The sequence below is a fragment of the Phyllobates terribilis genome, unplaced genomic scaffold (genome assembly GCF_046119375.1).
Source record: "Phyllobates terribilis strain yellow unplaced genomic scaffold, ASM4611937v1 Scaffold_2__4_contigs__length_985480577, whole genome shotgun sequence".
Lineage (NCBI taxonomy): Eukaryota > Metazoa > Chordata > Amphibia > Anura > Dendrobatidae > Phyllobates > Phyllobates terribilis.
Window position 1 is genome coordinate 877,922,470 of NW_027362762.1, and position 144,179 is coordinate 878,066,648.

The following is a 144,179-nucleotide window of genomic DNA, read 5'->3' on the forward strand; positions in this document are numbered from 1 at the left end:
GAACACCTTTCTTGAAGGGTGACTGGAACTATAACTGCTGAGCGCAGAAGGGAGGCAATGGCCTGAAGGAAACCGGGAAGTAGAGATGGACGCGGGTGGCGGGACCTGAGAAATCAAGTTCCTGGTATGGCGTTGAACTCAATCTTGTAGCCTGAGGTCACTATCTCCTTGACCCAGGCATCCTCTATTGCCGATACCCAAGGGTCTCGGAACAGAAGTAGACGGCTGCCCAACCTGGGAGAAATCCCAGGTGGGAGTGACCTGTCTGTTGGATCGTGATCGGGATCCACAGGGCTTGGAAGAGCGACCTTTTGCACGCCAGTTGGGAGTGGGCCTAAAGATAGATTTAAGTTTGTCTTGCTGTGCTGGGGTACGGTCCTGTTGATAGGAGGGTCCTGGTTGAGCGAACCGACGAAAGGACCGGAACTGAAGGGAACATTTCCTAGGAAAGGGACGATTAGGTCTCAGCTGAGGAAGGGAAGTCCTCTTGCCCCCAGTGGCATCAGATATGATCTGGTCTAATTTAGACCCAAACATTCTGGAGCCCTGAAAAGGGAGATTTGTTAGTGATTTCTTGGAGGCCGGGTCGGTGTTTCAAGCCTTCAGCCAAAGAATCCTACGTATAGCGATGATATTGCTGGAGACGCGAGCTGAACAGGTAGCGGCGTCAGGGGACGCCATGAGGAGATATTTCTCTGCGTGGGCGATCTGATCCGCTAGGTCAACCAGATTGTCTGGGGAAGCCCCGGTGAGGATGCCCTGCCTAAGCTGTTTGGCCGATGCGGAGACTGCTTTTGATACCCAAGTTGAGGCGAAGGAAGGACAAAAGGAGGTGCCAGCAGCCTCGAAGGCTGACTTAGCCAAGGCCTCAACCTGTCTATCCGTAGTGTCCTTGAGGGAAGAACAGTCTGGAAGGGACAGTACCGTCTTAGCCGAGAGACAGGAGGATCCACAGAAGGGGACTCCGGCCATCGGCTGACGAGGTCGTGGTTAAAGGGGTATAGCATGTCTGTTTTTTTCCAGTGAAGCGCTTCTCTGGATGCTCCCATTGTTTCTGAAAGACACCATCAAATTCTGAATGGTTAGAAAAGGTGCGGGCCGGGCGCTTGATTCTCTTGAAGGAAACTGAGTAGTCCTGAGAAGGGCTCTCGTCCTCTTTAACATGCAGAGTCTGATTGACGGCCGATATAAGGCTGTCAATCATGTCCTGGACTCTAGAATATTGGTCCGTGTCGGATCCAGAGTCACAATCTGATGCCGTGTCTGACCCCGGAGTGACCTCTGGGTAAGAGGTGTGAGATGCAGGGAGCAATTTGGAGTCTGGAGAGCTGGAGGATGAGCTTGTGTGAGTCCATTTCTGAGAAAGTGCCCTCGGTCGGCCCTTAGAAGGAGGGGGCAGGGGTGCCTGCGAATCGTCTGTTGGAACGTTCGGAGCACTGGTGGCCGTGGATAGCATGGGCAAACGTTCTAGGACCTGCATTGAGATACCTGCAGAGATTGAGATACCTTGGTGAGGTCAGAGACATAGCAACAACCCACTCCGGAGGAGGGGGAGTTACCTCGTCCTGGGCGGCAGGGCGGTCTTGGGGTGCCAGCATGGTGGGAGGCTTGCAGGTCGAGCAGAAAGCCGTTGTCAGACCCGCGGGCCACTTAGTACTGCAAAGAGCACAGGCATAGTATGTGACTGTGTGAGTGGGACGGACAGAAAGGTCCCTGGGTTTGGGCATATGTGCCTAACTAGGAATACTGCAGAGGAGGGAGCCTGTGGTGTGTGTGCCAGAGTAGGGCCTACCCGGTCTGGAATGGGCACGGTCCCGTATCCCTCATCGGAAAGTCCGGAGCCGCGGAGACAGGAGCAGGGCTGCGGTGATGAGGCAGTCAGACAGAATGATACTGCCGGAGCAGACAGAGCAGCGTAGAGGGGCGGAGCAGGGGCAGAGCGTGCTGCCCTGAGCAAGCTCGGGGAGCCAAAGCTCCGATAGGCAGAAGGGATGGGGGCGGGCTTAAGAATTCGGCTGCTGATAGGCCCCCGGGATAAAAATGGGCGTGACGGAAGCGTCATATTGCTCCTCGGTCCTGATTGGCCGATTTCCAGGAGGGGCGTATACAAGCCAGGAAGAGTAACGCCCACCCCGAGCCGCCCCCCCCCCCCGAGCCGCCCCCCCCCCCCCGACAGAGAAAGCGCGGGCAGATATGCCACGCAAAAAGGACAGAAAGGGGGGGGCGCCATGCTGTGCCGATGAAGACTACGCATCCTGATGTCCTGTGGGGAGAGGTGGCATGGCCAAGCGCTGCTGTGAGCGTCGGCGGGGAAATGTGATGCCCCCATTAATATCCCAGGATTTACGGGGCCCGCTGGCAGGCAACTCTGTGCCATAGCCGTGAGATCTGAGGGACCTGGGGCTGAGGAGGCAGCAGGGAGGGATTGTACCTTTTCCCGATGACTCTTCTTCCTCTTTCCCTCTGAGGATGGACACAGGAGGTCCTCCGTGGATAGGGGGGATCCTGGCTCTTCCTCCTTCCCGCACTGACCGGTCCTGGACAGTGCAGGAGACGGTGTCAACCACAGAATCTGGAGGAAGGTCACCGTAGTGACCACCGTCTCCCTCCCAGGCCGCTCCGAGGAGGGGGCTGGGGTGGGGAATAGGCAAGGACTGGCCACCGAGAATCACCCTGAGACACCTGAAGGTGACAGGGGATAGGTCCTGCCCAGCGGGTCCGAGAGTGGCAAATGCCACACTGCTCTCTCGGTCGCTTGAGAATGGGGATAACAGGGGACGCAGTGTTCCCTGTTAACCCTGAAGAGCTGTATCTGAAAAATAAAGAAGAAACATTAATAAAATACAACAGGGTTGGATCAGTAGGCTTCAGGTCTACCTCCTACAGACACTAAGCTTAAACTGGAGAGCTTGGTGCCTGTAGGCGGGTGTATACTGCGGAGGAGGAGCTTTTTTTCTTTTTTTGCCTAGTGTCAACTTCCTAGCAACAACAGCATACACCCATGGTCCTGTGTCCCCCAATGAAGCGATAAAGTCTTACCTGTTTCAAAAGGCGATTGCGTACTTGTAACAAACAGTCTCCGGTGCAGGCGTGTACCCGATGAAGGAGAAAGTGGCTGCCGTGCAGAGGTGGCCTACCCCAACCACCTTGAGGGAGATTAGAGCGTCCTTGGGTTTGTCAGGGTACTACAGACGGTTCATAAAGGACTTTGTGAAGACGGTTCCACCCATGCACGAGTTGTTGAGGGGGACGGCGAGTGGTCCCAAGAGTTGGCCAGTCCAGTGGGGGCCAAGGGAAGAAGCGACCTTCCCGGCACTAAAACTTGCATTAACAAATGCTTACACAAACTTCTCAACCACTCATGTTATACACTTGGAGTAGTCGTCAGGATCAAGTCTTGCAACAGGAATAATGAAGGGATGTGGCTCAAGTTGCATGAAGGATGGCGTGTACTACGCTATCTAAGATGGCACAGAGTACAAACTTTAATGTGGCGTAGTATAACAAGGTCCAGCTCATCATGGGCACAGAGGACACAAAAGGGTGCAAAGAACAGTCCAGTCCGCCAGTGGTTTCGCCTACCGAAGGGAGTGCCTTATCTGGAAGTGCCAGCCTGCAGTATGAAGTGCCCACCCTAGTAGGGCAAAGTGGAAAGAGAAGGCTCGCCCAGTGAAGCATGACAAAGGAAAACAGGCGGAGGCATTAGTAAATCGGGATGGCGTGTCCAATGAGACCCCCACCCAGTGAAAGGTGGAGCAGTGACTTAGCATGCCAAGCGGCGAGAAGGTCGTTGCCATTAGTTGGATGGAAGCCCGAGAGAGTGTGTGGTACCTCATGGCAGACAGACGGGCACTACTAGAAGACAGGGTGAAGCTCAAATACATGCCCCAAGGAGTGGAGGGGGCGGAGGTATAGGAGATCTGAGTCTGACCAGTCATTCCTCAGAAGAAGTGGGGGCCTGGAGCAAGACAGCTCTGTTCTCAAGCCAGAATGCGGTCTCCATCTTCTGGCTTCTTGAGGACTGAAAAAGGTACAGTTTTACAGCTCATTAGCAACCTACAGGGTCTGGGCATGTGGACTGTTGAGAGGTGGGCCGGTATCTGGGCCCAAGAGATTAGATTAATTATGATCTGCAGTGGGAAGATGGGTTAATCTAGGAGTTTGGGGCTGGTCGCCATGTCTACGTAAAGAAGAAAATGATGGAGACTGAACACCTGCCCCAGAGAATGCACGCTTTCACGCCAAGTACATGAGTAACCTTCCTCAAGATGGATAGCCCCCACAGACAGTACGCAGCAGGGCTGTGGAGTCGGTAAGCCAAACCTGCGACTCAGACTCCTCAATTTCCCTTACACCGACCCCCACATATATTGCTTATATTTAAGGGAAAAATTTATTGTAGTACAATGAACATCAGACATTTAATCATTTTTATGATACAATAATCAAGATCTTTAGATAGAACATAATATATTTATTGGAATACAACTTTAGAACACAAAAAACTGTAATAAATTGTAAATATGTAATACACTATGTAATAAACTAAGCAAGTGGCAAAAAAAACAGTTTTCAACAAAAACATACTAAATAACATTTGTGCAGTCTATGAATTTGTTCTAAGAAATATAATTGGCTCCATCAGATCCTCCTTCATAGATGACCTCAAATCTGACCTAATAATTTTAAGGCTAGAGAACAACCTCTCTACATTAACTTGGGTTGGAGGCAAAGCCGTAACCACATGTGCAACATCTCTAACAATTTCCGGGTATAAAGGAATTGCCTCATGCACAGTCAGTTTGATGAACGGTTGAATTTTTCTATTTCTTTAAGAGCAAGTGAAACATTTTGCTGAAATATGGTCAATCTGCTTGCTATAGGAGACTGAGTGAAATCTTTTTCCTTGCGGCAACGCTTTGCCTGCTCCATGTCATCCAAATACTTGTCAAAGTCAAACTCCTCATCTGATGAGGATGAAGATATGGCAGCAGTAGCACTGTCAGGACCCAAGTCCTCTTGCGCCTGGCAGTCCTCCTGTAGGCCACTCATCCTAATTGCTACCTCAGGCAGAGCTTCATTCTTTTTGGTACAGATAAGATATGGATAGATAGATAGATAGATAAAGTCAGAGGGATAGATAGTGGGATAGATGGAGGAATAGATTAATAGAGGGATGGATAGATGGAGAGATAGATGAATGGATGGATGGAGGAATGGATGGATGGAGGGAGGGATGGATGGATGGAGGAATAGATGGATGGAGGAATAGATGGATGGAGGAATAGATGGATGGAGGAATAGATGGATGGAGGAATAGATGGATGGAGGAATAGATGGATGGATGGAGGAATGGAGAGATAGGTAGATACAGGGATGGATGGATGGATGGATAAATATATGGATAGATAGATGATAGCCACATGGATGGATAGCTGGAGGGATAGATGAAAGGATGGATAGATAGAGGAATAAATGAAAGGATAGATGAACGGATAGAGGGATGGATAGATAGATAGATGAATACATGGAGGGATAGAGAATGATAGACAGATGACAGCTACAGACAGAAAATAGTACATTGCACATATCACATGTTTTTTTTCCCCAATTTAAAAAAAAATGCAAGTTTGGAATCGCCGTAATTGTATCGATTTGGAGAATCACGTTGGCAGGTTATTTTTACTATACAATGAACACCGTGAATACAACCCAAAAAACAATGGCGTAATATATTTTTCAACATATAACCCCATTTGGAATTTTTCTCCAATGTTCAGCATATGATAAAATGAATGTTATCATTCAAAACTACAAAGCAGAAAAGGAAGCCCTCATACAGCTAGGTCGATGGAGAAAGAAAAGTTATGGCTTTTGGAAAAAGGAAAAAAAGAAAACGCAAAAACATAAAAATTGATAACAGATAATGTCATCTGCACCTCTACTGATGCAATCTGTTGTGCCCTAGCTGAAAAAAAATAAAATACATTTTAAAAAATTAAATTAATAAAATCAGTTTCATGTCAAAGCACTTGCCAAGCCTCTAGCACTATTCCCCTCCCAACCGCAACTTCCTCTGCTTGCTTGACTGACAGCACACTGGCTTGACTACACATTCAATGAGCCGACACTCATGCGAAGGAAGGTGGGGCTGGGACAGGAGGTGGCGGGGACTTTGGAAGTGCTTTGACACTCCCAGAGCACTTTAGCCTCATATGGGTGAAAATTATTTTTCGGTCAGGGAGCAACTGATTAAATGACGTCATCTACACTTTTATGGAGAGAGCAACATGACCAGTTTTGGGGAGGGGTGGATTCCCTTTCAGTCCGGAAGCACACAAAAGCACAAAGCAAATACATTTACAAAATGTTTATACCGATTAAAAAAAAACACAAAAAATTTCACAAAATTCTTTTATTTTTATGTACATTTTTTTTCTTCAAATGACATAGAACTTTCTTCTTTTATACAATCTACAGTCTAACAACATATACAGATACAATGTGCCTACAGTACATGCGGATTTCAGACAAATTACATTCAGAGCACTGTGGATTTATATGAAAAATAGGAGAAGTGTCCATTTTATGTGCCGATTCCAAGCAGATAAATAATACAAAAAAAAAATCGAACATTTTGTAGCCATTATAAAAGTTATTACAGTGAACGCTTCTAATTGATTCAGTACCTGAATGAGTAAACGCAATCTATTCTGTTCACATTCAACACCAGCAGTATCGGATACAGTTTAATATCACATTGTGATTGCCGATCACCACACAGAGATCCAGAGGAACCACATTGGCTTTGTTTAGGTTGCAGTACATTGGTCAGTGCTAAGGAGACAGCAACACTATAGAAAGATAGCGAGGATAGGAGATGCATTTCAGCATGTGAAAAACAAGAAAAAAATGCAAAAAAAATTTTGGAATACAGTTCACGACATCTGATATTGTTCTATTTTTGCATAGGTTACACAATCTATTTTAACAGAACTGCCGCTCTCTAAAAGCCAAAGTACTACACTAAAATGGATGGGTCTACACACAAGCCCCACTGTCTTATCTGCCCATGTAGCCAGTTTGCTAGGATGGCGACAATTGCATATTTTTTCCAGAATGTCAGATTTGATTATTCTGTCCATAATCAAAGTCAAAATGACTGGAGCTTGATACTAGGGCTTGTGTGCCTTTCTTTCATGTTGAAAAATGTTTTCTTCGACTGGGATGGGGGGGGGGGGGGTTAATTAATAGTATTTGGTACAAGTAAAATCTGAAAAATTCAGCTTATCGGTCAGTTTATACAATTGTGTGTGTCCATCCCATTGGCTCACAAATAAATTGAGGACCAGTCTATGATGCGTCTGTGGCAAAATATTAATTGATAGGCGATCTGAAGATAGACCATCAATGTGTGATCGGTGGAAACTGGTGACCAAGTTGAATAGACCATCAATAGATTTTCCTGAAGATCCCCTTCAGATGTGATCTGCGCTAAAGGCAAGTTTGCCATTGTTTATTTTTAAATTAATTAATAGCTAAAAAAATGTATTTTAAATTTTTTTACTGTCAGACAACCCTTTTAAGATTTAGACAACATCATAAAAAAAGAGAGAAAACAACCCTCATGAGTCCAAAGATGTTTTTTAAAAAAAATGAGAGTAGGTCATTTGCCGTGGCTATAGTAAATCCATTTAAGGGTGCTGGATAAATTAAAAACAAACACTCGTTTGTCGAGTTAAACCATTTTAAAATTGTTCTCAGCAGCACATCTTCATGTGGGTCTAGGACGCGTGCTGCCGAGCAGAACACGCGCTCAGAATAATCTAGTACTGATCGTTCAGTGACTACGGGACATCTAAACAGGCTATTAAATGACATGTAAGCTGATAAACGTTCATTTTTCGGTTGTGATTGTGTAATGCAAACGTACCCCAAGTATAGACTTTTTTCCCTTTATCCAAGTCTCAGGGACCACTGATGAGGGGTAGGTTTAGTAGGAGACAACCCCTTTTAGATTTTTTTTTGTGATGCCATTTTAGCTCAATTAACATACAATAAACACCTTTTACAGTAACATACAGTATATCACGCCAGCACTTACCAGTGTTCAATCCACCTTCACAGAAGTGTCCTGGTAAACATGAAGGGTCATATCACGTCAAGTGTGATGCATAATTTGCATCATCTGCAAACTTGATGCCCAGATCTGGGCACATTGTATACCTTTACCTAGATGAACAGTATCCAACACATACACCCATGTGTAATATAGCATTTGTATGGATAAAGGCCTTTAAGCCCTGGCTGGAATATCAGGTCCGGTGAAAGTAATTCAGGTATGTGTTTATCTGCATATACTAAGGGATTATGACCAATAAAAAAGGCATTCTTAACCTTATAAAAAGCTTTAATCTACTCACGTTTAGTATTTTTTTTTAAAGTAATATAAAAAGTCCCATTCCCATGCATTCTTGTGGATGTATTACAAGAAAATGTTTGTATAAATGAACGTTACAGTTCACTAAAAGGACCAGCACTTGCCATACAAAGTACTTTTTTATCTGGTGGAAATGCTGCTGTTCTCCTGAATCTGGTGCGTTTTTGTTTTCTTTCACTGCGCCTCTCCATTCCTAATATATGGCCTCATATTCTCTGTACGTAAATCTAGTCTTGTAAGTCAAAAGGAATGTGGTCTTCAATAGGGATAAGCGGACCCATGGAAGTTCGGGTTTGTCAGGTTCAACCTTATTTAGTCCAAAATTCAGTTCTGGTACCAGAACTCTACCCAGGCTTTAACCAGAACCCGAACCCCATAGAAGTCAATGGGGGACCCAAACTTTGGTGTTATATAATGGTCATAGTTCTCCCTTTCTCTAAACCACAAAATGGACAACGGTGGAAATTAGTGTTCGGAGTTCACCATGTCCGGTACGAACACCAAACTTTGCAGTTCGGGTTCGTGCATCACTAGCCCACAATTCTTCTAAATGTGTGTCTTCTTGAGAATCACGTTCGATTGGCTAACAAGACTACATTAACCCCTTTCCCCAGTGACAAATTTCATTATTTCATCCCTTTCTTCCAAGTGCTATAACTTTTTGATTTTTCCATCAACATACCCCTATAAAAAATTTGGCAGAAAGGATTCCCCATTTCAGTGAGATTATGATGATACATAGACTTTTTTTTCTATTTAAGCAGTGAAAAAAAAAAAAAAAAAAAAGATTTTTTTTGTCTCACCGCTTTCTTTTCTCACTTTAGTTTTTATTCCTCTTAAGGAGACTTAAACCTACGATCCTTTAATTACGTATACTATATACTGTAGCATTGGAGTAAATCTCAGCCTCTTATGGAGCACAGCCTGTGGCCGAGCTTCACAGGGCCACCAAGATGTCAGGTACAGGGGCTTTCATCAGCCCCCGCTGCCATGTGAACCCATTGAGACACGCAATCGCATCGCAGGGGGCTGATGAGAGCCGGTGCGTGTAAGCAACTGCGCCATTTCAGATGATTAGAGCAATGTTTAAATGGTTAACAGCAGCGATCGGTGCTTTGCTCCGGCTGCTGTTAACCATTTAACCCCTCAATTTGCATTAGGGGTTAATGTACAAAGAAGGGGCCATATCTCAGAAATGGAAAAACTGAGGAAAAAAAGAAACACAACGCCAGAGTCAGGAGAACAGTGGCATTTACAAAAGGTAGAAAAATTACACATTTAGAACAAGTGACAGGTCCTCTTTAAAAGGTTTATTCCCATCTCATCCCAAGTTATCGAATATTGCACCTTCACTCCATTCAATGCCTATAAGACTGCCAAAGGTGTAGTGCTATGGTAACTAGCAGTTCCACTGACAAAAGTGCCCACTTGCTAACATAGGAATAACTCTTACAAAGTGAAAGGTTTCCTTAAAGGGATTGTCCAGGCATACTCTTTTGACACTGGCATAGAGATGTAACAGTGTGCGTGATGGTACAACTGCCAGGACGACTTTCTGATTACCAGAATGTGTTGTCCTTATATTTGGATGCAGACTGATCCATGATACGTGCTTGGTGTAAGCAACGTTACCACCCACCGTAGTGTCTCTGTGGGAGAACATGCCCAGATAACCCAATAAAGATTGGGCAACTGAAGTATCGGAAGTTTCTGAACTTTCACATTGAGTTTTGCTTTTGGACAGTTGTGACATATAAAGCCAGTGATGGCTCGGAAAAACTTAGTGCCTCATTTTTGAAAAGACGCTTTGATAAATCTGCCCCTTAGTGTTACCATTCTCACGAATTATACCCCAGACTTGTTTTGCAATGTTTTTTTTAGATAGGTCTGACTGGAAAAAAATATCTGTGATATGAAACGTCACAAACTGACTGCTGGTAAGCTGCGTTTAGGCCTGTGTTCAGCCATCTGAGACTGACTGGCTGCTAAGGAAATCCTGCCTAACATTCATAGCAACCAATCTACCTTTGATCACACAGCTCATAAGAATTGCCTTTGCATAGGGGGAAAGGGCAAGAAGGCTGAACATGAGTCAGGTTATGTTCATGGGCCACGAGACATCCATGCAATACCTTCAAAATATGCGAGCAAAATCTACGATGGGGTGCACTTAATGACCCCAAACATGCTCGAAAATCAAAATTATTTCTGTAATGCTTGAATGGGATTTTGTACAAGAACCACACTATGGCAAAACGTCACTAAGGGCTGAGGTGAGCAAATACTGGAATTACAAATTTTCAAGAAATAGATCTAGTGTGAAAACCATCACACGGTCCCTGAGGAAAATTGATTTGTATATATAGGATTTTAACCAACCAAAGTACGTAAATATCAGTTTGGAAACGATTCCTTTCAAGTAAATATCCTCAATATCCTCGCCACCCCGCACCTTTGTGTGCATTATCTGCCGTACAGGAGCCATCTTTCAGCAGTTTGATGGCCACAGGGTTTTGCCCCAGTTGTAAAAAGTGAAAAAAGCAATTTTTAAAAATTAGCACATAGGAAAAGTGAAAGTCCGGCTCTTATCAACCAATCAGATAGTGGCTTTCATTTTGCAACTTGATCTAGAAAAATGGCAACTGAATTTGGATTGGTCACCTGCCATTACGCAATGAAGGCAATTTGACTACTGCAGTAGGAACCCGCAAGAATAAATTCCCAGAGTGGGACCGTATTTTTGATACATTGGCAATATTTGTAAATTATTTTTTTGCATGTTAGATGACATGGCTGTGAATGGTAGCACAATCTCTAAATAGTGTGCAGCTCATTATTGCACCACATATGCCCTAGACCACTTGTACAGTACATGAGATGTCCTTCAGGTATATTCTGGGACTAAAGGAGGGCACAAAAGACCCCCCCACCTCTCGCCAAATATTATCAATATAAATTAAAGGTGTTTTTATGCCAATGCTAACTTTTTATAAAGTAGGCTTAACTTAGCAAGAGGGCCATAAGCTTTGCCTAGCGCTGCCCAACAGATTCACTTGCTCCACAAAACTGGCGTACATTTCAGCCACTACTGCATGGGTTCCTGAAAGATGCACCAAAGTCATTAAGCAAAATGCGTCGTCAGAAAAAGACCCACTGACTAAATAAGGTTTTTGTATTAAGATGTATTTTTAAAAAATAAAAATAAAAAAATTTGGCAATGGAAAATAATAAAAAAAAAAAAAAAACTAATTTTGGAATTTTCACACTAGCCACTGGAGCTATTTTAGATTCATATTTCCGGTCTTTTTAGGAAGAGTTTACAGCAGTTTCCTTATCCTCAGAGGCAGGATTACACTTCTTTACCCAGCAGATAACACAGGATCAACTAGTCACAATAGGTGGACTCTGCTCCCTTCATAATGAACCTCTGCACACGATCATTAGATGCTTCAATACATAATATAGAGTCAGAGTCCATTCATTGTTGCTAATGTACATGTGAACTTCCTGAAAGAATGGTATATAATTGCCCCAGAGGCAGGTGTAAAAATTACAAAAATTTCAAATTTTTATTTTTTAATAAAGATTGCGGCATGAAAAAAAAAAAAAACCTGACCAAAATCTTAAAAAAAAAAAAAAGCATTTAAATGAAAACTTGAATTAAACAATAGGTAATTTTCTGACAACACATTCCCTTCAAGTACCACTCAAGTTTAGTGCATAGAACCCCAGTGGACTCTGGATCAAGACTAGATTACAATACAATAATCTTAACTCCATTTTTTCCCCATTTACCCCACACAGAAAATGCTTTCTTGATTCATGAACCCAATTATACAAACAGGAAACCAAAATCGCCTCAACAGAAGGTTACCACCCTAGAAGGGCAGATTCCTACTTCAACCATCACTTTTAAAAATCAGCCCCCCTGGTCATTCTTGGTGCAAAATAATTTCAGTTGTGACCGAAATTTGTAAATTATCACCCTTTTGCCTGCTCCCGTATCCCACTTTAGATTTTACCTGCACGAAAAACCTGCAGCCTTTCTGCGGAAGGGATGTGTAAGCGTCCAGTTATAAAACCCGGACAATATTTAACGTGCACACCAACACTGCAGACAAAAGCAATAAGGCATGATCAGAACAGCCAAGACTTGCGGTGTCACAAATTTCATTCTTCAAATGGCTTTTAGAGGCTACTGTGGACAAAGGTGTGGTCACTGACAACATAATGCGGCCATTGTGGACAAAGCTGTGGTCACTGACAACATACTAATACCAGAGACACAGAAAGTTAAAAAAAAAAAAAAAACACAAACCTATCACAGCATTTTTGAGCGTCAGGCGTGGCGTGCACACAGGGGGGCTGGCGCAATTTCGGTCTTAAGTAGAGCTCAGTAGGATAAAACAGGCAGTAAATAAATATTGGAACGTCAGATCCTGCAGCTGTAATAAAGATGACCTGAAGGCAAAAACCTAAATTAAATAACATAATAAATGTTAAGTGGAAATCAGCACCAGAAACACGTTTTATAAAGCAGATCCCGTGACCCCTGATGTGGGGAAGCCTCCATGAACGAGCGTTGCAGGTCTCCCGCGTCTTCTGTACGCAGCTCCCACCCGCTGATCTTGCATATTCATGCAGGAGGTTTGGTTAAGTAGTTTAGTGCTCCTGTATAAAGCTCGTGAACAGTGGTTTGAACTTTTGATTTGTGACTACGACCTACTTATTTATGGACACACGATGCAACGTGCTCATAGAAAATAAAGCCATTTTGTTCAAATGAATACATACAAAAAAAGTCTGCGCGTCTCCATTTACACTTCCGGAGGTACATCCTTGCTTGCTGTTGGCTGTGGCACCTGATAGACTGTCTCGTCCACTGCACACGTCCCTGGCGTCACTTTTGGCGTGTCATATAGTACCTGTGCGGATGAGGAACTGTCTGTCCTAGACACTAGCTTGTTATAAGTCCCCACTAGGACAGGTGCCTGGCTTCCTGCCCCTTTAAAAGTAGAAGTTGACGGCAAGCACATGGTCCCGGCAGGATGCGCCGACATTTCCATGATGATTGGCGTAGCATATTCCGGCCCACTGGTCGGCAGCGGCTCCGCGTAGGCATGGTAAATGTCCTTGTCTGGAGAGTTGTAGGAATCCAGATCGGCATACCCACCTTCTTTACTCTCCTCTGGTTTGAAGGTTGATCTCTGATGCAAGGTGCCAACTGCTCCCCCCACAAGGGGCTGGGCGTATTCTGAAAAATTAAGGCGTTTAAGGTTTTATTTATAAAAGAACATGCATCATTTAGTGAAAGTAAAAGCCTGTTCACATCACTTGGGCCACACATTCGTGACATCAAATGTTCTGTAAAATCCCTGGAAATTTGGAATTTAGACATACCCCCAACAGAACCATTAAAGGGGTATTCCCACCTCCAATAGCCTATCCCAATATGTAGTAGGTATAATAATATTAGCAAATACCTTCAATAAGAAATGTAGTATAGTTCTTCTGATTTGCTATGTTGCTTACCCCATGTGCAGGGCATTGCAGTAGGTTAGGTATCCATGGTTCCGACTACTCATATAGTGACAGTTGTTAGTGGTTGTAACCATGGATCTTTAAACTACTGCAATGCCCTGCATATGGGGTAATCGACATAGCGAATCAGAAGAACTATATTACATTTCTAATTGGAGGTATCTGCTACTATTATTATTACACACTTACTACATATTGGGATAGGAGGTGGGAATAGCAGTTTAACTAAATCACTTTGTGCTCCGTCTAGCACCAACTGCAGAGGTAGATGAAGGGACGGTATTGTGCATAGCAGGCACAACACTATGAATAATTGTTGTAAGCCGGCAATCCCACAGCGCTGCTGCACCTTCCACCGGCCGAATGCCAAGCACAAGGAAGAATGAAGACAATGGAGGGGCGGATATCAACAGGACTCCACGCTACGAGAGGGAACCAGCCGGATCGGATCAAGATAACGATTTATTGAACACTACGCGTTTCAGGTGAATACTACTGTATGAAGGGTCCCTGTATGTATGAGTCCCTGAAAAGCGCAGTGTTCAACAAATCGCTATTTGGATCCGATCGGGCTGGTTCCCTCACTAGTAGAGTGGCACCCTGATGATATCAGACCCTCCACTGTCTTCATTCTTCCTCATATGAAGAACACAGTGCCTCAGTCTGACTCATTATAGTTCCCACGGGGGCAGGTCTGAAACCTGTTATTTTGGGTGTTCATGCAGAACCAATGAAGGAATCATCAACGTCATGTGAACAGGCCCTAACAAGAACATAATGAAAATAGTATTTGTCATGATTTGAATGCAATTTATTTCCTTCCCATGTGAAAACATTGATCTTTTCTTCCTAAGGATTCACAAGTTAAGGACTTGGGTGGGATAATTACTATGCAAACATAGAATAAATGTGACCAGCCATTTGCAACAGTTCCCATACAGAGCGGTTGAGGCCATGTTGCAGTAATCTGGTAATTGCTGGCTCGAGGCCACAATACAGGCAACTGGAAGCCGCACATGGCTATTCAGAAGAGCAATCCCACAAGATGGCCAGAAGCCTGGAAATCTAATTACCACTTTTGCTCCAATTCTCCTTTATTCCCATTTTCGAATTCCATATCGAATGACATATAATTAGTGATGAGCGAGCACTAAAATGCTCGGGTTCTCATTGCTCGGGTCGAGCACATTGGAATACTCGGGTGCTCGACCCGAGCAACGAGCCCAATGTAAGTCTATGGGAAACTCGAGCATTTTTCAGGCGGCTCCCCCCGGCGGTCTGCAGAGGGCCTAAAAATTGCCCAAATTGATAGGAACAGTGCTCAAATGACATGGAAACAGCATGGGGAAGACCCCAGTAAGCATTTCTGACCCCCAGATCATTGCTGTCAACAACGTTGTCAGGAGTATTACACCACTTTACAGACTCACAATAAGGCTGTGTGCCCACGATGCGTTTTTAATGCGTTTCCGCAGCGTTTTTGCAGCTGCGGAAACGCATTAAAAACGCATGGTAGAAGGGCAGCAATGTTCCCCAATGATAATCCGCATGTGCTGTGCCCATGCTGCGGATTTTTCCGCAGCGTTTATGCTGCGCTCAAAAATTCGCAGCATGTCCATTAATTTTGCGGAAATGCGGCGTTTTCGCCGCCATTGACTTGCATTGGAACGCGCCAATAAAGCAAGACTGTATTTGTACTTGCGTTATTGGCGGGTTCTAATGCGCGGATGGTACCCGGGTGTAGAGGAGAGGAGACTCTCCTTCACACCCAGGTAACATTAAAAGCTGTAAAAACAAGAATAAAATAAAAAATAAAGATATATTCACCTTCTGACGGCCCCCGGTCTCCTTCCCTCTGCTTGCGTGCAAGACTGAAGGACCTGAGGTGATGTCACAGTCATGTGACCGCAGGCCCTTCAGCGCAATGTCTCGCTATATCCCGGCAGCCAGGAACAAGCCAGGAGCGAACGCGGCAGCACACGCCGGGGCATCGGAGGGTAAGTATAGCTTTATTTTTTTATTTTTAAACATTCTTTTACGGTCACACTATATAAATCCATGCCGGTTGCATGGATTTATATAGTGTGACCTAGTTGTCAAGCACTTTCCAGGTCATGCTAAAATCGCCTGGAAAGCGCTTGTCAATCCGCATGCGGAAACGCATGTGAATCCACATGTATTCCGCAGGAAAAACGCATGTACAATCCGCATGCGTTTTTTTCTGCCAGGGAGATGCAGAAATTTTCTGCTTCATTTCTGCACCGTGGGCACATAGCCTAAAACATACAAAAACGAAACCAAAATTGATTTTCCTGGGACATATGTTAAGGAACATCCTTTCCAGGGTAATGACTTTTATATAAGGCAAAATAAATAACAAAAAACAAAAATACTCCTCCACACCTTGGGCTAAGTTCACACGTAGCAATTTTGATGCGTTTTTGCACTTTTGCATTGCTTTCAACCAAGACAAATGCATTCACCAGGAAATGTAATTTTAACATTTTCCAACCTTATCTGGCCATGTGGTGTGTGACACATCAGACACCTGCATACAGTGCTGAAAAGACATGGGAACAGCATGGGGAAGACCTCTGGAAGCATCTCTGACTCCCAGGTCACTGCCTAAAAGTGTGCCCATCATAAGTGATCCTTGGCGCATGCGAAGATGCCTCCCGCCATGCACCTGTCGTTGCAGACTGGCAACAATCACCGTCTACGTCCTTGTCCCACTGCAGCGTTCAGTTGTCCCTACCCCATTCCTTGGAATGCAAGCACAAGCATGCAGCCAGCCACCCACCCACAGGATGCAATACTATACTGCCAAGTTTTTGACAGCTGCTTGTACTTGAAATGTGGCCTTTTAGGCTCGTGGAGGCGGAAGCTTTTCATAACCTCATGCCAGCAGCGACCGGGTGTCCATACTCTGTCCCCAGCCGCCACTATATTTCCCGGTATCGCCTCCGCCTTCCACAAGCACGGGTCCCACAACATTACCCGTGCCCTCCCCAGTGCACTTACTGGGAAGGACCGCCTAACCACAAACACGTGGACAGGTGAATGTGGCCAGGGACGGTACGGAGCCAGTCCACAACTTTTTTTTGCTGAGAGTTGTATTTAGCTCGGTGAAAGGACTGGCATAGAGGGAAACCGTATCTACCCTGCGCGTCATTTCTCCCAGGAAGTCCTCTAAAGCTGCTTGCACTTGAAATGTGGCCTGAACATTACTGCTGGTACTTTTCTGTGGGAATTAGCTTGCCTCCTACCAGCCTGGAGTATTTCCAGCAAACTATGGTACGACGCCATGGTATTAGCACTGCCCCCAGTACCAGTAGCGAAGCCATCCCCAATTTCCTTCTCAGGAATTTTATTTGGTAGACTGAGTGGCTATACATTTTCTCACAAAGAAGCTGAAGATAGAGTGGCAGTAGGTGCAAGTTTCTCCAGCCTGTTAGATATTAGAGGGTGAACGGCAGCACATAGGATCAGTGGTTAGCAATGAAGCCTTGCAGCGCTGGGATCCTGGGTTCAAATCCCAGCAAGGACAACATCTGCAAGGACTTTGTATGTTCTCCTCGTGTTTGCGTGTGTTTCCTCCTCAATAAAAAAGCAGCCATAGAGTGTCCGGGAACCTTCCCACACATTTTTCTTAGCCAGGACTGCTTCTCGGCAGGGTTGGACGGTCCCACCAGAGAATCCTCTGGTGACCCTTGGCTTCTACCTCAGGAGAGTTCATGATAGCACTAACTTTGCAGCTGCTATGGGGCTCTTGAGCGGGTGAGAAAGGCGAGTCCTCAGAATAAAATCCTCTGGTGGGCACAATGTTTTTCAACTGAAACAGCTTCTTAGTGGGAGTTGTATTTCACCACAGCCATATTCTTTAGCTCGGTGAAGGGACTGGCATAGAGGGAAACCGTATCTACCCCGGCTGTCATTTCTCCATCACCAGGTTCCGCCCATTGTCACACACGACCATGCCTGGCTGTATATTCAGCGGTGAGAGCCACAGATCAGGCTGCTGTGTTACAGCTTTCAACAACTCTGCAGCGCTGGGCGGTTTGTCAATTAAGCATGTTATCTTCAGCACAGCCTGTTGCCGCTTGGCCAAGGCAGTGCTGCAATGCTGTCAGCTTGTGACTGATGTGGTCATTTCAGAGATGGAGGAGGAGGAGCATGAGCTGAACAATAGGATTACATTGAGGTTAAATTGATGACACTGTTTTTTATACTAAAGAAAGATCCTATTTTGTTTTTTTTACGTTATTTTTTTTAAGACACATGCATTCACCGGCAAATGTCATTTTAACATTTTACTACCTTATCTGGCAATGTGGTGTGTGACACATCATCAGACACATCCTGTTTTATTTATGATGGAGGGACTCTGAAAGTCATAAAGCCTATTTTTATAGGGACATCAGACGGCCCTTACTATTCTTAAAAGGCCAGCAGTCGGCCCTAGCTATTGTTAGAGAGCCATCAGCCGGCTATGCTTTGTTGTTCCCATTATTAACAAGTGGGTCTCCTATACTGTTATTGCGTATCCAGTGACAGCAAGGGCTGCCAAAAATTTGGACGCAACCCAATACCCCTTTGAAGAGACATAGAGGAGGGTCTCAGTAAAAAAAAATGTTCCCATTATAAAGGAGCGGGTCTCCTATAGTGGTAATGCCCATGCTGTGACTGCAAGGGCTGCCAAAATTTGGGAAAAACCCCACTAAGAATTTAAAGACACATAGAGCAGGGCCACAGTAATGACAAATTCCCATTAGAAAGGAGAGAGTTTCCCATAGCGTTGGCCTATGCAGTCAATGCAAGGGCTGCCAAAAATTTGGAGGAACTTCAATGCCCCTTGGAAGAGACGTGGAGGAGGGCCTCATAAAAAAATATTCCCATTAGAAAGGAGCGGGCCTCCTATACTTGTAATGCCCATGCACTAAGTGTATGGACTGACAAACATTTACCCCTGGGGGGTATACATGAACATACTGTATAAAACATTGTTTTTACGGGCATCATAAACAGCCTTTAAAAAAATTATGTGGGTGTTGCATCACGGACCACGGTCACCCTGGTGATATGGTGGTGGAGGATGAGGAGAAGGAGGAGGACAAGAGCAAATAGCCTAAATCAGGAAGCGAATACCCATGTGTGGGTGTGAAAAGGTGCATGGGAATACACCTCCCAAGAAAAGACACTGGATTTGAGTTTATGTTATTCTGCTATCATTCGGTGGTGTTGCGAAGTCTGGCCCAATCCAGCCCTTGTTCATTTTTATAAGAGTCAGCCTGTCAGCATTTTCAGTTGACAGGTGGATGCGCTGATCAGTTATAATTCCACCAGCAGCACTAAAAACCCGCTCTGATAAAACGCTGGCGGCAAGGCAGGCCAGGACCGCCAAGGCATAGAGAGCCAGTTCATTCCACGTATCCAGCTTGGATACCCAATAATTATAAGGCACAGTGGAATTACGGAGGACGTTGGTACGGTCGGCAAGGTACTCCCTGAGCATCTTCCCAAACTTTGCACTCCTTGTGAGAGTACCCCACGCCTCAGGGCTTGTGCGATGGGAGGGGCTGAGACAACTCTCCCAGAACTTTGACAGTGCTCCCCTGCCTCTGCTGGATTGAAGTTGTGTCTCTCTCGCCTGTAGTCCTTGTTTGTCCAACGAAGTGTGCCCTCTGCCGCCTTCGTTTTCAGATGGGAATTTTTTTAATAGTTCCGCAACAAGGGCCTTCTGGTACTGCCCCATTTTTGTAGACCTGTCCGCCTCAGGAATAAGAGATATAAAGTTCTCCTTGTAGCGTGGGTCTAGAAGTGTCACCAACCAGTAATGACTGCCACCCAAAATTTTGAGAACGTGAGGGTCATGGGAAAGGCAGAATAACAAACTCAGCCACGCGTGCCAGACTACTAACTGGCAAGACTTCAGTGTCCTCACCAAGAGGATGACTGACCATGCTCTCCTCCTCCTCCTCCGTGTCCTCTAGCCATCCACGCTGAACAGACGGTATGACAGCTGTGCAGGTAGTACAGTCTATAGTGCATGAAACTAGCTCCTGTCCTTCCTCCTCCTCCACCTCCTAATCCTCATTGTCACCCAATCCACGTTGGGATGAGATGAGGCTTGGCTGTGTGTAATCACCCTGTATGGTTCCTTGCTCCATCTCATCATGCTCCGCCTGCAACGCATCCTCTTTGGCTGTGAGCAGAGAGCGTTTCAGAAGACAGAGAAGCAGGATGGTGACGCTAATTATGGCGTCATCGCCGCTCACCATCTTGGTGGAGTCCTCAAAGTTTTGGAGGATGGTACATATGTCTGACATCCATGTCCACTCCTGAGGTCTTATACGTGGAGTCTGAACTGAATACCGACGGCCTTGTTGATGCTGGTACTCCACAACTGCCCTCTTCTGCTCACAAATCCTTCCCAACATCTGCAGTGTAGAGTTCAAACGCGTGGGGACATCACACATCAGTCTGTGAGCCGCAAGCTGCAAACGCTGCTGAAACACTGCAAGGGCGGCGGAAGCTGTAGCTGACTTTCTAAAAATTGCACACAGGCGACGTACTTTAACAAGCAGATCCGGCAGCTCCGGGTAGGATTTGAGAAACCTCTGAACCACGAGGTTAAGCACATGGGTCAGGCATGGTACGTGTGTGAGCTCACCTCACCTCAGAGCCGCCACCAGGTTCCGGCCATTGTCACAAACGACCATGCCTGGCTGTAGGTTCAGCGGTGTGAGCCACAGATCTGCCTGCTCTTTCAGAGCTGTCCACAACTCATCAGCAGTGTGCGATTTTTCACCTAAGCATATTAGCTTCAGCACAGGCTGTTGCCGCTTGGCCGAGGCAGTGCTTCCAGCTTGTGACTGATGTGGTCATTTCGGAGATGGAGGCTGAAGAGGAGGAGGAGGCTGAGGAGGATGAGGTGCAGGAGCAGTAGACCATGGGGGCAACCCTGATTGACCTAGGGCAAGCAATCCTTGGAGTCGGGAGGACGTGTTCCATCCCAATGTCCGACTGGGTCCCAGCTTCCACTATGTTATCCCAGTGTGCCGTCAGCGAGATGTACCGACGCTGCCCACAAGCACTTGTCCATGTGTCAGTGGTTAGGTGGACTTTACCGGTAACTTCGTTGTTGAGAGCAAGGCTAATGTTTTGGGACACGTGCTTGCGTAATGCGGGGATGGCACACCGGGAGAAATAGTGGCGGCTGGGGACCGAGTACCAATGGACGGCCGCCGCCATCAGGTTGTGGAATGCTTCAGTCTCCACGAGACTAAAAGGCAACATTTCGAGCGCAAGCAGTCGTGAAATGTGAGAATTTAGTAGTGTGGCCTGTGGGGCGTTGGCTGCATATTTGCGCTTGCGTTCCAAGGACTGGGGTATGGACAACTGAACGCTGCGCTTGGACAAGGACATGGACGTGCTTCCTGATGCAGCTACTTGAGAGTGTGCAATGACAGGTGAAGGGCAGGAGGCATCTTCGCATGCACCATGGACAGGGGATTGGCTTGCATGCACAACAGCAGAAGAAGCAATGGTGCCACCCACAGACACTGTTCCTGGACCCTGGGGTTCGGCCCACAAAGTCAGGTGCTTTGCTGCCATGTGCCTGATCATGCTGGTGGTGGTCAGGCTGGTCGTTTTGTCACCCCTGCTGATGCTGGCCTGGCAGGTGGTGCAAATGGCCTTTTTGGGGTTATCGGCAGTCTTTAAAAAACAACCAGACTCGGGAAGACCTAACAGTTGTACTGGCAACTTACTTTGTGTTGGTGTTACGGGGAACGGTTGCCTGCCTTCTGTCTGGGGCCACCACACTGCTTCTTCCTGCCTGTTGGGGTGCTCTGCCTCCCTCCCCCTGTGTGCTGCTGTCCTCGCTCTGCATGTCCTCCAGCAAGGTTGGGTCAGTTACTATATCTTCCACCACCTCGTCTTCCACTTCCGCACCCTGGTCCTCCTCCTGACTTTCTGGCAATTGTGTCTCATCATCGTCCACCTCTTCTGACACTTTTCCACCGTCGACTTCGTGTGACCGTGGCTGCTCAAATATTTGGGCATCGCTACATACGATCTCCTCTTGCCCCACTTCAAGTGGACTGGGCGAGCGGCCCGAATCTATAAATGGAAAAGTGAACAGCTCTTCAGAGTGTCCAAGTGTTGTCTCTGGGTACTCGGCATGGTGGGAGGAAGGACGATCAGGGTGAGGAATATGCGGTCCAGACTCACGGCTACTGAGAGTTGACCGTGTTGGAGACAGGGTGGTGGTGGTGGTGGCTAAGTGACTGGAAGCATTATCTGCTTTCCAACCAACAACCTTTTGACACTGCTCTGGGTTCAATAGTGGTGTGCTGCGGTCCCCTAGAAATTGGGACAGGAAGGTCAGGCGAGAAGATGTGGGTGTTTGTTGTGGCACAATTTCGGCTTGCCCATTTTAAATGGAGGACAGTGTCTTCCACGCTCACTACAAATGACTGAGTTTGGAGCAAACTTATATGTAATCCGTGTGATGGCGAAAACAGTTTTAAATACTAGGCCTGTAGGTAAGTAGTTTGACCAGCAAACTGCTGTGAATTGCTTGACTGACACACTGAAAGAAATTTTTAATGGAGGCCAGAAATGGCAGTATTTTCTGACAACGTATATGTGATCCGTGTGATGGAGAAAACACAGTTTTAAACAGCTGGATTTCTAGCGCTCTAATATGGAAAGGACCTGGCTGTATTCTGCAGTGCCAGGGAGCAAATGGCGCAGAAAGAAACGTGTTCTCTGGATTGCTTTTTAAGCAAATAATGATGATTAAGATCCAAAGAAAAGTATTCCTGGTCCCTGAGACCTGGGCCTTTGTATAGAAATATCTAACAGCAGCAGAAGGCAGAATTGGAATGGAGCCTCTTGTGCTATATGCACTGAAGTCTGCTATATACACTGCCTGCCTCTACACCCTGCCTGCCTGATATCTCTGCAGATGGATTAGCCCTCAGAAGGACTGTTAAGATGGATATGTGTAATGTACGGTTTTTCTCCCTACACTACCTAATACACAATCAAATCTCTCCCTAGCTCAGCAGCACCTCTCCCTACACTGTCTGATCCGCAGTGACTGTGACGAGCACAGAGGCACCAAGTCTGATATAGACCTGATGACTCTGTGCGGCCAGCCAATCACTGTAAAGCCCACAACCAACATGGCTACGGCATTACAGAGCATGGCGGGCAATCCCTGCATGTTCATTGGTGCTCTAAAGAGAGCCAAACATGCAGGGAGGGGACCCAAGTCCCCGCCCGTGCAACCCGGAAATACTCGAGCAGTGAGATGCTCGGGCGAGCACAGAGCAGTAGCGAGCATGCTTGCTCATCACTACATATAATACTAAAATGTCTTATGTGGGAACCTGCTGATCAGAGAGATGAGGGCTCTGCCGCCCTGCGGAGCGCACTACCTGCTGACATGGTGGTCATCTCCCTTGGTCTCAGGCGGTTGACTTCACAGCTGCTGTACCTCACCGGCGTCTCCTCGTGTTCGGCTGATTTGGCCGGTAGGAATTGTTTCATCCCTTTCCACCAACCTGCAGAAAATGAAGCCAAACTCATATGAAGACCATGAATCTAAATATAATATTAACACCTTCCTGCCAGGACGATATTACGATATTAAGTTTTAGTTTTTTTTCTACTTTCCTTCCAAGAGCCATCATTTTTTTATTTTTCCATTGACACGCATAACAGGGCCTGCTTTTTTTTTGTGACATAACCTGTAGTTTTGAATGAAATTTCATTTTATTATACAATGTAAAAAGGGGGGGGGGGGTAAAATTGAAAAAAAAATTGCAGAAACATTCTGCAATTGTTTTTTTGGGGTTTTACAGCTTTTATTGTGCGGTAAAAACGACTTGGCAATACGATTTTCCAGGTCAGTACAGTTGTGATGATACCAAACTTGTATATATATTTTTTTTTATTTAAATTGAGAAAAAAAGTTCGAAAGTTCGTCAAAAAAACATATTTCTTGTGTCACTATGTTCCAAGACCCCAACGTTATCATTTTTCAGTTGATGGAGCTGTGTGAGGGTTTGATTTTTTTTGCATCCTCAGCAGACATTTTTTATTGATACCATTTTTATGTAGATATGACGTTTTGATCGATTTTTATTGCATTTGTGGAATTGAAACAACCAGAAAAAAAAATGTATTCTCGTTTTGCGATTTACTGATCAGGTTAATTAATTTTATCTTTTGAAAGATTGAGGTTTTTACGAAGGCGGCGATACTAAAAATGGGTTTTTATTTCTAAATGGGGAAAGGCAGGGCGATTAATTTTTTTTTTTTTTTACTGTATTTTGTTATTCCCTTAGGGGACTTGAAACTGATCGTAAACTATAAACTGCAATACCATAGTAATGCAGTATATATACAGGGTGGTCCAAAAGTAGGTGGACAGAAAGTGTAATAAGGTTATGAAGGGGGAGATTTATCAAACACTAAATTGCAGCCGCCTGTCTGGATCATCCTCCAATAAACCATGAATTAGACGTGGACGATAAGCTTTCCACCCAATAGATTTCAGGATTCGCATGATAGAAGCTCGTGAAATTCCTAATTCCGAAGAGGCTCTTCTGGTGACTTTTTTGGACTCTGAACAAATGTTTCAGCAACAAGTTGTTTATTATCTTCTGTACAGACTGTTTTGGGTCGAGCAGTTTTTGGAGCATTAAGGATTGAGCCAGTGGCATTGAATTTGTCACGAATGCGGTAAATGGTTTGTTTATTTGGGGCTTGAGTACCAAATGTTTCAACCCAATTTGCTCTAATGGTTTCAGCATTTTGAGATTTCCAATACTCTGCTAAAATCCATTTTCTTTGATCTGTATTTAAATTATTTGTCATTATGTGTGATCTGAATTATCTGAAAAGAAAACAGATTTGGGGGAGATCTATCTGTGAAAACTAGATCTGTGAAACTGACTCAGTTGCCCTTAGCAACCAATCAGATTCCACCTTTCATTTTCAAAAGAGTCTGAGAGGAATGAAAAGTGGAATCTGACTGGTTGTTAAGGGCAACTCAGCCAGTTTCACTTTACACCATGTTTGATAAATCTCCCCCTTCATAACCTTATTACACTTTCTGTCCACCTACTTTTGGACCACCCTGTATATAAATCACAATCTCCTATAAAGCCCAACTGCAAGCTGGACTCCATAGAAGCACCGTTACAATAGGCAATGGGGTCTTCAGTAGACCTCTGACTGTCATAGCGACCCATTAGTGGGGAAGGGGGGTGATGGGCACCAAGAATGACACCCCCTTAGTGAGTGGACTAGAGATGTATGCATGCATGTACAGTACAGACCAAAAGTTTGGACACACCTTCTCATTTAAAGATTTTTCTGTATTTTCATGACTATGAAAATCGTACATTCACACTGAAGGCATCAAAACTATGAATTAACACATGTGGAATTATATACTTAACAAAAAAGTGTGAAACAACTGAAAATATGTCTTATATTCTAGGTTCTTCAAAGTAGACACCTTTTGCTTTGATGGCTGCTTTGCACACTCTTGGCGTTCTCTTGATGAGCTTCAAGAGGTAGTCACCGGAAATGGTTTTCACTTCACAGGTGTGCCCTGTCAGGTTTAATAAGTGGGCTTTCTTGCCTTATAAATGGGGTTGGGACCATCAGTTGTGTTGTGCAGAAGTCTGGTGGATACACAGCTCATAGTCCTACTGAATAGACTGTTAGAATTTGTATTATGGCAAGAAAAAAGCAGCTAAGTAAAGAAAAACGAGTGGCTATCATTACTTTAAGAAATGAAGGTCAGCCAGTCCAAAATAAATTGGGAAAACTTTGAAAGTGTCCCCAAGTGCAGTTGCAAAAACCATCAAGCGCTACAAAGAAACTGGCTCACATGAGGACCGCCCCAGGAAAGGAAGACCAAGAGTCACCTCTGCTTCTGAGGATAAGTTTATCCGAGTCACCAGCCTCAGAAATCGCAGGTTAACAGCAGCTCAGATTAGAGACCAGGTCAATGCCACACAGAGTTCTAGCAGCAGACACATCTCTACAACAATTGTTAAGAGGAGACTTTGTGTAGCAGGCCTTCATGGTAAAATAGCTGCTAGGAACCCACTGCTAAGGACAGGCAACAAGCAGAAGAGACTTGAAAATACAGAAAAATCTTTAAATGAGGTGTGTCCAAACTTTTGGTCTGTAATGTATGTATGTGTATATATATATCTATAGATAGATATATCTATATATAGCTATAGATTGATATATCTATCTAAATCTATATACATTATAAAATATTGTTAAAAAAAATATCAACACATCATGTAAGGCAATGCAATATTTATCAGCAGATGAAACACGCTAAATACATGATGATGTGATGTACACATTTGTATATCTAGATTCTTTCCATGGCACTTTACCTGCACGGTCCCAGTAAGGCAAGTCATACGTTCCTTCTGTTTTCTTCCTTCTGATGTGGAATAGAACATGAAATCATGGTTAACGCAAATGTTTCTGAAAACAAAATGCTTTATCTCTTACTTCTTTGCAATATAAAATATTACCTTATTTTTTTATTTAGGAAATAAAACAAGAAAAGAATCAAAAAAAAAAGTGTGATTTTTATCTTTGAACAGTAAACGTTCTAACGTTCGTTAGGTTTTCCCTGTAATAGCTTGGTTTATCCAGTAGATGTCGCTGGTGCAGCATATGTCAGTAGTGCATTCTCGTTGCTTGCACACAGTCCTCATCTAATTATGTAGATAACCATATTTATTTGTACCCATTTGTAGAAGAGCCAGGTTACCATCTCGTATTTAAGGTATGAAAATACAAAGTGCGTGCATTACTAAATAGATATATCAGACCCGATGAGGCTGCTGTGCTTACTTTGAAAAAAAAAAAAAAAAAAAAAAGATTATACAGCCTGACAGTTTTTCAAAGTTGTTCTGCATTTTTTAAGACTAGCTCATGCTGACTGCTTATCTTCATATCAGATATACACAGCATTGTTATGATGATTTTCAAAGTTAAGTACACCAGCCTCCTCAGGTCTAAAATACCCAATTGTTAATGTATGCAGCTTGTAGTGTGAAATCTTGAGACAGATCCGCTTTGAGCTTATTTTTTTTTTGTTCCTCCGCTTACTTTTCCTAAATGCAAAAGTGGAATTCTTGATTACCTCCATTCAAAGTACATAAGATATTGGAAAGCTGTATTTTTTCCATGAAACCTCATAGCAGTAGTACATTACAAAAGGATATGGACACTTTTGGATATATTTTCCAACATAAATCCATTTTTTCAATAGTGCTTCATTTAAAATGTTGAACCATTTGGTTTCTACAGCCTCGATTTATCATCGTACATAGCAAATATGAAATGAGTCAGTGAACTGGTCTGACAGTAGGGGCTGTCTGCAATACCTATCTTCCCCTCAATAACGTTCTATGCTGAATTGGTTATAAATGAGCTTGTAAGATGGGTGAGGAGAAGACTCTGCCGTCATTGTGTCATTTGTGAATCTATGTACCATGAAACGTAAAGGCTGTAGAAAGCAGACGGTCCAACATCTTTATAGAGTAACTAAACTTTCATTATTTTACCCAGCATAGAAAGTTCTAAAACTTTGCAAATCAGTTTATTTTGGGATTTGTCTTAATTCCTTTTAAAAAAAAAATGCATGTAAGGGGCTTCCAAATCTCGGATTTTCACTAAGCTACTTGAACAATATACTTATTTAGAGTACAGATGATGGGTCAGCACCTGTCTGCCCTCTGAGTGTTCTGCTTAGGTCAAGTTCACACGTTCAGTATTTGAAGCCAAAACCAGGAGTAGGTGAGAAATACAGAAAGGTTGTGTGCCCACGATGCGTTTTTCAAGTGTTTACGCTGCGGAATTTCCGCAGTGTAAACGCTTGGTAAACCTTCCCCCATGGTCTCCAATGCAATTCCGCACTTTCAATGCCCATGCTGCGGATTTTTCCGCAGCATTTATGCTGCGCTCAAAAATCCACAGCATGTTCATTAATTTTGCGGACATGCAGTGTAATCGTCGCCATTGACTTGCATTAGAACGCGCCAATTCCGCAAGACTGCATCTGTACTTGCGTAATTGGCGCGTTCTAATGTGCGGATGGTACCCAAGTCTGGAGGAGAGGAGACTCTCATCCAGACCTGGGTACCATAGAATCTGTAAAAAAAAAAGAATTTAAAATAAAAAATAAAAGTTTATACTCACCTTCCGATGTCCTCCCGGTGTTTTGTCCACGCCGTCCGGTCTCTTGCAATGCTCGCGCTGTTGTGAAGGAACTGCCATGACATCACTGAGTCATGTGACCCATCACATGACTCAATGACGTCACCGCAGGTCCTTCACACCACCGCGAGCATTGCAAGAGACCGGACGCAGCAAAGATGACACCGAGAAGACACCGGAAGGTGAGCATAATCTTTTTTTATTATTATTTTTTACCATTCTTATTCTTCTTTTTTTTAACTATTACTTAGTCACACTATATAAATCCATGCCGGTTGCATGGATTTATATAGTGTGACCAAGTTGTCAAGCACTTTCCAAGTGATGTTAAAATCGCTTGGAAAGCGCTTGATAACCCGCATGCAGAAATGCAAGTGAAGAACGCTTCACATCCGCATGTCCCTGGCAGGAAATACGCATGTACAATCCGCATGTACAATCCGCATGTACAATCCGCATGTACAATCCGCATGCGTTTTTCCTGCCAGGGAGAAGCGTAAAAATATGCAGCATTTCTGCATCGTGGGCACATAGCCAAATACTTTTCCTCTGATTGTTCCACTCCTGGTTTTGACCAAATACTGAACATGTAAACATGGCCTTACTAATTTTTTTATCTCAATTATATAGCGTCACTAATTCCACAGCGCTTTACAGACATTATGGGCACTGTCTAGACAACCAACAGGAGATTAGACCCCTAAAATATAACTTTTATTCAAATATGCTAAAAAGGACTCAATAGTCACCACAACAAACACAAGACAAAATGCCAGGGAACAGGGATAAGTCACACATCAGTCAGGAAGGATTACGGGCTCTATCTGTCCCTATTTTGTCCCTAAATTCTCTCCCTTCCTGACAGCGGAGGTTGGCACCCTAATTTTTGCTCCGTGGCGCCCCCGCTCAACGTCGGTGTCCCTAATATCCCTGGTAAATCTCTATCTTTATATTTAAAAAACCACAATCGTGAATAAAAGGTAGAGAAAAGTGAACGTACAGATTAAGAAGCCGACAATTCATCATAGATATGCATTTAAGGAGACCCAAGTCTATATATTGCGACAATAATAATAGCCCTGGGAATTTTTAGAAGGTAAGATTTTCTCAAGATAGCTGGTTTATTACATTCATACATAAACCAGCATATACTAAATAACCAAAGCTAATAAAGCAGGTTCTGTTATATATGAGACTAATCCCCAGAAGTAATGCCCACAGACCGGTATCACATGTGCATCCTGCTCTATGTCGTTCTAAGTTGTCAGAGCCAGAATGTGATAGAGACTGTAACACATACAAGCAAAACAAATGACCAACTCTAAATGCATTATAACAATCTCAATATCATTTAGTAAGGAATAGCATTTATCATTGGTAATGCATTATGTCACATCTCATAGATATCAAAGAAATAACACAAATCATTAGTGATTCCTAATATCCTATCTCAGAAAATACAGGGACTTAGCACTTATCATAAATAGTCCCTCATATCATGTCCCAAATGCAAAGACAGTCTGATATCATATAAATAGATAGGGAGCAACACTTATCATGGATGATCCCTCATATCTCGTCCCAATGCGTTTCTCCCTGGTACTCTCCAGGGTTCATCAGGGGAACTGGAGAGGCAATCAATCCTTCTCTCCAGACGCTCAGTCAGTGCTGCATATGAAGAAATGGGAACTTCTCCCACATATATAGACACCCACACTAATCTCCCAATGTTCACTAATTGTACCTGTGATTAGACGCCCCCTTTTTTCCACCATGTCACGCACCCTGGCAGTCCAGCGCACGCCATTAAGCTCTCACCACATGAGCAGTGTACATAAAGCACACACCCACAGTCTGGAAATGTGAGCCCCTGTCTCCGCCAGCAGCACATACCGGAAATGAGGTCACTGGAACGCACGCCATGCTGCGTGGAACGCAAACCGGAAGTTCCGCCCCCCAGTGATGTAAACCGGAAGTGAGGTCGCTGGAACGCATACCAGAGTCAGTGGAACACACAGCATGAAAGCACATACATAAACGGTTCTGGCAGCAGCACCAGAAGGTGCCCATAATCGTTTTGCAGTACCAATCTGCAGATAACCACCTCAAATAATCATAGACTCATAGATGGTTAACAAAAGGTACACATAAAGTCAAACTAAGGGCATGGTATATTGGATTCACCACTGTGGAAAGCACAAATCTATAAGAGGGATACAATAAAATTTATTATTGTGTCTCCATTGAAAAATAATGGAAGGCAGGAAAAAAATCCCATTTCTATAGTAGGTAAGTGTCAGTGTTATTCACACATTCTAACTCATCTGCCCTTAAATATTTGTTTATTGTTAAGATAGGGATAAAAATAAAAAAATTCCCATCGTAATAGTGGGTGTAAACAAGTGATAGCCCTCACGGGCGATTGTCACCAAAGCTGATTTCTTCTTGCCCCCTAATATCCTACTCTGGATTAAATGAAACTCGAGAAGCTCAACTGCTCATTAAGACCCCCTGGGGCCATCGACGACATCCAAAAACTCCAACGGGCTTCCCGCTGGAGAATGCTCTTCTTCCAATCTCCCCTTCTGATAGATTGTTACACAACCTCCAAAACTCTAAATGAGATACATTCAACGTCACCACCATGCTTTGAATTAACATGCCTGGCAAGTGGTGTATCCCTGCCGTGTCTTATATCTGCAAGATGTTCACCAATTCGAACACGTAGTTCACGTTTGGTTTTCCCAATGTAATCCATTGGACATGTACACGTACAGAGATACACCACTCCTGACGTTCTGCAGTTGGCAAAACCTCTCATGTCGTACACCCTGTTTGTCACTGCACTTTTAAAGCTCTTTGATGGTGTCACAAATTTACAGAAAGAGCAGTGCCCACACCTAAACGTTCCATTAGACCTGTTTTGTAACCAAGTATCCCCCCTTTTTTCCCTTGGAGTAAAGTGGCTATGTACAACGGCATCCCTAACCGATCTCCCTCTCCTATACGTGACCGAGGGTGTTTTGGAGACAAGGCTCGCCACATCTGGATCGACCTGCAAAATGCTCCAATGTCTTTTAAGGATATCCATGACTCGTCTCGACTGATCATCATAGGTACCGATCAGGCGTGTAATGGATTCAGAGTCAGGTCTATCCCTTGGGGTAAGAAGGGATGATCTGTCCTCATTGGGGCTCACAATCTAGATTCCCTATCAGTATGTCTTTGGAGTGTGGGGGGAAACCGGAGAACGCGGAGGAAACCCACGCAAACACGGGAGAACATACCAGAACAATCTCCTGCAGAAGCTTATCTATGTGCACACGTTAAGTATTTGCTGCATTAAAGACTTTTCTGCATCAAAAATGTGTCAGGAAATATTGTCCTGGTTATTTTTTTTTTTATTTATTTATTTTTTTGTAATTGAAAATTATTTAAACTTTCAATAAAAATTTAATTATGAAAAAAATGTGTCAGGAAAAACACTACATAAGTGTTTTTTATTCCGTTTTTTCTTAATGTGTTTTTTTTCCCATATCCATTACATGACATGTTGCAGATTTGAAATTGCTTCAAATCTGCAAGGAAAAAATAAGCACCATGTGCATGAGATTTTAGTGCAAGTGAGAGAAGTGCTGAGCTGACCCTGTCACTACCATCATGTGTACTCCAAATGAGTACATTCTGATATCTGTGGAGCTGAAAGCAGGGGAAATAGAAGGAGGTTGGAAGCCACTGCAACTTTTACAGAAGTGAAAACAAATTCATGAATACAAGTGAATTGCAAAGTTTTAGAACTTTTCATGCTGGACAAAATTATTAAAAAAAAAAAAAAAAAGTTTAGCTACTCTTCAATTAAGCCCTATAAAATCATCCTTAAAAAATAGATTACATTTACTTTGCTTATTCTTTTGCTTGTGTTCTTGTGAAATTCTACATTACCTTCAAAACAAATATTTGATTATGTAATCCCAGATTACAAAGGTTTACCATAGAGCCATTGCATCATCCAATCTCGCTCCATTAGGAGGAAATGTTCATTACTGCAGTTGCGCAATCCTCTCTTTCCATTACACGAGTTTATGGCGGAGGGACAATCAGTCCTTGAGCGGAGTAAAAAAGGGTGACCAACCTGTTTCTCCAGTGCCAGGCGCAAACAAGCAGCACCACGATGCTGGTGCAGACCATGACTAACGCAGGGACCAGGATCGCTGCCAAGGGTACATCTGTAAAGCATTAAAAACAAGAGGAGCTTACACGCCGATCACAGAGCACATTCTTGTGTAGGTGTTGGAAGGAAGAACCTCTTCCCGGTCACAACAATCCCACACCACACTCGGCAAAAGTCAGCTGCGGCAGACTAGGATAACATGCGAGAAGGAGAAGATGGAAACAAAAGCTCAAAATCCTTGTCAGTTCAGACATCCTTTTGAATTTTTGGTTTTGTTTGCATCTTTACCGCACTTTCCGTCACATCACAGACGTCAGCAGAGAACAGTGACTTGTATAGGAACGGTGGTTTTTACATTCCGCATTTCTATTCGCCATGTTGTAAAATACCCCAAATTAATTTTAATTTTGAAAATTAAAAGGTGACAGCATTGGTTTAGTACTTAAAAGGTTTTGGACACTTTTGACATGGAAAAATTATTATTTTTTCACGTTAGTGGTTACCTTTGGTTAAAGGGGTTGTCCACTACTTTCATATTGATGCCCTATCCAAAAAATATGGCATCAATGTATGATTGGCCGGGGTCCCGTTGTCATCAGTGCCGGCGGCTACCGGCCGGAAGTGCTTACCTGCGGTGCTTTGCCATCAAGTTGTAGTGGCCGGTGCTTGTTACTGCACATCCGCCTCCCATTCATTTGAATGGAAGGTGGATGTGCAGTACCCCGCGGCGGCCACTACAGATGGACGGCCAAGCACCGCAAGTAAGCACTTCCGGCCAGCGGCCGCCACCAACAACAGCTGATCGGCGGGGGTACCGCGTGCCAATCATACCCTGGCCAATAATACACTGATGCCCTATCCTATGAATAGGGAATCAATGTGAAAGTAGTGGATAACTTATTTAATAAAATTGCACTAAGCTTCAATCTTAATTCCTTACTTCATTTCGAGACCCCCGATATGCAGTTTGCAACCTGATCCAAGTTTCAGTTTTTCCTCTTATGGGAGTGTCTTCCCCAGTAATATAGGCTGGATGTGCAGTCTTTGTATCTAGGTTGCTTCTAATTCCTCTTCATATTTTTATCCTTAGTCCGCTTCTCTGCCCTCCATGAGACTGTAAATACTTTCTCCATTGTCGAGGTCTGTGTACAGTCCTCTCCACTGCTGCCATCTCTTATTTCTCATTCATACGCTTGTGCGTCACAGTCCGAGTACAGACTAAGGTTCAGGACAGGAGAATGGGCCGCGCTGTTCTGGGGACTTGCAGATAGGGTCACAAGAAAAAAACACTACTAGCTTGTAGATATGGGGATAATCTGCAGGCTAATAGCATTCTAAATCTGCCCAGCGCAGGCACTTAGATCCCCGCTGCTGGGAGGAAATTAACTTTTATCCTTCCCCATAGCGTTCAGGTTTCAGTCACTGCTCTGTGTACAGAGACCATTAGGGCCGGTTGTCAGTCAGGGCTGGGGTGCGGTTACAACTGCCACTCTCTACACACAGCGGTGACTGAAGTCGCACCGCCCCCGTTACTCAAACCCGAACGCAACCGGAAGAAATTAAGTTAATTTCCTCCCGGCAGCGGGCAGGTTCAGATTGTTCAGACTGTTAACCTGCAGATTAACTCAATATCTGCACTTTAATACCATTTTTTCACATGACAGGTTCCCTTTAACATTGCATATTGGAAGCAAATCAACAACTATACACATATATACACACACTTATTTTTTTTCTATGCCAGGGTGTACATGGCCTTTGCCTGTTCTTTAGTATCATTTCCTATGTCTTTCGTAACACTTGCTATGTCAGAGCTAATGCGGAAGTAAAGTTGGTGAAACCTGGGGAGGGGTCTTGTCAAAGGTCAATCCAAAAAAACGTTGATAAATAATGTATGCCGTTAATTATTTTACTGCATTGAAGTTGAGGTACATACCATAAGGGAGCGAGAGCGCCGACAATCTGCTTATAAACACGATTTATAGGACTGTACAGAAATGTAAGGACTGCAAACTATTCAAATGTACAAGCCAAGTCCTCCAGGGAATGACATAGTTAAGGATGATCCATCGGCCTTGCCGGCTCGGGATGAGTCAGTGAGCGCGCAGAGTTCACGGCACTCTGATGTCAACCCCAACATTCCTGAGCGGGAGGCGGCAGCGCACAGCTGACACAAGGCAGGAGGAAGCAACTCCTAGCAAGCAGCACACCGAGCCAAAACCTTCCATGCTTTTCAGGTGCGTCACACTGCAAGCCAACTGGCCAGAGCTGCGTACAAGAGGCTGGAAGACCTGCCAAGCGTGCGACCAGGGTCTGTGCCACGCAAGAGCTTTACCTTTGGTAATATCAGGAGTCACAGTGGTGTTCTTAATCTCAGGAGGGGAGGTGGTCTTATCCACTGGGAGTGGGCGATGAGCACGCGGCACAAATGCTGGAGGAACTGTTAGTTTTGGAACAGGCGCTTGGGATGAAAAAAACAAAACAAAAAAACAACAAAGTTAAACTTTCTTGCCCTGTTATTGATACAGGAGACAATGAACATCAATTTTATGCTCTTACATACAGAAATTGTGATAATATACAGAGGCTGAATTATTTTAAATAATTACTGTAGGAAAAAAAAATAAAGTTTTGGCCAAAGATTAGATTTTCAAATGTATTACATAATTTTTGACTTCACCCAAAAAAAAAAAAAAAAAAAATTTGATAAAAGGGGTACGTCATACAATTGTTGACGTGTACTATTGTGTTTCCCTCCAGCAGGCAGCCATTGCATGGGGACAATTATTGCATGAGGTAGATTCTGCCGGCTAACAAATCGGATTTCTGGGGATTATTGGACCCCTGATCTCTTGTCCGGCTTCAATTTACAAAAGGGGAAGAACCACTTTACTAAAGTGGAGAAAACTATATTCCTTACTGGATCCGACACACTGATCGCACACAGAGACAAGCAAACGTTGGTCCCTACCAGGTATAAACTGGCACCCAAGCAACTCGACTTTCATGGCAATTTTCTGGTTCCAGCTTGCAGGCCTGATCTTCACAAACCTTGCCACTATGGGGGGAATTAAGTTGTTCCGGACTTCTTGGTAGTAGTCAGCGTTTGCTTGAAATATCTGCAAATGTTATAAGCGAGGTAGTTACTTTTTGTGTGTCGATCACACGACTGTATTTTAAATCTGAACAATGTCCATGAAAAAAAACAAAAAAGAACAGACAGCACTTGGATTAATGGGGCAGTGCAGATGACGTTTTTTTTCCCCACTGACTGAATAGTCTTGTGAAAAAAAAAAAAAAAAAAAGCATTAACTAGTTTCTTCTGCAAATCGGATGAGACTCACCCAGAGAATTTGGTGAAAAATTGATAAACTAAAAAACACCATTAACACAAACAGACACAATAAGGAATGTTGCCCTCAATTTTTATTTTTTTGTGTTCTGACCAAATATTATACACACAAGCTAGAAATTGTTGTCGGTACGTACAGATGGATAAAGGCTGGATAAAATGTACATATTGCATGGGATACGCTGTAGGTCAAGAGCTCCGTTCAGAACGCACTTTATTTTCAAGATGTAAAAACAAATTTAGTATTTGAAATCCAAAATGGGGAGAGAAGAGTTCCTTAAGGAGGAAGTATCAAGTCAAAAGTCGCCAGGTGTTGCTCTTATTATTATTCTCGCTGGTCCCCTGCATATTCCATTTTTATTTTATTAAAATCTGACATACACATCTCTGAAATTGTGTTTTTTTACTTTGTGCTAATTTTGATGGTCTTTTAAGAAAGGAGCGGCGCTCAGAGGGTATAAATGCAGAGCAGCCTATAGACCCCCAGAAAATCATGGCAGCCACGAACTCTTGGTAAATACCATAGAAATTGATTAAAAAATAAAAATAAAAAAAAAACAGAACGGGGGCAGCAGCAAGAATAAAAAAAAAAAAAAAAAAAAAAGACAACCTGTCACAAGGTCAAATGTGGCCAGTTCTTGCTTTTAAAGGTCCCCATATACAGTGGGTACAGAAAGTATTCAGACCCCTTTAAATTTTTCACTTTGTTTCATTGCAGCCATTTGGTAAATTCTAAAAACTTCATTTTTTTTCTCAGTAAAGTACACTCTGCACGCCATCTAGACTGAAAAAAACAAAATGTCGAAATTTCTGCAAATTTATTAAAAAAGAAAAACTGAAATATCACATGGTCATAAGTATTCAGACCCTTTGCTCAGACACTCATATTTAAGTCACATGCTGTCCATTTCCTTGTGATCCTCCTTGAGATGGTTCTACCCCTTCATTGGAGTCCAGCTGTGTTTAATTAAACTGATAGGACTTGATTTGGAAAGGCATACACCTGTCTGTATAAGACCTCACAGCTCATAGTGCATGTCAGACCAAATGAAAATCATGAGCTCAAAAGGAACTGCCCAAGGAGCTCAGAGACAGAATTGTGGCAAGGCACAGATCTGACCAAGGTTACAAAAGAATTTCTGCATTACTCAAGGTTCCTAAGAGCACAGTGGCCTCCATAATCCTTAAATGGAAGAAGTTTGGGACCACCAGAAGTATTCCTAGACCGGGCCGTCCAGAAAAACTGAGCAATCGTGGGAGAAGAGCCTTGGTGAGAAAGGTAAAGAAGAACCCCAAGATCACTGTGGCTGAGCTCCAGAGATGCAGTAGGGAGATGGAAGAAAGTTCCACAAAGTCAACTATCACTGCAGCCCTCCACCAGTCGGGCCTTTATGGCAGAGTGGTCCGACGGAAGCCTCTCCTCAGTGCAAGACATATGAAAGCCTGCATAGAGTTTGCTTAAAAACACATGAACTCCCAGACTATGAGAAATAAGATTCTCTGGTCTGATGAGGCGAATATAGAACTTTTTGGTGATAATTCTAAGCGGTTTGTGTGGAGAAAACCAGGCACTGCTCATCACCTGCCCAATACAATCCTAACAGTGAAACATTATGGTGGCAGCATCATTCTATGGGGGTGTTTTTCATCTGCAGGGACGGGGCAACTGGTTGCAATTGAAGGAAACATGAATGTGGCCAAGTACAGAGATATCCTGGATGAAAACCTCTTCCAGAGTGCTCTGGACCTCAGACTTGGCCGAAGGTTCACCTTCCAACAAGACAATGACCCCAAGCACAGAGCTAAAATAACAAAGGAGTGGCTTTAGAACAACTCTGTGACCATTCTTGACTGGCCCAGCCAGAGCCCTGACCTAAACCCAACTGAGGATCTCTGGAGAGACATGAAAATGGCTGTCCACCAACGTTCACCATCCAACCTGACAGAACTAAAGAGGATCTGCAAGGAAGAATGGCAGAGGATCCCCAAATCAAGGTGTGCAAAACTTGTTGCATCATTCCCAAGAAGACTCATGACTGTACTAGCTCAAAAGGGTGCTTCTACTCAATACTGAGCAAAGGGTCTGAATACTTATGACCATGTGACATTTCAGTTTTTCTTTTTTAATAAATTTGCAAAAATTTCTACATTTCTGTTTTTTTTCAGTCAAGATGGGGTGCAGAGTGTACTTTAATGAGAAAAAAAATGAACTTTTTAGAATTTACCAAATGGCTGCAATGAAACAAAAAGTGAAAAATTTAAAAGGGGTCTGAATACTTTCCGTACCCACTGTACATTAGATAAAAGTAGGCTCAACTAGTAGGTTTTGGTGATATCAGCCGGCCATCTAATATGTATGGAGGCCACCAAGTGTCCTCAACAGATTATCTAGTGCAGTGTTCCCCAACTCGGTCCTCAAGAGCCACCAACAGGTCATGTTTTCAGGATTTCCTTAGTATTGCTCATGTGATAATTGCATCACCTGTGTAATACTAAGGAAATCCTGAAAACATGACCTGTTGGTGGATGTGGAGGACTGGAGTTGGGGAACACTGGTCTAGGGGGACAGAAGGATCCGACAAGTTGGAATTCACTTGCCTGATCCATTTGTTTGGAAGCAGATGAGCTGCTGCCAGATTCTGGTCGTGGTTCACTCAGTGAAAAAATGGGAAAAACCAAGTCAAGCTGAGCAGTCCTGTGCAAGTGGGAATCAGGAGAGATCGTTGTCAGCCGAAAGATCATTCATCCTAAGGGCGGACATATTGGTGCAAACTGTACAGCTGCACAGGAGCCAGGAAGTAATGGGGGCCACTACCACTTCCAAAACAGGTGGAATTGTGCATTATGAAGAGCTATTGGACTTCAAAGAACCCATATCTTGTTCTTGCACAGGGGGCAGACTTCTGTCTGTGTCCACCACTGGTTCATCCAACAGCTATATCACACGTGTGGCCAGCGTAAGGCAAGCTCAGAGGACCATACCTTCGATCTGTGTGCTTTTATGAGCGCAGTGTACACAGACAGCAGATTGATTAATGTCAGACAATGTGCTAGTGCAAAATCTAGTGGAAATCTGATTATATTACCCCCCTCCCTGCTCCTACGATCCTATTTTGTGCAAAGGTGGTGACATACGAGAAACTTTGCAAAAGGTAAATAATAGTTTAGTGCTGTATTACACGTTATACAATCACTGCCATTAACAGGAAATGTAGGATTTAGCATTTCTGAATTGTGCAGTTCTTCCCGGATTCTCTTAAGACTTGGATACATGTACCTTGTCCCTATCCAGATTCGCCTCTTTATAAAGCGCCCACTTCAGGCCGTCTTCACTGTGCTCGATTCTGTATGATGTAACGTAGTAATTGTAAGCGGACATGGTGGATCCAGTGGTTATGATTCCTAGCCAAGGGAAACATTTCACAGGTTACAATATTTCACATATAACCCGAGTTTAAAGGGCAGGTTCACAATGTGCAATATGCCTCCATGAGCCTTTAAGCTTTGTGTCCTTCTGCGTCTCCTTCCCAGCACTGGAGATAAATAATCCAGCCGGGAAGTTCTCTTATACCAGCATCAACCTCTGATACACTGCTCGTATGTAATGCCGTAAATATCAGGGGGAATGAGCGTCAGACAGACGTTCAATTTAAAGGAATTGTCCACAACTTGGACAGCCCCTTCTTAAAGGTCAATGTCCCGAGTAAAATAAAAAATTCATTCACTTCACGCGCCGCTCCAGAAGTGTCAGCCCTAGCTCTCCTAGCTTATTATGTCACGTCACCACTGCAGACAATCAGTATCCAGTGATTGACAGCTGTTGATCAATATGCCATTACAGCGAACCCGCTGTGATGAAGCAGTAAAGGCTGCAGGCGATCAGTAGCCGCTGATCAGCTGCAGTGCTCATGTGACAGTGATCACGTGAGTGATGAGCAAAAGCTTTTTTTTTCTTTTACTTGGAGAACTCTGGCATTTAAGAAGGGGAGTCCAAGTAGTGGACAAACCCTTTATCTTAAAGGTGTTTTCTGGGATTTTTAGAAGTGAAGAGTAATAGCTGGAAATGAGTTAATAAAATAAAGCAAGTATCACTTACCTGTTCAATACCTCCCAGCTTCTGCAGGGATAATCACAGGCTACTGTGGACACAAGCCCTACACGTCACAGTGACTGCTGAGACCAGTGATTGGCTGCAGCAGTCACATAAATGATGGCTGTGGCAGAACTGAATATTATTGTTTTTCCAGGTTTTCATGTGTAAAATGGAAAACCACATTAAAATGAGCCCTTCTACCTTAGACAGAGGTCGGCCTAACATTGATGTGGCCTCACTCTTTGGACTCCCTCATATACGTAGACTCTGAGCTTGTCATGTGTTCATGTGGATTACTTTGGGGAGAGTGGAGTACGCCACTGCCAGATAGCTCCTATTTCTGCTAATGCAGCTGTATTGAAGGCTGCTTTGGCCAGAGAAATAAAACATTTCCAACAAAAGTATAAAGCTTCTTACAGACCTGAGACTTTTGTCAGCTTGTTCAGGTCGATCTGCAGCCACTGGTGCTCATCGCTGAATGATGCAGCCCAGGCCGGGCCCAGTTTTTTCAGTCTGGCTCTCTCCGGCTTCCATATATTGATCTGACCTGCATGGTCTGTCCATTCCAGAACAGATGAGGCCGTTATTTGAGAATCAGGAATAGCTCCATTTTCCATTCCCAGAAAACCATAGCAGCCTAGATGACACAACAGGCAAAAAAGTAAAAAAAAAAACTCCTTACAATTCTAAATCGATTTAATGGCAAGAACAGTCCCACATCTCATCCCCTAAAGTACATACCACCAGTCTTGAATGTGAAGAGCGTAGATGACAAAGAACCCCTTTAAAAAACAAAAAGGATAGATCATCAACATGTAAACCCCCCAAAAAACGTTAAAAGGTTTACTATTCCCAGAATCGCATTATTTTTCACAAAGCACAATGGATGCAGTTTTCATCTCTATTTGGCCCACTGTGCACCCAGCTTCACATAGCTTCCTAAAGCTATATTTACAAGCACCACTTGCTTCTCCTTGGTGCTTCACACCCCACCCTCTCTTGTGTGCTCCTGACAAGCCCCACATTTCTCAGTTCTCATCAAGCTAATCTAAGTTTATAATTCACCTTATGCATCTGTGTACTCTGTTCCTGGAAAGTACCCTGCCTGACTGATTTTATCTTGTGCATCTGTAAAGGACATATTGATATTCATGCTATGGCAACTCCATTTTGTCTGCCTGCTTCAAAATCATGTTATTATACTCTTTGCATAACATACATTCTTTCCCTCCTTTTCTCTTGCTTCACATGCAACTTTCCCACACTAACCTTTTCTCTCAAGAACATTCTATGAGACACCCTGCTCCTGTTATCTAGCTAGTCTGAGCCGGGATGTATAACCTAGTAACTTTCCATCGTACACCGAACTAACGATAATATGACCATATGTGTATTTCCGTAATAATTGTACTAACATTGGTTCAAGCTTGTAGTATGGGTGTAGGTGATTGGCTACTGATATACTCAAAACAATATAAAATGCTAAGTAGAAATAAACAGAGTTAGAGATTCTCGAATCCTCCCATACAGAGCTTTGCCTCTGTCTGGTTTTCTGTTGGATTGCGCAATCAACCTTGTAACATAATAATTTGACACTCACTTGGTTAACCGTGAAGGGTCATTACTGCCCTCCCTCAACACATCTACCTCAGTATAGCTGCAGTGTGGTTTTGCATTGGCTGATTCTAGCAGAGCTCAACTCTCCTGCCCTCCTCTACAATGGAAGTCTAGAGCTATGTTTGCGGCCTGCTGCAGACAGATCAGTGATATGAAACTGCAAATGCTAATCAAATGATGCAGATAGCAGAAGATAATCCTTTGCCATATGCATTAATAAAGTGACATTTGTAGTTTCATATCGCTTAACTCTCAGCAGCAAACAAAGACAACTCAACTAATCTCAGTCCTGTACACAGAGCCTCATACTGCAGAATATCTCTTGCTGTCCCCTATATATACAGCTCATCCCGCAGTATATCTCTCCTTTCTGTTTCTTGTTTATACACAACCTCATCCTACAGTACATCTCTCCTTTCGGCCCCCTTTTCATACAGTGCATCCTGCAATACATCACTACTCTCAGTACCCTGTACACAGCCTACCTTGCAGTACATCTCTCCTCTGAGCCTCTGTATACAGCCCATCCTGCAGTATATCACCTTTCTGTCCCCTATACACAAGATATCCTGCAGTACAAGGCTCCTATTAGCTACCAGCACACCACCGCTTTCTGGTATGACCTGTGCTCTGTTATCGAGCCTCCGCCTCTTTCAGTGACCTCATCGCTCACCGTTGAAGCTCCATTCTATACACAGCACAACTATGGTAGCAGCAAGCCAGCTGACAAACTGCACTGCGCAGGATCAATTACAACCCCAGGAACTAAATGACCATTCCAATGACAACTAAAGGAAAAACAGAGCCTGGAGGGGCATCTTCATGGTGGGCATATATGAAAAATGGGCAGATTAAAAAATGGGATATATTGGGCACAGATATTTGTACATTAGTACAAGTCCATATTGTTATTGTGGAAATACACCTTTAATCATTTTATTATGGGCTTTAAAAATGTAATATGACTTTTCAATAATCCAGATAAGGCATTATCCACCAGAAATTCTACCTGATCATTTCCCCAGCAGCGCTCCTGTGGGTCAGGGACAGGAACTACAGCCACTCACACAGGAATACAGTGTATTATAGTTTTAGTTACAAAGTGAAGAACTCAACATGGAAAAACAAAGAACAAAGGGAAGAGGTTTATAATACTCACACTTTAGATGTAACATTGTTTGCCTGAGCAGTGTCGTAATATGCAATGCCATTACTTATGACGACGCTTATTGGTCCTCCAAGGGCATTAGATACCACACCTGCGTGAATCCCAGCCATGCACAGCAATGATGACTGAAACAAACAAAAAAAAAGATTTATAAATTATATAAGATACATTAATACTTAAACTATGAAAAAATGTAGAAATATGTCAAATACAATAACACATCATTTTGTCATATTACTACTCTATAGAGGAGATGGCCCAACACACCCATAAAAGTTAAAGCCAGCAGCCTTGCCCATGCTTGGCTGCCAATACAACTTATGGCCAGGTTAAGGCGAGCAAAGTGGAAATCGGGCCAGTTGTGTCTGAAAAATTGCAGACATGAGTTCGTCTACAAGCTGTGGTTTTCTTCCATGTAGATCTCTGGTCCAAGTGGAAAATGGCCATGTGCACTGGGACACTGGCTATAATGTGGCCATGTAGAGACCTCAGCACACACGGACTGATTATACACTGTTTTAAACGAGCGTTAACGGTGGATTTGGATGCCTAGTTCTCGTAATTGTACGGCAAACTTTAGCTTAGATGCACGACACTAGATAAAAAAAAGTCAGTATTGAAAGCTTATATTGAGCCTTGAAATAGTATTTATACCCTGTGAACTTTTCCACAGTATCTCACGTTACACCCACAAACTTAAATGTATTATGTGATCTACTAACACAAAGCAGCAAGTACTGTATTTGTGGTATAAAGGAAATGATTCACGGTTTTCTAAATATTTTAAAAATACAAATCTGAAAATTGTGACATGCATTTGTATACTGCCTCCCTGAGTCAATACTTTGCAGGACCACCTTTTGCTGCAAGTCTTTTCACATATGTCTCTACCAGCTGTAAGGCTGAAATTTTTGTCCACTCTTCTTTGTAAACTAGCTCTAGCTCAGTGAGATAGGATGGAGAGGTTTGTGAACTGCAATTGTCAAGTCTTGCCACAATTGCTTAGATGTAAACCACTCAATTGTAGTATGTTTAGGGAACCTATGCCCCAGTCTCAAGTCTTTTGCAGCCTCTAAAAGACTTTCCACCAGGATTGCCCTGTATTTATCCATCTTCTCATCAACTCTAACCAGCTTCCCTGTCCCTGCTGAAGAAAAGCCTCCCCACAACATGATGCTGCCACCACCATGTTTGACAGTGGGGATGGTGTTTTCAGGGTGATATGCAGTGTTAGTTTTCTACCATACATAGCGTTTTGCATTTAGACCAAAAAGTTTTACTTTGGTCTCATCTGATGAGAGCACCTTCTCCTCATGCTAGCTGTGTCCTCTACAGGGCTTTTTGCAGACTGTATACGGGATTTCTTATGGTTTGCTTTCAAAAACCTCTTTCTTCTTGCCACTCTTCCATAAAGGCCAGATTTGTGGAGTGTACAACAAAAAGCTGTCCTGTGGATAGATTCTCCCACTTGAGCTGTGGATATCTGCAGCTCGTCCAGCGTGACCATGGGCCTCTTGGCTGCTTCTCCAATTAGTGACTCTCCTTGCTCGGGATGTCAGTTTAGGTGATTGGCCATGTCTTGGTAGGTTTGTATTTTTGTCACGCTCCTTCCATTTTTGGATGACGCTTTGAACAGTGCTCTGTGAGATGTTCACAGCTTGGGCTATTTTTTTTTTCTTTTTTTATAATCTATCCCTGCTTTACTATTCTCCACAACTTTATCCCTGACCTGTCTGGTGTGCTCCTTTGTTTTCATGATGTTGTTTGATCCTTAGTGATTTCAAACAAACCTCTGAGGCCTTCACAGAACAACTGTAGTTATACTGAGAATAAATTGCACACAGGTGGACTCAATTTACTAATTATGTGACTTCTGGAGGCAATTGGTTACTCAGGATTATATTTAGGGGTATCAGGCTGCAGGGGGCTGAATACAAATGCACGTCACAATTTTCAGATTTATATTTTTAAGTATCATTTCCTTTACACTTCAAATAATTGCTACTTTGTGTTATATCACATAAAATCCCACTAAAATACATTTACATTTGTAGGAGTAACGTGAAAAAAGTGTGGAAAGGTAATGGGGCATGAATACTTTTTCAATGCACTGTATAAAACACAGTACGGTCCTGACTAAGGTTGTACACGTGGCATGTGTACAAGCTTATTGAATGGATATGTACAGTCGAGATAACAGCATGGCCAGTTCAGATTTACCACAGGGCAGTAGACGAGATCAAGGTCTTCACCAATATAATCAGTTTTCACTGTACAAAGTTAATACAGAATGTGGCGTCTGAGCCCATCAATAGGAACACTAAGTGTCAGGGGCCTGTGCAAAGTGAAGCCAGGATGGGGGTCCACCAGCTGTATATATGTGGCTATGTGCTGCTGCAATTAATGATATATACAGCACTGTCATATTGCATCTATGTAAGTATATACTGTACTATAACACCAAGCCGTGATCATGAACTCAATGAACTTTTCAACTGTGAAATTTTAGGCTTAACAAAGGCCAGCGAGTAATTCCATCAGTTTAATGAGTGTAAAGTGCCTGCGCGTGTGAAGGGTCCGGCCGCTCAGCATCTCTAGACGCATACAATGGGAGCATGATCGAAAGAAAGCTTTTAATGCTTGACAGCTCCGAACCTAGACACCAATTGCTTTGATTAATACGTTTTCAGGCAAAGAAAAAACAAACAAAATTAATGTAAAAGATAAAACAATCTTAAAAGGGTTGTCCACTACTCGGACGACCCCTTCTCAATTACTATATTTCCCCATGTAAAATAAAACCAGTATGTACTCACCTCTGATGCCGTTACAGCGGTGTTGGGTCTTCCGGGGATCAAGTGACTTTATGTTACGCGAACTCTGTAGCCAATCAGCGGACGCTAAAGGACTGCTTCACTCTCGCTTCCATCGCACAAAACGGATTTCCCAAAAACTGACAGCAGCAGTTCTGACTACTTCTGGATGTCAGTTTTGGCCGGAAGTGAAACAGGCCCATTAGTGGAGGATGACTGGCTGCAGGACTCACGTGACAATGTCACACAAGCCCTGGCATCGCTGGAACGGCACCAAAGGGAAGTACCGCCTGTTTTTATTTTACATGGGGGAATATAGAAATTGCGAAGGGGTTGTCCGTATAGTGGACAACCCCTTTAATGGTTTACTTTTGAGTGATAACTATTGAAAAAGTTCACCAGGCCTATGATATCAATGATGTATCTGCAGGATCAGATCGGTGTGGATCAGACGCCCGACACCCCCACCATTCACACTGTGTTACAAGGTCCTTCAAAAGGAAGGAAGTACTCAGAGTGCAATGCCATCACAGCGCTCCATACTGTGCAATGGCTGTTCTTGGGTACAGCAGCTCAGCTCTCATTCAATTAAAAGGAAAAACACAAAAAAGTACATACATCTCGATAGCCAATGGGGATAGTTCCTGAGATTTCTCCAAAAGGTGTCAGACAACCGGCTGGACAGTATTTTCTGCAGGAAACAAGAAAATAAAAATCAGGTAAATCATCCCAAACTATCAGTCATCCATGGTAAAGTAAAAGGGGTGTTCTTAAGATGTATTTTTAGGAGTGCATCACTGCCCGGCTCCTGGATTCCTGCTTTTCCGTGGGCGAGGCTTTGCTGAAGATGGACAGTTCAGACCAACATGGTCACGCCACTGCTTCAAACTGTGAAGCTATTATTCTCTTTGTGGACATCCAGCTGACACCTAGTGGGTTGTCTTTTTTTTTCTTTTATAACTTATATGCATGTATTTGTGGTTAAAAATAATTTCCGCAGTCTGTTTTTATTAATACATTTTTCTACAGTGTTTCTTTTACAGGCTCTCTGTTTTCCTGCACATTCAACTTTTATGTGGTCTGTGATCAGAAGTCAGCTGATGGCTCAGAAAAAGAGATAAGAGAGTTATAAACAAATTCTTGCAAATTCTCAGTTAAAGGGAACCGGTCACCAGGATTTCCTCAAATAAACTAAAAGAATCACATTTAAGCCCTCTAATACATCACTCCAGCTGATAACCGTTTAATTCTCCCACGCTGAAGACTAGTCCGGTCCAATGGGTGTTGCAGGTCTGTGGTCAGCACCTTTCTCCCTCCTGTCTTGATTGATGTTTCCTTTATCATTCGATCAGAGCGGCAAATCACAAGTCTGCGCAGGTGAAGCTCAGACCCGCGCAGGTGAAGCTCAGACCCGCGCAGGTGAAGCTCAGACCTGCCTTCTTGAGGGTGTCGATGACCCGTAAGTGAACAAGTGCATGTGCATTACTGGACTTTGGTTCTGTGCCAAACTTGAGATTTGCAGCTCTGGGTGGATGATGTAGGAGACGCCAAGACAAGATGGCTCGGTGGTTATGGGAAGAAAGGAGGCGCCGAGCACAAACCTATGACACCCATAATACCGGACGGTGCAAATTAGCATATGGTGCTGGAGAATTATAACAGATATGTTCATGAATCTGTGGGGGAACTAATAAGAGGCTTATAAGTGGTCATTTTAGTTTATATCTGGAAAACCTGGTGGTAGGTTCCTTTTTTTACCCATTCTGCAGCCAATAGACAGTGCAACACACAGGGTATAAAAGATCATAGCACATTTTTTAATAAAACTCAATTGCTAAAATGATTTTAGCCCCAATAACATGCATTTAGTAAGGAAAAAAAATGATGTACCCAAAAGGTGAAAGTAAAAACCCCTTAATGCAATGCTGCCTGGGAAAAAAAATTGATGTATGCAAACTTGCTTCTCTGCAGAAAGAGAAAAACGGTCTCTTTCATGCCACCAGATTTCCTTCTGGAGAACTAAATTAGCAAGTGTAAAAAAGTAGCAATCAGCTCACCTGCCCAGCAAAATACTCCAGTAACAGCAACAGTCCAAACGATAGCCGACACTCACATCTTCTTAAAATAATTGCTTTATTGACCCAGCAGTATAAAAGGCACAAAAAACGGTTGAACACAACAGCACAAAAATTAAAAAGGCCGAAAAAAAATATCCGCTGCGCTCCCAGGCAACTTGTTTCAGACCTACATGGTCCTTTGTCAAGCCTCGGCATGTAGGTCTGAAACATGTTGCCTGGGAGCTCAGCAGATACATATTTTCTGCCTTTTTAATTTTTGTGCTGTTGTGTTCAACCATTTTTTGTGCCTTTTATATTACTGGATCAAAAAAGCAATTATTTTAAGAAGATGTGAGTGCTGGTTATCGTTTGGACGGATGTTAAATTAGCAAATTCTTACAATAAGCCTAATGAGTTAATAGATATTTAACACGCTACCTGTATTCAGGATCAGAAAACCGGCTCGCCTTCTCCAAACAGGTTATAAGGTCTAGGAAATTAAGAAAACCGAAGATATTAGGAACACATCAGAAGAACAGAGTAAAGATATCTTGGTGCTAAGGAGGATCTCTTTAATACCTTTGATCAGCTGGTGACAAATCAGACTTGGGCGTCTACGGATCACCAATATAAAACACCACGTACCTTCATTTTTAGGCCCAGATTTCTCCAAATCTACAAATCTGAAGTTAATAATGCATATGCTGTTTTTTGACTACAGTGGGACAACTGGATGAAGGAATGGTTCACAACGGACTAGTGACTAGTCCATAACCTGTCTCAGTCCTATTGAATTCCATGTAGCCCTTCATCTTCTCCAGATTTTAAAGCCCTTTGTAGGGAAAGTAGAAAATAAAATGTAAGCGGCATCGCTTGTACTTTAAAGCGTTCATGCCGTAATAGTCTTAGCCGCTCTGTGCCGGAGCCTTGGGGATGGGTCGTGTTTACACTTTTATTTAAAGCAATCAGAAGAAATGAAAGGGAATTGATGTGATCTCAAGGGTATTGTGCAAACTCATCTAACCAGAGGAAATAAACAGCGCTGCACTTCTTGGCAGAGAAATAAAAGCAGAAGAAATTTCCAGAGTTCTCCGGGAGAAAGGAAGGAAATCAAAGGATTGAAATTGGAAGCAACAAAAAATAATGGTGGACAGCGGTTTATAGGGACGTTCGCCTCAGAAAACAATTCATAAAATATACTGATTCTTGGCATTTTGCTTTATTCTGCATCATGACATCTCAGATACAGGCTCTGCATTAAGAAATACACTGTGTGCAGAATTATTAGGCAAGTTGTATTTTAGAGGATTATTTTTATTATTCATCAACAACTATGTTCTCAATCAACCCAAAAGACTCAAATATCCAAGCTTAATATTTTTGGAAGTTGGAGTGTTTTTTTTTAAGATTTGGCTATCTTAGGAGGATATCTGTTTGTGCAGGTAACTATTACTGTGCAGAATTATTAGGCAACTTTATAAAAAGCAAATATAATCCCATCTCACTTGTTTATTTTCACCAGGTAAACCAATATCAGTGCACAAAATTTAGAAATAAACATTTCTGACATTCAAAAACAAAAACCAAAAGAATTAGTGATCAATAAAGCCACCTTTCTTTATGATGACACTCAACAGCCTTCCATCCATAGATTGTGTCAGTTGCTTGATCTGTTTTTGATCAACATTGTGTGCAGCAGCCACCGCAGCCTCCCAGACACTGTTCCGAGAGGTGTACCGTTTTCCCTCCCTGTAGATCTCACATTTTATGATGGACCACAGGTTCTCTATGGGGTTCAGATCAAGTGAACAAGGGGGCCCATGTCATTATTTTTTCTTCTTTTAGACCTTTACTGGCCAGCCACACTGTGGAGTAGTTGGATGCATGTGATGGAGCATTGTCCTGCATGAAAATCATGTTTTTCTTGAATGATACTGACTTCTTCCTGTACCACTGCTTGAAGAAGTTGTCTTCCAGAAACTGGCAGTAGGTCTGGGAGTTGAGCTTCACTCCATCCTCAACCCGAAAAGTTCCCACAAGTTCATCTTTGATGATACCAGCCCATACCAGTACCCCACCTGCACCTTGCTGGCATCTGAGTCGGAGTGGAGCTCTCGGTCCTTTACAGATCCAGCCTCTGGCCCATCCATCTGGCCCATCAAGAGTCACTCTCATTTCATCAGTCCATAAAACCTTTGAAAAATCAGTCTTAAGATACTTCTTGGCCCATTCTAGACGTTTTATTTTATGTTTCTTGTTCAAAGGTGGTCGCTTTTCAGCCTTCCTCACCTTGGCCATGTCCCCGAGTATCGCACACCTTGTGCTTTTTGATACTCCAGTAACGCTGCAGCTCTGAAATATGGCAAAACTGGTGGCGAATGGCATCTTGGCAGCTTCATGCTTGATTTTCCTCAATTCATGGGCAGTTATTTTGCGCCTTTTTTGGCCAACACGCTTCTTGCGACCCTGTTGGCTATTTGCCATGAAACGCTTGATTGTTCGGTGATCACGCTTCAAAAGTTTGGAAATTTCAAGACTGCTGCATCCCTCTGCAAGACATCTCACAATTTTGGACTTTTCAGAGCCCGTCAAATCTCTCTTCTGACCCATTTTTCCAAAGGAAAGGAAGTTGCCTAATAATTAAGCACACCTTATATAGGGTGTTGATGTCATTAGTCAACACCCCTCCTCATTACAGAGATGCACATAACCAGATTTACTTAATTGGTAGTTGGCTCTCAAGCCTATGCAGCTTGGAGTAGGACAAGATGTAGAAAAAGTATCAAAGTGATCAAAATTCGCATTTGCCTAATAATTCTGCACGCGGTGTAGTACAGCGGTAGATATAGATGCTCGTTTAGGCGAAGATTAGAAAATGATGGATTTATCCAATGATCATTCTGCAAAACCGCACTCCACTGCGAAAAAATCTGAATTTCCTTTGAAGTTTTACTGCAAAGCTGCAAAATATTTTTTAAATATAAATTCCATTTATTAGCATTTTTGCAGTTTTTTTTTTTTTTTTTTTTCAGGTTGAATCCACAATGGAAATGCACCATGTCTAAACCTAATTTTTCTGGACTTCATAGGAGACTGTCATTAATGGTATATACTACGATACAGATCGCAGGATCAAGTCCCCTATGGGGACTAAAAAAAACTGAAAAAGAACAAATCTATCCAGAGGGAATTTAATCCAGGGCTCGACAAACCCAGGCGCCTGGTCGCCAGTGGCGCCTAGAAAATGTTGCCTGGTGCTTGAGGAGTTGAGAAGAAAAAAAAATACTCTCAATCCAATCCCACCTCCTGCACGGAGTCATCCAATCGGAGGAAGCAGGGACAGTATCGCTCAGGCCGCCTTCTCCACTTTGCTCCGCCCCCCTTATGCTCCGGGACTGGACAGGGAGAGTTGGGTTACGGGGGAAGGATCGCTGTGGCCGGGGGCCCGTTCTCATCTCCCGCTACCTGTGTAAGTACATACAAAGGCCGTGCTCCCCGGGGAGACGCCGTGTGTGAGGGGGTCTATATGTACAGTTTGTCAACAAAAAAACAGAACAGGCATTTTTTTAAAAAAAATTAGTTTCTTTGATTTTTCTGAGAAAAAAACTGAGAATATAAAAAATTTATAAATGTAATGACATCTATTTATTTTTTTTAAAAAAGCAATTTTTAAAGCATTCGTAAAAATTTAAAAAAAAATGTCAAGAAAAAAACGGAACAACAAATTGGACCACTGGTACTTCAGCTCTAAAATCACAAGGCATGTTCATGGCCACAAAAAGCAAAGTGAAATATAATATTTATTATCTTTAAAAGTAAAATGTTGTTTAGAACGTTTGTAATGTTTTTTTTGTTGAATTAAAAACCAAGTTTGCTTAAAAAAAAATTCTGGCTCCTAAATTTTTTGGCTGGCTCCTAGATTCTGAACAACTTTGTCGACCCCTGATTTAATCCATATACTAAAACAAACAAAAAAACACATTTTTTGCCTACTACACTTCCCCTAAGAAAATGCAATATAAAGCGATAAAAATCATATGTACCCCAAAATGGTACCATTAAAAACTACAGCTTACCACGCAAAAAATACAAAAACATATACTGATCCATCATCAGATAAAAAAAATAAATAAAAATGATGAGTCTTTAATAAAACTTTTTTTTTTTAAGCCACCAAGATAGTTAAAAAAAGGCATACATTTACGGTAGCACTTTAATCTTACAGATCATGTTTTTTCCCTTTCCCCTTCATCTAAGGCTGAATTCAGATTTTTCATGTAAGCAAAAAACGGTCAGATTTTCAATCAATGTTTGGTCTTGTTGGTCAGTTTTTACCATCAGCGATTTGAAACATGTGAAAAAAATTAAATTACAAAGCTTCTCCTATTCGTTAAAATATTAAATCATAGACAAAAAAAAAAAAAAATCAGACTCCTATTTTGATAATCCATGGCTCTGATAAAAAAAAAAAAAAAAAAAAAACACGGACTTGACTTTTTTTGGTGAACACAGGGGTCACAAGAAAATAAAAAAGCAAACATGTGAATAACACCAAAGACATAAATGGGTGCATGTCCTGTCAATTAATTTTTCGTGTTTTTCACTACATTATGTGTTAAAGTGAATCGTATCAAGAAAAGAGAAAAACCAAGCCCTCATACAGAATTTGACGAAAGATAAGCAAAGCTATGGTATGTATATACACACACACACACATTATATATATATATATATACACACATATATACATATACACACACACTTATTTATATTTTTTTTTTTTACTTATTTTTTGGGGGCTGCTTTAAAATAAACCATGTGGTCCCCACAAGTAAAAGATACCAGGCTTACACGAAATAAATGTGGCTGCATCCAGAGAACATGCAGAAAGGACACGAGGTGGTTCATGTCCTGATATACGTCAGCGATCTGGAGGGCAGAAAAAAATCCCCCCACAACAAAATAAACCCCTTTCCTCTAATGTAGAGTAACCAATACCTGTTTTATTTGTGGTGGAATAAGAAGCCAGAAAGCCTCGCCCGGAGATGTGGATCCCACTCATGAACAGCACGGTGACCTCATGGCTCTTGGACTCAACCACATCTTCTGGTTTTAATGCCAAGCCGCAATACTTAGCCCCTGGCCAGAGAGGGAAAGACAGGAAATCTTTAATAGAGAGAAACTAGCAACTTCCAGCATGGCTCCATTACTTTCTATGACATACAGCAAGGTTTAATAGGGATTTCTTCAATACTGTGCACTTCACTGATGCCAAATGTGAACTGCGGTTTATGTTTTACTGATGTTCAGTCCATGTAAATGTCACAGCTGACTAACCGCTTGCAAAGCCTTCTGCCAACAGTGTCATAAATTGCTGCAAACAAACTGAACGGTTTCCAGGAATTGGTAGAGTATCCATGCAGCGGTGCCTGGCTTTTCCCAATTTCTCCAAACCCTAAGGGTATTTGCACACGATGCAGAAATGAAGCAGAAAATTTCTGCATCATTTCTGCATCTCCCTGGCAGAAAAAAAGCATGCAGATTGTGCATGCGTTTTTCCTGCGGAATACATGCGGATTCACATGCATTTCCGCATGTGGATTGACAAGCGCTTTCCAGGCGATTTTAGCATCACTTGGAAAGTGCTTGACAACTAGGTCACACTATATAAATCCATGCAAACGGCATGGATTTATATAGTGTGACCCGAGAGAATGGTAAAAATAAAAAATACATGTATGCTTTACCTTCTGATGGCCCGCGCTGTCCTGCTCACTCCGTTCTCCCGGCAACTTTGAATTGAAAGACCTGCCGACGTCAGCGTCACGTGACCCATCACATGACTCTGACGTCAGCGCAGGTCCTTCAACTCACTGCAAGTGCCGGGAACCAAGCAGGAGCGCTGCGCGGGCCGGCAGATGGTAAGTATATATATATTTTTTATTTTATTCTTGTTTTACAGCTTTTTTAATGGTACCTGGGTGTGGATGAGACTCTCCTCTCCTCTAGACCTGGGTACCATCCGCACATTAGAACGCGCCAATAACGCAAGTACAGATGCAGTCTTGCGGAATTGGCGCGTTCTAATGCAAGTCAATGGCGGCGAAAACGCCGCGTTTATGCAAAATTAATTGACATGCTGCGGATTTTTGAGTGCAGCGTTTACGGTGCGGAAAAATTCGCATCATGGGCACAGCACATGCGGATTTCAATTGGGGAACATTGCTGCCCTTCTACCATGCGTTTTTAATGCATTTCCGCGGCGTTTACGCAACTGCAAACACTCCGCGGAAAGGCATTAAATACGGATCGTGTGAACTCAGCCTACGACCTAATTCAGACATCCTTTGTTCTCATACGAATGCCAGCCGTGGTTTTCACTCGTACCTGTGATAATCTATGGAGCCATTCACATGTCCAACGTGCAAAACCACGGAGACATGATCGACTTTGATCCGAGTATTGTATCAAAAACGGCAATGCAAGTCTATGGGTCCATGAAAACAATCGGACAGGGGTCGGAAGATATCCAGTGGGGCCCAATTATCACGGCGGAGAATTTTTGTTTCTTCCATGTATGAAAAAAACGGATGACAGTCGGACCTTACTGTGATGAAAGCCTGATAAAAAAAAATCAGTTTTTCTCGTATGTGGAAAATATTGATGTCTGAATGAGGCCTTAGCCTGGATCCATATGTGGCTGAAAAACCCACCAAAAATTCACGACAAAATCATGCAGATTTGAGGTGGGTTTTAGTTAAAAAAAATACACAACAGAAATGGACATCTTTTGAAATCCAAACCACAGGTGAATTTCTCCGAGAAACAATTCCACAGCACAGGAATGAAATCTGTACGTCAACACAGGACGGGAATGCTGCTACAGTCCCAGAAACAAATCTCATCCACATCTGAAATTTTTCTGGACTCCATAAAAATTGACCTGCTGCAGATTTTAAAACGAGGATTTTGACTGCAGATTTCACTTCTTTTCTGCAGAAATTTTCCTGGGAAATGTTTATTATATGCAGGGGAAATTGCTGCAGAAAAATCTATTGTGTATTGGACACAGCCGAAAAATTCAAAGCAATGAAATAAACGTAATGGTTACATCCACTGAGCAAAGTACTGAAATATGTTGAAGAAATAACTATTAACCCTCTCTATATCCACATAGATTGCACAGAGCTAGTCCTTTCAATTTGCCATCAACATTATTTTCCTTAGGCTTTTGTACTTGTGCAATAAAGCATTATATTCAAAGTTTTGTGTTGGAAACCGGAGCCAGAATATAGGACTTAGGGCTTGTGCACATGCTGAGTAATTGCATGTTTTTTTTTTGTGCATAAAATTAATGAGATTTCAGAAATCTCATGTACATGCTGTTTTTTTTTCCCCCCTAGCACATTTTAACCGTTCATGCATTTTTTTCAAATCTGCAGCAGATCAATTCTGTGTGTTCTTTCCATAGGCAGGCTGCGTTTTTCTTGCCAACAGGTGTTTTTAGTGCAGAAAAATCACTGCAATTAACAATGAGTGCATATACCTGTGGATTAGCCCCATTGCATTTATTCAATGTACAGATCTGCAAATCCGCAGCAGAAATCCTTGGATGTATGACCATTTTCTTTTAAATCAGCCTCTAATTTTTTTTTTCAGCACAGAAATCAGACCCGTGAATATGCCCTTATTATACCAACATATACAGGTTCAGTGGATTACCACAATTTATTTGACAAAATAGGACTTTTGAATGAGATAGATAGATAGATAGATAGATATCAGTACAGACTAAAAGTTTGGACCCACCTTCTCATTTAAAGATTTTTCTGTATTTTCATGACTATGAAAATTGTACATTCATACTGAAGGCATCAAAACTATGAATTAACACATGTGGAATTATATACTTAACAAAAAAGTGTGAAACAACTGAAAATATGTCTTATATTCTAGGTTCTTCAAAGTAGCCACCTTTTGCTTTGATGACTGCTTTGCACACTCTTGGCATTCTCTTGATGAGCTTCAAGAGGTAGTCACCGGAAATGGTCTTCCAACAATCTTGAAGGAGTTCCCAGAGATGCTTAGCACGTGTTGGCCCTTTTGCCTTCACTCTGCGGTCCAGCTCACCCCAAACCATCTCGACTGGGTTCAGGTCTGGTGACTGTGGAGGCCAGGTCATCTGGCGTAGCACCCCATCATTCTCCTTCTTGGTCAAATAGCCCTTACACAGCCTGGAGGTCTGTTTGGGGTCATTGTCCTGTTGAAAAATAAATGATGGTCCAACTAAACGCAAACCGGATGGAATAGCATGCCGCTGCAAGATGCTGTGGTAGCCATGCTGGTTCAGTTTGCCTTCAATTTTGAATAAATCCCCAACAGTGTCACGAGCAAAGCACCCCCACACCATCACACCTCCTCCTCCATGCTTCACGGTGGGAACCAGGCATGTAGAGTCCATCCGTTCACCTTTTCTGCGTCGCACAAAGACACGGTGGTTGGAACCAAAGATCTCAAATTTGGACTCATCAGACCAAAGCACAGATTTCCACTGGTCTAATGTCCATTCCTTGTGTTCTTTAGCCCAAACAAGTCTCTTCTGCTTGTTTCCTGTCCTTAGCAGTGGTTTCCTAGCAGCTATTTTACTATGAAGGCCTGCTGCACAAAGTCTCCTCTTAACAGTTGTTGAACAGATGTGTCTGCTGCTAGAACTCTGTGTGGCATTGACCTGGTCTCTAATCTGAGCTGCTGTTAACCTGCGATTTTTGAGGCTGGTGACTCAGATAAACTTATCCTCAGAAGCAGAGGTGACTCTTGGTCTTCCTTTCCTGGGGCAGTCCTCATGTGAGCCAGTTTCTTTGTAGTGCTTGATGTTTTTTGCAACTGCACTTGGGGAAACTTTCAAAGTTTGCCCAATTTTTCGGACTGAATGACCTTCATTTCTTAAAGTAATGATGGCCACTCGTTTTTCTTTACTTAGAATTTGTATTATGGCAAGAAAAAAGCAGCTAACAGGATATTCAGTAGGACTATCAGCTGTGTATCCACCAGATTTCTGCACAACACAACTGATGGTCCCAACCCCATTTATAAGGCAAGAAATACCACTTATTAAACCTGACCGGGCACACCTGTGAAGTGAAAACCATTTCCGGTGACTACCTCTTGAAGCTCATCAAGAGAATGCCAAGAGTGTGCAAAGCAGTCATCAAAGCAAAAGGTGGCTACTTTGAAGAACCTAGAATATAAGACATATTTTCAGTTGTTTCACACTTTTTTGTTAAGTATATAATTCCACATGTGTTAATTCATAGTTTTGAGGCCTTCAGTGTGAATGTACAATTTTCATAGTCATGAAAATAAAGAAAAATCTTTAAATGAGAAGGTGTTTACAAACACACATAGATAGATCTCTATATATATATATATATACTAAAAGCGTCAGTGATAAGTGATGAAGATATTCAATATACAGTAAATAGAGATGAGGAATATATTAATGTTCAGTAACAGCTCATTTTGTGCACCAACACATTCACTGCGATCATCATCTACTGTGTACAGAGATAACACTGTAGGGATCACGGTTCTCCTTTAAAACATGATTTCTCAGACCCAGAGAGTTGCCTGAAATTTAACAGAGCTTGCTGACACATTGATCAAGTCACGCCTTCACTACACTTAGCTCGGAGATCGCTCGCTCGCTTTTGCATTACACATTCCTAAAACTTAAAAACAAAGACTATGCAAGAGACTATGAACAAGTCATACAAACCTGCTGTCATACACTAAAGTTGCTAAGGGAACTTTCAAGGTATTTGTTAAAATATGTCTATAGTCTTATATGGAACTGAGGTATGCGGTAAAAAACAAAAAAAAAAGTTTATTTTTGACATTTAGCCATGATACATCAGTATATCTTTTAAGCATACTTTACTGGGCTTATTAGCTTCAGCTGGACGAGGGTCCAACATCCAGCACACCCATGGATCAGCCATCTTCCTGGAGGCAACCAATGTAAACACATTGATCGGAGCCACATTGCGCAGCTCCATTTAAAATGTAGTGGCCGCTGCCGATTACTGCAGAACAGCTATGAATGTACTGCAGTACTTGGCAGCGGCAACTATACACTGAATGGGGCTGCTGAAATGCAGCTCTGTTCAATGTGTTCACATCCAGCTGGTAACAGAGCTTGTGACAGCTGATTGGTGGGGGTGCAGGGTGTCGGACCCTCATCAATTTTTTATACCTATCTTTCTATATCTATTCTGAAAATAGGTCAAATCTTTTACTCCAAATAAATGGGTGAACAAGAAGGGTTTCAACACTAATGTGGAGTAAAATGGTACCCGGTGCACTCAAAGCAATTTAATGGTTTCCCTTTAAAAACAATCCACAAAGGCAAAAGTTACGTTTCAGTCTGCACCCCAGACTAAATGGATTGCAGGGAATAGGTAGATCTGTGGTGTCGGTGTTATTGTGAGGCACCAAACAGATCTTTAATTTGATCTGAGTGCGCCAGGTAGCTTTTTACATTCCTGAGGAGAGATCATCAACATATTCTGACAGAACAACCTCTTTCAAGCAGAGTTTGTGTACTCTGAGGGCTCATTCAAGCATCCGTGGATCTTGGTCCAATCTCAAAAAGCAATGCACGGATAGGCTGCGGGTCTACAGACCGGCCTCATAGAAATACACGAAGATGTTATGCTCCGGTCAGGAGACTTGAGGCCAGTCCATGCACTGCGATCCAAGATTGAACAGAGATCCATGGACATCTGAATAAACCCCAAAAATACTTTCAACATGTAAGCTCATACAGTGGGGTAAATAAGTATTTGATACCTTGCTGTTTTTGTAACTTTGCCCACTGACAAAGACATGAACAGTCTATAATTTTAAGGGTAGGTTAATTTTAACATTGAGAGATAGAATATCCAAAAAAAAAAAGAAAAGAAAATTACATTGTATAAATTACATAAATGTATTTGCTTTTTGGAGTGAGAAATAAGTATTTGATCTCTCTGGCAAACAACACTTAATACTTGGTGGCAAAACCCTTGTTGGCAAGCACAGCAGTCAGATGTTTTTTGTAGTTGATGATGAGGTTTGTGCACATGTCAGGAGGAATTTTGGTCCACTCCTCTTTGCAGATCATCTCTAAATCATTAAGATTTTGAGGCTGTCGCTTGGCAACTCGGAGCTTCAACTCCCTCCATAAGTTTTCTATGAGATTAAGGTCTGGAGACTGGCTAGGCCACTCCATGACCTTACTGTGCTTCTTTTTGAGCCACTCCTTTGTTGCCTTGGCTGTATGTTTTGGATCATTGTCTTCCTGGAAGAACCAGCCACGACCCATCTTCAATGCTCTTACTGAGGGAAGGAGGTTGTTGGCCAAAATGTCACGATACATGATCCCATCCATCTTCCCTTTAGTACGGTGCAGTCGTCATGCCCCCTTTGCAGAAAAGCACACCCAAAGTATATTGCTTCCCCCACCATGCTTCACGGATGGGACGATGTTCTTAGGGTTGTACTCATCCTTCTTCTTCGGCCAAACACGGCGAGTTGAGTTAATGCCAAAGAGCTCAATTTTTGTCTCATAGCACCTTCTCCCAATAACGCACAGAATCATCAGGGTGTTCATTGGCAAGCTTCAGACGGGCCTGTTTATATACCTTCTTGAGCAGGGGGACCTTGCGGGCACTGCAGATTTTAAACCTTTAAGGTGTAATGTGCTACCAATGGTTTTCTTGGCGACTGTGGTCCCAGCGGCCTTGAGATCATTAACAAGTTCCCCCCCGTGTAGTTTTAGGCTGATCTATCGCCTTCCTCATGATCAAGGATACCCCACTAGGCGAGATTTTGCATGGTGCCCCGAATCGATGTCGATGGTTTTGTAGCCCATTCCAGCTTTGTGCAGGTTTATGATCGGGTCTCTGACATCCTTAGAAAGCTCTTTGGTTTTGCCCATGTTGTAGAGGTTAGAGCCTGACTGATTAATTGAGTCTGTGGACAGGAGTCTTTTATACAGGCGACTATGTAAGACTGCTGTCTTTAATGCAGGTAACGAGTTGATTAGGAGCATCTAACTGGTCTGTAGGAGCCAGAACGCATAATGGTTTGTAGAGGATCAAATACTTATTTCTCACTGAAAAATGCAAATAAGTTTATCTAATTTATACAATGTGATTTTCTTGATTTTTTTGGGGGGATATTCTCTCTCTCAATGTTAAAATTAACCTACCCTTAAAATTATAGACAGTTCAGGTCTTTCTCAGTGGGCAAACTTACAAAAACAGCAAGGGATCAAATACTTATTTCTAAATAACATAAGAGTACATAAAATAACAGTAGTTTATAGAAACACCTTTTAGTACATAAAATAATGCTGTGATAAAGGACAGTATATACTGTAGATGCTAATTATTTCAAGTCCCACCTACATTAATTAATTGTCTGCTATAGCCAAAATACTCTGCTTTTGCATCAATTTCCAGAATTAGCCACCAAATATATATAATTTTATATAACCATTTTTATTTTCCAAAAATTATAAAAATTCCAGCGTCCTTTCACCATACGCACGCTTTCACGTTTGCTGCGCTATTATTGTCGTCAAACACTCAAGCTCGACAGAGGAGCAATGAGCACACTTAAGAGCTTTTGTCTTTGCTTTATAATAAAGATCCATCTTTTTTTAAAAGTAGGAAGTACATCCGATTTTTAGTACGCATTTTCTCTTTTTTGAATTGTTTATAGGTTTTAAACATATTTTGGATGGCAAGCACCATCAATATAGAGGAGGTGTCCGCTCCATTGGGATTTTTTTTTGGTTGTGTAAAAATGGGTCATAATAATAAGATTATCATAATAATTCCAGGATGGGTAGTGTGATGACAATGTGAACTGTCCCCGAAAAAAAAACATTCTGAGGTTGTGTGTGAATTAATACATTACGTTCCTATGAAAACATCAGGGAATGCTGTGACAGTAAGTAGCAGCTCGTAGTAAAGCTATATCTTTTCCCTAAAATCAGTTTCTTTTGATTCCTTCCCCCTCACCAAGTGTCTGGGGCATTCTGAGAAATGTAGTACGCCAGCATCCCTTGTTGACGACTAGCATAGTTCAATGGCGTCCATGATGGTGTGGGTAAAGGGAACCTGATGGTAACAGCAGTTGTTTGTCAGATACAACACATACACAGCTCATATACAGTATTATAGAAATTGTTCCAAGTTACGACCGAAGAAGAGGAAAGACAGAGCTGGAGAACATCACACACTGAAATGAAGACGCAGATCGCTGCCGAGTTCCTTGCCATTTAAGGACCTGTGTGTTTATCACTTTCCAGCAGCCAGGATTACTAATTCTACACAAAGTTTGTTGTTTAAGTCGCCTGCCTAATAAAACAAAATGACGCCAACGTCCAATCACACCTCCAACACATCTACTATCCCCGCTACGTAAAGTGTGAAAGTGGAAGCACTAAATCCATGCAACAGCCAGGACTTCCTGAACAAGAAAGCAAACGACCCAATCAAAATAAACACTTCAGGATAGCGACCATATATACAGAAATAGCCGAAGAGGGGATGGCAAACGCCAAGATTTAAATACATGAAATAAATTAAAAAAAAGCACAATGGTGTAAAGTACCAAAAGGAGCTCTACTGATCTTACCAGTATTCCCATCTCCAAGATCCTATCCCAATATGTAGCAGGTGTAATAATAATAATATTAGCAAATGCCTCCAATTAGAAATGTAGTATAGTTTTTCTGATTTGCTATGTCCTAACACCATGTGCAGGGCATTGCAGTAGCTTAGTTAGCTAGTTGCTAGTGGTCATAACCATGGATACCTTAGGTCTTGCAATGCCCTGCACATGAGTAAAGAGACATAACGAATCAGAAAAACTATACTACATTTCTTATTGGCGGTATTTGCTAATATTATTATTATACCTACTACACATTGGGATAGGATCTTGGAGATGGGAATACCCTTTTAAGTCGGCCAACGCAATGCAATGTGGGTGCCATGCTGCAATGATGACGTCACCCTAGGCTGGCTAATCAGGAGAGGAACTGGGGATGCCGGCAGGTAGGAGGTGGTGTGCAAGACTCCTGTCCAATGGCCAACAACTACTAATGTGGCCACTTGACCTGGGAACTCATTTGCTAAACTATAAAAAGGAGTACTACTCACCTCACCAAACCCTTGGCGCTCCTGTCCTAAAAACCCGGTCCCTCATCATGCTCTGCTCATCAGGCTCCAATGATGGCGTGCTTGTGTCCACATGTTGGAGATCAGTGAGACGAGTATTACTCCTTTTTACACATAAGCAAATTAATTCACAGGACCCTAGGTCCTACAGCCACTGTAAGACGAAAGTCCTGCAAATCGCCTCCTACCTTCAGACATTCCCAACTCATAGAATGAAGTCATCGCTGCGGCGTGACGCCCGCACTGCATCGTGCTGGCCGACTTGAGGGAGCAGCAGAGGATTGGTAAGGTCAATATTACTCCTACTGATGCTTTACACCATTGAACTTTTTCTTTTCAAATTGTGTAGTTTGAAGTTTTTGTTTTTTTGGGGGGGATATTTCTCTGTGTTTTTTGCAGATGGGAGTCTGTTCACAGGGCTGCCGCCTGGCAGCCGCAGAGTAAAGAGGTTGCCCAACTGGGGACTTGTGAATCAATTTGCTCATCTCTACTTTTTTTTTCTTATTTTAGACCAATGTAAGCAAAAAAAAAAAATCATGGTGTTTTCACAGTCCCTGTAATATACCATGCACAGCAGGTTGTGCGGCAGCGCACAGCAACTCCATTACCATTGTAATGATGCAGGTGGATAGGGACAATGACCAGAGGCAGGCAGTACAATTAACAAATTCTTTACTAAAGAATTATTATTAAGTATGATTAAACCAAGAGCGTGGCTGGTGCAACCGGCACACAAACAGGGAATCCAGATAACTAATGTATATTCAAACAGCTACAATATTAGGTTAATTAGTGGAGGATAGGAGTATTAGTCTGCACTGCTGTGCTAGATTCAAGAAATCCAGAAGACGTGATGAGGGATTAATTCATGCAGTTTATTCTCAACGCGTTTCGACGTTAAACCAACTTCTCCAACGTCGAAACGCGTTGAAAATAAACCGCATAGTTTAATCCCTTACCAAGTCTTCCGGATTTCTTGAATGTAGCGCAGCAGTGCAGACTAATACTCCTATCCTCCACCTTTTGTTCTACACGGCGGGATTTCCGGACCTGAGAGTACTGCAGCAGCTGTCAAACCTTGATTCCTAAGTTGTGGATTATATAACCCCAAAAGGTGAGCAATTCCCATTCCACCTCCCTCTGCTGAACAGCGCAGATACACAACACTCTGCTAACTGACAGGCTCTCCATGAATAGTGAGTGCATCTGGGTGTTACAATACACAACCGCTTCAGTGCTGTATGCTGAAGATACTGTCCCCTAGAATCCATGCATCAAGGCAGGAAGAATACCTCAGTAATATGGTACACAATGGAGCATGCCTCAATTTCAGTCAAATTCGTTAAATATGCAAATTGTCTCTTCAGGGAGGAAGAGAACTTGAACTCTAGCGCCACCTATTGGAAGCAGCAATCCTACAAGTCAATATCGACCCTTTAATGAGCCTTGCAATATGACTAGTGTTGAGCGAGTATGTTCTGTCCGAGTATGCTCGGGCCGAGCTCCAAGTATTTAAAGCTGCTCGGTGATGTGTTTGAATCGCTCCCGTGTGCATGATTTGCAACTGTTTGACAGCTTTATTACATGTGAGGAATGTGTAAGAAATAGAGTATAAATATCAGCTGTTTCTAATGGTCAGGGTCATCTGCCTGACAAGAAGAAGATCCCTTCCACCCTCCCTATTTATTGATGTTACTGTTTTTACCACCTCCACCCTTTTTTCCCGTCGTGTCGTTTATTTTGAGGGGAAAAAAAATCGCCTGGTTCTGCAGGGTGGATTAGATATTTTTGGTTATGATGAATTCTAGTTTATGGACTTTATTATATTAAATTATTATTATTATTGAGTGATTAATAAAGAGCTAAAGGTTACACATAAATAAGGTCCACGGCCATTTTATTCCATGAACTTTAGTGTTGTGTATTTATTTTGGTATAAGTGGGTCTTGTGTTACCATGCCCCTCGTCAGTATGAGATCTGACTGGGATCTAAGTGGTAAGCTTTCTCCTTGAGGAGAGTGACAAGCCAGTTGCGACATGCCAGTATGAGGAGACTTAAACGTCTTGTTTGCTCCAGGGCCATGCAAGGCGTTTAAGTCTCCTAATACTGGCATGCCAGACCTGGCTTGTCATTCTCCTCAAGGAGAAACCTTGCCCCTTAGATCCCAGTCAAATTCATTAAAACACAACAGGAAAAGACCTCTGTATGAAAGATGCTGTACAATAAAACCACTCACACCTCTACAGGTGCCCCATGGATAAATATACAGGGCTATAATATGGTCATCAGAATGAATTCTGGAAGGTGTAGAGCATTGGTCGGGAACCTATGGCTCGCAAGCAAGATGTGGCTCTTTTGATGGCGGCATCTGGCTCGCAGACAAATCCTTAATAAAAAAAATAATAACGCTTAAAATATAAAACATTCTCATGGGAGCGTGGCCTGGATCTACATGGCACCGGATGTATAATAAATCAGCTCCGAGGAGAGAAGAAAATGACTCACCTAAACCCTCCCTGACATCCATAAACCATTTTAAAAGACCCCAGACGAGTGACTGCTCTAACTGCCACTGACATTGCTCCGTGGACACGACCGGAGCGGAGTAGAAGTAGAAGTGGCAGTGACTGTCCCTCACAAACGGGAGCAGAATCATTAAGCACAGACCGGAAGCGAGCTTACCAGGAGGCATAGGGCGTTCCCGTGCTGTCAGCCATCGTTCTCCTCACCCCAGCGTAGCAGCAATTGAGCTCCGCTCGCTCAAGCGCCGCTCTAGCTGTCAGGAGAGCCATTTTAAACTCCACTGGCGGGAATCAGCAGCCGCATCAGTCAGAGAGCGCCTGAAGCCATCAGCAAAACCATGCAGCACCAAAAGTCACATTAATGGCAAGAAGTACTTTATTCATCATTGGTTAGCAACGGCATAACAACGTTATTAAAAATAATTCAGACTTCTTGTACTTTAAAAGTGTTGGTCTTACATAAAATGCACACATTTACTTGTATTTAGTTTTAAACATATTGTATGGCTCTCACGGAATTACATTTTAAAATATGTGGCGTTCATGGCTCTCTCAGCCAAAATGGTTCCTGACCCCTGGTGTAGAGTATCCCATCATGTTTAGTAAGCATTTTGTAAAATCTTAAAAAGGTGTTGATCACCTTTGGGGATATTTTTATCTTAAATGCATATATTTGGGACTCAAAATCATTTTTGCAATTGGATTTCATCAAAAATTTGGCAAAGTTTGGCTTTTACAGGCTCTTTGCTTCCCTGCACATTCAACTTTGATGTGGTCTGTGGCCATATATCAGCTGAGAGATGCTCAGAAAAGAACAAAAAAGATATAAACTCCCTGTGGGAAGTCATAGCAGGATGACTGATGGCTTCTCAGTTAACTCAGTCTGCAACCACAGACTACAGAAGGCAAACAGTGCAAAAAATGTTAGAACATCCAACTTCAAATATAATTTTAGCTCGAAATACATGCAGCTATGTTATATATAATAATAAAAAAAGACCCTAAAGGCAGACAATTATTAGTCCTAAAAAGTCATGTGAAGACCACAAAAATCCTCATACAATTTTTTTTTTTTTTTTTTTTAAGGTTGTCCATCAGTTTCATAGGCTTATTGGTTCTTTAAAGAGGATGTTTCACAACATTTTTCATGTTGAACTGGACACTATGTAATAGTGGCTACAGAACAGAACAAAATTTTTTTTTTTTTTTTTTTAAATTTTGCCTCTTTGTAGCAGGGATATTAAACAAAGAATTTGGCATAGGACCCCAAGAAGCAGGCTCCAGCACACATAGTGCTGAGAGGTGTTTAATGGGCCCGGATTATGGGTACGGGATTTCCGGGCAGCTGAAAGAGCTGGGTGGGATCTGCTGCTCACTTACCTCCAGTTCAGGTCTTGGAAGGTCTGATTTAAGGCAGCTGGGGCTGACTCACTCTGTCTGTGGGTTTTGCAAGGTGAGGAGGCCTTGCATGTGCTGTTCAGACCTGCTGAAGGCAGAGAACAGCACTTGATTTAAACTGCTGAGGTTGTGTTTTATGGACTGATTATTTTTCAATTTTGTTCTGTTATACCTTCTTATACCTGGAAGAGGTTGTTTGTTATTCTGATCGGTTTATGGACATTTAATAGACCGCCTGTTTGTTTGCACCGATGAACTGCATCCGTGTGCGTGAACCAGCATCTACCACAGAGCCGATTCTTCACATTTCATTAAGTCCAAGTGGGTTTTATCAGAGCGATTTTACTGGGGATGAAAGAAGAAAACATCCCACCATACTTTAGTACAGGCTACTCTTGTCTTGGATGCAATGACAGACGCCCCTGATCTCACTCTAGAAAGTACAAGTTGCTCAGAGCAGAGACTTAAGTGTAATTGATAACTCCAGACAGGCAGCATGAGGGGAAGGGTAGTACAGCAGAGGTGACCGTGCTATGAGAGGAGCAGAACTGATAGAAGGGTTTATTTGTAATGTAACACAGATAAACTCAGTGATGCTTCTTTCCCCACGACTGCCATAATCCTATCCAAAATTTGTTCGTCATCTGTTCTCTTCTCCCAGCACTTAGTCTAACCTCGTGCATGATTACAAAGAGATCATTACCGTCTTTCATTACATCTCACACATTGAGAAACTTGCTCTAAACTATGATTGGGAAGTGTTCTTTTTTCTGCTGTGTTGCTGCCTGCTTATGATTGGGAAACATCACAAAAAGGGGAAGAAGTACACGCCCCCAGTGAAAACGCTCTGATAACACCCCCTTTGAACTTAAAAATTAACTCATTAGGTGGCAAATACTTTGATTGCTAATATCTCCGCAACAGAGGGGAAACCAAAAAAATCAAAACAAACCGCAAAACTTTCTCTTCTCAGCAGCCAATATGTCCAGTTCAACATGAAAAATTTGGTAAAAGGTCCTCTTTAAGCTTTTTTTTTTTTTTTTTTTTTTTAAACAGAAACCAAACATACCATCTAACGAAAATGCTTCTCGTTATAGATCACTTTACAAACCACTAATTATGTAAAGACTGCGCTTTCAAGTACCTGAATTTCATAGATACGGTAGGTTTCTTCTGCATTAAACAAATACCATTATGAAGACTTCTCACCTAGTTCGGTTCTTGAGACTCCAAAGCCATCATAAATCCTCAAGTAACTGGAATGACAGGAATCCACATCCTCAATATCAAAGTCTCCAAACTTCAGAAAAATCCTTTCACCGAGTTTCACTTGTATTTTCCATTCGCACACAGTGCTGTTTGGGTATGTATTAGGATAGTTCTTCGATGTAAAAGTTCCACTTTCTGGGCCGAAAAATGTATAACCACAACCATCACCTAAGGATAAAAAAAATAATAATATTGTGAAGTTCTACAAAAAATGGTAACAACAAAATCAACAGGTCTGCATACATAATGCTCACACCGTGCATCAATGATCAGAAGAAATCTCCACTCTAAAGACAACAATAGGAAGGAAAGCTGGAAGGTAAAAAGGAGAGAGGTACCTTCAGATGCTGGAACAGAATGATAATTACATGAAATTGCTCAGACAGGCCTGAGGGCAGCAGTCTGCAGTGTTGTCTGCTCATTGGCCACACAAAGAGAACGTACAAGAAATGCTTCAAAAATAATACCGGGGACCTGAAGGTGGAAACACAAGGGCCATTCATGCAATCACAATAGTCACAGAAGCTCTCCAAACCCTAACAGTATACATCAATATGTAACGCCATCTGATACGGTCATCATCAATACGGTCGTAAGGTCACTTATTAGGAAGGTCAACTATTAAGAGTCTTTGTTGGATTTGGCTGGTAATCTTAACAAAACAAGTAAAAACACCAGTTCAAAACTCGACAACCCCTTATTAATGGGCAAAGGATGGTGGGAAAAAAAAATCCATAATACGTTCGAGTAAACTGAAAAAAAAAAAAAAAATTACCAGTTACACGAATCCAGCTTCACAGTCCAGTTAGGATAAAATCCAAAATGTATTAATCCATTTTTATAAAAGCTTCATGAGCTGCAAAGAGCCCAAACCCCCCATCCCCAAAGATCCATCCAACGCGTTTCAAGACTACAACTCCTTAGTCATGGCTGAGGACTTTTAGTCTGAAACATATCTTTAGGAAGTGTTTTGTACTCTCTGCATCTTCTGAAGATTTTATAAAACTGAAATCAATACATTTTGGATTTTATCCTAACTGGGCTGTGCAGCTGGATCAGAGTAATTGGTCACCTCCTTGATTGCCACCACTGCTCCTATTCCAGTCTACTGGGAACATCATCCGGTTGTGACGCGAACACAGCAGTCAGTCAGCAGCCAGTGACTGGCTGCAGAGTTCACATTTTGTCAAAGATCTGTTCTACATTCTTCCGAAATGTGAATGCTGCAGATGATCAGTGGATGCAGACTTGCTGCAATGCTCATGTGACAGCCCTGACGGATGTTGATGCCAGCAGACCAGAAGGGGACGCGGTGCCGAGTAAAGAGGAGCGGTGCTGGTCCAGGAAGTGAGCATCAACTTGGATTTTTTGTACCTCCTTGGGCCTTTTCACTTTTCAGGCAAATGAATGTTCCTTAAACAAGATCAGAATTGCAACATTATTCAGCCACTGCGTAGGAAAAGGTTTAAAATTATATATATATATATATATATATATATATATATATATATATATATATATATATAAAAAGACAGCACCAATTCATATTACTCACTAGTCGGTGCCAAGCCTCCAAACAGTCTGTCCACACTGCTGCATGTCAATAGAAAAAATATAAAGAGGCAGCATTCCAAGAAATTTTTGAAAAAAATGGACTTTAATGAGCCCAAAGGCGACGTTTCGGTTCACCTGGCTTGAGAAAGGTTCTGTGAACCGAAAAGTCGCCTTTGGGCTCATTAAAGTCCATTTTTTTTTTAAAAATTTCTTGGAGTGCTGCCTCTTTATATATATATATTTATTATTATACATCTATATATTAGACTCATTCAACTGAATAAGCAAGTTTGAACACCACATCTTAAAAACAGACTGTTTTGAATTTTTATTTTTGTAGATAATCTGGCCACAAAAAGTTTACAAATGCAGACAGCATGGAGGTAAAAGCCTTAACATGTTTTGTTTCTCTGATAGGTTGGTTGCTAGACTATTTGGCACCTAAATTTCTCCTGGCATAAACCAAACAAATAACAAATGTAGGATAAAAAGGTCTTTATTCTGGTATACACTGCCCAGGAGGTAATCTACTGAAGGATAACCTTTGTTTCGATTTTACTTCTATTCACAAAGCAAACAGATTTGTGACTTGATGGAAATAGAAAGGGGTGCACTTTTAATTCCATTCTAAGTTTTACCAGTAGAGCGGGGGCTTCTGACTGTCAGGAACTGCGAGCATGCCCACCAATTTTTGGCTTGGGAGATGCAAACGGCATCAGAGCAAACGGCATCAGAGACACAAAAAGTAAAAGAACGATGGACCTTTCATTCTAAAAAATTAGTAGAGGTCCCAAAGGTCAAAAAGCAACAGAGAATCCTAACAATCCGCCATCACAGTATAAGTAATGCTAATATCGAATGCTGCCAAGCCTGCATGAAGAGATCAAACCCTATGGAGCAGTTTTTTTGTCTCTTTACCTTATGTGGTTAGGACAACAAATCAGTCGTGGATAGTTTGAAAAACTGTACAAGTAATTAGGACATTATACTCAAGGTATTAAATGCATGGTCGGGTAGCGCTGATACTTTTTCTTACTGTTTGGGTAGGGTCATACGACAATGTTCTCCACATCCGAGAAAAACAGTCCTATTACTGCGATCAGACTCTGATCAGAGTTGCATACGTTTTTCTCACATGTGGAGAGAAAAAAAATGTTTTTCCATCTTCTCCATTCTCTCAATCTGCGAAAATCAAACGCGGCTTAATTTTTTTCACAGAACCATATACTTGCATAGCTGATTTTGATCCAACCTCTAATCAAATCGGACATGTCTCTGATTTTTTCCTGTGGACCTTTTCAGTCTAAGAAGAAAAATCAGACATGCATAGCCCCTTAGAGTATAATGGGAATGAGTGCCATCCATGAAATCCAAGGATAGCACTCGTCCGAAAAATATTGGATATGCACACGAGCCCTTTGAAGTATTCACCGTATAGTGTGGCACTATTATAATCCTGTTAATTTGATTCTTATAGCATAGGATCCCTGACACATATCCCAAGGTTTAAGTAGTATGTGCAGATTTATGGGTGGTCAAAAAGCAAAAAAAGATAGGGGGACTGGACTGGGAGATAATATGGCACCTCCTCAGAAACTAGATCAAAGACAGGACATTCCTCTGCGTGACACTTGGTCATCAACTTTCAGCTAAACCACAAGTATGCTCTGAGAACATGTAACACTTCACCGTATCAGCGACAGATACTTCCTTTACACATGCTTTGCTTCTGCCCTTTCTGAGGGTCAAGACAAAGTTTAAATATAACTAAAGCTGGAGCAGCGAGAGACACAACATTTAGGGTGGAGAAGACACAGTGCTGCTTTACCATGAAATGTCAAACTTTTATTATTCTTGATTTACAAGTCTCTTACATGTCAAAGTGCTGATAAGAGATTTTTTTTTTAGCTACATCCATCCCTATCATGGTCGGACTGGATTGGCAAAGGCCTACCAGTAACATTGATCTTTAGGGCCCACTGTTCAGCTACATGTAAAAATAAACTGACCCTAGTACATAAATTTATTTTTGCTTCTATGTTATATTAGCTTGTCTAGCTTGTTTAATATATGATTAGATTATACCTTTTTCTGCAAATTGGAGTCAAGTGTAATAGCTCTACTCATCAGCACTCTTTCACAGGGGCAGCCTACCGGAGGATTCTCCTATTCCCCCATGGGCCAGTCCGAGCCTGATTCTTACCCTCTAACAGACACCACTAAGGCTGCAGAAATTAGTTCTGCTCACATCGTCATCGCAGACATAATTACAGTTATATGAAAAAGTTTGGGCACCCCTATTAATCTTAAGCTTAATGTTTTTTAAAAATTGGTGTTTTTGCAGCAGCTATTTCAGTTTGATATATGTAATAACTGTTGGACACAGTAATGTTTCTGCCTTGAAATAAGGTTTATTGTACTAACAGAAAATGTGCAATCTGCATTCAAACAAAACTTGACAGATGCATAAGTATGGGCACCTCACCAGAAAAGTGACATTAATATTTAGTAGATCCTCCTTTTGCAAAAATAACAGCCTCTAGTCGCTTCCTGTAGCTTTTAATGAGTTCCTGGATCCTGGATGAAGGTATTTTTGACCATTCCTCTTTACAAAACAATTCCAGTTCAGTTAAGTTTGATGGTCGCCAAGCATGGACAGCCCTCTTCAAATGATCCCACAGATGTTCAATGATATTCAGGTCTGGGGACTGGGATGGCCATTCCAGAACATTGTAATTGTTCCTCTGCATGAATGCCCGAGTAGATTTGGAGCGGTGTTTTGGATCATTGTCTTGCTGAAAGATCAATCCCCTGCGTAACTTCAACTTTATCACTGATTCTTGAACATTATTGTCAAGAATCTGCTGATACTGAGTGGAATCCATGCGTCCCTCAACTTTAACAAGATTCCCGGTGCCGGCATTGGCCACACAGCCCCAAAGCATGATGGAACCTCCACCAAATTTTACTGTGGGTAGCAAGTGTTTTTTTGCCGCCATGCATAACGCCTTTTTGTATGACCAAACAACTCAATCTTGGTTTCATCAGTCCACAGGACCTTCTTCCAAAAAGAAATTGGCTTCTCCAAATGTGCTTTTGCATACCTCAGCCGACTCTGTGGCATGCTTGCAGAAACGGCTTCTTTCGCATCACTCTCCCATACAGCTTCTCCTTGTGCAAAGTGCGTTGTATAGTTGACCGATGCACAGTGACACCATCTGCAGCAAGTTGATGCTGCAGCTCTCTGGAGGTGGTCTGAGGATTGTCCTTGACTGATCTCACCATTCTTCTTCTCTGCCTTTCTGATGTTTTTCTTGGCCTGCCACTTCTGGCCTTAACAAGAACTGTCCCTGTGTTCTTCCATTTCCTTACTATGTTCCTCACAGTGGAAACTGACAGGTTAAATCTCTGAGACAGCTTCTTGTATCCTTCCCCTGAACAACTATGTTGAATAATCTTTGTTTTCAGATCATTTGACAGTTGTTTTGAGGAGCCCATGATGCCACTCTTCAGAGGAGATTCAAATAGGAGAACAACTTGCAAGTGGCCACTTTAAGTAGCTTTTCTCATGATTGCATACACCTGGCTATGAAGTTCAAAGCTCAATCAGGTTACAAAACCAAAAAAAGTGCTTTAGTAAGTCAGTAAAAAGTAGGTAGGAGTATTTAAAACAAGAAAATGATAAGGGTGCCCATACTTATGCACCTGTCAAATTTTGTTTGAATGCAGATTGCACATTTTCTGTTAGTACAATAAACCTCATTTCAAGGCAGAAACATTACTGTGTCCAACAGTTATTACATATATCAAACTGAAATAGCTGTTGCAAAAACACCAATTTTTATAAAACATTAAGCTTAAGATTAATAGGGGTGCCCAAACTTTTTCATATAACTGTATAAAATGTAAACCAAAAGGAGGTGGATCAGTCACGAGAAAGAACCCCGCACCCGAGGACCCCACACAGTAACAATATGGCCGTCACCTTAGCAAATAATCCTACATGCAGGGCGTGACTGCTTCCCACATAGATGTGAGCCTAAGGTTGTGTGCCCACGATGCGTTTTTCAAGCGTTTACGCTGCGGAATTTCCGCAGCGTAAACGCTTGGGAAACGCTTGGTAATCCTTCCCCCATGGTCTCCAATGCAATTCCGCACTTTCAATGCCCATGCTGAGTATTTTTCCGCAGCGTTTATGCTGCGCTCAAAAATACGCAGCATGTCCATTAATTTTGCAGACACGCAGCGTAATCGCCGCCATTGACTTGCATTAGAACGCGCCAATTCCGCAAGACTGCATCTGTACTTGCATAATTGGCGTGTTCTAATGTGCGGATGGTACCCAAGTCTGCAGGAGAGGAGTCTCATCCAGACCTGGGTACCATAGAATCAGTAAAAAAAAAAAAAAAAAAAAAAGAATTTAAAATAAAAAATAAAAAGTTTATACTCGCCTTCCGATGTCCTCCCGGTGTTTTGTCCACGCCGTCCGGTCTCTTGCAATGCTCGCGCTGTTGTGAAGGACCTGCCATGACGTCACTGAGTCATGTGACCCATCACATGACTCAATGACATCACCGCAGGTCCTTCACACCACCGCGAGCATTGCAAGAGACCGGACGCAGCAGAGATGACACCGAGAAGACACCGGAAGGTGAGTATAAACTTTTTTTTTTTATTTTTTACCATTCTTATTCTTTTTTTTTAACTATTACTTGGTCACACTATCTAAATCCATGCCGTTTGCATGGATTTATATAGTGTGATGAAGTTGTCAAGCACTTTCCAAGTGATGCTAAAATTGCTTGGAAAAGCGCTTGATAACCCGCATGCAGAAATGCATGCAAAGACGCTTGACAAACGCTTCTACCTGGCGGGAAAAACGCATGTAAAAAACGCATGCGTTTTTCCTGCCAGGGAGAAGCGTAAAAAATATGCAGCATTTCTGCATCGTGGGCACATACCCTTAGGCTATGTTCAGTTTTTTCGAAGCATTCAAAAACTATGTATTTTTCAAGCAGAAGCAGCTTCCAGACAAGACCCTCTCTTGGAGAATTTATGGAAAAGTTTTTCTCCTCCGGAAGGGTTTTTATTTTTCAAGTGATGCTGCTTAGTTCAGAGCAGATTCCATTCGAATCTGCTTTAAAAATAGGGACACTTTTTTCTCACCATGTATTTTTTTCAAAACGCCTTCACAGAGGGAAAAAAATGCCCAACAATTCCTCATATGAATAGCAAAGTGAATTTCACATAGAAATAAAAAAGGGAGAGCTTTCCGTGCAGATCCCCTTCAAAAAAGTTTGAACATAGTACTCCGCCATGCCTGGAATTGTTAAGACTACCGGCAACTAAAAAATTGCACAGCTAGCCACAGAAATTACTGTACTTTTCCCACCTCTGGATGACTTTGAGGAGCTCGGAAAGAGGCTATATCCCTTTATTATTATTAATTTATTTAATTTATATGGCGCCATTGATTCCATGGTGCTGTACATAAGAAGGGGTTTTATACCAAATAAAGATATCATTTACAGTAAGCAAACTAACAATGATAGACTGGTACAGAGGGAAGAGGACCCTGCCCTTACGGGCTTACATTCTACAGGAATGGGGAAGGAGACAGTAGGTTGGGGGGGGCTGCAGTAGCTCCGGTGTTGTTGAGGTGGCAGCAAGCAAGGTCATGGCAGGCTGTAAGCTTGTTTGAAGAGATGGGTTTTCAGATTCCGTCTGAAGGATCCAAATGTGGAGGCTAATCGGACATGTTGAGGCACAGAATTCCATAAGATGGGAGATATTCAGGAGGAGTCTGGGAGGCGATTGGGTGAGGAACTAATAAGTGTGGAGGAGAGAAGGAGGTCTTGGGAGGATCAGAGATTACGTAAGGGAAAGTATTGGGAGATTAGTTCAGAGATGTACGGAGGAGAAAGGTTATGGATGGCATTGTAGGTCAACATTAGTAGTTTGAACTGGATATGCTGAGCAAGTGGGAGTAGCGAGGCGAGAGATGAACTAGTCGAGCAGCAGAGTTAATGATGGACTGGAGGAGTGCGAGAGTGTTAGCAGGTAGGCTACAGAGGAGGGTGTTGCAGTAGTCGAGGCGGGAGATGAGGGCATGCACAAGCAGGTTAGTAGATTGAGGGTTGAGGAAAGGACGAATTCTGGAAATATTTTTTGAGCTGGAGGGGACAGAAGGTGGCGAAAGCTTGGAGGTGTGGTTTGAAGGACAATGCAGAGTCAAGGGTTACTCCGAGTCAGCGGAATACCGGTACAGGGGAAAGTGTGATGTCATTTATTGTGATAGAAAGGTCAGGTGGGGAAGATATGCAAGATGGGAGAAAGAGGAGTTCAGTTTTGTCCACATTGAACTTGAGGAAGCGAGAGGAGAAGGAGGATATGGCTGATAGATATGCTGGGATTCAGGACAGCAGAGAGGTGACATCTGCGCTAGAGAGGTACATCTGGGTGTCATCAGCGTACAGATGGTACTGGGAGCCATGGGATTTTATGAGCTGTCCCAGGCCAAGAGTATCGATGGAGAAGAGTAGGGGTCCTAGGACAGAGCCTTGGGGGACTCCAACAGTGAGGGGGCAGGATGAGGAGGTAGTGTGGGAGTGGGAGACACTAAATGTGCGCTTAGAGAGGCATGAGGAGATCCAAGATAGGGCAAGGTCTTGGACACCAAAGGAAGAGAGGATCTGTAGTTGGAGGGAGTGATCAACTGTGTCGAAGGCAGAGGACAGGTCAAGAAGAAGGAGGAGTACAGAGAATTGTCTGTAAGCTTTGGCTGTAAGTAAGACATTAGTAATTTTGGTAAGGGCAGATTTTGTGGAATGGTGGGGGCTGAAGCCAGATTGTCGGTTGTTGAAGAGAGTTAAATGAGAAGTGAGAGGAAAGTTCAGCGTGAACATGAGGGGGAAGTACCAGAAGTTAGTGATAGGATGAAGAGATGGGTTAGGGATGGGATGAGTGCGGTGGTAAGGTTGGGGAGGAGGTGGGATGGGGTCGAGTGCACAAGTGGTGAGGTGTGATTTGGAGAGGAGGCGAGTAAGGTCTCCTTCCATGATGTTGGAAAGGGAGGTTATGGGGGAAGGGCAATGGTCAGGAAAACAAAGGGGTTGTGGTGGTTGGACAGTGAAGCCTTGACTTGTTTGGTCATTCTTGTTTTTGAAGTGTGTGGAAAACTCCTCAGCTGAGATTACAAAGGTCGGAGGGGGCAGTGGAGGGCAGAGGAGAGAGTTAAAAGTGTTGAATAAATGTTTGGGGTTGTAGGATAAGGAAGATATGAGGGTTGTGAAGTAGGACTGTTTAGGAGAAGTGAGGGCAGATTTGAATGTGAGTGTTGCTTGTTTGAATGCAGTGAAGTCATCTTGCAAATGTGTTTTCTTCCAACGTCGCTCCGCAACCCTGGACGCTTGCCGAAGCTGTTTAGTGAGGTTGTTGTGCCAGGGTTGCCTATTGACTCGTCGAGCTCTGCCATGCACAGAGGGGCGACAGAGTCAATAGCTGATGCGAAAGTGGTATTGTAGAAAGCAGTGTCGCTGTCATGGAGTTTAGATATGGATGTCTGTGGTAGAATAGAGTCAGAGAGTGTGTGAGTGTGCAAGGTTTCTGCCAGGGCTGTGGAGTCGGAGCCCGTTTTGGTTGAGTGGGTGTCTGTATAAAATGGACCAACTCCGACTCCTAAAATATATAATAAATTGAGTACAGTAGTTCAATGCAGTTTGAGGGGGGATATTTTTTCATAAGAATTTGGGAAAGTTATGAAATGTCCTATAAATGTCTGTCCTATTCCTCATCTAAGGGTCTAGACTTTTAGCTGAGATTAATCGGTGTACCAAGTAAATCACAAACATGAGCCATGTATGAGTGAGTCAGAGTCGTGGAGTCGGTGGCATGGAAATTAAGGAGTCGGAGTTGGAGGTTTGGCTTACTGACTCCAAAGACCTGGTTTCTGCGGGGGTGTGCTAGTTGCTGGACATGGGTGACAGGTGAGGAGGACAGGGATGAGAACGTGAGTAGATGGTGGTGATGACAGGGGTAGGTTGGAGGTTAGATAGAGAGCAGAGTCGGGTAAAGATGAGGTCTAGTGTGTGTCCGTCTGTGTGGGTGGCTGAGGAGGACCACTGAGAAAGTCCAAAGGATGAAGCAAGCGACAGGAGTTTGGAAGCTGCTGGTTAGCGAGTGTTAGTGGGGATGTTGAAATCGCCCATGATGATAGTGGGAGTGTCAGCAGAGAGAAAGTAAAGAAGCCAAGTGGAGAATTGGTCAATAAAGGCAGTGACCGGGCCTGAACGTTGGTATATGACAGCTACTTGGAGGTTGGAGGAAGAGTAGATGCAGACAGAGTTGACTTCGAAAGAAGGTAGGATGAGGGAGGATAGGGGTGGGATAAGGCTAAAGGTGCAGTTGGTAGAAACGAGAACACCCACTCCTCCACCTTGTCTGTTACCAGGGTGAGGGGTGTGGGTGAAGTGGAGGCCACCATATCACAGCGCAGCAGGAGAGGCAGTGTCGGTGGGTGTCAACCATGTCTGTGATGCCCAGGGGAAAAAAAAAAAGATTGCGAGAGGTAAAGAGGTCTTAGACAAAATGGAGCTTGTTGCAGAAAGAGCGGGCATTCCAGAGTGCTCCAGAGAGAGGGAGCAGGGGGCATGGGTTTTACGTAGGAGAGGTTGCAGCTTGCAGTTGGTTGGAAGCGATAGGAGAGGGAAATGGTTGGAGGTGTAAGCTGTGGTGGTACAGGATTGGGAGATATGTCACCAGCAGTTAGGAGAAGCAGAGAGAGGGAGAGCAGGTGGGAGAAGGAGAGTGTCTTGCTTGTTTTATGTTTTGGTAGGATAGATCTGAGATTGAGGAGTAGGTCTGCAGATGAGGTCAGGTGGGGAGGTAAGTGGGAAGGAGAGAGGATTATTTGATTAGGTTTGGAGATAGCGAAGGAGAGTGAGGATTAGTGGTACAAAGACAGTAAGGGCATATGTAAGCATAGTGAAGGTTTAAGTGTGAATGAGAAAGAGAAACAAAGTACAATTAGCAAATAGTTATTCATACCTTCTGGTCACTTCTGGCCCATTTCTGACATATTTCTGATTACGTGGGTTTATGACAAGAGATTACCGGAGGCGCTCCCGTGGATAATGATAGAGACTCCACTGTAAGTTTAGTGGAAACGTTCCAATAGGCTCGCAGATGACTGCTCAAAAGCGCATAGGTTCAAGATATAAAAAATTATTTTGAATTAAAAAACACTCAAGGGATGAGTGGTTGGCATATAATAGCACAGGGGTCGACAAAGTTGTTCAGAATCTAGGAGCCAGCCAAAAAATTTAGGAGCCAGAATTTTTTTTGTTGACAAACTGTACATATAGACCCCCTCACACACGGCGTCTCCCCGGGGAGCACGGCCTTTGTATGTACTTACACAGGTAGCGGGAGATGAGAACGGGCCCCCGGCCACAGCGATCCTTCCCCCCAGGGCCGGCTCCAGGTTTTTCTGGGCCCCGGGCGAAAGAGTCTCAGTGGGCCCTTTTAACACATACACGATTCATGATGCACAGATACGGCGGAGAAATAAATAAATATATATTTATTTATTACACATGGCCCAGCCTGCCCCCTCATCCTTCACATACGCAGACATATGCGTGCGCACACACGGTACGCAGACATATGCACGCACACACGGTACGCAGACATATGTACACATACAGACATACACATAGATAAAACAGACAAATATATATACACAGTCATATACACTGACATTCACATACATGCACTCACACAGACCCATTACTAATATTTTTAATATGGGGATTGGGGAAGCCTCACTCACCTGTCCCCGGTCCAGTGTCCTGTCCAGCAGCTCCTCGGGTATGGGGCAGTGCAGGGCCCCCGGCGTGTCACAGACTTCATGGCCCTGGAACATCAGAGGGGCCCACTTGCGGTCGGGTCCGGGCCCCTCCCGCCCATCTGTGCAGGACCTCCGCTCCGACGGTGTTTGATTGCCGGAACTCCCCCAGACATGGCCGCGCGCTGTGCGGCTGTGTCTGCTAGTAATGACGCGGCAGGAGTGACACACAAGCACAATTAAAGGTGCAGTGCCGTCGACCCTGCCGTGTCATTACTAGCAGACACAGCCGGACAGCGCGCGGCCATGTCTGGGGGAAGTGCCGGCAATCAAGCAGCGCCTGCGTCCCTGAACAGGTGCCGAGGAAGCGGCCAGGGCCCCGACAGTGAGTGGGCGGGTGGGTGTGTGGGCCCGGGCCCCGACAGTGAGTGGGCGGCTGGGCCCCTCTGATTTTCCAGGGCCCCGGCACTTGCCCGGGTACGCCGGGTGCTGACGCCGGCCCTGCTTCCCCCGTAACCCAACTCTCCCTGTCCAGTCCCGGAGCATAAGGGGGGCGGAGCAAAGTGGAGAAGGCGGCCTGAGCGATACTGTCCCTGCTTCCTCCGATTGGATGACTCCGTGCAGGAGGTGGGATTGGATTGAGAGTATTTTTTTTTCTTCTCAACTCCTCAAGCACCAGGCAACATTTTCTAGGCGCCAGACAACATTTTCTAGGCGCCACTGGCGACCAGGCGCCTGGGTTTGTCGAGCCCTATAATAGCATATAATGGCACAATGCGTTTCTGCTCTCAAGGAGCCTTCATCAGGTGAAACTAAATAATTTTTTATATCTCGTGTATTTCCTGGGACTGTTCTATATGTTAGTGATTGCTAATGTTTCAATAAAATTATTGCCACACTGTTTACCACCACCCTATATTGTCTGAGTAGTGTTCTGCCCACAGAAGACCTTGTTTCTTCACAGGGTCCATTGGTTCTGACGCGATCAATTGTGGTGTAGTGGCTTATGCTATAAACAGAAGGACGATGGAAGTAAATCATTAGATTGTCGGATTTGCTATGCATTTAGCTTTCCTTTACGACTTGTACAATATCTGGCCAATGCCCTCGACAATACAGATATGGGCCGGTCTGCATTCCAATGTTCTTGTGACCTGGACATTGGGGGATGTAAAAGGTGAAATAACTAAACAATTGTTCTTGGAAACAACAAACCCTATTTTCATAAAGTGAAGAACGGAGAATCACTAACAACGTAACTTGGACCTCCGCGGAGGAATGTTGGGCCGGTGCCAGATACATGGGCTTTCCTCAGGAAATTACATCACTTGTATTTCTGCTTCACTGTTTTTCTTATCCTGAATGAAAGTTGGTTTTCTTTCGGAGCCCGTATTTATAGGCATTGTTTTCGTGCGTTGCATAATTATAGCATCCACCGAGCATTCTTCATACATATTTTCAGCATCCTCGTGACAGGAAGGATCTCTTTCCTGTGATTCAGGAGCGGGGAGTAACAAGAGCGGTCAATAGCTCTATAAATGCATTGGAGCAGAGTCTTGGGTATCATTAAAGCTAATGACTGCAGCACATGCCCAACGCCCTGGACGATAATGTACTTTGGCCTTTGAAATGTCAGACTTTTAGACTCTACATGACATAAAATGTGCTCTAGTGCATTATTACACAACAAAAGAAGAAAGAAAAAAAAAACAACCCAAAAACTTCAGACTAGATTTTGCTTGCTCCGGTGAGGAGATTCGATCCCACTTTTGGTGTTTAATAAGTTCTCATACAGAGTCGGAATACACAAGTCTGAACAGGACACGGAAGCAATTTTCGAATTTCATTGGATTTCAAAATCTAGCAATTGATACCGCTGATAACACGCACCAAATTCATTAAGTGGGGTGCCCCTGTTAATGCATCTTATTTCTGCACGTCTCTTATTAAGACTGGTGTACGAAACTCCAGTCTTAATGAATCAGGGACAAAGTGTCTAAAAGGCACAATAAATAAGCTACAAGTCATGAAATGTGTTTTTTTAGCTACAAATTGGAATTCTGGCACATTTTGCTTGATAATAAATCTCCCCCAATGTATTCTGTATGGGGAGAAGGGAGGAAATTGCCTCCAGATGCCACAGGCAGTGGCTCATCTCCCTGAAAGCAAAAGGACTGGTCATTGGAAGTCAAACTGCCCGATTCTTGTCTTCCCAGACAACCAGGAGAATCAATAGGTCCCCATTCACATAAGGCTAAAGTCATCTGACCTGCCGGGATCTGACAACAGTCTAATGTGTATGGGGTCTCCAATAATTCCAACGGTCGATCTTTTTGCTCTTTGGGAGAGAAGCCGCTGCTGGAGGAGTCTGACCGTGGCTCTCTCAAACAGCAAATCGCCTCTCCAGAAAGGAAGAGAACGAAAACTCTAGCACCAACTATATGAAGTAGGAATCCTAAAAGTCAATATTGACCCTTTAACGAGCCTTGCCATGTGACTTGGAATAAGGCCTCATTCAGACATCCAACTTTTATGTACGAGCGCTATCCTTGTCTTGCACTCATGTGTGATAGTCAATGGGGCCATTCACATGTCTAATGTTTTCCTTGCACCAAATGATTTGCGGAAAATATTGGGGACATGTCTGATCTTCATCCGAGGGTTGGATTAAAATCATCAATGCAAGCAAATAGGTCCACGAAAAAAAAAAAAAAAAAACTGTACCACACTCTGACATCCAAGTGGGGTCCGATTTTCTCAGACTCTCAGAATGGAGAAGGTGGAGATTTTTGTTTCCCTGTGTATGAGAAAATTGGAGGAGCCAGTTTTTCTCGGAAAAAATAAATAAATAAAAATTATCGGACATCTGAATGAGGCCTAACAGCCAAAACAGAATATCAAATTGAGCAAAGCATGAGATCTGATTTGGCTGTATGAAAGGCCTCTCCACAAGGAGAAACGTTACCCCCTGGACCACTCTCTAAGGCCTGTTTCACACATCCTGATATTTTCGGTACTGGAAAGACTAGTATGGAGATAGTGTCAGTGTGTACCTGTTTGGCAACCGTGTGCCATATCAGAATGACACGTATCGACGCCTGGGAATCAGCGATACAGTTTGCGCTGTTCTCAAACGTTGGCTGATGGAGGTAATTCTCATCATTGGCTCCTGCTTACACGGATATTCTGCTCCCGCTGTCTCCAACAAGTGTAAAAGAATAAAATAAAAAAACACATTATACTCACCTTTACACCTAATTCACTGTCATTGTCATAGTCCCCTGAAAACAAACCCCCCCAAAAAAAAAAAAAAAAAAACACATTATCTCTCACCTGTCCAAAGATGAAATAATCTAGTGTCCCAACACTGTAATCCATCTGACCTACATTACTTTATCAGCGTGAGAAGTGGCTTGAGGTGACCGCACACGCTGAGGAGCAAAGGAGAACTGAGCTCACTTAGCTTAGCGCAGTTCAGGGGCCCGCCCGCTGCAGCCAGTCATTCTCCTTTGCTCTTCAACGTGAACGGTCGCCTCAAGCCACCACTCACGCTGATGAAGAAATGTTGGTCAGATGGCTTACGGTGTGGGACACTGGATTATTACTTTGGACAGTTGGAGGATATTGTTCTTTTTTATTTTTCTGTTTACACGAGACAATGACTTCAAGGAATTAGGTGTAAAGGGGAGTATAATGTGGTTTTTTTTTATTCTTACTTTTACACCTGTTGGAGACAGCGGGGGCAGAATACAACTTTCAACATTGTCCCTTGCTCACGTTGATCGCAGCACAAGCAGGGGACAATGATGAGAGATTCCTCCAGCACCCGGCACTTGGGGACAGCGCTAAATGTAGTGCTGATTCCCAGGCGCTGGTACGTGTCACACTGATGACAACCGTGTGTCATCGGTGTGCACATGTGCGGGATGTTTTGCGGCCCGTGCAGCGTGCAAAACACGGACATGTCAGCATGTTTTGTCCACGGACTCACGGTCTGTGGAACCCTACTGACATGTGCGCAGACCCATTCATTTGAATGGGTTTTCGTGTGTCATTGTCTCCAGTACGTGTAAAAACTATCACCACAAGAACTGGAGACACTGACATGTGAATGAGAACACAGTATCACTTGGCCGAGCGTTCCTGTATATGGAGGAGTCCGTGGACATTCCTTTATTGTTCACATGACCAGGACAGATTTTCGTCCGTTACAATCTTGAGAAATTTGTGTGCAAGGTGTATGTGTATAAAGCTACAACTTTTCACAAACTTTTTGAGATACAAAGCAAGAAGAGACAGCACTAACACTCTAGGTTCACATCTACAAAGTATCAGTCTAACAATAAACAAGCACAACCAGTCGCCCTGATAACAAGCGTGTCCTCCGCATGATGCAGCAGAACCACAGGGCTTTCCAGTAAGGCCTAGATGAAAGCTAATCATTACTTCCCCAGTAAATGAATACAAGTCACTTGGGTATTTTATTAGGTGTACAGTAAATAAAGTAAACCACTTTGACAAGCGATGAACACTTGCAATTGTATTTCTGCCCGCTGCCAATCGATCGTGGAACAATGAACTCGGAGACTGGGAAGAAAGGCCGGGCGCACGGGATCCTGTATGCACGTCAGTAGCTGCCTGTCTTTACATATCCCTTTGGTGCAATCACAGAAAAGCTTCATTAGAATGTTAAACCGCTATCCAATGCGAAACGCTGATCATAAGTACAAGATGCATTTATTTTAGACGCATTGCAAATGAGAATTTTTTTTTACAAAATCATTCCTAGGAACTAAAGTGCCTAAGAATTAAATTTTAAGGAGGAACACCGCATGTAAACATTTACAAATGTGGGCACATTTATAGTTGTAACTTATGAGAAGAATATATTTTAGATGTTAAAAGGGGTAAGACAAACTACAACGTTCGATCACTACAGAGACACCCAATGATGGGGAGAAACGGAGACTTGTGTCCCTGGTTCTCTACTGGCTGCAACATCGTGACCAGAAGTGGTTGAATGGAGAAGCAGGTTAAGCATCCTGACATGGCGTTCAGGTCTATGACAATGAGGAATATACCCGAGTGCAGCGCTAAAGCATATTCCCTAGAAACAGCACCACTCTTGGCTATGGCTTGTGTCTGGTATTGCAGCTCAGATCCATTGACTTAAAGGGATTATTGCTGCTCACTTTGATAATCGGAATACGTTATGACCCCACACACCTTCCGAGGTCTGGTCACGATGGGAGAGTATTGTGCACGTCTTGTCCAATAGAATAGGACATGTGCATGATACCAGGCGATCGCATCTCGGCAGATGTGTGGGATCACAACCCGCAATGCAGAAGAGAGCGGTGCCAGATGCTGCTGGACAACCCAATTAAATACGGATAACCTGAAATATAAAACATAGCCTATGGACAAGAGTGGCAGCAGCTCCTTATTTCTAATCCTGGAGAAGCCCTTTAAGACTAAGAGCTTGTATACAGGAGTTTTTGCTTTGGGAATCAGGTATTGTTTCTCCTTTGCGGAGAGTGACATGTCAAGCCTGACATACCAAGGTGAGAACACTTAAGCCTTGCAATGCTCCTCTGGGAAATGTTCAAACTGTCTCTTCAGAAAGGAAGAGGACTAGAACTCTACCGCCACCCAGCCAAACCAGATCTCACACTTTGCACTGACGAGGGGCAGTACCCCGAAACACTGTCTGCAAATTGAGCTTCTGCTTTGTGCTTTTATCCCAAGTTATACGGCAAGGCTCGCTAGAGGGTCGATATTGACTTTTAGGATTGCTACACCCAATAGGTGGCGCTAGAGTTCTAGTCCTCTTCCTCTGTGGTGAGGCAATTTGCTTTGGGAAAAAACGCAGCGTTTTAAAGTATCAGCAAAGTGAATGAGATTTCAAATATCTGCTTAATTTTTACTTGAAGATTTGAACAAAACCTTTTCTCTTTCCCCAAATCTGCAGCATGTCATTTATTTCACCCATTAAAACGATTTGCAAAAAAAAAATAATAATAATACGCAAACAAAAAATGCGTTTTTCCTTCCTGAAAATTCTCAAAGTTTACGCATAGCCTAAGTTCGTTAAACAGCAGACAGATTGGTGGTCGCTTTTACGGTAGACTGTGGGCTCACTGCATGACAGAGCGCGTTTCCTGCAAACGCTTCTAGGTTGTAACTACCTGCCGCCACCACTATCCCTCTAGGAACTCTGTGCATTAGTTATAAGCCACTTTGCAAAAACAACAAGCCCTAGGCTTCCAAGCTTAAAAATGGAGGAGCGAAATGACTTTTTGGTCACACAAACGTCCACTTCACTAGCGATCAGTATCCCTGCATCATGCAATTACCAACAATTAAATGGGCACCAAACATGACTGCATTATCTATGAATCCCAGAGTTCAGTATACGGTGGCACCAAATAAAGGATGTAGTCACCGTCTTCAGTTCTAGTCCCAATGTTGGTTACATTACCGGGCAGGAAGTTGCCCAGGTCCGGCTGGCTCACAGGCTCAGTGTAGCACGAGTCCTGATCATTGTGAGAACGAGCCCACAAGGCGAACCCTATTCTGATTAGTTCTAACACAGCGCTTGCACCCAGGAATAATAGGACGCATATGTTAGCAGCCTTATCTCCGCCTGATTCACTAGCTGAACATTAAGCCCAGGAGGAGTCAGTGGGGCACAAATCGCTAATGGATGTGTCCGATAAGGTTAAAAGTTGAAATTGCTCTTAAAGGGAATCTGTCAGCAGGCTTTTGCCACCTAATGTGAGAGCAGCATAATGTAGAGACCGATATCCTGATTCCAGGGATGTGTCACTTACTGGGCTGCTTTGTGTAGTTTTAATAAAATCACAGTTTTATCAGCAGGAGATCATTAGAGGACTACTTGGCCTGCTGCCAGGTAGTCCTCCATATTCATGGCCTCTGAATAACCCCACCCACTGCACTGATTGGCAGTGTACAAAGAAAGCTGCCAATCAGTGGTGTGGGCGGGGTTATAGAGCTCCACATTCAAATAAATGCTAGATCTGCAGCAGAGAAAACTGTGATTTGATCAAAATGACAGAATGCAAATCAGCAAGTGACATCACTAGAATCAGGGTCTCTGTCTCTACACCATGATGCGCTCCCTTTAGTTTTTTTTTTTTTGTTTGTTTTTTTTTAGAAACGTTAACGCCACAAAGAGTTGTGGGGGTTTAAGAAGAGCTCATTATTAGCAGCACTCTCCTGCGTACTCCCATCAATCACCGCCAACAGAGCGGTGGCTCAGCACAAGCAGCAATGAGTAACTGCATAAACAGGGAGGCTGGCAGCTCCTACCGGGGTTTACCGTTTTATGAGCCTGCACTAAAAAGGTCACAGCAGCAAAAGGTGCATACAAGGAATTCTGCAATCCCAGAACTTCAGAGTTCAATCTTCACTTTCACAGGAGCTTTCAAAGTAGTGATATAATTCTGCAGTGACTGATACTTTACTTTTCATGGTAAGGGCACTAGTACTTATGTCTAAGAGCAGCTCTCCAGCCCCTCCCCCAGCAGGAAGTACCAGCATAAGAGTGTAAAATAAGTGTTTTTATTTTAGCGGAGGCAAACATTCAGATTGAGAAGGGACAAGTAGTGGTCAACCCATTTAATGGAAAAATTGCAACATTTTAGAGTTTTGGATGTTTTTGACCTTGTATTGAAATGATCATTACTAGGGATGAGCGAACCCGTTGAAGTTCGGGTTCTGGTATCTGACCTTTAATCCAAAGTTGGGTTCAGGTACCAGAACCCGAATCCCATTGAAAACAATGGAGACCCAAGCTTTGGATCAGGATAATCTGTCTCTCGTCCGGACTTCCCCCGGAACTCTGAACTTCTAGCACCAGACAAATGTCCAATACGAACACAGAAATTGGACATGCCTGATTGACATCTCTACTGACCATCGGTTGGCCAGTGTCCCCATACATATTAGACTTCAGTCCAACCTGTTGATATCAGCGGGTTTGGCCGATGTTAGTCTAATGTGTATGGGGATCTTTATAGTCCCTTTATACACTGCACTACAAACACTTGTTCGTTGGGTGAAATTATCTTTTTGGTCTGCACATCATCCTGTGTAAACAGGAACGTTGGGCCACCAAGAACAATGGCAGGCGACGGGCACTGAATGCGACATTACTGATGGATCTGTGCACACATTGAATGCAGTGTTTCGTTTTTACTTTGAGAGCAGTAACCCCCTCCTCCCTTGTTCCAGCAGCTCCATTACTGCAGTGCTGAGCTTTTGGGTGTTTTCTCACATTGTCTATATATTGTACAAGCTTCCTCCTTTCATTAAACAGTGTCAGAAACTTGCGGCAAACTTACAAGAAAAAAAAAAATGTAGGGAGAAATTCCAACATCAAGTGCACAGGGTCTGAATCATGGGCTTCACCCAGCAGATTGAGGAAAGTGGAGCAAAGTCCAAATGCTGACCAGAAGAACTGGGCACAGCTGCAGGCGCGAGCCTGAGTGACTCCACAATCTGATATGTTTCCCTTTGATACGCGTGCTGAATAATGCCAAACCAGTTCACGACGACGCACTCAAGGGGCTCTGCCAACTCCTTGCCTTTCTGACCCGAGTGTCAGCTGGCTCCAGGGCTCGCCCCATAACTGCTGAATATGGAGTTTACTACGTGTTACATGAGAATCACAATGTGGCCAAACAGACTCCCAATATCACAAGTTTTGGGGTTTAGTCCCAATAATGGTTTAATCTTCATTACATATTACTTAACCAAATCTAAAATGTCGCTTTTATAAATCTGGCAATGTTTTTTTTTTTTGTTCACTGTTCTTGATCTTTTTAGTTCTAACATATGGCCACCTCTTCCCTAAGTGTAAATATATACTTGTTAGCCAAAGGGGTTTGGTCATCAGCACTTCTCTAGGAGTCTTCCTGGGAATCAAACCCTCTTGCATAACCAGATCAAATTTACATACAGTGAACAGGGGATCATATCTCAGAAATAGAGAGGAGCAGGAAGAGAAGGAAAGCCAAGGCAAGATTCAGAAAAACAGCAGCATCTACACAAGATAAAACAAACAAAATTATAAGTCACCTTTAAGGGCGACTGTGACAAAACAGCTTCTTAATCAGCCAGACGTCTAGATTTGTTAAGCCAAGAGAAATACATTCACAAGTAAACACAAACAAGAGGGACAAGAGGATGTGAAGCGTTCTTCACATGCATTTCCGCATGCGGGTTGACAAGCGCTTTCCAAGCGATTTTAGCATCACTTGGAAAGTGCTTGTCAACTTGGTCACATTATATAAATCCATGCAAACAGCATGGATTTATATAGTGTGACCCGAGAGAATGTCAAAAAATAAAAAAATAAATCTATACTTACCCTCTGATGGCCCCCGGTGTCTTGCTTCGCTCCGTTCTCCCTTGCCGGCAGCAGTACACTGAAGGACCTGCCGACGTCAGCATCGCGTGACCCGTCACATGACTATGACGTCAGTGCAGGTCCTTCAGTCCATCGCGAAATGCTGGCATGCGAGGAGGAGCGCACCGCGGGCCGCCAGAAGGTAAGTATATATTTATTTTTTATTTTATTCTTTTTTTTACAGTTTTCTATGGAACCCAGGTCCGGAGGAGAGTCTCCTCTTCTCTAGACCTGGGTACCATCCGCACATTAGAAAGCATGGAATCCGCATCTACATATACAGTGATGCGTAATCCATGCGTTCTAATGCAAGTCAATGGCAGCAAAAACACAGCGATTCCGCAAAATAATTGGTAGTGCTGCGTTTTTTTCCGCAATGATAATCCCCAGCGTAAATTTCCGCAGCTTGTGCACAGCACATGCGGATTATCATTGGGGAACATGGCAGGCCTTCTACCATGCGTTTAAGCGTTTCTGCAGCATATTTGCCGCTGCGGAAACGCTTAAAAAACTCATCGTGGGCACACAGCCTAACAGAATTGAAACAAGAGAATTGAAAGACTTTATAAGGAGAATCAAAAATCACAGACTCTCTTCAGACCATCAGCTAGCTTGGTAGCATGGCTTTATCCAAAGAGACACAGATTTGGATTCTACATGATTCCAGCCTAAGGGTATATGGTCCTGACTGGAAAGATACGGACCTGCTTCACTGAGCATCAGAGAGCCCATGGATACATTTGGGGAGATCAGGTTGGGCCGATGAAGTTACCTGGCCCCATGGACCTGTTGCTTGGGGTTGCCAGGTGGGACCCTCAGGTCGCCTGGAACTCATGGAGACATTCGGAGAAGCCAGATTGGGACCAGCTGGTCATCTGGCCCCATGGAAACTCGGAGAGGCCATGGTGGGACCCTTGGGTCTCCTGGGATTGTACCTCGATGCACTGTCAGCTTCCTAAGCTTGCCGCTACCTTCTCTCTGTGGGGGCCCGCAAAAAGCGGGGGGGGGGCCACTGGTTGAGGTAGTCGGCCCTGGAAGTCCCAAAGTCACAGCTGTTCGATCTCAGGTGGGCCAGCAGAAGGGTGAGGATGTGTAATTTTGCACCATCTTGATAGAACAGTCCCCGCAAATTATCTGTTTATTGCCCGTTCTGTGGTTCAATAAAGTATTGCCACACTGTTTTACCCTCACCCTGTGTTGTCTGAGTAGTATTACATCCACAGAAGACCCCGGGTCTTCACAGCGACCATTTCAGACATGTTTTAGTCAACACTGACGGGTCCTCTGCACTTTTTTTTTTCAGTAAGTTATTAAAACAAACTAGCCAGTCTTTATCTTCCAGAGAGAGAAGGAAAAAAAAACAATATTAAGGCTCATGCAGATGTGTACGCAAATCGGTCCAAGCATGGCCCGGCCGAGTCTCTACCGATTGGAGTGCGACAGCCTCATAGAAATATATGTGTGGCCAGTCCGTGCATTGCGGTCTGAAATCCACGGACATCTGCATGGGCCCTTATAGAAAGTTGGCCACGAGTTTTTTTTATGGATGGCACACCAAGGTTCCCCGCCCGCCAATCCACTATTACCAGCGATGACCAAAAGTTCTTGGATGCTGCCCAACACAGCAGACCTGTGAAGACTATAGTGGTCACGGCGGAGTATTGCTGATCCACCTCGTATTCATTTGAACAGGGTGCGGGATCAGCAGTCTCAGGCCATGGCCGCTTTAAAAATGTCGGAGTTGCTGTGTTCCGCCCGAATTCGAGAACGTCCGGTCGTCGCCGGTAGCAGCTGATTGTCGGGGGTGCCGGGTGTCCCACCCCCACAGATCAGATATTGATGGCCTATTATAAGAATAAGCTATCAATAAAAAAAAAGTAGTGGCCAATTATGAGCAGCTCAATCATTATTGACACTTCGGCACAGTTAATTGATGAAATCGTACTGTACTATAAAACCTGAGAAAGCAGCATGACTGATCAACCCCGGCGTTTATGGGCAACACTACTGTATATACATGTAACTACTCATTAACTAAATTGTCCCTCAGGGGCCCATGTACTAAATTAGAAAGTGCAGTGTTCCCCCTTTATACTGTGAATACAATGCAATACAAAAAGAAGAAGAGGGAATAAGTGCGTATTTTAAAAAAAATCCATTCGTTGCTTGATAAATTGTAGTAGTAAATAGGTGGAGGAAGAACAAGAGAAAGGGAGTAATTCTGCAAAACATTTTAGCCTTTGTGTTTTTGTCCCCATTCACACATCCATTTTTAAGCATGTTAAAAAAAAAAAATAAAAAAAAAAGTGTGCCACTTTTTCGCGCATGTGAAATAAAGACGATTACTGCCAGGACGGAGGGCAGACACTGAAGCTGACGGAGTCACTGTGCACATTAAGTGATGGCTCTGTCAGGGTTTGTCAGAAACCTTGGAGTACTGTACAAGGGTGATTCTAGCCCTTCACATGTAGAAAAATAAAAAAAATTGGGGAGATTTTTTCAAGCTTCTTCTAGCAAAACTCAATGAAAAGTGGACAGCACTAGGATGTCACGTATGTGCTGTCAGACATTTTTATGGGGTAAAAAAAAAGTTAAGGGGAAACGTCCAGTCATTATGGCAACAATGACCGGCCCGACCTTGGGTCTTCTGACTTAACGAACAGCAGCATAGGTATATATGATGCACTTAGCCACAGTTGGGCCTGGAATTGTAGACATAATATGGAAGAAAAATATGGTTGTAAACAAGGTTTAAGGCATATTGGTATCAGAGCTGGAGCTCTTGCTCAGGACCACTGCATTATGAGCCAGCCCTAAGAGCGGCTGTAGAAGATCGGCTCCGGTGGACCTGGCTATCCTTGTATTATATAGAAGGACATTCATTCGCATAACCTTCCCTTGTAAAGAAAAAAAAAAAAAAAGCTGGTTTGGTTTCCCTGGGTTGGAGAAGCTGCTCCATATGCCGGCCTACAGTTTAAGGAGGCTGTCTCAAAGATGATAATCCCATAGGGTCACAGTCCACATAGACCTGTGACCTGGGGCTGCATTTTGCGGCTTCTGTAGTTTTTTTAGGACACAGAAGAGAGCTGCTGACTGTAGAAGTGAAAAAACATAGTCTCTCCAGAAGACACCTGTATAGTGGCAGTCCCATGACAAAGGCGTCACAAAAATGGTCAGAAAACAGTTTCTGTGCCAGCTGGTCCCTAAACTAAGGGATGGACAGATGGGCTAACGTACAACATCCCAGTGATTATCCTCCTATTTACAAATGGACTAAAAGCATGGACGGGTTATGCAACAGTCGCAGGACCCATGGGACATAAGGACTCAAAGGCATTTACAACTATGAATTATCAATGTTGGGATGAAAATTCCAGGATGCTGCTCCCCCATCTTCCAGAAGAGACTATTACTGATACCATTATATGCATTGCTGATATGCAGGTCATTCTGTGATCTTACTACGTGGGCTACCTTCTGGGGCTCATGCACATAACCATGTAATCGATTTATGGGGTATTGAAAAAGAAAATTATATATAACACCTACAGAATCCCATGAGCCATACTGCACCTTAATTACACAGAGGTAATCATTCTGCAGCATGACGGAGGTGTTCTCAGAAGCAATGTTTCTATATATATCTATATCTGCGTTCTACAGGCTTAGTGGATCCTGAAAATTGTTTCTCAGAGCCACTCAATAACTGTGGAAGAGACATTATTGGTGGCCACATGTCAAGGTTGCGCTAAAGTTTATGACGTCACTACTTGACACTTTATGCAAGGAGTAGGTAGGGCCATCAGCATCGCTACAGCAGATATATTAAAATAGCAGAAATTTGTACAAATTGCACGGCAAATCTACACCAATTAATCACTGAATATCCACAAGATATAGGGCACGCTGCAGATTTGAGAATCAGCGGCATGACTAAACTCAGCTGATTTTTTTTTTTTTTTTGCTGTGAATCAATAGATTTTGCTTAAACCCCTGTCAATGGTGCTGCATTCAGAGCCACGACATAAGCACCACAAAATAATGCAACACTTTTTGGATTCTTGCCAGTCACACACAACTTTATCCCACCGGATTCCACTTCAAATTACGTACAATCTGTGTTTTGCAAGAAACCGGACGATTTGGCCGCTCTTCCTACAGCCAAGTTATAGCTCCTAAAATAGTTGAATGACAGCAAGTCGCACAAATAGTTTAAGTTGTGTGACTTGTTTGTGCAGTCGTGTGGCTAAAATTACAGTGTAGCCTCAGCCTAAGGCTTGATTCACACATCCATGTCACCGCATGAACAGGACGCGGGTCTCCTGCCACAACCCCAACGGAGTTTGGGTCACGAGACCTGAGGCCAGTCCATGAATCACGTTCCATACTCGCGTTATGTGCTTTAGGTGATGTTCGCATTTCCATTTAAATAAAGATCAGCAACGGCGATGCAAACAATGCCGAATGTGTGCAGTCAAACAGACTGGAAATGGATATCCGTCCAACACAAAATACCGCAGGTAAAGTAAAATCTAACCTCATCCACAGCAAATTGAACTGTAAAGCCAGCGATGCGATCAATGGATGCTATGCTGTAAAGTCAGAGCTGTGTAATTTACAGCCCTCGCTCCGTCACTTACATTCATTGCTAAGTATATTGCACAATGAATGTCAGGTTAGCAGATTAACCTTACAGGAAACATCCGCCATTATCCCACAGACTAAAGATACATCCACCTGATCAGACCATGAATAACTAAACCAAGTGCACGGTGGGAGAACGACCATTTTTCCTAAAGTTCCAGGACAGGTCCAATTTCCAAATTACCCCTACTGGTTGGTGTACATAGAAAACAGCATTTGCATTAAAATTACAGATGCTGGACTGGGTTCACACTTGCGTTCGGAGTTCTATTTCTGTGCAGTGATGGATCACACTTCTATCTGGCACCTGATGGACGAGTTTGGTTTTGGTGAACGTTACCTGCCTGACTGCATTGTGCCAGCTGTAAAGTTTGGTGAAGGGATAATACCATGGGGTTGTTTTTCTGGGGTCGGCCTAGGACTACTAATACCAGTGAAGCGAAAGCTCAATGCTTCAGCATACCCAAGTCATTTTGAACAATTGTAGCTTCCAACTTGAATGGCCCCAAAGAGCCCTGACCTCAACCCTATCCTAAAATACCTTTGCAATGACTGGACAAAAATTTGCACAGAAATATTCCAAAATCTTGTAGAAAGCTTTCCCAGAAGTGTGAAGTGTTATAACCACAACTCCGTATTAATGTGATGTCCTAAAGGGAGATATAGATGTCATAGATGGACGTCCACCACCCCTCTACGAGCCTAGTGGCTTCCATCATGCATCTTGGCCAATGCTCCTTCCCCAGCATTATCTGATGAATGTTATATATAAAAAGTGGATTCACACACAAATTATAATTTTTGTGGAACCCCTTTCACGCACGGCCAAAAAAACAAAAACCTGCTGTGGATCACCAGCATGGCCTATCAGTTGTAGAAATTTCTTCACAATGCAATGAATGAAATTTGCACTTAAACTCTACATCAAATATTAACATGTAAACCTGCATGTAAGAAAAGAGGGATCCCTAATGAATACTGGGGCATAACGGACTCACACGGTGAATGTGCACATACAGTGACAGGGCTGGGACACATGGAGATTGACTGTGGTTTTTTGCCTTTGAGACGCCCATTTTAAATAGAGTTTCATACTTTAGATGGCTGATTCCAATCTGCAGAAATGTATAGGACATGTTTTTGCAGAAACAGACACATTGATCTATGAAATAAACAGTGACAGTGAGAAGGATCAATGAGAGGAATAGGCGGCCATGAGAGGTGGCGAGTTCCCCTTCAATGGACGTCTTCAAACAGAAGCTGGACAGACGACATCTGTCTGAGATGGTTTAGTGACTCCTGCATTGAGCCAGGGGTTGGACACGAGGACCCTGGAGGTCCCCTCCAACTCTAACATTCTAGGATTCTATGAAATGATGAATGGATCAAAATTGGATATTCAACAAAGGCCCCATACACATTACAATAAAGTTACTTGAACCCCTGATTTCAACGAGACCCGATAGACTTCTAATGTGTCATGAGAGACAGGGCTGTGTAGTCGGTATGCCAAACCTCCAGACTTCTCAATTTCCATGTCACCAACCCCGACTCCCTCATACATGGCTCATGTTTAAGTGATAAGTTTACTGCAGCGCAGATTCATCTCCGCTAAAAGTCTAGACCCTTAGATCAGGAATAGGACAGACATTTATAGGACATTTCATAACTTTCCCAGATTCTTATGAAAAAAATATTCCCCACAAACTGCATTGAAATACTGTACCCAATGTATTATATATTTTAGGAGTCGGTCCATTTTATACCAACTTCGACTCCACAGCCCTGATGAGAGATCCCAACGGTCACCGAACAGATGATGTGGGGGGAGAGAAGGATCAAGCTTAAATTGGAAAAACCCAATCATTTTGTTCCTAGGTTAGAAAAGTTGCTGCCAAAATACCAAAAAAATTCAATACAGATCAGCGTTGGCCATCAGGAAAGATAGTTTGTGGATGATTTAGTAAAATGATGACGATAAAAGGGAAGCTTTATTCTTTATTAATAGGATTAAAAGAAAAAATAGACATAAGGAATCAGCTTTTTTCTTTTTAAAAGGGGGCGATTGGTGAATATCTTATTGATCAGTAATCAGGGACATGCCACAATAGGTTATTAATTGGGTTATTGCCTGCCAGACAAACCTTTCTATGGCGAGCACATCCTTACATACTTCATGAATAAAACATTGTACAAGTTACCAATCATCGCACTAACTGAGAAGTGCGGATAATCGGTGCTGCCCTCCCCACGGAGTACGAGAACTCATAGCAGACTGTCACAATCTGCGCACAGACTGAAGCTGAGAAATCAATACCATCCTACAGTAAATCTACTTTACTTGTTAACCAAGTTGACTGGCGACGATTCCTTGAGGGTCAGCACGTTTGCTACTAGAAGTCAATGACAACATTGCAGAGCATTATACCGCTGTCACTTTGTTCCTGTAACTCAGGCAGTAATAAATCCATCCACTACTTGAAACGGTCCTTAAAAGGGAAATCCCACTTTGATACATCATTTAAAAAAATATATATATTTCTTTGACATTTGAGTAATGTGCTTCCCCATCTTGACAGCTCCAGGACAGCTTAACGACAATGCACGGCTCCATAAGCCCCAACCGGTCGTGAGGCCCCGTTCCCAGACTTCTCTTTGTCATACACATGCACTGAATTTGCTATGATCTGAACAATTTTCCAATAGAAACCTCATCTGACAGCAGCAAATTCCTGTAGGTTTAATATTTCCTGTGCCCTATGTGGAAAATTCTTATCGGATGGCAGCTATAACAATGACAGTCAACAGGGAGAAAACAAGTCTACAAAAAATATTCAATTTATCATTGAGTTTTGTAGTTATTTCCATTTAGATACAGAAATCATTGGTAAAATATCCAACTATGAGTTACTTAGCAAAATATTCTTTATGGCCAGCAGAAAACTTGTAGCACTTTACAGTAAGGCAATGTTCACATCTGCGGCGCGGCATAGGATCAGATGGACAGTAACTGCACCGTGTAATAAATGGGGTATAGTAATGCCCACTGGGGATGCAAGAACTCACAGATTTTAGGCCTGTAAACTAGTAAATGGCACACAAAAAAAAAAATTTATATATATATATATATATATAAACACCATAAATCACAGATTGGGATATAAGACAAAGATTAGAGGGATAGAAAGATGTCATTTACAGTCAACACTACCACGCAATGGAAAAAAAACAAAAAACATTGTTCTAAGGGGGTTTAAAGGTTTCAACAGCCGCAAGAGAGTAAAGGGTTAAAAATGGAGTGGGAAGCACAAATGATAAAATGTAGAAGACATTATAGACATGGAACAAATATAAGAATCTGCTGCCGAATAGACCAGCAATGATAGAGGGAAAGCAGCAGTGATATACACAAAACATATATACTAATAAACGTCATACACAATCTCCGATCCATAAATGTACACTATATACAAAGATCTATATGTATTACATAGACACAAACATAAGGGAAACACAAATGATACAGAACGCATTACACATATGTAACATAGTATAACAATATGCTGTAAGGGCAGAAAGTAACGACAGACGGGTCACCTGTGCTGCGATATACACACATATATAACATATACAAAATACTCATTGCTGAAAGTACATATATTATATAATACACACCAATATATAATCTCTATAAACTTATCACAGGCATCAGGAGATGTTATCTGCAGTCAACAACTGAAAGACCATTGTTCTGAGGGGGCTTGACAGAGTTCAACAGCCCACCAAGGAGCACCAATAGAGGAGAAAGGGTTAAAACCACAAATAGATTGACTCCCCTGTAACACATATGATAACATGCTGCAGTGTAGAATAATGATACGGTGAGAACCCTACTGTAATATACACAAAAATGTAAAGAATATCCTCTGAAAGGTCCAGAAACATAAACCCATGGACAGAAGTATACAGAGTATACACAACAGGTACACAGATGAGGATTGTTCTACACAAATCACTGCTGATATAATACATACACTGTGGACATGTCCATATTAGATCGATTTACATAAATATATGTACAACATACATCTGTGTACACATCTATTACAGTGATAAGTATGTACACATTAATATATACACACACACACACACATATATATACACACATACAGTGATAAGTATACATGTGTGTGATATATTAATATACATACAGTGACACGTGCACAGATATACATTATATATAAGAGTGGTAAATATATACATACACACATATATATATATATATGCACAGTGTACACACGCATACATTGATATATATACATATATGACACAGACTGGTCGTATATCCGCACAGTGTGCACACGCACATACTCTCTCCCGGCCGCACTTACCGTTTTGCGCCCCCGCAGACCGGAGCAGCAGTGTGAGGACCCAGCCTGTGAGCAGCAGCAGCGGTGACGGGCGGCGGCGGCTCAGCATCCCCCCGGTGTCCATCCCAGCAGCCGCGGCCGAGGTGAATACATGCTGGGCAGCGGGAGAGCGGATCCCACACTGCACTGATCACAGCGGATCCTGGCAGATCCCGGGAGCGCGCACCACTTCCGCCGCCGGACTCCCGTTAACCCCTGCTCTCCTGGAGCCACACAGCTCTCTGCAACAAGTTTTCTCAGCCGCCGCTGCTGCCTCTGTCCGGCGTGTGCGGGGTTAAGGGGAGGTCTGAAGAGCTGATAATCACGCCCACTCCTGATCTCTGAGTGGGCTGTGTGGATACCCCCCAAAATGGAAGAACCCCCCCACTCACCATGTGTGACTCCTCCCACTACACATGTCACGTCCACAACCCGGAGTGTTTACTGTGTGCACACGTGTCTGTAGGATAGTGTCCCCGCACATGGCTGCATGGGGTCAGCGCTGTGTGGGGTCAGTCCTGTATGGGGTCAGTGCTGTGTGGGGTCAGTGCTGTGTGGGGTCAGTCCTGTATGGGGTCAGTCCTGTATGGGGTCAGTGCTGTGTGGGGTCAGTCCTGTATGGGGACAGTGCTGTGTGGGGTCAGTGCTGTGTGGGGTCAGTCCTGTATGGGGACAGTGCTGTATGTGGTCAGTGCTTTATGGGGTCAGTGCTATATGAGAACACTACTGTATGGGGTCAGTGCTGTATAGGTGCAGTGCTGTATGGGGTCAATGCTGTATGAGAACACTACTGTAAGGGGTCAGTCCTGTATGGGGTCAGTGCTGTGTGGGGTCAGTCCTGTATGGGGACAGTGCTGTATGTGGTCAGTGCTTTATGGGGTCAGTGCTGTATGAGAACAATACTGTATGGGGTCAGTGCTGTATAGGTGCAGTGCTGTATGGGGTCAATGCTGTATGAGAACACTACTGTAAGGGGTCAGTCCTGTATGGGGTCAGTGCTGTGTGGGGTCAGTCCTGTATGGGGACAGTGCTGTATGTGGTCAGTGCTGTGTGGGGTCAGTCCTGTATGGGGACAGTGCTGTATGTGGTCAGTGCTTTATGGGGTCAGTGCTATATGAGAACACTACTGTATGGGGTCAGTGCTGTATAGGTGCAGTGCTGTATGGGGTCAATGCTGTATGAGAACACTACTGTAAGGGGTTAGTGCTGTATGGGGATATTGCTGGAGGGGACAGTGCTGTATGGGGATATTGCTGGAGGGGACAGTGCTGTATGGGGACAGTGTTGGAGAGATCAGTGCTCTATGGGGCTAGTGTTTGAGGGGTGTAGTGCTGTGTGGGTCAATGCTGTATGAGAACACTACTGTATGGGGTCAGTGATGGCGGCGAACAGTGCTGTATGGGGGCAGTGCTGTATTGGGGCAGTGCTCTATGGGGTTAGTGCTGGAGGGGGGGCAGTGCTGTATTGGGGCAGTGCTCTATGGGGTTAGTGCTGGAGGGGGGTCAGTGCTGTATGGGGGCAGTGCTCTATGGGGTTAGTGCTGGAGGGGGGTCAGTGCTGTATGGGGGCAGTGCTCTATGGGGCCAGTGCTCTATGGGGTTAGTGCTGGAGGGGGGCAGTGCTCTATGGGGTTAGTGCTGGAGGGGGGAGGTACTGTACATGCAGGACTATTCCCTGATACCAGAGATATAACTCCTTGTAGTGGAGACCATGGATTCTGGTAATTGCTCAGTCACAAATATTACATTGGCCACAAACCAGAAGTGATACAATAGGGCACTTACTGATTGGCAGCTCCACATCCGGTTGCCATAGATCCATTACCATTATCCAGCGGACAAAGGCGACTCCAGAAGCGGTCATAGTATTTAATGGTGTCACCATTTCTAGAGTTTCTTTTTCCGAATTTTTGCATTTTTGGCTCATAAAAAAACACCATGAATTTTGCCATTTCTTTCGTGATTTTGTGTGGCGTTAGGCCAGATTTTTTTGTGTGAAATTTGCAGTGGAAAATCTAAGTGTGGCCTGTGGATTACCGCCATCGGTCCACATAGAAAGATCATATCTCCGTAAGCTGCACAAAAAAATGCCGTATTTCAACCAGTTTTATGCCGGATATTTGTCCCTAAGGTTACGTTCCCAGATAAATTTTTGACGCTGGTTTACCATAAGAAGTCACCAGTGTTATACATAGCACATGACACATAAAGAGCTTCACGTAACGCCTCTAATAGAGACCAGATAGTAGGGTATGTGAAACCTTCTCTGCAGGGCTGGGTTATTATCAGGGGGCATAATGATCGCGGTTGCAGAAGGTGCGACCGTGGCCTGTGCAGGAGACGAGCCGCCAACGCCTATTCGGCTGAAATGTATTGCGACGCAGAGACCCACCGGCTCCCTGTATTGCAATACACGTCACCTGCCAATCAGAGGCCCGGCAGTTGACGTCGGTATGCCTGTCACGGGTAGTGCATGGCAGTGACGTTATGCGCTGACTGTGTCTGGTGCGCCAATGTCAGCTTCCAGCCTCTGCCCCTGCTTTGGAGGAGAACACCGCACATCGTGGCAGCGGGGAAAGGTGAGAAGGATCGTTAATTTTATTTTTTTTAACGTGTTGGAAAAGAGCAGCAGATAGGAAGGGCGCAGGATGGGGGACATTATACCAGGAAGGGGCCCAGGATAAGGGTCATTATACCAGGAAGAGGCCTAGGATGGGGGACATTATTACTGAAAATGCGGCCAGGAAGGTGGACATTATACAAGGAAGGGGCCCAGGATGGGGGAAATTATTACAGAAAACGGGCCAGGATGGGGGACATTATACAAGGAAGGGGCCCAGGATGGGGGACATTATTACTGAAAAGGGGCCCAGGATGGAGGACTTCATTTCAGGAAGGGGCCCAGGATGGGAGACATTATTACAGGAAAAGGGCAGGATGAGGTACATTATTACAGGAAGGAGCCCAGGATGGAGGACATTATTTCAGGAAGGGGTCCAGGAAGGGAGACATTATTACAGGAAGAGGGCGGAATGAGGGACATTATTTCAGGAAGGGTGCCCAGGTTGGGGGACATCATTACATGTAGGTCAAGCATATATGTTTTTATAGGATATAGAATACTACAAGGGGCCATACATTTGACCAACATGCAGGTGGGCGCCCAGGTATAGTTACGCCACTGCTTATTATAGTGCATCTGTTAGACATGAAATTAAAATCATTAAATTGTCTCCAAACCAGAGGTTAACCTTTATATTAACATTATTGCAGTGTATTACTTACTGGCAGTTAATGCAAATAAAGCTTTATACTGTGCCTATTCCTGAGATCTGTTGCATCACTTTTGATTGTTTTCTTTTGCATTGCAATGGGAGAGAAGGATTGGACAGTTGGAATTTCCTCTACCGATCCTTTTGTTTTCAGGGGAGAGGAGTTTGAAAACAGATGAACGCTCGGCTGTGGTGAATATGCGACGCCTCAGTTCTCGAAAGAGCCCCTTTTAGTTTTGAGTTTACCCTGGGTGTTGGGGGACTCGGTGTCGGGTCCTATAATGAAGAGGTGGGATGTATCCGTGGCCCGGACCCGACCCGTGCTCAGGGCCGTCACATGAAAAGGAAGATGTTGAGGGCTCGTCCGGGTTTGAGTGGCTAATTTAACGACTACGCCACCTGTGGTGCCTGGTGAAGGGCCACCAGCACCGCTACAGTCCGCTGAGGCCCGGTGGCATGGCGGTCAAAGTTCTCACTGCTCCCCACAGGCGGAGCAAAGCCTCAGGGCAGGCAAACAGGAAAGAGAGGGGGTAGCAGTGCGGGGAGTACGGGCACCGCGTCGCATGGTATGGCGCATAATGAACAGTCCGGAGGCCATAGGGGTGAACTTCCAAGGCTTTACTCACTTAGAGATGACAGCGGGAAGGCGACTCCCTGCTCCCCGCGGAGTCCTGCGGCCACCAGGGATGGGGGTCCGACTACCTCCGAGGAAGTCCAGTGTTCGGTAGCGACCCTACACCAGAGTGTTCCTGCACTACAAACTTCACCCTTTCCCGTCTGTGCGTGTGTAGATAGGCCGGGTCTCCCTCTGAGCTCCTCTCAGGACTAGAGCACAGGTGGCAATTCCTCTCCATCCGATGCCCGGAGGGATCCTCAGGGCCTAACCGGGCTTTCCCGTCCAGGACATGAAGTACAAGGTCGGGGGCCAGTACCCCTCTTGCAGCCGGAATCCCTCTGACTAGATCAGCATGGCGAGGACAGGTGGCGTACTCCGCTCCGTCTGCATCCTCCCCGGGACCCATTTGCTGGGGAGCCACACTCTAAAGCTCCCGGGCCTTCTTGATCCTGGTCCTGGGCCGGGTTGAGACATTCCTTGTCGGCAACCTACCTCTCGTCCCAAGGCCAGGGTACGAGGGCTGTGTCCCATACCGGTGCAGGCCCAAACAGGATCTGTGCTCCCGGAGGGAAGTCACATTACACACAGTATTTTGACAGCACAGAGACAGCCGACCGACTAGCAAAGGCTAGACTAAGGACCAGAGAAGAACCAAGATCAAAGATGGCATTCTATTAAATATGAAATCTAAAGTGTAACTTACTGGTAAGTCCTCCACCCTCACCTACTAACTGGTTCCTACTACTTTGTGTTCCCCAGTCTCCCTGTAACCAGGGGAGCAGCACCTAGTGCATACTAGCTCCCTCTGGTGGAGAAGTGTGGTGTTGGATGCAAAAGGTTAGGTCACAACTATCGCACTGGGCTTACCTCAGAGGAGGAACACTACACTCCATTAGAGAAGTGCAGCATCCCTGTGGCGGTCGAACCCTCAGGGGCGCCACAAATACTCATGTGTACGCGGGAGTTTGGGAGAGATAGCTATTTGCAGAATAAATATTTGCCCAACAGTTATCTAATACGTATGGCAGCTTAATAAATGATCGTAAGGTCACGTTCACATGTACAATATTTGGTCAGTATTATACATTAGTATTTGTAAGTCAAAACCAGGAGTGGGTTACCTTCCACTGTTATTACCTCGGGGTCTCGTGGCTAGGTGTCCTTTCCTAGGACCCGTCTCTGGAAGGCCACTCTGTCTTTTAGTCACTTGTAATCTGGATCTCGCTATCCCTTCTCTTCGGTCTCCTCTCACTTAGGGTCACCCCAGAAGGTGGCACTGCTCACCACCTTGGACCTTCTGGTCTACTCACTATGTGACTTGTGACAAAAAATCGTCACTTTCCCTATAACCTATCCCCTCCCATTCTGGGCTAGTCCCAAACATTAACTCTAACTGTTCCTATGTTCAACCTACACATATTGCCAACATAACTAACATATCTAACACACATCACAAGTCATATTACACAGTATGGTTTACATTACATATCACATCACTAACAGCACATATTACAATAATTGGTGTTTTCAGGGAAAGGAATGCGACAGCAATAGTCCACCTCCTTATAGATGAATGGTCTTTTTCTGAATGAAAGATCTTTCCTTCAACTTTTATACCAAAAAAATAAAACGCCGCCAACTTATTTTAAAGAAATGACGGCCTTTGATCTGCAGGAGGGCCTTAACAATAGTATGTCAATCCAGCCTAACAGACACCTAACGTGCTTTACCCTTGTGCCTATCTTGGGTTCTACAGATGGGGGGAAGGGGTGGTGCTGTGCCCCTATGTAATACCGATGGATGAAATATGTACACATATGTGCTTTTGGAAGAGGCCCTTGTGCAAGAACAATATATGGCCCCTTTGCAATCCAATTTCTTATCATTGAGCACAATTCCACCTGCTTTGGAGGAGGTGGTGGCCGCCTTTACTGTTGAGCCCCTCTGTGGCTGCACAGGTTGCACCAACGATATGTCCGGCCTTTGGTGGTGTCGTTATCACAGACTTGCATGCACTCTGTTGGCATGTGAAGCGCACATTGCATCGGGCTGCTTGGACTATACACCAAATGTAATAAATCTCTTCATTATGTGTATATAATTTCTGTACACAATATATTTAGTTACCGTGTTGTTCATGTTTTCTCATCCATTTGGATATGCTGTAAATAAAAATGTGCCCCTAAAAGATTTAATCTGTGAATGTAGGCTGCATAATATGTGAGATAATGGTAATATTCACAAGTTTTCCAAGCTTAAAAGGGTTGTCCGGTCTAAAACTACAAGTCTGCAGACTTGTGAATCTTCACATCGCACGCCCTCCTCGCTGTAAGGATTCTCTGTGTCGGCAGCGGGCGGTCATGTGATTGCAAGTACAGTATAGACCAAAAGTTTGGACACAACTTATCATTTAAAGATTTTTCTGTATTTTCATGACTATGAAAATTGTACATTCACACTGAAGGCATCAAAACTATGAATTAACACATGTGGAATTATATACTTAACAAAAAAGTGTGAAACAACTGAAAATATGTCTTATATTCTAGGTTCTTCAAAGTAGCCACCTTTTGCTTTGATGACTGCTTTACACACTCTTGGCATTCTCTTGATGAGCTTCAAGAGGTAGTCACCGGAAATGGTTTTCACTACACAGGTGTGCCCTGTCAGGTTTAATAAGTGGGATTTCTTGCCTTATAAATGGGGTTGGGACCATCAGTTGTGTTGTGCAGAAGTCTGGTGGATACACAGCTGATAGTCCTACTGAATAGACTGTTAGAATTTGTATTATGGCAAGAAAAAAGCAGCTAGGTAAAGAAAAACGACTGGCCATCATTACTTTAAGAAATGAAGGTCAGTCAGTCCGAAAAATTGGGCAAACTTTGAAAGTGTCCCCAAGTGCAGTTGCAAAAACCATCAAACGCTACAAAGAAACTGGCTCACATGAGGACCGCCCCAGGAAAGGAAGACCAAGAGTCACCTCTGCTTCTGAGGATAAGTTTTTGTGCGACGCAGAAAAGGTGAACAGATGGGCTCTACATGCCTGGTTCCCACCGTGAAGCATGGAGGAGGAGGTGTGATGGTGTGGGGGTGCTTTGCTGGTGACACTGTTGGGGATTTATTCAAAATTGAAGGCATTCTGAACCAGCATGGCTACCACAGCATCTTGCAGTGGCATGCTTTTTCCATCCGGTTTGTGTTTAGTTGGACCATCATTTATTTTTCAACAGGACAATGACCCCAAACACACCTACAGGCTGTGTAAGGGCTATTTGACCAAGAAGGAGAGTGATGGGGTGCTACGCCAGATGACCTGGCCTCCACAGTCACCAGACCTGAACCCAATCGAGATGGTTTGGGGTGAGCTGGAACGCAGAGTGAAGGCAAAAGGGCCAACAAGTGCTAAGCATCTCTGGGAACTCCTTCAAGATTGTTGGAAGACCATAAAGAGAGTGCCAAGAGTGTGCAAAGCAGTCATCAAAGCAAAAGGTGGCTACTTTGAAGAACCTAGAATATAAGACATATTTTCAGTTGTTTCACACTTTTTTGTTAAGTATATAATTCCACATGTGTTAATTCATAGTTTTGAGGCCTTCATTGTGAATGTACAATTTTCATAGTCATGAAAATGCAGAAAAATCTTTAAATGATAAGTTGTGTCCAAACTTTTGGTCTGTACTGTATGTGCTTAGGATGGCTTTTATGTTTTTTTGATAAAAATAGTGTTAACTAAGTACCCTATGTTATTTACATGTACTATTACATTGTACTATTAGGGAAACCCTACTGTGCTGGGGTCCTGGGTTCAAATCCCATCAAGGACAACATCTCCAAGGAGTTTGTATGTTCTCCCCGTGTTTGCGTGGGTTTCCTCCGGGTTCTCCGGTTTCCTCCCACACTCCAAAGACATACTGATAGGGAATCTAGATTGTGAGCCCCAATGGGGACAGTGATGATGATATCTGAAAAGCGCTGTGGAATTAATGTCACTATAAAAGTGAGTAAAATAAATAAATATTACTATTTACTTACTTACTATAGGGTATTTGCTCTTTTTTTTTTCTTGGGTTTTGTCTGTTAAATGGCCACAGTGTGAACGTACTCTTACACATTGCATGTATACCAGCTTATGCTCTGGCTCATTTCAAAAGGTGTAGTTTCTTGTACTTTGTACATACAGGGCCGTGGCTCCACCTTTTTGAGCTAGGGATTTCATCTATATAGCTTTCCATGGATGAATGTCTGAAGTCAGGCCCGTGTCCTAATCTGCCATTATTCACATGGAGGTCGACTGAAACAAGGTGAGGTTTTAATACTGGAGAAAGGATAGGACTGTCCTGATTGGGTACACCTTGTCGTGTTGGGATGGCTTTTAGACTTTTTTAATGAAAATAGTGTTGACTAAGTACCATATGTTATTTACATGTACTATTTACTTACTGTAGGGTGTATGCTCATTTTGGTTTTCTAAGTATGTGATTTGCAGACTTCCAGTTACATTCAGACTAGACTGCATCCGGCCTCGCTCAATACACTTGCATTGAGCGAGGCTGCTCTTATCTAGTTGGCATGTGATTGCATGTATAAAAATCATATACTTGAGGTCATGTGCCTGCCGCTCCCGGTGCCAGCATTGGAGAATCCTCACAGCATGCACTGCGCGCGATGTGAGGATTCACAAGTCTGCAGTCACATAGAGTGACTGCAGATTTATAGCTTAATACGGACAACCCCTTTTACATTTCTGAAATATCCAAGGCCCAGGAGTATGAATAATTATATAATACCTGTAATTATAGTTCAAGGACAGTGATTTTCAGGTGCTAATTATTACCCGTTTATCAGCTTATTATAAGTGAAAGCAGCACAGTGCACTCCCTATATGGGATTTATTGCCTAAAACTGAAATAATAAGAGTAATATGGTGCAATGTGATTTAAAGAATCTATCTGGGCTATTTTTTCTGTTACGGACATAATGTTTCAACAGAGAGTGGGTGCTATGTGGCTTAAACAACCGCAGATCGGTAACATTATTTGCTGATCTACTGTCCTTTAATGGCCTGTTTACACGGGCAGATCACACTTCAGGGTATTACAAAGGATCTACTGTCCTTTAATTACCTGTTTACATTGACAGATCACACTTCAGAGTATTACAAAGGATCTACTGTCCTTTAATAGCCTGTTTATACAGGCAGATCGCACTTCAGGGTATTACAAAGGATCTACTGTCCTTTAATAGCCTGTTTACACGGGCCGATCGCACTTCAGGGTATTACAAAGGATCTACTGTCCTTTAATAGCCTGTTTACACAGGCAGATCGCACTTCAGGGTATCACAAAGGATCTACTGTCTAATAGCCTGTTTACACTGGTCGATTGCACTTAAGGGTATTACAAAGGATTTACTGTCCTTTAATAGCCTGTTTACATGGGCAGATCGCACTTCAGAGTATTACAAAGCATCTACTGTCCTTTAATAGCCTGTTTACACGGGCCGATCGCACTTCAGGGTATTGCAATTGTTCAGACTGTCCAATGACACCAATAAAACGACAATTCTAAAGGGACATTTCAGACGCCCGTTCTTGGGATTGGTGGCTTCCCAATAGTTGGACGCTCAGTGATCAGCAAGATATTATCTTTCTTGCAAATAGGACATACCTCGCTAAGTTGTAAATTCTCATTTAATGCTGTCTATACATGTAACAATAGTCAAGAAAAATGGCCAAAATCGGTTATTTCGGCTGACTTTTATCTTGCATGTGGACAGCTTTAGGTAATGAGCTCAGACACAAAACCTAAACAACATTCAGAGATGCAAAATGGAAGTGACTCTCTGGTGTGATTGAGGCTCTTTATTTATCTGTTCTGGATTCAGCTGTTATCAGACATATTTTCTATATTCTCCATGTGCAGAACTTTCTATCACTGCTTGTGTTGCATTTTGCCTTTACTCAATTAATTAATTAATTCTGATCTGTATTATTTACTAGAATTTGGGCATCACCTATAACACAGTAAAGCTCGCTCTTGTAAAGACAGGAATCATGTTTTAACGTAGTTCATTAGCAGCCAGACACAGCAATATCTACTGTGAACACATTCGCCAAGAAGTGAGATGTCAAACCACCACCCCACACCACAGGCTTGGACAGATTGCGTTTGAGTCAACACCCAGAAATTGAGAACTGGATGATGATTTGATTATATTTGCCAAGATCTACTCCATTTCTGGCCAGATCTGTAGGATTTGCAGTTAATTAAACTCTTAAAGCCCCAGGCAAATTTATTCACTAGTCACGCATTGCAGTGGAGGTGCAGATATGAAATATAAGGTCTAAAATCGGTGAAATGAATTTCACTGTGCTGCAAACATTTACAGTAATTTTTTTATCTGTCAGTGCCCTACTTTTTAGGATGATATTTAAAGTGTTTTTTCCATGCAAGCCAAATATTAAAAATGAATACATTGTTGTATTAGGCAAGGTACCACGATCACCCAGCAGCCCATCTATCCTGGGTCCCTGTAGCTCTGCTTCTGGTCCTGTGCTCCACAAAGGACAGTGTTTCCAGATCGGTGGAGCAGTGTGTTAAGCAGGACACCTTTAATAGAAAGTTGTATTGTAAGTATTCATTCATATATTGATTAAGCTTAATTGACCTGAAATAATTAAAAAACCTTTAATAATATACCTTACTATTCATTCATCAGGCATGTCAAGTAAATGCTTTCCGATGACACCCAACAATCCCACTGACACCTGGCAATTCCACTGACACCCGGCAATCCCGCTGACGCCCAGCAAACCCGCTGAAACCCAGCAATCCCACTGACACCTGGCAATCTCACTGACACCCAGCAATCCTGCTGACGCCCGGCAATCCCACTGACACCCGGCAATCCCGCTAACAGTCGGCAATCTCGCTGTGCCCGGCAATCCCGCTGACACCAGGGAATCTCGCTGACGCCCGGCAATCTCGCTGACGCCCGGCAATCCCACTCATACCCAGCAATCCCTCTGACATCCGGCAATCCCACTGACACCCGGCAATCCCGCTAACAGCCGGCAATCCCGCTGATGCCCGGCAATCCCACTGACACCCGGCAATCCCGCTAACAGCCGGCAATCTCACTGTGCCCGGCAATCCCGCTGACACCAGGCAATCTCGCTGATGCCCGGCAATCCCACTCATACCCAGCAATCCCTCTGACATCCGGCAATCCCGCTGACACCCGGCAATCCCACTGATACCCGGCAATCCCTCTGACATCCGGCAATCCCGCTGACGCCCGGCAATCCCGCTGAAACCCAGCAATCCCGCTGACACCCGGCAATCCCCTTGAAACCTGGCAATCCCGCCGACACCCGGTAGTCCCGCTGACACCCGGCAATCGCACCAATAGGCTGAAATATTCTCCGATAGCAATATACAAAACAGACCACCACAGCTTTGTACCTTGTGGCATTTAGCATAACATTTCTTAAGGTATATTTACACTGCACGATTATCGTGAACAAGTGACCTTGAAATGCTTGTTTCATGAAAATCGTACAATCACCCGAAGAACAAGCAGAACGCTCTTTCGTCAGGTGAAATAATTTTTTTTTATTCACAAAAGATTTTTGTTCTCGGTAGTGCATCATTTCATTCTGTGTAAACTGGACATGCGCTGCCGAGAACAATTTCAGCCTGTGTGCACTAAACGATCTATTACATATCATTCTGTGTGCATCTAAAGCCGGATCAGCCTGAGTAAACAGGCCACTCAAGGGGTGGTCCGAAGTAAAAAAGAAATTTTCATCCTAAATCCCTATCTATTTAGTGCCATAATCTAAACTGTTTTCTAATATATTTGAATTAAAAATTCCCTATCCTTCCCTCATTACACTAACTGCTTTTTTTTCACTTACTTTATGATGGCGCTTCATTTGAGAGTCCTAGTGCATGCTGGGATGCTCAAACGAAGCGTCGTCAGGGGGCAAAGGCTGCAGTCACTGTCATTGCCTCTCCCCATCCCTGAAACAAAGCGTCATCAGTGATGCTCATTTCAGGGACTGTGCTGTCCCTGCGCGATGTGCATAATGACAGTGCACTGTGCGATGTGCGCAATGACAGTACACTGTGCAATGTGCACAATAACAGTGCGATGTGCACAATGACAGTGCAGTCTCTGTTGCTGGCTCAGATCAGCAGTAACGAGCTGGTAAGCGAGCACATCAGAATACCCAGCTTGCAGAGACCAGTGACGTCACTTGTGAGAGCGGCACTGGTCTCTGCACACTGGGTATTCTGACAGTGCGATCTGTTGCTGGCTCATAACTACTGATCTGAGCTGATGAGAGAGTGAGCTGTCATTGTGCACATCACGCTGGGACTAGCCCAGCACTGAAATGAGTGTCATTGATAACGCTTCATTTCACGGATGGGGGAGAGCCTGTGGCAGTGACCTCAGCCTCTGCCCCTGATGACGCTTTGTTTGATTATCTCAACATGTACTGGCATTCTTAAACAAAACATGATCAAAAAGGAGTGAAAAAAAAAGAAAAGCAGTTAGAGTAATTGGGAAAGGTAGGGAATTTTTAATTCAAGTATTTTAAGAAAATAGTTTAGATTATGGCATTAAATAGATAAGGATTTAGGATGAAATTACTTTGGGCTTGGAACCAGCCCGTTAAAGGAAAGCCATCCGGCCAGCATCGGTCTAATAATCTTCACAACAGAGGCTTGGATGCAGTTTTTCTGACCTATGCAATCCGTTTAGCTTAGCCGCTTGGTGTATTGCGCACTGGTAGATACTGTAAAGTGGAGCAGGTCAGACAGTGAAGTTTTAAACCCCCTCATCACTGCTCTCTGCCCAGAGGCTATGGACCATCATAAAACAGCAGGCAAGCTGGTAGAAAGGCCATGAAGAATGTAAATTATCCTGGTAACTTAAGGTATATTTGTAGGGAAAAGCTGGTAATGCAATTCCCTGAAATTCTTCTAAGAAAACATTGAAACAAGATGTTTTACTAGCAACAAAACAGCAACAAATCTCATAATTATATGAACACAGGAATCGTATAACAAATGCCACATAATAATCTACTTTTACATTATCATTTAAAGGGAAGCTATCGTAGAAAATGACCTATTGATTAAATCAGGTTTTTGTGTTACATATATTTAAAAAAAATGTCATTTTTTCCACATTGCAAGGTTTTTTTGTTTTTTTTTATAAAAAGAGAAAAAATAATAATTTTGCAATTTTCACACTGGTCAGTGAAGCTTTTTTAAGCTCATATTTCCTGCCCTTTCAGGAAGCATTCATAGACGTTTTCTTATCACCAGAGGCAGTATAAGAATGACAGGTAACACCTCTATACACAGCTGATAACACAGGATCCATCAATCACAATTGGCAATGTCAGAGCTGACCTCCTCCCTCTCCCTTCACAGTGATCTTTTACCCATGATACTTCAATACAAAAGATAGGGTTTGGATCTGTCCATTGTGGCTATGTACATGTGTTGTTTCCTGAAACAACAGGAAGTTAGAGTCTAAGTAAAACCCCAGTGTGAAAATTGCAAGATTTCCATTTTTATACACTGGTTGTCTGATGGCAACCAGATACTTTCTACCCTGAAACACTGCGTAGTTTTAGAGTAAGCATCCTTTGAAAAGCCTGCAAGGGACTACGTGCCTGGACTGACAAGTCCATTCTGGTCCTTGTTCGTTTTCTATCTGCCTTGATCCCTTTGACTGACAGGTCATGTACGGACATAGGCAGAAACCTGTCAATCAATTGGAGCGTGTTAGAGAAAAACCGGCCAAGATGTAGAAAGTCTACAGAAGATGAAGTGATTGAGAAAAGACATCGCACAAAAAGGTATAGTGTAGATTTAAATGAATTGGCAACAAAAGAGGTTAATAGAAAATGTCAAGAATCGTTGGAAAGTGCAGTTGAACGGAGCAAAGGGGGGCTCCCACTAATGTTAAAAAATGCACAACTCTTCATTTTTTAGCACAGGTGATCTATATCAGCAGATAACCAGTGCCATAGAGAAAACACTCCAATCTGCAAAACAGGACAAAAATTGCTGAGAAAAACATTGCTTGGTAAGATGAACCCAGATTTCTGTTGCATCGTGCTGATGGGAGAGCCAGAATTTGGCACTAGCAGGATGAGTTAATGAACAATTCATGTCAGATGTGAACAGTTCAGGCTGGTGGAAGTATAATAACACCCTGAGGTCACTAATAACTGTGGATGGTCATTTGCACAGTAGGGCTTTCCTAAGCATTATTGCTGAACAAGTGTCATGGGTGTGTCAGGTGTTACAGTCTTTTGGGATCCAGTTGTAGAAGTTCATTGTGCTTGGCTCTGCAGGCACCTTCTTGATCTTTTTCTCAGTAGTGTTGTGATGTCCTTCTCCCTCTAGGATCTAGTAGTGACCTCTACCTTCTGCTGCTAATTGACACACCCTTGCTGGATGTTTAAATACAGTTAGGTCCATATATATTTGGACAGAGACAACATTTTTCGAATTTTGGTTCTAGACATTACCACAATGAATTTTAAACAAAACAATTCAGATGCAGTTGAAGTTCAGACTTTCAACTTTCATTTGAGGGTATCCACATTAAAATTGTATGAAGGGTTTAGGAGTTTCAGCTCCTTAACATGTGCCACTTTGTTTTTAAAGGGACCAAAAGTAATTGGACAGATTAAATAATTGTAAATAAAAGGTTCATTTCTAGTACTTGGTTGAAAACCCTTTGTTGGCAATGACTGCCTGAAGTCTTGAAATCATCACCAGACGCTGTGTTTCCTCCTTTTTTGATGCTCTGCCAGGCCTTCACTGCAGTGGTTTTCAGTTGCTGTTTGTTTGTGGGCCTTTCTGTCTGAAGTTTAGTCTTTAACAAGTGAAATGCATGCTCAATTGGGTTGAGATCAGGTGACTGACTTGGCCATTCAAGAATATTCCACTTCTTTGCTTTAATAAACTCCTGGGTTGCTTTGGATTTATGTTTTGGGTCATTGTCCATCTGTAGTATGAAACGACGACCAATCAGTTTGGCTGCATTTGGCTGGACCTGAGCACACAGTATGGCTCTGAATACATCAGAATTCATTCGGCTGCTTCTGTCCTGTGTCACATCATCAATAAACACTAGTGACCCAGTGCCACTGGCAGCATGCATGCCCAAGCCATCACACTGCCTCCGCCGTATTTTACAGATGATGTGGTATGCTTTGGATCATGAGCTGTACCACGCCTTCGCCATACTTTTCTCTTTCCATCATTCTGGTAGAGGTTGATCTTGGTTTCATCTATCCAAAGAATGTTCTTCCAGAACTGTGCTGGCTTTTTTAGATGTTTTTTAGCAAAGTCCCGTCTAGCCTTTTTATTCTTGATGCTTATGAGTGGCTTGCACCGTGCAGTGAACCCTCTGTATTTACTTTCATGCAGTCTTCTCTTTATGGTAGATTTGGATATGGATACGCCTACCTCCTGGAGAGTGTTGTTCACTTGGTTGGCTGTTGTGAAGGGGTTTCTCTTCACCATGGAGATTATTCTGCGATCATCCACCACTGTTGTCTTCCGTGGGCGCCCAGGTCTTTTTGCATTGGTGAGTTCACCAGTGCTTTCTTTCTTTCTCAGGATGTACCAAACTGTAGATTTTGCCACTCCTAATATTGTAGCAATTTCTCGGATGGGTTTTTTCTGTTTTTGCAGCTTAAGGATGGCTTGTTTCACCTGCATGGAGAGCTCCTTTAACCGCATGTTTACTTCACAGCAAAACCTTCCAAATGCAAGCACCACACCTCAAATCAACTACAGGCCTTTTATCTGCTTAATTGAGAATGGCATAATGAAGGGATTGCCCACACCTGTCCATAAAATAGCCTTGGAGTCAATTGTCCAATTACTTTTGGTCCCTTTAAAAACAGGGTGGCACATGAAACTCCTAAACCCTTCATGCAATTTTAATGTGGATACCCTGAAATGAAAGCTGAAAGTCTGAACTTCAACTGCATCTGAATTGTTTTGTTTAAGATTCATTGTGGTAATGTCAAGAACCAAAATTAGAAAAATGTTGTCGCTGTCCAAATATATATGGACCTAACTGTACGTTCAGTCTCTCCAGAGAGTCGCCGGTGATAGCTCTATTTTCCTCTGTCCAGGCTTGTAGCACTAGTAGTCGGCTAGTGTCTTCTTGGAGTTCCCTTGGAGGATAGTTTGTGTGATCTCTCTGGTGTCTTCTCAAGCTAAGTGTATTTCCTTGTCTGTTTACCTGTTTGTCTTTAGCTGCAGTGGGGGCTGACTAGTGCTCACCTTGTCCCCTCCCTATCCAGAGCCTATCGCTAGGGGCAGTCATGAATTAGGTTTCCTGCTCGGCAATAATGCGGAACCTATTTAGGGACGTAAGGGGTGTCAGGCTGTTGTCAAATCTGCCTAGGGGTCTCCACTACCCTTTTCGCTAGTGCTTGGGCTTCCTCCCTCTCTTCCTGTCATTGTGCACTTAGTCCTTCCCTCACCTGGCGTGACAACAAGTCCATCTCTTACAGAGCTCTGTATTCGATGGTAGAAAGACCATATCAACAGCACCATGTTACAAGAGTTGTATAGTGATTGCTTGATTGGACCTGCTTTGGTCTAGTCATTAAAGACACATCGACTCAAATTCATCAAAACGATTACTTCAGAATTCTGACATAAATAGCTTTGAATAGTCTGCTATTGAATAGTCTGCTTTGAAAAATTGGTCAAAAATTGAGCAACTTTTAGCGTCAGTTTTGCTCAGCTCTGCAGGAGCTGGGGTGGGATGGGCGCAGAACGGGGGCATGACTCCACACTTGTCTAATTTATGACGAACTGGGGCATGCCTTATGCCACAAATCTTGCTCCAACTTCTGATTTGATAGTAAGCTAGTGTGGTACCCAACCAAATTAGTGAATAGTAGCAGAGGGGTAAAACTAATGAACTTTATTAGAAATATTTAAAATCAGACCCAAAATGCAATACCTGCACCACATGTATAAAATGTACTATATAGTACTAAGACAGATATGAATAAATACCAATAGGGCTAAATAGTCCCACAGTTTGATTGGGTCAAATAAGGCCCTAAGTATGATCCTATATTGTAAATATGCCCACCTCATAAAGGTGAGATGGTAGAGTCTTAACTGAGATAAACTCTACACACAGATCATAACAAAATTAGCAAGATTCCACCAAAATGTAGAACGCAGGCGACGCCAAGTTCAAAATGCGGAGTCTACACTGTAAATATGGCCATACGGAACCAACAGGCTAAATTAGTACATTGTAGATCAGCCAGACAAATATTAAGATTTGAGGCAAACCATATCAATTGTGGTTTGACTATACACCAAACCACACATGAGTCATTCCACCATACATTGTAGTATGGAAAACGTACCATCCACTTTTAAGGCCCCGTCACACTAAGCGACGCTACAGCGATTCCGACAACGATACGACCTGGCAGGGATCGTTGCTGCGTTGCTATGTGGTCGCTGGTGAGATGTCAAACAGTCAGATCTTCCCAACGACGCAGCAACGATACAGCGACCCATAACGATCTGTATAACGATGCACGCCTATGTGTTTCTGTGTCTGAGTCGTCAACAAGGTCGTTGGTAAGGTGTCAAACACACCGATGCATGCTACCCAGCGGGATCTCAACGATCAAAGAAGTGTCCAGACCATTCCGACACGACCAGCGATCTCACAGCAGGGGCCTGGTCGCTGCTAAGTGTCAAACGTAGCGAAATCGCTACTGAGGTCGCTGTTACGTCACAAAACTTGTGACTCAGCAGCAATCTCGCTTAGTGTGACGGGGGCTTTAGGATATATATAATCAACTTATCTGATCCTCCATTGGTGGCGGTATTAGATAGGCGGGCTCCCTATCTAATACCACCACTAATGGAGGCTCAGATAAGTTGATTACCGGTATATATATCCTTATATATATATTTACAATATAGGATCATACTTAGTTACGGCCTTATTTGACCCAATCAAACTGTGGGACTATTTAGCCCTATTGGTATTTATTCATACCTGTCTTAGTACTATATAGTACATTTTATACATGTGGTGCACGTATTGCACTTTGGGTCTGATTTTAAATATAATAAAGTTCATTAGTTTTACCCCTCTGCTACTATTAACTTCTGATTTGAGTAAGATTTGTGATGAGACATACGCTACTTTTAGACAAATGACTCCAGCATACCTCCTCATTAGAACTGTGGTGAACAACACCGATCTTGATGAATTGGGGCCACGGTCCTTGGCCGGCTTTTCAAGGTATGCAGCATATCAGGGTAAAACAAACCGGGCAGCAATCACACAGCCAGTGTCTGATTCATGCTGCCCATGGTTTGGACAACATGAATCTGACGACATGTTCTCTTGTAAAAAAATATCCAAGAAACCAAAGCAAATGACAGCCGACATGTTCTCACACTCACCTCTGCCACTAAGCTAAATGAAAAATGACATTAGAATGATCTATAATGTAAGTGTGATAAATCGTTTCGCAGAGACGCCTCGTTGTCTCCCCCATCTCACCGCTACACCACTAAAGAGCCTTGATAGTCAATGTACTACCCAATCTCCTGACGTGTCTAGCGGCCTTACATCATGCACTCTGCCATTCAGGCGGCACGGAGCATCAGTCATCTGCAATCAGCATCCCGGAGGGAGTGAATAATCATATTATATGCGCTGTAAATATTTCATGAGATACATGTTCTATCTGAAAGATAACCGCTGGCATTTTTTTTCACTCTGAAATTACTAATGAAAACGTGCTTACTTTATTGTCCTGGGTATTTTTCTCCATAGCTGTGTCAGCAATGTTAAGCTATCTCTCAGAAATAAAATCTACATCATTCATAATTGAAGAGGGATTACATTACACTGCATTACACTGATGTGTCATAATGGCAGCTACTTAGGCACATGAATGACAGATTACATTTTACAGTTATGTGGAGGGCTTATGAATTGAATATCACTCTTTTTTTCTCATTATATTCTCGGCATTACAGGGTATTACGGTATTGATTTGTATTCAGTGGAGTATGAAAGCTAAAAAGTAATAAAATGACTAGGGGTTTGGTATGGATCGTGGTTGGTGGACTATTGATTTATTGCTCCATGAAGCATAGCGCCAACATGTTGTGTTGTGCTGAAAGTAATCACTCGCATCAATCCAGACCCTATTGGTATTGATGTAGAGGTAGATGTCCATGGTTATTGACATTGGCAGTGTAGGTCAGAAGTCAGGGGCAAAGACGTGAGTTGGTGCCCACAACTGAGTCATCTAAATTCCCTTCCTTTCTCCGCCATCGTTTGACTATACTCGCCTTGCTATTTTTCTACATAGAGTAGTTAGCAATAATATTCCTATAATATCCTCGTAGTCTAGAATGATTTACTGCTTCTGCCAAAGGAGGATATTACTTGAAGTAGGAGGTAACTGCTGGACACAGCGCACGACGGGGAGCGTACCTCCTCCAGCTATGTTGGAACTTAGAACTTTCATCATTGGGTTATTGGGTTGGTGGAAATATTTGCATGTTGCGGCTTCCCCAATCCGAAGATGGGTTTCCAATTGAACTTGGATTATCCTACTACTGTTGTGGACTACAGGCCACCAAACGTAAATTGGATTTTACAGTTGTTTGCAATTTATGGTTGCATGTTTGTTTGTTTGTTTCTTTTTTGTCTTGCAGGTTCCTAGAACAGCGGTGGACATCATCGAAGGACATGTTTTCGAAATGGAATTATCATGAAATCTAGGGAAAATATATATTCTTGTACCGTGTTAGCCAGTAGATAGAAAAATATTTAGATTTGAGAGTCCTCAGTGGTTGATACCTTTTAATGGCTAACTGAAAAGATGGTAACAAATTGCAAGCTTTCGAGACTACTCAGGTCTCTTCATCAGGCATAGTATACCACAAAATCTGAAGAGTCACATATTTATACACAATAAGACACACAAAAAATGCAATAGGTAAGACAGGTGATGAAAAGCAGAGTTATTATGGAAGAGATAAACAGTTCTGGCTATAAATATTTTAGCAGTTAATAGATAAGGAGTGTGAAGGTTTTATTGTCCTGTGACTAGGTCCAGTGTTGTGATGGCCTCACAGGAAACATGGATTGTAATCGGGCATCTTTTTGTAGTAAGGGTTGTAGTTTCCGTGCAGCCTCTAGTAGTCACCTACAATCCATATCTGGAGGCGCTAAGAAGAGCTGCACGGAAACTACAACCCTTACTACAAAAAGATGCCCGATTACAATCCATATTTCCAGACCCCCTACTTCTGTGTTTCAGGCAGCCCCAAATCTAAGAAGCATCATTGTCAGAAGCTCCCTGTCATCTCCACCAGCTACAGGTACCTTTCCTTGCAACCAGAAAAAATGTAAAACCTGTCCGTTTATAATGACCACAGACAAGATAAAGATTCCCAATTCACATCAGGACTATAAGATCCCAGGTACGTTCAGCTGTATCACATCTAATGTAGTGTACTTAATTATATGTACCAAATGTCCAGCTGGGGGTCTTTATGTAGGGGAGACAGGGCAAAAACTTACAACAAATGATGAATCATCATCGCCACACAATAAAAGAAAAAAGAATTTATCTGCCTGTAGCCAAGCATTTTTGTTCCCCTGATCACAGCATAAAAGACATAAAATTACTGGTATTAAAAGGTAACTTAAAATCTCAAAGAGAAAGAAGAATCTCAGAATATAAACTGATGGTGACCTTTAACACTTTCAGAGCAGGAATGAATGTGTCGCATGGATTTATATCATTCTACATCAACTATGGAATGTGCTCCTCAGACTCTCAGACCTGTGAGGCCATCACAACACTGGACCTAGTCACAGGACAATAAAACCTTCACACTCCTTATCTATTAACTGCTAAAATATTTATAGCCAGAACTGTTTATCTCTTCCATAAGAACTCTGCTTTTAATCACCTGTCTTACCTATTGCATTTTTTGTGTGTCTTATTGTGTATAAAAATGTGACTCTTCAGATTTTGTGGTATACTATGCCTGATGAAGAGACCTGAGTAGTCTCGAAAGCTTGCAATTTGTTACCATCTTTTCAGTTAGCCATTAAAAGGTATCAACCACTGAGGACTCTCAAATCCAAATTTTCATGAAATCTAAAAATTTCTGACAGGGAGTATCATGTCCCATAATTTAGTAACCAACAGACAGTATTGTATTATCATTGTGCTGCTGCTTGGTTGCTATGCAGCAAGGTTTGCCCCTTTTGGAAGTCTGTCCACCCTCTCTCCATGTAGCTCTGATGTAGCTCTGATGTCAGTAACCCCTACCTTCTTCTTCCTCATTCTGTATGTCAGCCATGTTAAGAAGCACATGTGTCTGCATCTCAAGTTTTTTTTACCTACTGTAATTGTGCATAACTACAAGAATTCGGATGGAAAATAAACCTTCTTCTGGAATCTTCATTCGTGCCTCTGTAGTCAAGTCTGACAAAATCACTTTGTGAGTAACGGTAAATAGAGAGCCACAGTAACGGTCTCTCACATTCCGCCTAGTTATAGAGGCAGAATATGTAAGCTTAAGCACTGTGAGAGGGAATGCAGCTGCAAATGTGTTTGTAATGAGACAAAGTTCACTTCTGCTGCACTGTGTTACCTATGCTGTACTGTTAGTTCTGACCTCACTGCAGAGCTGTGTGTGATTATGAGAGCAGACTGTCAGTCATTACATGTCTCACACTGCTAATGTCCCCTTTCATTTAATATAAGCTCTGAAGACAGATTCTTAGGGGTATATCTGTCTGGACCAAAGATCTTAACAGCTCATTTAAATATAAAACATGGATTTATCTGGAATAAGATATCCAATATCAAGGTATCATTTTATTCATCTTCCTATGATCTGTGTGTTCATATAGATGGCTTAGGAGGATTGATCCCACTGACAGATTCCCTTTAAATTGCTTTAATTTATTAGACAGCATAAAAATAAGGAATTTTGCAATTTGCTTCCTTTTTCTTTCTGCTGTCATTCTCCTCCAATGACAGCTTTTATCTTTTATACTGTACAGTTCATTTCCATGGAGCTTGGCTTCCAGACTAGAGTGTGTAGTAGTTGCATTCCAGGATAGGGGTTAACTATTAACATCCCAGTCAGCTCTCTCCTGCCCATTGATTCTTATGCAGGATTTAGCAGCTCATCTTCCATCATGCCTTCTCCCTGTCCCGCAGCTTTCAAAGCAGGTCTCCTAACCACTGCTTGTTCAAATTTAATGTTATCTCTTTGTGTAAATACAATGATAACAGTGCACACATTCAGGAACAAACCACTGATAGCTTAATGTGTTATAGCATAAATTGTGTTGATAGGTCTACTAATACTATAGTTCTACTATTCACCAGAGCTGTCACTCAAGGAGAAGAGCCCGCCCTGCCAGAAACCAGGAAGTGTTATGATCTGCAACATGTACTAAGGAAAGATAGGGGAAAGCTGTCCCTACAGTAAGACTAAGCTGAATCCCTACGATGTAGCGGGCTGCCTGTTCCTAGTGAACAAACCCGCCTTAGTCCTCGGCTAGTCTGAACGAAGACCTATAGAATTAAGGGAGGGGTCCCTAAAAGAACTAAAGACTGGGACAAAAATGGGACACCTCCTAAACAGAGAAGTTGTTGCAGAACACAAAAAGACAAACTGACAAAAATGTACTAGAGGTCCCAGAGGACCAAGCGAACTTGACAGAGAAAGGCACCGAAGCACCAGGCTAGAGAAACAGTCAAACACTGAAGTCCAGCACAGCCACAAGGGCTAAGCTGGAATATAAAGGCAGATGGTCACCTGACCGCAAAGCACAAGATGGAAAAAACAAACAGGAGGGTTCTAACAGTACCCCGTCTTTTATGAGGATCCTCTGGATCCTCCAGGCCTAAGCCTATCCGGAAACCTCCTGTGGAAAGCTTTAACAAGCCTAGGAGCAGAGACATCATCCGTCCTTACCCAGGAGTTGTCTTCAGGACCGAAACCCTTCCAGGAGACAAGATACTGTAATCTCTCTCTATGCCATCTAGAATTCAAGATACGAGAAATTTCATATTCGCCTTCTTCCACAACAGGAGGAAATGTGACAGTGGCGTCCCTATCAGATACATCAGCCTTTTTCAACAAGGAAACATGAAACACAGGATTAATCTTCCATGAAGTAGGGGCATCCTGTAATGATCTGCAACATAAACTAGGGAAAGATGGGGAGAGCTGTCCCTACAGTAAGACTGAGCTGAGTCCCTACGTTGTAGCGGGCGACCTGTTCCTTGTGAACAGACCCGCCTTCGTCCTCGGCTAGTCTGAACAGAGACCTATAGAGAAAGAGAGGGGTCCCTAAAAGTACTAAGGACTGGGACAAACATGGGACACCTCCTAACAGAAGTTGTTGCAGAGCAAAAGATAAACTGGCAAATGTACTAGAGGTCCAGAGGACCAAGCAAACTAGAGATAGATAGGCACAAAGCACCTGGCTAGTAAGACAGTCTAAACATCACTGAAGTCCAGCAAGGCCAGAAGGGCGGAGCTGGAATATATAGGAAGATGGTCACGTGACCGCAAAACACAAGATAGAAACAAAAACAAACAGGAGGGTTCTAACAGTACCCCCTCTTTTATGAGGATCCTCTGGATCCTCCAGGCCCAGGCCTATCCGGGAATCTCTGGAAAGCTCTGACAAGTCTAGGGGCAGAGACATCATCCGCCTTAACCCAGGAGTTATCCTCGCGACCGAAACCTTTCCAAGCGACGAAATACTGCAATCTCCCTCTATGCTGTCTGGAATTCAGGATACAAGAAATTTCATATTCGCCTTCTTCCACCAACGGAGGAACTGTGACAGTGGCCTCCCTATCCGATATATCAGCCTTTTTTAACAAGGAAACACGAAACACAGGATTAATCTTCCAGGAGGAGGGAACCTCCAACCTAACAGCAGACTGGTTAACCACCTGAATCACCTTAAATGGCCCCACAAACTTCGGACCCAATTTTTTAGAGGGAATCCTCAACCGCATATTCTTTGAGGACAACCAAACCATGTCACCAACAGTAAACAAAACCTCTTTACGTTTCCTGTTAAAATACTTCTTGGATTTTTTGTTAGCCTCTTGAAGGTTACAATGTACATTAGTCCAAACTCTCTCCAAATTACTGGAAAAATTCTCCTCCTCCGGCACCGTCGATCCCAATTTGGAGAACGAACCAAAAGACGGATGTCTCCCAGTACAACAAAAAAAAAGGAGAACACCCAGCAGAGGAGGATGTATGGTTGCTAAGAGCAAATTCTGCGAGTGGCAGAAACTCAGACCACCCCTCTTGATTGTCAGCCACAAAACAACGCAAAAACTGTTCAACATCCTGGTTCTTTCTTTCAGTCTGTCCATTAGACTCAGGATGATAACCAGACGAAAATGACAAATGGACTCCCAACCTGTCACAAAAAGCACGCCAAAAGCGAGCCACAAACTGAGGTCCCCTATCAGAAACAATGTCGGTGGGAATGCCATGGAGCCTGACAATTTCCTTAACAAACGCCTTAGCGAGTGTCTTAGCGCAGGGTAGCTTAATGAATGGAACCAAATGACACATCTTGCTAAAACGGTCCACGACCACCCAGATGACAGTGAAACCCTAGGACACAGGAAGGTCAGTAATAAAATACATTGCCAGATGCGTCCAAGGCGCACTAGGAACCTCCAGAGGGCAAAGCAACCCCGCAGCAGGGGTATGGGAAGCCTTTGACCTAGCACACACCGTACATTGACGCACCCACTTGATGACTTCCTTCTGCCACCCAGGCCACCAAAAACTGCGACTGATAAGTCTCTTAGTCTCAGAAATTCCTGGATGACCTGCCAACCAAGACTCATGATACTCCACAAACAAATCTCTCCTAGAGGTTCTAGGCACGAACAACCTCCCATGAGGAGTGTTAGATGGGGCATCCTCTTGGGCTTTCAGAATCCCTTCTTCCAAAACGGAGTCCAATGCTGCTACCACAACTCCTTCCAGTAAAATGCTCTCCTCCTCCTCGGTACCAACGATGGGAGAAAAGCTGCGAGATAAAGCATCGGCTTTAACATTCTTAGTACCAGGGATATAGGTAACAGAAAAATGAAACCGAGAAAAAAAAAGTGCCCACCTAGCTTGACGGGCATTCAAGCGTTTGGCAGCATCTAGATAGATCAAATTCTTATGATCTGTGAAAACCTGAACAGGAAATTTAGCACCTTCCAAGAAATAACTGTTCAAACGCAAGTTTAATAGCCAGCAATTCCCGATTACCATCATCGTAATTAAGTTCGGTTTCTGAATTTTTTTTCGAAAAAAAAGCACAGGGATGTACTCCATCCTTGTTCTCCTGAGACAAAACTGCACAGACCCCCACTGAAGAAGCATCAACCTCGACCAAAAAAGGCTTGGTCTCATCAGGCTGCATAAGGATAGGGGCAGAACTGAACCTCTCCTTAAGATACACAAAAGCTTCAATGCCCTCAGTAGTCCACTGGACCGTATTCACACCTTTCCTGGTGAGATCGGTCAGCGGCTTAACAATTATAGAAAAATTCTTAATGAATTTCCTGTAATAATTGGCGAAACCCAAAACTCTGTATTGATTTCAAACCAATAGACCTAGGCCATTCCTGCACAGCCTGAACTTTCACCGGGTCCATCTCAAAGCCCTCGCTGGAGATAATGTAGCCCAAAAAAACAAATTCTCTGCACAGCGAACTCACATTTCTCCAGCTTAGCAAAAAGTGAATTATCACTCAATAACTGTAACAACTCACGTACGCTCTGCCAATGGGACTCCAGATCTGGTGAATAAATCAGAATGTCATCCAAATACACAACCACATTCTTGCCAATCAAAGGTCTCAGGATGTCATTAATAAGGTTCTGAAAAAACGCGGGAACATTGGTAAGACCGAAGGGCATCACCAGATTCTCAAAATGACCTACCGTAGTGTTAAAGGCAGTTTTCCATTCATCACCCTCCTTCATTCGTAACAAATTGTAAGTCCCCCGGAGATCAATTTTAGAGAACCACTTGGCCCCTACTAACTGGTTAAACAAGTCCGGAATTAACGGCAATGGGTAGGAATTGCGCACGGTAATCTTATTAATTTCACGAAAGTCCAGACATGGACGTAAACCACCGTCTTTTTTTTTAACAAAGAAAAATCCAACGGCCACAGGTGACTTAGAAGGTCTAATGTGACCAGCAGCCAAGCTCGTCTGTATGTATTCCTCCAAGGCCTTTCTTTCAGGGATAGTCAGATTAAATAAGCGACTCTTGGGAAGAGTAGCACCAGGAACAAACTCAATGGTACAATCATAGTCCCTATGAGGAGGTAAAACTTGCGACTCCTCCTCTGAAAAAACCTTCCAAAAATCCTGAATAGGTACAGGTAATTCCCCTTTTTCCACAGCCGCAATGTGACCATTACAACATTTATCATAGCACTTAGGACTCCAAGACTTAATCTCATTAGTAGACCAGTCCAGTAAAGGATTGTGCAGTTTTAACCAAGGCAAACCTAAAACGACTGGAGAGGGTAAATGATTTAATACCACCAAATCCAAATTTTCTTGGTGAATGCCATTGATAGTGAGGGGAAATGCAGCAACCTTGTGAGTAATACATTTCAAAGGAGTGTTATCAATTGCAATCACAGAAATAAGTGATGACAAAGGTTTGGATTCCAATTTAAGTTTTTCCAAAAACCCCTTATCAATCACATTAAGTGTTGAACCACAATCCACAAATACCTGAAATTCAATCAAATCTTCCTGCAATGAGGTACTCCCTGAAAGAAATACTCCCTTAGAGTTTAAACAAGCAATACGGGCGTAACTGACCTTTTTTTTTTTCTTTATTTAAACGAAGCTCACAGTTCTTAATCAAATGGTCAGATTTACCACAATAAAAACACAATCTCTTGGAAAACCTGCGGTCTCTTTCCTGAGAGCGGAGTGACATCGCCCCAACCTCCATCGGTTCTCCGCCGTCCGGGCAGACCCTCTGGTAACTAGGAGCTGCCATTGCAGGAATCTTTTCATCATAAACCCTGGCACGCAGTCTCCTGTCCACACGTATAGCTAATTGCATGGCTTCTTGCAAGGTTTCAGGTGCAGGAAATGCAATCAGCAGATCCTTAACCCTTTCACTTAGACCAGCAAGAAAAAAACATTTTAACGCCGAATCATTCCATTTCACTTCTGAGGACCACCTTCTGAATTGTGTACAATAATTTTCAACATCACCTGACCCCTGATTCAAACGTCTCAGTTCCGTCTCAGCAGATGAGATTCGATCAGGATCGTCATATAATAGACCCATAGCAGAAAAAAATTCTTCAACAGACCTTAAACACGGATCATTAGGCTGGAGAGAAAAGGCCCACCCCTGTGGTTCATTGCGCAAAAGTGACATAATAAAACCAATGCGCTGTGATCCATTCCCAGAGGACCTTGGTCTCAAACGAAAATATAACAAACAAGCATTTTTAAAGGAAAAAAAATCTTGCTGTTTACCATAAAAAACATCAGGCAGTCCTACCTTGGGTTCGACAAAATGCGCTCCAGAACAGCTACTCTCGAGTTGCTGAAGCTCGACCACCGGCAGAGACAATCCCTGCAGGCGTTGAGCCAAATCCTGGACGGAAACCATACTAATCCCCGAATTTCTTTCCTTTTAGTTTTTTGGGCTGGACTTACTGTTATGATCTGCAACATGTACTAAGGAAAGATAAGGTAAAGCTGTCCCTACAGTAAGACTAAGCTGAATCCCTACGATGTAGCGGGCTGCCTGTTCCTAGTGAACAGACCCGCCTTAGTCCTTGGCTAGTCTGAACGAAGACCTATAGAATTAAGGGAGGGGTCCCTAAAAGAACTAAAGACTGGGACAAAAATGGGACACCTCCTAAACAGAGAAGTTGTTGCAGAACACAAAAAGACAAACTGACAAAAATGTACTAGAGGTCCCAGAGGACCAAGCGAACTTGACAGAGAAAGGCACCGAAGCACCAGGCTAGAGAAACAGTCAAACACTGAAGTCCAGCACAGCCACAAGGGCTAAGCTGGAATATAAAGGCAGATGGTCACGTGACCGCAAAGCACAAGATGGAAAAAACAAACAGGAGGGTTCTAACAGTACCCCCTCTTTTATGAGGATCCTCCGGATCCTCCAGGCCCAAGCCTATCCGGAAACCTCCTGTGGAAAGCTTTAACAAGCCTAGGAGCAGAGACATCATCCGTTCTTACCCAGGAGTTGTCTTCAGGACCGAAACCCTTCCAGGAGACAAGATACTGTAATCTCTCTCTATGCCATCTAGAATTCAAGATACGAGAAATTTCATATTCGCCTTCTTCCACAACAGGAAGAACTGTGACAGTGACGTCCCTATCAGATACATCAGCCTTTTTCAACAAGGAAACATGAAACACAGGATTAATCTTCCATGAAGTAAGGGCATCCTGTAATGATCTGCAACATAAACTAGGGAAAGATGGGGAGAGCTGTCCCTACAGTAAGACTGAGCTGAGTCCCTACGTTGTAGCGGGCGACCTGTTCCTTGTGAACAGACCTGCCTTCGTCCTCGGCTAGTCTGAACGGAGACTTATAGAGAAAGAGAGGGGTCCCTAAAAGTACTAAGGACTGGGACAAAAATGGGACACCTCCTAACAGAAGTTGTTGCAGAGCAAAAGATAAACTGGCAAATGTACTAGAGGTCCAGAGGACCAAGCAAACTAGAGATAGATAGGCACAAAGCACCTGGCTAGTAAGACAGTCTAAACATCACTGAAGTCCAGCAAGGCCAGAAGGGCGGAGCTGCAATATATAGGAAGATGGTCACGTGACCGCAAAACACAAGATAGAAACAAAAACAAACAGGAGGGTTCTAACAGTACCCCCTCTTTTATGAGGATCCTTTGGATCCTCCAGGCCCAGGCCTATCCGGAAATCTCTGGAAAGCTCTGACAAGTCTAGGGGCAGAGACATCATCCGCCTTAACCCAGGAGTTATCCTCGGGACCGAAACCTTTCCAAGCGACGAGATACTGCAATCTCCCTCTATGCTGTCTGGAATTCAGGATACAAGAAATTTCAAATTCGCCGTCTTCCACCAACGGAGGAACTGTGACAGTGGCCTCCCTATCCGATACATCAGCCTTTTTTAACAAGGAAACATGAAACACAGGATTAATCTTCCAGGAGGAGGGAACCTCCAACCTAACAGCAGACTGGTTAACCACCTGAATCACCTTAAATGGCCCCACAAACTTCGGACCCAATTTTTTAGAGGGAATCCTCAACCGCAGATTCTTTGAGGACAACCAAACCATGTCACCCACAGTAAACAAAACCTCTTTACGTTTCCTGTTAAAATACTTCTTGGATTTTTTGTTAGCCTCTTGAAGATTACAATGTACATTAGTCCAAACTCTCTCCAAATCACCGTAAAAATTCTCCTCCTCTGGCACCGCCGATCCCAATTTGGAGAACGAACCAAAAGACGGATGTTTCCCAGTACAACAAAAAAAAGGAGAACACCCAGCAGAGGAGGATGTATGGTTGCTAAGAGCAAATTCTGCGAGTGGCAGAAACTCAGACCACCCCTCTTGATTGTCAGCCACAAAACAACGCAAAAACTGTTCAACATCCTGGTTCTTTCTTTCAGTCTGTCCATTAGACTCAGGATGATAACCAGACGAAAATGTCAAATGGACTCCCAACCTGTCACAAAAAGCACGCCAAAAGCGAGCCACAAACTGAGGTCCCCTATCAGAAACAATGTCGGTGGGAACGCCATGGAGCCTGACAATTTCCTTAACAAACGCCTTAGCGAGTGTCTTAGCGCAGGGTAGCTTAATGAATGGAACCAAATGACACATCTTGCTAAAACGGTCCATGACCACCCAGATGACAGTGAAACCCTAGGACACAGGAAGGTCAGTAATAAAATACATTGCCAGATGCGTCCAAGGCGCTCTAGGAACCTCCAGAGGGCAAAGCAACCCCGCAGCAGGGGTATGGGAAGCCTTTGACCTAGCACACACCGTACATTGACGCACCCACTTGATGACTTCCTTCTGCCACCCAGGCCACCAAAAACTGCGACTGATAAGTCTCTTAGTCTCAGAAATTCCTGGATGACCTGCCAACCGAGACTCATGATACTCCACAAACAAATCTCTCCTAGAGGTTCTAGGCACGAACAACCTCCCATGAGGAGTGTTAGATGGGGCATCCTCTTGGGCTTTCAGAATCCTTTCTTCCAAAACGGAGTCCAATGCTGCTACCACAACTCCTTCCTGTAAAATGCTCTCCTCCTCCTCGGTACCAACGATGGGAGAAAAGCTGCGAGATAAAGCATCGGCTTTAACATTCTTAGTACCAGGGATATAGGTAACAGAAAAATTAAACCGAGAAAAAAAAAGTGCCCACCTATCTTGACGGACATTCAAGCGTTTGGCAGCATCTAGATAGATCAAATTCTTATGATCTGTGAAAACCTGAACAGGAAATTTAGCACCTTCCAAGAAATGACTGTTCAAACGCAAGTTTAATAGCCAGCAATTCCCGATTACCATCATCGTAATTATTATTATTATTATTTATTATTATAGCGCCATTTATTCCATGGCGCTTTACATGTGATAGGGATATACATAACAAAAGCATTTACATAATCTTAACAAAACGAGTCAGCGACTGGTACAGGAGGAGCGAGGACCCTGCCCGCGAGGGCTCACAGTCTACAAGGGATGGGTGAGGATACAGTAGGTGAGGGTAGAGCTGGTCGTGCAGTGTAATTAAGTTCGGTTTCTGAAATTTTTTTCGAAAAAAATGCACAGGGATGTACTCCATCCTTGTTCTCCTGAGACAAAACTGCACAGACCCCCACCGAAGAAGCATCAACCTCGACCAAAAAAGGCTTGGTCTCATCAGGCTGCATAAGGATAGGGGCAGAACTGAACCTCTCCTTGAGATACACAAAAGCTTCAATGGCCTCAGTAGTCCTCTGGACCGTATTCACACCTTTCCTGGTGAGATCGGTCAGCGGCTTAACAATTATAGAAAAATTCTTAATGAATTTCCTGTAATAATTGGCGAAACCCAAAAATCTCTGTATTGATTTCAAACCAATAGGCCTAGGCCATTCCTGCACAGCCTGAACTTTCACCGGGTCCATCTCAAAGCCCTCGCTGGAGATAATGTAGCCCAAAAAACGAATTCTGTGCACAGCGAACTCACATTTCTCCAGCTTAGCAAAAAGTGAATTATCACTCAATAACTGTAACACCTCACGTACGCTCTGCCAATGGGACTCCAGATCTGGTGAATAAATCAGAATGTCATCCAAATACACAACCACATTCTTGCCAATCAAAGGTCTCAGGATGTCATTAATAAGGTTCTGAAAAAACGCGGGAACATTGGTAAGACCGAAGGGCATCATCAGATTCTCAAAATGACCTATCGGAGTGTTAAAAGCAGTTTTCCATTCATCACCCTCCTTCATTCGTAACAAATTGTATGCCCCCCGGAGATCAATTTTAGAGAACCACTTGGCCCCTACTAACTGGTTAAACAAGTCCGGAATTAACGGCAATGGGTAGGAATTGCGTACGGTAATCTTATTAATTTCACGAAAGTCCAGACATGGACGTAAACCACCGTCTTTTTTTTTAACAAAGAAAAATCCAACGGCCACAGGCGACTTAGAAGGTCTAATGTGACCAGCAGCCAAGCTCGTCTGTATGTATTCCTCCAAGGCCTTTCTTTCAGGGATAGTCAGATTAAATAAGCGACTCTTGGGAAGAGTAGCACCAGGAGCAAACTCAATGGTACAATCATAGTCCCTATGAGGAGGTAAAACATGCGACTCCTCCTCTGAAAAAACCTTCCAAAAATCCTGAATAGGTACAGGTAATTCCCCTTTTTCCACAGCCGCAATGCGACCATTACAACATTTATCATAGCACTTAGGACTCCAAGACTTAATCTCATTAGTAGACCAGTCCAGTAAAGGATTGTGCAGTTTTAACCAAGGCAAACCTAAAACGACTGGAGAGGGTAAATGATTTAATACCACCAAATCCAAATTTTCTTGGTGAATGCCATTGATAGTGAGGGGAAATGCAGCAACCTTGTGAGTAATACATTTCAAAGGAGTGTTATCAATTGCAATCACAGAAATAGGTGATGACAAAGGTTTGGATTCCAATTTAAGTTTTTCCAAAAACCCCTTATCAATCACATTAAGTGTTGAACCACAATCCACAAATACCTGAAATTCAATCAAATCTTCCTGCAATGAGGTACTCCCTGAAAGAAATACTCCCTTAGAGTTTAAACAAGCAATACGGGCGTAACTGACCTTTTTTTTTTCTTTATTTAAACGAAGCTCACAGTTCTTAATCAAATGGTCAGATTTACCACAATAAAAACACAATCCCTTGGAAAACCTGCGGTCTTTTTCCTGAGAGCGGAGTGACATCGCCCCAACCTCCATCGGTTCTCCGCCGTCCGGGCAGACCCTCTGGTAACTAGGAGCTGCCATTGCAGGAATCTTTTCATCATAAACCCTGGCACACAGTCTCCTGTCCACACGTATAGCTAACTGCATGGCTTCTTGCAAGGTTTCAGGTGCAGGAAATGCAATCAGCAGATCCTTAACCCTTTCACTTAGACCAGCAAGAAAAAAACATTTTAACGCCGAATCATTCCATTTCACTTCTGAGGACCACCTTCTGAAGTGTGTACAATAATTTTCAACATCACCTGACCCCTGATTCAAACGTCTCAGTTCCGTCTCAGCAGATGAGATTCGATCAGGATCGTCATATAATAGACCCATAGCAGAAAAAAATTCTTCAACAGACCTTAAACACGGATCATTAGGCTGGAGAGAAAAGGCCCACCCCTGTGGTTCATTGCGCAAAAGTGACATAATAAAACCAATGCGCTGTGATTCATTCCCAGAGGACCTTGGTCTCAAACGAAAATATAACAAACAGGCATTTTTAAAGGAAAAAAAATCTTGCTGTTTACCATAAAAAACATCAGGCAGTCCTACCTTGGGTTCGACAAAATGCGCTCCAGAACAGCTACTCTCGTGTTGCTGAAGCTCGACCACCGGCAGAGACAATCCCTGCAGGCGTTGAGCCAAATCCTGGACGGAAACCATACTGATCCCCGAATTTCTTTCCTTTTAGTTTTTTGGGCTGGACTTACTGTTATGATCTGCAACATGTACTAAGGAAAGATAAGGGAAAGCTGTCCCTACAGTAAGAATAAGCTGAATCCCTAAGATGTAGCGGGCTGCCTGTTCCTAGTGAACAGACCCGCCTTAGTCCTCGGCTAGTCTGAACGAAGACCTATAGAATTAAGGGAGGGGTCCCTAAAAGAACTAAGGACTGGGACAAAAATGGGACACCTGCTAAACAGAGAAATTGTTGCAGAACACAAAAAGACAAACTGACAAAAATGTACTAGAGGTCCCAGAGGACCAAGCGAACTTGACAGAGAAAGGCACTGAAGCACCAGGCTAGAGAAACAGTCAAACACTGAAGTCCAGCACAGCCACAAGGGCGGAGCTGGAATATAAAGCAGATGGTCACATGACCGCAAAGCACAAGATGGAAAAAGCAAACAGGAGGGTTCGAACAGGAAGTAAGCAAGAGACAATTTGAGAATACCCCTTTAAGACTGGCTTTTTGTCAGTTTAAAAGAGGAACATACTGGAAAAAAATGCACCAAATTTATTAAGATGTGCACACACTTAATGAATTTGGAGCATCTTTTCAGTTATGTGAGTCTGCGTGTGCGCCTCACCAGAAGTGCTACTACACTCAGTAACTGGGGTAACATTTTCCGTGTAAAATATGCCACAACTTTTGAAAAATTTGATGGGCAGACTATACCATGCCCCATCCCCTCCCCAGCTCCGTCCATTTTAAAAGTGATACAAAACTGAAGACTCCAATAGTTTCCAAGTTTTTGTGCAACGGTGCATTGTGCAAAAATTTTGAGACTTTTCAAAGTGTTTTCTGGCTTAGATATGTTCAGGAATCGGGGCCTTAGACTATTTGTAAAGAATTTTAAAGTAATTAAAAGAGTTACAAAAGTCTACATTTCTTCCACCTTAATTCAAAACATACAATTGAAAAATGTGGCATATTGTTTTTTTTGGCACTATAAAATAATACCAGAATTAGCGTGGAAGTTTCTTTTATACTATATGTCTCGAAAAATGTAAAGCTTTTGTAATCTAACTGCTGCAAACTAGAATCAGCAGACTGACAAGTATATCTGACACATGACATGGATGTGGCTTGTTGTTAGCTGTGCGCATCAAGATCCATTGGCATCTATCAAAATACATTTATAGAATTCTTGCAGCAATTAGTGTGATACATGATATCAGTCTGGAACGAGCCTGAAACATAAAATGTCTCCTTCTGGTCTAGCCCTGTTAATAAATGTACGCAGCCCAGTCCTTCTGAGCATTTCTAATTAACTGGGCAGTAGGCCAAATTCTCTGTTTGCCAATAAATGTATCCCATGGTGTCATAATGGTGTTTAAATTACATTTAGCACAAAGCTGCTATCAATTTCTTTATAGACTTTAATAGATCTGAAAACATCCAGGAGATCTGCTCCGTGTTTACAACTCTATGTAAATGAAGTCTTAGTAGCTAATTTCATAAGACTAAACTCGTTATAAATCTTTCATAAAATAGTTTAAAAAATGTTTAAAAAAACATTTAGTATAATTATGTGAATTTGTAACACTCCTCAATGCATCTCATTTTAATTTATTATTTCATAGGATCCTTTATAGAGAATAAGAGGTCCTATGAAATTTGCTCATTTCCTTCAAACCAGTCCTGAAAAATGATAAAGAAATAAATATATATATATATATTTTTTTTTGTTGTTGTTGTTATTTAATTTTATTTATAAGATTCTTACCCTTTAGTTCTATACTTTTAGTCACAGAGGATAAATTAGAAGAAACATTATAATTGTCACGGGTGTGTCGCCACGAAGATCGTCACGATTACACAGCCTGACTTCTCGCAGCTGACTTTTTGGTGCTTTGTGTTTTTCGGCAGTGAGGGGGTTAATTCTCTCTCTCTCTGTGCTAGACGAGGTCCAGCCTCGCCCAGCTGCAATCAATGCTGCTGTAGTGAGACTCCTTCAAATGCCTGCTGGTCTGTTAGGGAAGTGTCGGTGAAAGCATTTCATGCAGACTAACAGAGCGGATCGTGGTATTTGGAGTTTCAGAGATAAGTGTATTCGGAGAGTTTTTTCACTTCCTCGCTTTATCATTTATCTCCTTTCCCGTTGGTGTTCCCTCTGTTGTAGTTGTGTACTTTTTGTATGCAAGGTGGTTTTGGTTCTTCCCTTGTACTGTCTCGTTCGTCTAAGTACTGTGTGTGGGCATATTATTACTTGTCCCCTTTTGTTGTGATCGGGGTCCTTCTCAGGACTAGATTACTTAGGTGCAGGGATCCTCAGGAGGTAGGGGTTACGCTGGCGGCCTGGACCTCTGTACCTTTAACAGTACCTCCAGGTTGAGGGATTAGCCAGGGCCCCAGCTTAGGGTCAGCTTAGGCCCCCTACCTCCAGTATACAGAGACAGCGTGACAATAATGGTCCAGGAAGAAGCAATAAATTCAGCAGAGGGGATCCTAAAAATATCACCTTTATTGCAAAATATTAAAATCCATAAAGAAAAAATCCATCCGACTCCTTAGGAAAAAATAGACGCGTTTCAGACACAGTCCTTGCCTTAAAGGGAACCTCTCCCCAGAAAAACGCTATTAAACTGCAGATATGGGGTTAATCTGCAGGTTAATAGCGTTATTAACCTGCCCGGCACCCTCACTTGGCCGAATGCTGCAGGGAGAAAATGAACTTTATTTCCCCCGGCACCGTTCCAGTTTCAGTCACGACTGAGGGAGCTGTTCATTTTCTCCCTGCAGTGTTCGGCTAAGTGCGGGTGTCGGGCAGGTTAATAAGGCTATTAACATCGCGTTTAACACACATATCTGCAGGTTAATAGCGTTTTTTCTGGTAACAGGTTTTGGATCCCTTTTCCTGGATTTTTTGCTTTTTCCTGGACCTTGTAGTACCGTTTAATTAGTATCCCAATCCTTCAGGTGAGCTGACCTTCCCTCTTACCCTGGATCTGTAAAATGGGTCCATTCAGGTGGGCAAACACATTTGCTTATTGTCTGCTGAACGCTGCGGATTTTTGGAAAGTCTGGCAGCTCCTTACTCTCTTGAGAACACATGTACATGTTGCTAAGCATAGAGTGTTTATGTAGAGTTACCAACATTTCTGGGGACATATAAGTCCTGTTCTCCGGGAAGGCCCAACACTCCTCTTGGTCCACAGCAATGCCCACTTATGGGTGTGGTTTACATAAGTCACACACAATGTTGGTCCAGTAGTTCTGGTACAGTTGACAACTCTGTATATGTTTGAGGAGGAATCACTGTGGGATAGGTGTCACGGGTGTGTCAGGGTTGACAGTCTTACGTGTCCAGCTGTAGAAGGTTGTTGCGCTTGGCCTTACAAACATCTCCCTGATCCTTTTATGATTGCGCTCTCTTTAGGACCCAGCGGTGATCCTCACCTTGCTTGGGGATTATACCTTTGCCTTTAGGACCCTGAGGTATCCTCACCTTTTTGCTGTTAATTAGCACTTCCTTGCTGTGTCCTTAAATACCCTCAGATTCTCAGAGAGTTGCTGGTGATAGTGTGTTATACCTATTCAGGCCTGGGATTCTAGTAGTCGGCTAGAATTACCTTGGAGTTCTTTCATGGATTGTTGCCGTGTTTTCTCTGGTGCCATGTTGGAGCTAAGTGTATTCCCCTGTTTGTGTCCCCTGTGTGTACTTTAGATTGTAATGGGGCTGGCTCAGTGCTCATCCCTCCCTAGTGCCTAGCCTTAGGGTCAGCTAGGGTCAGGTTTCCTGCTCGGCAATTTAGGGTCTATAGGGGAGTCAGGGTTTGTTGTTTAGATCTGTTTAGATTCTCCCTTTCCCTAGTTGTAGGGCTCCCTCCCCTTTTCCCATCGTTATGCACTGGGTTATCTCCATACCAAGCGGGAGAACAGGCTTAAAGGGGATTTCCACCACATATATTAATACAGGTCCACAGGACAGATGATAAAACATATTTTTAGGCGTCAGGCTGTTGCTGGATTCCAAATGGGTCCAGAACCTTTGGTGGTCTCCCATTCTGGTCCAGCCAGGGCTGATGCTGTTCAGCATCATCATCAGCCCCAACGCCTAGCTGGTCCACGAGATGTACAGATTGTCTCTCAGGTATTTGTGCATAGCAATGTTAAGCATAGGTTGCAGAGGGAGACAGGGCTCTTGGAGTCTAAGTCCAGGATTCGCCGCACTGAGCATGCCCGTGACCTGGTGGACCGTGATTGGTGGTTTGTCAACCACCTGACCCGGTGACCTGGCACCGCCTGATTTATCCACGGGTGGCGTCACCAGTGGTGCGTCGGTGGGCAGGGCTTAGTCTTTAAAAGGCCCGCCCACAAACATGGGGGCGCGCTCTGATCATTGAGCAAGTGATACTGTTGTGTGGACGACTGTGTTCCACCTAGTTTCCATAGGCAGGTGTAGTGGAAATAGGCAGGCTAGTGGAATTAGGCAGGTAGCTTCGTCTAGCAGTCTGGCTCTGCCATAGGGGTCGCCTAACACCCCGAGCAGCCTGCAGACGTCCTATCCATGGCTATCGCCTGTCAGCCACGTGGAGTAGTACCCTTCAATTCGGTAGCTCACCGGCTGGAGGTACGTGTACCCGTCGGCGTAGTCACACACGCATCCTAGCGCCCCCAGTGTAGTCCCTGTGCTGTAACAGGACTACAGATAGTTTTTCACCGCATATCTCTCGTGCTGCTAACGGAGATAGTGCGAATTGCTATACCCGTTCCAGTGTGCAGTAACATGGAAGGGTTTATCATTTAAGTTGGTTGCTTTCCTTTTCACCCGGAAAGTGTTCGGCAGCAGTCCACCAGGCTGCATCGCGGACCCCGGGGTCGGTTGCTTTCCATTATAATAAAGTTGTTTGCAACCACCCTCTTAACACATATGATCTCTGGATGTTGGATATAGCTTCCCTGTGAGTCCTTGTCTACCAATTCTCCATTTACACAGGGGAGTATATTCTCAGGATTTGATGAGGTCCAAGAGAGCGTACATGTATTGAAACCACCCAACTATTCCCTGCCAGAAGATGTCATAGGGGAAAAAGGATCTCCTAGGATATCAGCCACAGACAAAGGAGTCTTATTGCCCTCTTCCTCTGAGCCAAGCATTCATATATATGGGGGAGTTGTGAAAAATAGTATTCGAAAGAGCGTTTGGCTGGCAGTGCATGCATGAGCAGTTTTAGGCTCTACTCATACTAAAGTGGAGACATTGTGACAGATCCATTTTCAATGGACCCAAATGGGCACCAACAAAAATATGATGGCAAAAATAATTATACAGATAGAGATGACAGGTCGAGATTTCCATAGCTTGGAACATATGAAGTTTTTAATCAAATCAGTCAAATGTTAACAGAGCTTCCGGGTAAGTTCACAGTTTCCAGATGTTTTTCCTTCCCAGATTTTGCTATAAATCATTAGTAAAATTGTAATTTGTTAAAGAGGACCTATTACTGGTGCAAAAAATGAGTTTGTTGCCTTACCAAAATCCATGTGCTGCCCTAACACTGCTGCTGCTTTCCGTTTTTAATTTTGTTCTTCCTTTGCGGACATATGCCCTTTTTTATTTTGGCACCGAGTATACTTGTTGTTCAAGAGGGCATTTCAAAAGAGTTTTCTCTCGGGTTGTGTAGTCCTCCCCCTCTATGATGCTACTGACTCACCGCTCGACCAGTGAAACTGGTCGAATATCGTGATCTTGCAAAATCTACCTGTTCTCACCAGACCTTGCTGTATGAAGACTAACTTGAGTGCACATAACAGGAAAATCACATTGAAGTAAAATCTGTGGTGACAATCCACAACATTTCCACAGCTTGCTTTAAAGGGAACCTGACACTTTGGATAACACTACTAACAAGAACATATGGGGTTAATCTGCTAATTAATACCATTAGTGTGAGGAGCTGCCCACTTACTAAAGACTATCAGACTTTTCCAGCAAGGAGCTCCATTTCCGTCAGTATTACTATTGTGTTTTATTAGAGATTTACTTGCTGTGTTTTATTAATGTTCTGCTTGCTCATCAGTTTATGTGCACTAATTTCACTTGTAAAGCGTCCAGCATTCCAGTAATCTCATCAGTATCTCAGGAGCCTTAAACCATTGTTCAAACAGCGACTAGGCCCATTGAGTGGGAGGGAATAGTCGATCCGGCTGTCACCACAGGGAGTTTCACATGCAGTCCCAGGTGATGAATTTGGCTTGAGAAAAAATACCTTCACTAATGCACACTTAGCTTTGAGGGACTGATCCCAGTGAAGGAGTAAAAGAAGCCACATGTTTAGTCAGAAGTTGTGTGGAATGTCGTCGTAGGAATAGGATCTAGTCTGAGGACCTGGACCATAGATGGATCGATGGCGTATGGAGTAGAGTTTGGTTGCCCACTGGGCTGGATAAACGTGCTACAGTTGTGGGATCTGTCTTCTGGATTTAATAAACTTTCTTAAAGGACTGTTGCTACTGGATACCTGTACTTCTATCATTTTATTTGTCATGTGGAGGATCGTGGACTGTGACTACAGACTATATTGGCTGGAGATACGAAATCTGTGAGCCAACCAAAACTTAGGGGACAGTGAGTATCGCCTGGCACAAAGGCAGTGCAACTACTGCCCGGGGAGGGGATCTTGTGGACTGAGACAATTGTATTTTGGCCACTAACCTGGACATGTTGTAAAACCTTGATGTAAGGAATAAAATATTGTTGCATCATTAACCTGCCTAGGTGATTATTAAAACCCACAATCTGAAATCTTCACAGTTAGGAGGGTGCACGGTCGCAGTACCAAAAGTGCGGAGAAAAATAACTTTATTTCTCCCGGGAGCCGCCGGCTTTCATTCATACAGGTATGATGGCGCGGCTACAAGCACCACTTACTATACTGTGAATGGCGGCTGTAAACACGCCCCAGCACTTTGACTGACAGCTGGCTCAGCACTGATGCACGGCAGAATTGCAAGCCAGTCAAAGTGTCAGGGCGTGATTACAGCCACCTCTCGCAATGTGGTGATCGGTGACATTAGCCATGCCGGCACACCTGTATAACTGAAAGCTGGAGGCTCATGGAAGGAATAAAGTTCATTTTCTCTCTGGTGCCACATTTTCAGCATGCAGCCGGACACCTTCCTAATGTTATTAACCTGCAGATTGACCATATATTTGCACATTAATAGCGTTTTCTGACGTAACAGATTCTTTTTAGATTCCCTGTTTTTTCTCACTAGCTCTGAAATTGTACTGTAAGTCAATAGGGATTTTTCAACATAGAATCTGCACAGAATATCGACATCAATTCTGACACTTCTGAATTTTCCCATGGTCTGGGAGAGCTTAGCTTCTGGATTGCACTTCTCCTTCTCCATGTTTCACTTTTGGGTGTGCAGTTGCACACAACAAGGGTAGGGACGCATGTATTCAGGGTCGCCGAGGCATGTCTGCAAAGTGTCTGAAAGCGTCTCCAACTGGCTGTACTGGCTGTTCCTCATAGTTTTCAAAAAGATTGTTATTTTCTACATGTCTTTGCAATAGAAAAACCCTAAATGGCAGGATGATTTTACAGTTAAACAGCATCATTATCCATTAGAGAATTGGGCAGCACGGTGGCTCAGTAGTTAGCACTGGGGTCCTGGGTTCAAATCCCACCAAAGAAAACATCTGCAAGGAGTTTGTATGTTCTCCCCATGTTTGTGTGGGTTTCCTCCGGGTTCTCCGGTTTCCTCCCACACTCCAAAGACATACTGATAGGGAATTCAGATTGTGAGTCCCAATGGGGTCAGTGATGAAAATATCTGTAAATTGCTGTGGAATTAATGGTGCCATATAAGCAAAGCAAAATAAATAATAAATAAAATCACAAGAGCAATGCAGTTATTAGCAATCAACTTCAAAACCGCTCTGAACAGCACAGTCAGTATTCAGACACGTTGTGTACAGTATACACATCTATACTCTTAGAAAGAGTCAACTTTGCCAGGCTTTAATTAATTTAGCCAAAAAGTTAAGTAGAGATATACATTTTAAAAACTTATAATAATATAACATACATATATTTTTTATTATTTTTTTAAATTTTTTAATACAAGTGTGGGATTTGACAGTGATGCTGGATGTATATCAGTGTTAGGTTCAGCTCCTTTGCTGCTAATGCAGATAGCAGCGACAATATTATTCCTCAATCCTCCACAGACATCTCACATGATTAACCAAGGACTTGAGCCTCCCGTCCTGTGGATGGATGTGTTCGTATTATGTCTTTTCTGGCTGGCCTCAGGTGTCGGAACTGTAGTTTATTACATGCAAAGCTCATTGAAGAGGTTGTATCTGCTCCCAGTGGAATCAATGGTCTGGAAGTATCTGAAATGTAAATTATCCGATTCAATCATGCGAAAAGCAATATGCATTTCAATGACAGCCGGCAGAGCTTCTCCATGGTCAGCAAATATGTTGGAGGTTAGTGGCAGGTGCTTTGCTTTCAAATGAATATTATCCATGCAGAAATAAAGTCAGAGAGGAGAAAGGATGGTTGGGAGGAGGTTTGATGCCCTATTTGTGTTCTAGGAATTTTACTGTATTTCTTAAAAAGAGACTTTATTATTTAATCTTAATGTAAAGCATATTTTACTATCCAGTTTATTCATTAGGTATGATGACCCTTAAATTTACCAGTCCATATGTATGTGACCCATCAGTACTCTGTTATTTCTATATTATTAACTTTGTACACTGTATAGTGCATTATTTAGGAGGAAGGTGTATACAAATAGTGAGGCTCTATTCATCAATGAACATTGCAGCATATTGCCATCTATTGTACAGGCAAACCACTACTGCAGTAAGCACCTGCTATGAAGCCTAGCATCGATCATGCACGCAACCGACACTTGGCTTTGACCCTCTGATCTCTGCACAGTTTGACATTTTAATCTTTTTTTTTTAAACAATGTGTTTATTGAAATTTGCACAAAAATCAAAACATACAATCTATAGGGCCAACAGATGCCCAAAACTGTGCCCCAACCTCCGGGGACATTTTAATCTTAATGCATTTCATGCAGATGAAAGAAAATATAAGGCAATCCCAAATAAATAATATATTGCAATAGACATACTATGTGGACGAAAGGTTTACACCTACAGGAGTTTTATAACTCCCATTCTAAATCCATAGACATCAATATGGAATTGGTCACCTCTTTGCATCTATAATAGCCCCCACTCTTCTGGGAAGACTTTCTACAAGATTTTGGTGGTCTTTGTGGGAATTTTGGCCCATTCGTTCAGCAGAGCATTTGAGAGGTCAGACAGTGATATTAGATGAGATGCAAAGTTCACAATCTATATTACATTTCATTCCAGAGGAGTTCAAAGAGGTGGAGGTCAGAACTCTGTGTGATCAGTCAAGTTCTTCCAAATACACACAACCCTGTCTTTTTGGACATTGATTTGTGCACTTTAGCACCGCCACTCTGGAACAGAAAAGGACCTTTGAAAAAAACCCCATAGTATTATCCCTCCTCCACCAAACTTTACAGTTGGGACAATGCAGTCAGGTGGGTAATGTTCTTGTAACCTCAATGCTGGCACCCCTGCATGGCTCCCCTTCCTGCTTCCTGGTCTGTCTCCTGCTTCCTGGTCTGTGCACATCGCACAGGCTTCCCGGTGGCTCACATAACGCCCGAGTGCACTCCTGTTCTTAAAGGGGCAGCACGCGCATTTTGAAAATGCCCCCAGACAATAGCTGGGACTCAGAGTCATCTTTTATAAAAGGCACCCTCCCCAGCAGGGAGGTGCCAGAGCAACCCCTGTAGTTCCTTGTGTAGTATGTGTGAAACTGTATGTTGACAGGTTCCCTGGCCTGAACCTGAAAACCGCTTCTGGCGGTCCTGAACCCGAAACCGCACCTAGTGGTCCTTTGAACCTGAAGCCGCACCTGGCGGTCCCTGTAGCCTGAAGCTGCACCGGTGGTACTCGAACTCTGTAACCGTTCCGTCAGTACTAGAACCTGCACCTGTATCAGTCTTGATTAGTGTTTCAGAGTCCATACTGTCGGAACCTGTTCCAGTATCCGAATCTGTGACTCCATGTCAGTATCCCTTCTGCCCGAGGATCCAGAACCTGTGTAGTCTGAACTGAGTCTGAACCCTCTCCTGCCGTTACTTCGAGACCAGTCTGTGTCTGCAAGACTGACCCCTGGGGTCAGCAGCTGCAGTACCGGGGGCTGCCTAGCAGTGGTACCTGGCGGCTACATGCAGCTGAAGCCTGATTCCACCATCAGGAGCTCCAATGAAAATCAGGTAGCCGTTTAGCTACGCCCCTCCTAAGTAAGCCCTGCCCCATTGCACAGTGGGTCCAGGAACATGTGTGCCACACCTGTGCGTGATAGTTCTCCTTAAATTTGCGAAACTCAGACTCGTCTATCAGACACAGATAGAGAAGCACTCCATAGAACACTGCCCTAAAGTCCAGTGGCGGCTGCTTTGCACCACTTCATCCGATGCTTGACATTGTGCTTGGTGATATAAGGCTCGCATGCAGCTGATTGGCTATGGAAGCCCATTCCAGGAAGCTCCCGTCAGGGGCACAGTTTTTGTGCTGATATTAATATCAGAGGAAAATTGGACTCTGCAGTTATGGAGGCAGCAGAGCAATGAAGTCAGGCACGGTGGCGCAGTGGTTAGCACTGCAGCCTTGCAGCGCTGGGGTCCTGGGTTCAAATCCCACCAAGGACAACATCTGCAAGGAGTTTGTATGTTCTCCCTGTGTTTGTGTGGGTTTCCTCCGGGTTCTCCAGTTTCCTCCCACACTCCAAAGACATACTGATAGGGAATCTAGATTGTGAGCCCTGATGGGGACAGCAACAATAATGTATGTAGAGTGCTGCAGAATATGTTAGCTGTAGCACCCCGAGGGTTCGGTTGCTACAGAGGTATTGCATCTCAACCAGATGTGAGATATCTCACTTCCAGGTAAGGATGGAGTGTGGCTCAGGACCACATTTCCGGGGGACAGCTCGACGGTGCTCCCATTAGTTATGCAGGCACGAGTGAGCATGTCCCTGGCTGGAGTGGGGGGAGGGAACACCTAGAGAAGGGAACCTGGTAGTGTGTGCGTGGGGGAAGTAGATCCTGGGTGCACTCTGTACAGGAGTATAAAGGGAGGCACCATCTTGGAAAGTGAGTTGAGAGAGGAGAAGACAGGGAGCAGAGCTGCTTTATGGGCTCTGCTCCACAGGCAGGCCCTGTCAGGAGGCCTGAGCCTGGAGGAGGGAAGAAGGAGGAAGAGGAGCAGACTGGGCTCCAGGAAGGACAGAGGGGACCCCAGGGGTGTGGACTGGCTGGTAGCCACCACACGCCTGCCGCTACCTGAGTAGGGGGGTCAGGTCAAGAAGATGGGAACCGGATCCCAAATTAGTGGAGGAGAGAAACTACCCTCAACTAAGAACCGGAGGCTGCGACATTACATGTGGAGCAGCCCCTCACCACACCCGCTAGGAAGGCACCACATAGGACCTGGGAAACGCAGGCCAACGTTTGCCCACCAAGAAGGTCCGAGGCAGCTGGACATAAGCGTGGTCACTAGTGGGGTTGAAGACCAGACAGGGGACATAAAGGGGGTCCTGCAAAGCACTCCAGAAAGACCTGGGAGTTAACTGAGCCCCTCACCTGGTGAGCACAGCGCGACACAGGCGGCCACCTCTGCAGCGGTGGCCTGGAGCAGTAACCGAGTAACCGTGAGTAAAGACCCTGAACTGCACCACCAAGACTCCGAGTTGTCTTTGTTGCGCTCGTGTACCACCATCACCCTCATCATCTATCCCTGCTGCCCTGAGGCCATACCCCTCCCGTTGGGGGTTATACCACCACGCTGCACATCCTCATACACCTGGCCTCAGTGGACTGTTCTGCAGCGGCGGCTTCAAAGCCGCACTCAACGGGTGGCGTAGTCGATCAAGTTAACATCTACTGCCATAGACCGCCACTTAGTCTGACTCCCTGGGCACGGACCGGGTCACCGCCACGAGACTACAACCCTCAACAGATCCGGCTCCGGGTAAGCTCCCGCGTGCGCAACGCAGCGCGACACAGGCCCAGGGGCGCGTCATTAGTGTAGCACCCTGAGGATTCGGCTGCTACAGGGGTATTGCACCTCAAGCCAGAGGTGTGATATTCCACTCCCGGGTAAGGATGGAGTGTGGAACTGAGCTCAGTAGGCTGTATGCACTACATACATCCCATTTCCGGGGGACAGATCAATGGTACTCCCACTAGGTATATGTGCAGGTACGACAGTGTCTGTCCCTGGCTGGAGTGGGAGGGGGGTGGAACATCCCAGTAGTGTAGGGGCAGATAGGGGGAGCAGTCTGGGTAATGCTAGGAGCTCATTGGGTGCTGGTCACCTGAGCTCACACATAGAGGGAGTATATAAGGTGGGAACCATCTTAGATCAGGGTCAGACAGGCAGACAGTTACCAGTCAGTCTTTTGTAGAGGGTCAAGCAGTCCTGAAAGAAGAGAGAGAGGAGAAGAGAAGGACCCAGAGAGGAGAAGAGGGAACCCCAAGAGCCCAAATACAACCAGAAGGGTGAAGGGTTGGCACAAGGGTACCGGATCCCAAGCTGGTGGAGGGCACTAATCCTCAGCCAGAGACCGGAGGTTGTGGGCAGGATCTGCCACGACCCCCCCACTAAATCCACTGCGAAGGCATACCGAGTATAGGGTCAGGGAACCCAGAGACAAGGGTTTTACCAACAAGAGGCCCGAGGGAGCCGGACATAAGTGGATCCCTGGTGGGGAAGGCCAGAGAAAAGGAACGTCAGAAAGGGAGCTCAGGATCACGCTCCAGAATTACCTGGGGGTTGGCCGAGTCCAGGACCTGGTGGACGCAGCACGGCTCGGGCGGTCACTCAAGGCCGGAGTGACCAGCACAACAGCAGTAAGTAAAAACCCTGAACTGCACAGCCCGACTCTGAGTCTTATTACCATCCTCACTGCACCACCACAACCACCACCCTCTACAACTGACCCCCTGAGGCTCTACCCCTTCCGTTGGGGGTTATACTACCAGAAGCTGCACACACACCACCAGCCTCAGCGGACCCTGCTGCAGCGGCGGCCGTATTGACCGCAAATCAACGGGTGGCGTAGTCGACACTAAAGAACATCCAGCAACATCTGTAGGACTGCCACACACTGAGCTTGACACCCTGGGCACGGACCGGGTCACCGCCACTCGGAGACTACAACCCCCATCTGATCCGGCTCCGGGTATCCCCCAAACAACACTGGCCCAGGGGGCGCGTCAACTTTGGCGTAGTCGGCAGGATAACGTGCCCGCAACAACCGGGTACTGCGTGCCTGAAGAAAAGTTCACCGTTACCTCAAAAAGAAGTCTCCCGCCGGTTCCGGAGGGTCCCCGCCAACGGACCCCATCACAGGTCGTTTCCCGCCGGTTGTCCGCCATTTGCAGCTTTTTCCCGCCATTTCCAAAGATTTCCCGCCTTGGAAGAGCGGACGCCATTATGAGCGTGCCAGAGGGTGGCAAAAGGCCACCTCCCATCGTGGGCCAGGTCGAAGAATGGCGCCAAAAGCGGAAACCGCGCCCACCAACAGAGACTGTGATGCTGGAAGTGTCCATCAGCGTGAGAGAACTGCCCCTGGAACTGACAATCACTAAGTTGCCCCGGGACCACCCTCAATGTGGGCGGAGACGGAACAAGAGAGCGAAGATGGGTGCAGCCTGGAGGAGTCTGGAGAGAGCGCACCCGGAGACAAGAAGTCTGGAGAGGAGTCCAGAGAAAGCGTACCCGGAGATGGAGGGAGAGACAGGCAGCACCGACCCAGTGGTCAGGAGCATGCTGCAAGCAACAACCCCACTAGGCTTAGTGGAGATCCTAGCACAGCTCCCCCGAGACCGGGAGTGTGCACAGACCGCGCTGGAGGGCCTCGCACGGAGGATGGCCCAGGTGCAGCAAGACACGCTGACGGAGTGGAGCCGTGAGATGGCCCAGCAGACCGGAACCCGTCAGCGGAGCACGCCACCCGAGACGAGGAGACAGACCGCCTCTGAGGATGGTGCAGGAGGAGTGAAGGCCGGAGACG

The 144,179-nt window shown here is 43.6% G+C and overlaps 1 protein-coding gene across 1 annotated transcript; it reads right to left on the bottom strand.

Annotated features, from left to right (window-relative positions):
• Positions 1–6,400: 6,400 nt before the first annotated feature.
• Positions 6,401–97,142, bottom strand: DCBLD2 (discoidin, CUB and LCCL domain containing 2). The gene is made up of 15 exons (XM_073668107.1): positions 96,817–97,142; positions 66,891–67,118; positions 52,528–52,668; positions 47,968–48,019; positions 46,091–46,163; positions 42,651–42,784; positions 40,616–40,656; positions 40,296–40,511; positions 39,059–39,183; positions 35,401–35,548; positions 34,765–34,890; positions 32,391–32,484; positions 26,422–26,471; positions 23,428–23,553; positions 6,401–13,694 (listed from the first exon to the last, which is right to left on the bottom strand). Exons 1-15 carry the CDS (start codon positions 96,917–96,919, stop codon positions 13,258–13,260), a joined length of 2,094 nt encoding a protein of 697 aa, XP_073524208.1. The 5' UTR covers positions 96,920–97,142; the 3' UTR covers positions 6,401–13,257.
• Between the last annotated feature and the right edge of the window lie 47,037 nt (positions 97,143–144,179).

Excerpts from the sequence above, each read along its gene's own strand:
- DCBLD2 (XM_073668107.1), bottom strand. The coding sequence starts at position 96,919 with ATGGACACCGGGGGGATGCTGAGCCGCCGCCGCCCGTCACCGCTGCTG. Across the intron at positions 67,119-96,816 it reads GTCTGCGGGGGCGCAAAACG|GTGATGGTTGTGGTTATACA; the intron begins GTAAGTGCGGCC and ends TTTTATCCTTAG. Across the intron at positions 34,891-35,400 it reads TGGGTGCCAGTTTATACCTG|CGCCTGTTCCAAAACTAACA; the intron begins GTAGGGACCAAC and ends TTTCATCCCAAG.